General features: G+C 52.7%; 3 protein-coding genes and 3 pseudogenes across 9 annotated transcripts; 2 read left to right on the forward strand and 4 right to left on the reverse strand.

Annotated features, from left to right (window-relative positions):
* Nucleotides 1-11073: 11073 nt before the first annotated feature.
* Nucleotides 11074-11626, reverse strand: LOC142440238 (large ribosomal subunit protein eL15-like; annotated as a pseudogene).
* Nucleotides 11627-14135: 2509 nt separating this feature from the next.
* LOC142440239 (large ribosomal subunit protein eL37-like) lies at nucleotides 14136-18428 on the forward strand (annotated as a pseudogene).
* Nucleotides 18429-23279: 4851 nt separating this feature from the next.
* HNRNPAB (heterogeneous nuclear ribonucleoprotein A/B) lies at nucleotides 23280-36044 on the forward strand. Of its 5 annotated transcripts, none has more exons than XM_075542059.1 (8): nucleotides 23280-23407; nucleotides 23581-23837; nucleotides 24582-24750; nucleotides 25367-25525; nucleotides 25680-25811; nucleotides 27376-27493; nucleotides 28101-28235; nucleotides 35824-36044. In XM_075542059.1, exons 2-8 carry the CDS (start codon nucleotides 23605-23607, stop codon nucleotides 35910-35912), a joined length of 1035 nt encoding a protein of 344 aa, XP_075398174.1. In that variant the 5' UTR covers nucleotides 23280-23407; nucleotides 23581-23604; the 3' UTR covers nucleotides 35913-36044. The 5 variants fall into 5 exon arrangements, with proteins under 5 accessions (XP_075398174.1, XP_075398173.1, XP_075398176.1 ...); XM_075542058.1 differs by having other exon boundaries at nucleotides 23280-23483; nucleotides 35824-36043; XM_075542061.1 differs by lacking the exon at nucleotides 35824-36044 and adding an exon at nucleotides 28525-29130 and having other exon boundaries at nucleotides 23281-23483.
* Nucleotides 29346-55234, reverse strand: PHYKPL (5-phosphohydroxy-L-lysine phospho-lyase). 3 transcript variants are annotated; one of them, XM_075542055.1, is made up of 13 exons: nucleotides 55110-55234; nucleotides 53825-53943; nucleotides 52476-52635; nucleotides 50076-50150; nucleotides 48245-48332; nucleotides 48052-48168; nucleotides 46482-46564; nucleotides 46102-46327; nucleotides 32110-32264; nucleotides 31665-31754; nucleotides 30427-30557; nucleotides 29920-29997; nucleotides 29346-29790 (listed from the first exon to the last, which is right to left on the reverse strand). In XM_075542055.1, the coding sequence occupies exons 1-12, from the start codon at nucleotides 55166-55168 to the stop codon at nucleotides 29921-29923; spliced, it is 1380 nt and encodes a 459-aa protein (XP_075398170.1). In that variant the 5' UTR covers nucleotides 55169-55234; the 3' UTR covers nucleotides 29346-29790; nucleotide 29920. The 3 variants fall into 3 exon arrangements, with proteins under 3 accessions (XP_075398170.1, XP_075398171.1, XP_075398172.1); XM_075542056.1 differs by having other exon boundaries at nucleotides 52476-52732; XM_075542057.1 differs by lacking the exon at nucleotides 55110-55234 and adding an exon at nucleotides 54516-54931 and having other exon boundaries at nucleotides 52476-52732.
* Nucleotides 55235-60531: 5297 nt separating this feature from the next.
* Nucleotides 60532-97623, reverse strand: COL23A1 (collagen type XXIII alpha 1 chain). Its single transcript, XM_075542732.1, has 25 exons — nucleotides 97591-97623; nucleotides 86181-86207; nucleotides 83816-83842; nucleotides 83351-83377; nucleotides 78993-79109; nucleotides 77986-78021; nucleotides 77692-77718; nucleotides 76760-76786; nucleotides 75626-75679; nucleotides 75150-75212; nucleotides 74859-74903; nucleotides 73050-73127; nucleotides 71112-71165; nucleotides 70526-70570; nucleotides 69797-69886; nucleotides 68061-68123; nucleotides 67698-67754; nucleotides 67477-67503; nucleotides 66708-66770; nucleotides 66567-66620; nucleotides 66290-66316; nucleotides 63806-63859; nucleotides 63540-63626; nucleotides 61888-61926; nucleotides 60532-61504 (listed from the first exon to the last, which is right to left on the reverse strand). The coding sequence occupies exons 1-25, from the start codon at nucleotides 97621-97623 to the stop codon at nucleotides 61502-61504; spliced, it is 1224 nt and encodes a 407-aa protein (XP_075398847.1). The 3' UTR covers nucleotides 60532-61501.
* Nucleotides 97624-121454: 23831 nt separating this feature from the next.
* LOC142441146 (zinc finger HIT domain-containing protein 3 pseudogene) lies at nucleotides 121455-122070 on the reverse strand (annotated as a pseudogene).
* Between the last annotated feature and the right edge of the window lie 18635 nt (nucleotides 122071-140705).

Here is a 140705-nt window from a genome sequence, read left to right on the forward strand (position 1 = left end):
GAGGTGGTGGTGGTAGAGGTGGAAGTGGTGGTGGTGGAGGTGGTGGTGGTGATGGTAGAGGTGGTGGTGGTGGTGGTGGAAGTGGTGGTGGTGTTGGTGGTGGTGGTGGAGGTGGTGGTGGTGATGGTAGAGGTGGTGGAAGTGGTGGTGGTGTTGGTGGTGGTGGTGGTGGCTGTGGTAGTGGTGATGGTGGAGGTAAGTGGTTGGTAGGTAATAGTGGTGGTGCTGATAATGAAGGTAGTGGTGGTCATCGTGATGATGGTGACAGAAGTGATGGATGGTGAAGGCTTCTACTACTTCCACCTCCTGGCTCTCTTCATTGCCAGCATTTGGAAGGCCCTGGATACCTAAATCACTTGCTGGTAACACGATGCCCTGAAGACAAACATTTTAACTTGGTAAGATGCTTCCTTGCTTTTCTCCTAATTTTAGTTGTATTTAATTCTGAATAGGTAGCACAGTCACATGGTTCAAAATTATACCAAAGAGTTATGCAGTGCAGAGTGCCCCACCCTCCACCTCCCCTAAACAGCTGAGGCCTGTTTAATTATGTAGCCTTCTGTAGTCTAACTGTCTTCCAAATTTCCTGGCATAAACGAGTGAGTGCTACTAGTACTTCATCAGCTCGTTGAAACATTTCCTTTGGTATTCCATCCATTCATGAAGCCCTGCTTTTGACTAATTGTGGTAGTTACTAATCAGGTGTCCATTTGTGAAGGGCTGGAAACTAGCCTGTCAATCAGGTGACAGCTTGATGACCTCATTTGGCGGCGCCTCAGAGATAAATAGCTCACTGGAGGCCAGATCTACACAGACTCTGCTTCATCTTCCTGCTGACAGGACACATGGACTTATGCTGGAGTCCTGGAGCTGGAGGAGCCACTTGGAGACCCCTGCCAGAGTTGAGATACTTCCACTGCCACTGGATCCACAAGATTTTCCACCTATTAACCTGTGATTTTCCTGCATTCGGCAGCATTTGCATGTGTTGCATGAGTCTGAAGAGGAATTTATAGATTGGTATTGGACATATGGGCTCATATCGGACTTATGCATGTGATCTGGGCTGGGGTGTTTTCTCAATATACAATTGCTCTTTTATATAACGCTCTTTCTTATACACAGATTCGTGTCTAGTCTATGAATTTCTTTCTCTCTGGTGCACCCAGACTAACATAATGTTTTCAGTGCAGCTTAAACTACTTCCTTCAGTTCTGTGTTGGTCCGGGTAGACTAGAGAAACAAATACAGCAACACTTATATGTGGAGAGAGAACTTTATATCAAAGAGCAATTGTAAAATTAGAAAACACCCCAGCCCAGTCCATATCAAGTTCATAAGTCTGATATTAACTCATATGTCTGATACCAACCATAAATTCCTCTTCAGACTCACACAGAACATGCAATGATGCTGAATGCAGGGAGAGCACAGGCCAGTGAGTGGAAATTCTTGTGGGTCCAAAGGCAGTGGAAGCATCTCAGCTTTGGCAGGGGTCTCTATGTGGATCCTCCAGCTCCAGGGCTGTAGCATAACTCCATGTGTCTTGTCAGCAGGAAGACGAAGCAGAGAGTGTCTGCATTTGGCCTCCAGTGAGCTATTTATCTCTGAGGAGCCTCCAAATGAGGTCATCAAGCTGTGATCTGATTGACAGGCTAGACTCCATCCCTTCGCAAGTTGACAGGAGATGATGTAAGTACCACAAGTACCATTGGTACAAAATCAGGAAAAGTGTGTGTCAAGCTTGTAGCCTCTCACCATACTTATTCAATCGGGATGCTCAGCAAATGATCAGAGAAGTTGGATTACATGAAGACGAATGTGGCATCAGGATTGGAGAAGTTTTCTTTCTTTTTTTGATTGGAGAAAGTTTTATGAATAACCTAAGATATGCAGATGACCCAACCTTGCTTACTGAAAGTGAGGAGCACTTGAAGCACTGCTTGTAAAGATCAAGGATGCAGCCTTCAGGATGGATGACAACTCAGTGTAAAGAAGACCAGAATCCCCACAACTGGACCCGTAGGTACCATCGTGATAAACGGATAAAGAATAAAATTGCCAAGGATATTGTTCATAATCAGTGCTCATGGAAGCAGCAGTCAAGGGACCAAACAACGACTTTGCATTGGGTAAATGTGCTGCACAAAACCTCTTTAAAGTGTTGAAAAGCAAACACATTACTTTGAGGACTGAGGTGCGCTTGATTCAAGCCATGGTATTTTCTTTTTTTTTTTATTAAACATTTTATTAGGGGCTCATACAACTCTTATCACAATCTATACATACATCAATTGTGTAAAGCACCCTTGTACATTCATTGCCCTCATCATTTTCAAAGCATTTGCTCTCCATTTAAAAGCCATGGTATTTTCAATCACCTAATATCTATGTGAAAATTGGACATTGATGCATAAGTAAATGTGGTGAAGAAAGCTGATGGTGCCCGGCTATCAAAAGAGATAGTGACTGGGGTCTTAAAGGCTTGAAGGTGAACAAGCGGCCATCTAGCTCAGAAGCAAAAAAGCCCACATGGAAGAAGCACACCGGCCAGTGCGATCACGAGGTGCCAAGGGACCATGTATAAGGCATCATGCAAAAAAAAGATGTAAGTGTGTGTATGTATGTGTATATGTGTGTATATGTATATATGGATGTGTATATATGTATATATATACCATATTAAATGAAGGGGGAAGTGCAGAGTGGAGACCCAAGGCCCAAGTGTCGGCCAATGGAGATCCCCTCATAGAGGGGTTTAGGAGAGGAGATGGGTTAATTAGGGTGTGAGGTAGTACCAATGAAGAACACAGCTTTCCCCAGATCCTGGATGCTTCCTCCCCCCAACTACCATGATCCGAATTCTACCTTGCAGGCCTGGATAGGACAGAGGCTGTACACTGGTTCATATGAGGGCTAGAGGTACAGGGAATCCAGGGTGGATGATACCTTCAGGACCAAGGGTGTGAGGGACGATGCTGGGAGAGTGGAGGGTGAGTGGGTTGGAAAGGGGGAACTGATTACAAGGATCCACATGTGACCTCTTCCCTGGGACAGGGACAGCAGAGAAGGGGGGAAGGGAGACTCCGGATAGGGCAAGATATGACAAAATAAGGATGTATAAATTACCAAGGGCACATGAGGGAGGGGGGAAAGGGGAGGGAGGGGAAAAAAAAAAAAGAGGACCTGATGCAAGGGGCTTAAGTGGAGAGCAAATGCCTTGAGAATGATTGGGGCAGGGAATGTATGGATGTGCTTTATACAATTGATGTATGTATATGTATGGATGGTGATAAGAGTTGTATGAGTTCCTAATAAAATGTAAAAAAAGAAAAGAGGAGAAAAAAATGATTAGGGCAAAGATTGTACAGATGTGCTTTATACAATTGATGTATGTATATGTATGAACTGTGATAAGAATTGTATGAGCCCCAATAAATTGTTAAAAAAATAATAAAATAAAGGAAACCATGATGGGATACTAAAAAAAAAGAAAAAAGAAAATTGGACATTGAATAAGGAAGACCAAAAAGGAACCAAATGCATTTGAATTATGGTGCTGGCAAAATAAATAAATACTCGAAGTACCATGGACTGACAAATAGAAAGCAAATCCATCTGGGAAGAAGTACAGCCAGCATGCTCCTCAGATGCAAGGATGGTGAAGCTTCATCTCACTGACGCTGGACATTTTATCAGGTGAAATCAGACCCCACAGAAGGCCATCACGCTTGGTAAAGTAAGGGGCCGCGAAAAAGAAGAAGGCCTTGTCAAGAGGAATTGACACAGTGGCTGCAACCATGGGCCCAAACTTGGAGACACTGATACGGATGGCGCAGGACCATGCAGTGTTCTGTTATACACAGGACTGCTGTGTGTCAGAACCAGCTAGAGGCGCCTTACAACAACAACACAGAGACACACACAGAGTGCCTCCCCGTATTTTTGTAGAAAAGCTAGCAAACCGTGCACATGGCAGTGCTGTGGTTTACTGGGTACGGGTCTTCTAGACACAGCCTTTGTAACTCTCCCACACTACTGGCGGCCCACGCAGATCAGGTGCATTTCTTCCTTTCCCGATGGGTTGGGTAAGAGAAGGTGGAGGACGATGCTGATAGAATGGTAGGATTCAATGCGAGCGAGTGTCAACCGGGTCCATTGTGATTGTGAGACCAGTGGGTTTAAAATGAACCATCTAAGAACCAGGAGCAGGGATCTCACTACCATCAGGAAAGAAGTGCTCAGAGCCAAGAGTGTCTTTTGGAGCCCCAAGTCCCAGTATGCCGCACCTCCAGGAGACGCCTTGACGCAATAGGCACAGTCACGAGGACGGAACCAAGAGCCGGAGCACTAGACGGAGGAGCTGCTTCTCAGGCCACAGAGCAAGTGCAGCCAAGTTCCTTCAGGCAGGCCTGCTGGCAGAGTGGGTTTCCAGGCCCTTCATAGGTTTCCTGACATCACCGAACTAGAACCGAGTGCCTTTAGGCTGAGACTTGGCGTCATGGTGTTCCCTTTGGCCATTTATTGGCAATGCTAAAAGAGCTTTGTAACATTGCCCAAGTGGGCAAAGGGCAATGTCTGAGTGACCAGGAGGCCTCGGGTCAGAAAAAGGCATGCCTGTGGGCACAGTAGCTGTGAAAGGAGGTGCTCTTGAGCAATCGCTTTGACCCGGAATTGTAACCTGTAAACTTCCCTGGTAAGATCTATAATCATGAGCAGTGTGGGTGAATTCCTGGTCGCCATTGCAAATGGGTGATAGAACTCAGCAGAAAAGCAGAGCGTGCTATGAGAAGGTCAGAGGAGGTCATTGGTGGCCCCCATGGCATTCTCACAGGCGGCCTCAGAAGATTCACTGCAGTGGCTCCAGGCACAGAGATGCATGGGACTTTGTAGAGAAAGGATGGGGCGTGGAAAGTGAGACTTGATTATCGCTTGTACTGGATGAAATGGGAGCAAGAGATGTGTGCTATACAGCCTGAGTGTGAAAAGCAACTTCTGGAGTGGCCTGGGGCCTGGGTTTAACCAAAAGAATTTATCAAAATCACACACTTGACTCAGACTGGACCTATCTGCTTCTATAACTGTGTGAGTCACTTTCTTTTTAATCATTGTATTGGGCCCCGTACAACTCTTACCACCATCCATCCATCCATCCATCCATCCATCCATCCATCCATCCAGTGTGTAAGCACATTTGCACATCTGCTGCCATCATTATTTTCAAAGCATTCTCTTTTCACCCGAGCCCCCGGGGATCAGATCCTCATTTTTCCCTTCCCTCCACACCTCTCCCTCCCTCATGAACCCTTGATATTTTATAAATTATTATTATTTCCTCATGTCTTACACTGACCAATGTCTTCCTTGATATTTAACACATAAATATATGTACATAGATCTATTTCCCTATTGTTATGTATAAATATATTTATATGTGTACATGTCTGTATTTAGACCTCTATAAATACCCTTTGCCTCCTAGCTCTTTCCTCTATTTCCTTTTACTTTCCTCTTGTCCCACTATCACTTTTGGCCTTCATTTGGGTTTCAGTAATTCCTCTCGGGTACATTGCCCTTGATCAAGTCCTACCAGGTATCCTGTGGCCTCCTCACCATCAATTTTAGATCACTTGTTGTTCCCTTGTCCCTGGGTTTGTTAACACCCACTTCCTTTCCCCCCACCTCCCCCTCTCCCATGTCCCCCCCATCTCCCGAACCGTTGGTCCACTTGTTTTCTCCTCCGGATTGTTTATCCTGACTATTGTATCTAGATAGACATGCAGAGACAATAATAAGCACAAAAACAAGACAGAGCAAAACAAAACAACAAAAGAAAACAACAAAATAAACTGGGGGTGGGGGTGGGGAGGAGGAAAAGCCTATAAATAGTTCAAGGTCTGTTTGTTGACCTTTAGGAGTGTTTTCCAGTCCAGTCTGATAGGTTGCCACGCCCTGGCCCCAAAGTCTATTTTGGGTATTCCCCAGGGACTTTATTGCTTTGCTCCCCTTACTGCTCTGTTGCATAGATCCTTAGCATTTTGCTCAGGTGTGGTGGGGTCAGATCGGGCACAATTCCTGCACTGTGTCTCCAGTGTTGTCCCTCGTAGCACTGTGGGTCAGTGAGGGAGGCAGTGTCTCCTGGTGGGACTGGCCCCATGATCCTCTCTGCGCATTGGATGCTCTGAACAGGAATATGGTCCTGGGGGCTTGGTGGGCCAGGATGTGTTCCACTCTCTCTCCTTCCTTCTTTGTTTGCTCCTGTGTGCTCTGGTCAGACGCACCCCTCTCCTTGAGCTGTAGCTTCAGTGCTGTCCTCTGACGTGATTCTCCTGGGGGGTGAGGGCGTGTCCATGTAGTTGGAATTAGGGCTGGCCCTGCAAGAGTCACTTTCCTAGTGTAAATTTATATATATTATATATATATACACACACACACACACACACACACACATATGCACATTGCATATGCGCGCAGGGCCCCACACAGCAACAACAATATATCTATATATCTATGTCTCTCTCTCTCTCTCTCTCTATCTATCTATCTATCTATCTATATATACACATCACTGAATTTGCTTCTCTAGGGAAACCAGTTTAACACAGATGACTAGGACTGAGAAGACCTGAACTTGACAAAATGAAGAACGAAGGATGCTTGATATTGTGAGCTGATAGAAATTGCTGCAGTTTCATATCTTGCCCTGGAGTGGACATTGCTAATGGATGTAGCTCCTTAAAGGTAGAAGCGGAATGAAGATATTTTTCACATGAAGGAACATGCTTCTGTCTCCCCGGAGGACTGGTTGAAATGGAGGGGCAATTTAGAGATTGGATATCTACATGGGGAGAGAAGACGACATGCAGGGGCTGGCCTACATGCTTCCATGGGCACGTTTAGTCACGGATGAGGCAGGCAAGAGATAATTAGTCCCTGCTGGTTTCTTCTTTGTCTGATGGGTCTGGGTAAGAGAAATTGGGGGAAGATGCTGGCAGATTGCATCAGAGTTCATTGTGATTGTAACTCTGAAAGTGGGGCGCTGGGAACCCTTCTTGAAAGAAAGCATCAGACTTCTTTGTTTTGCGTCTTGAGCCGTAGGGTCGCTGTCGGCGGCGTGGCAATGCATTGGGCTGCCAGAGAACAGACCGATGAGACTTTCTACTCCGGTAAAAAGTCCGTCTTGGAAACCCGCCCGGGTAATTCTACTCTGTCCTCTAGGGGCTCCATGAGTAGGAAGCAACTTGATGGCAGTGAGCTCCTTTGCTTCTTCCTAGCCATAGTCTGTAACTGCCTCCAAGCAACTGGGTGGATCATGTACGTTGGGTGTGCTTCTTCTTTCCTGCTGGGTCTGGGTAGAGAACGCGGGAGGAGATAAGATTAAGGTGGGAGGAGATGCTAATAGAATTATAGGATTAATTTATTTTGTTAGAGATTGAGAATATTTCCTAAATCTTAAAAGAGACCAAGACAACACAAAGACGCAGACAAGTCATCAGAATGAGCGAGGTTATTAGCACAGGTCAAAATGGCGCCTGAAGCGGCACAGTTGGGACACTAGCTACATGGGGCATGGGACAAAGGGAACTGCCACAAATTCACAGTGACCAGGGGGACTACAAAAGCGGGCGTAGGGCACAATTGGGACATGTCCATTGTTAGAAGAAAGGTTTACAAGATTGGTCCAGGACCCTCTAAGTAAGGCCATCAAGGTGAGCTGAGAGGGCATGACTCATTCTCTCCACTAGGGTGTCGTCATCCCAGAGAGCCTGTCCCTCGTCCGGGCCTGGCTGGAGAGGGGTGGGGGTAATCTACTTTCCAAGGCACTCTGTCTGAAGGCAAGATTCTCTACATCCTTGGTTAATGATCAGAAAGAATCCAACGGAGGCTCCCTCTATGTGGGGACCCTGCAAGTGGATTTTGGGCTGACACTGCCATCTCAGCCTTTTGCAAATGGGAGTGCTCAGAATTTAAGCTCTGATACAATCCCCCGTGTGATCGTGAATGATTAATTCTTTGATCCCATAGGCTGCTGTGCTTCTTCCGTGTAAGCTTAGCTGACATTTTACTTAGATGGGTGCTTGTTTTAAGACAAGCCTTTAAGACCCCGGATGCTGTAGAGCTAGATGATTTAGTTGTGAGTGATTGTTAAGAGGGCTCATTGTGATTATAAAAAGTTGGCGTTGCAGGTACGGTACAGCTGAAACACAACAGTCTTCTAGTTCTTTAATGCTTCCTGCTCCCCACTATCATGACCCCACTTCTACCTGGACCGGAGCTTGTGCACTGGTACAGATAAGAGCTCGACACATGGAAGCCAGGACAGAGAAACCCCTTGAGAACAATAATGGGAGTAGCGATACCATGAGGGTAGGGCAAAGGTCGGGGGAGAATGGAGAGAAAGGGGGAACTGATCACAATGATCGATGTATAACACCTCCCACCACGAGGGACGAACAATAGAAATGTAAGTGAAGGGAGACAACAAACGGTGTAAGTTAGGAAAATAATAATAATTTATAATTCATCAAGGGTTCACAAGGGTGGGGGGATAGGAAGGGGAAAAAGAGGAGCTGATACCAAGGGCTCAAGTAGAAAGAAAATGTTTTGAAAATGATGATGACAACATATGAACAAAGGTACTTGATACAATTGATGTATGGATTGTTATGAGAGCTATAAGAGCCCCCAATAAAATGATTTATTAAAAGAAGAAAAAAAAGAATGCTGGAGGGCAGAGCCTGTCTGACTTCTAGTTCATAGGAATCGGCCTTAGGCTGATGTTGAAGTTGATTCTCTTTAACCCTTTTGAAGTCCAAAGAGGCCAGACCGTGGCCCTCATTCCTTTTTAACATACATAATTCCACATCTTGCTCTTTAAAAGAGGAGGCTGTCCTTGTGAAATCTGTAGGTACTTTTTTTTTGTCTGGGTGGTAAGATATCTGTAGGTAATTAGACATCCCCTCAGAGAAGGGTCACAAGGAAGGGACGAGATGGCCTGGGTGCAGTATAGCACTGACAAAATACACAACATTCCTCTAGGTCTTTAATGCCCCACCCCCACTACCATTATCATGACCCCAGTTCTACCTTACAAATCAGCTAGACCAGAGCATGCATAGTGGAACAGATAAGAGCTCTCAACACATGGAATCCAGGACAGATAAACCTCTCAGGAACAATAATGGAAGTAGCAATACTATAAGGGTAGGGGGAAGGTGGAGGGGAGAAAGGAGGAACTGATCACAGTGATCAACTTATAACCCCCTCCATGCAGGGTGACAAATGACAGAAACGTGGGTGAAGGGAGACAGCAGACTGTGTAAGACAGTGATTCTCAACCTGTGGGTTGCAACCCCTTTGGGGTCAGACGACCCTTTCACAAGGGTCACCCGATTCATAACATTAGCAAAATTACAGTTTTGAAGTAGCAACGAAAATAATTTTGTGGCTGGGGGGGGCACCACAACATGAGCAGTATTAAAGAGTTGTGTCATGAAGAAGGTTGAGAACCACTGCCATAGACCATGGACTTCCAGAAAAATCAACAAATTGATCTTGGAAGACATACATCTGGAACGCTCCTTTGAAGTGAAAATAGTGACCATGTACTTTGGACGTGGTGGCGAAAGGTACAGTCCCTGGAGAAGATGTGAAGCATCTTAAAGATGCTCAGGGAAAAGAGGAAGGCCTTCGAAGAGAAGGCCTACAACTCCAGCGACAGCACAATGGGCTCCAACCGAGGGAAGATTGTGGGGATGGCATCGGACCAGGCAATGCTTCATGCCTGACCCTAACAGAACGAAGAAATCCAGACACTCTGGTGCCTCTGCCGGGCTAGCTCACGTCTTACCTGCTGGCTCCCCCTGTACGTGTGGCTTTGAATTTGCTGAAATGACTCACAGAACAATTACAACTCTCTCCCTCTCTTTTTAAGTAAGTGTGACGTCCTGATGGTTTATTAGGCATGGTTTTTAAAAAATCATTTTATTAGGGGCCCATACAACTCACCACAATCCATACATACTTCAATTGTGTAAAGCACATTTGTATATTCAATGCCCTCATCATTCCCAAAACATTTGCTCTCCACCTAAGCCCCTGGTATCAGGTCCTCATTTCCCCCCTCCCTTCCAGCTTCCCCCTCCCTCATGAGCCCTTGGTAATTTATAAATTATTATTTTGTCATATCTTGCCCTGTCCGACATCTCCCTTCACCCACTTTTCTGTTGTCCGTCCCCCAGGGAGGAGGTTATATGTAGATCCCTGGAATCGGTTCCCCCTTTCCACCCCACCCTCCCACCATCCTCCCTGTATCACCACTCTCACCACTGGTCCTGAAGGGATCATCTGTCCTGGATTTCCTGTGTTTCCAGTTCCCATCTGTACCAGTGTAGATCCTCTGGTCTAGCCAGATTTGTAAGGTAGAATTGGGATCATGATAGTGGGGGAGGAGGAAGCATTTAGGAACTAAAGGAAAGCTGTATGTTTCATTGTTGCTACATTGCGCACCCTGACTGACTCCTCTCCTCCCCAAGGGGATGTTCCAGTGGCCTACAAATGGGCTTTGGGTCTCCACTCCCCCCCCCATTCACAATGATATGATTTTTTGTTCTGATGATGCCTGATACCCGATCCCTTCTACACCTTGTGATCACATAGGCTGGTATGCTTCTTTCATGTGGGCTTTGTTGCTTCTCAACTAGATGGCTGCTTGTTTATCCTCAAGCCTTTAAGACCCCAGATGTTATATCTTTTTATAGCCGGGCACCATCAGCTTTCTTCGCCACATTTGCTTATGCCCCTCAGACCTCTCCACTGGTTCCCTACTCCATGTCGGCATGTTGCATTCACATCTTGGAGCACTGGTCCCATTTCCCTGCGGAGATATAAACAATACCCTCCCCTTGGGTGGGTTAGTGCCCTGGGCCCCGCTATCCATTTCTTTTCTTTCTTTTTTTCTGCCCCCCCCCGCCCCTTTTTAGTTGGTAGGCCTGGGTTTTCAATTTAATTAATTAATTAACTAATTAATTAATTTTTCAGTCATGGGTTTTACAATTATGATATAGATTAATATTAACGGGGGAGCTGCAGAGTGCTGTACTTCTCCATGCAGCTCGGAACCCCGATCCTGGGGTGGAACTTGGGGCCCTTTCCTAGGCCCTGGCTCTTGCGGCCCGCACCTGGCAGTCCCCGCATCTCTGTGCTTGTGGACTGGCTTAGTGATCCACTGGGTGTCAGGATTTCTTCTGATGGCTTCATGGATTGGATCAATGAGGATAACTCCGAAAAGTTTGTGGAATCTTCACTAACCCAGTAAGAATTCAGGACCCTCAGGGCTGCACAGTGGCGTCCAGCTCGCTCCCCAGCAACCGACTGAAGGCTTCGAGCAAACTCCAGCTGGTTAACACCGTGATGGGCAGGTTTTCCAAAGGCGGCACACTTGGCACTGGCCGTTTGAGGCCACCACATCGGATTCGAATCCTGCTTGGCCTTGTAGCTCAATTGGCACGCCTTGTCAGGCTGGGCATGGTGCCAGGCACTGCCAACAGCAGACCCGCAGGAGAAAGCGCATCTCCTCTGACTGCTTCTTCCTCCACAGCTCCTGCATGCACTTGTAGGCGCTCATCTTGGCTTACCTGATGGCTGCCGCCAGACCAAAAGGAAGAGACTTTCTACAAATGCAACTCTTAAAAAAATAAAATCCAAAGAGATATACAGAGCAAGGTCTAGGACAATTCCCAATGGGAAGCACTGCCTCCCACATTCCCGGACGTCTTTCACCAGCCAGAAATCCAATGAAGTGTCTGCATCTAGATCCTGATTACAGAGTTGTGATCAGGCATAGGCGTGTGCACAAGTGTGTGCACAGGTGTGGCTGACAGGTAGGCTCCTCCCTGGGTGAAACAGCTGAGCTGATAATCAGGCTACCAGGTGGTCTCAATGGAAGAACTCCAAGCTGCGCTGAAAGCATTGTAAGTGAAGAACTGGGCCCCAGGAATTGATGCACAGTGAGGAGTTTTAACAAACACATGCAGCACTAACTGATTCTGTGCCAAGAGATTTGAAGACCTGGGCTGCTAACTGCAAGCTCCACCGTTCAAAACCACATGCCGCTCCAAGGGAGAAAGAAGGGGTGTTCTACTTCCATAAAGAGTTACAGTCTCCGAAGCTCACGTTGGCAGTTCTACCCTGTCCTACAGGATCACCGCAAGTCACCATCTACTGCATGGCAGTGATTTAGTTTTTGTTGTTGTTGTTAATAGCTAGCCCCCAACTCATTAACACAGATCCGTGGTTCTGTTAAAGACCAAAAAGTACCTCAATTCCTCAGGAAATTCCAGAATGTAGAGTGAGCACTCAGAAACTAGAGCAGGGGTCCTCAGCTTTTTAAAGAGGGGGCCAGTTCACTGTCCCTCAGACCCATTGGAGGGCCGGGCTATAGTTTAGACAAAAACTATGAACAAATTCCTGTGCACACTGCACGTATCTTATTTTGAAGTAAAAACAAACGGGGCAAACACACCCTGTGGGCCGGATAAATGCCCTCAGCGGGCCTCATGTGGCCCGTGGGCTGCAGTTTGAGGACGCCTGAACTAGAGCAGAAGCCAAATGATTAAAAATGGATCCCCCCCAAACCCAGTCCACTGCATGACTCGATTCCATGCCTACTGAGCTGTAGGGCGGAGGAGCCCTGCAGGACTGCTGACACGGCAGTCGCCCTGAGTGCCCCTCGCCTCCCCCTTCTCCCGGAGTGACTGCTGGTTCCCACACCAACTTCTCCGCAATCCCAATCCGGCACTTAGCCCCCCCAGCCGTGAGTGCTCTTCTGTGCCAGCTACCAAATGCAAGGTCATCACCTTGGTTCTGACCCGCAGGGACCCGTACAGGGTTTGTGGGGTTGTAAATCTTTTAAAAAACAGGTTTTGGGGGCACTTTGACCCCATACCATACAATTCAATAGTTCAACCAGCTCAAGAAGGTTGTACAATCTTTACCACAATTTCAGAACATTTTCTTTTTCCTCACACCCATTGTTATTCATGTCCCCCGCCCCAGTTTTGGCAAACATATGCACATCAGAACATTAACCAATTCCACAACTTCTACATGCCCAACAGTGCCTCTGCTTAGAGTCTGTGCTGTACCACCGTCTCCAGTCGGCCCATCACCTTTATGGTGAGCTCGGTGTCCCTCGGCAAATGCTTCCTCCTGCACCCGTAGTAGCCACAGGTACACTTGGGTTTCTCTCTCTCTCTCTCTCTCTCTCTCTCTCTCTCTCTCGGCAGTTTTCTTGACGTAGTATTCACATATCTGCCCTTTCATAGTTAAACCACTTCTAAAAGGTGTTGTGTATACCTCATCACAATCAGCTCTAAAGCTCCCTCCTCACTCCCACGCCCACTGATTGCTCCCCAATACCGCCCTCCAACCCCACTTCCCAATAAACCATTGCACCAGTTATTGTCTCTATTCATCCACTCCTGTGCTGCATAAACTGGGAGACCTAACGGAAACAAAATGAAACCGAAAAGAAAACAATCGTAGTAATATAAAACTAAAAAGTAAGAAAGAAAAACACACCAACAATGTTTAAAAAGCCAAAGAAGAAATGTATTTTTTTTGGAACAATAGGGAAATACTTCAGCCTAGAGCAAATTCAGGTTGGGCCAAGAGAGAGGTCAACTGACAAAGTATCATATTTTCCCATGGTTTGATCCACCATAATCAAGTTTACAATTTTCTCTGTCTGAGTGTACAGCTGTTCAAGTCCCTCACCTGTGACCAGAGGGGATCTGCCAGAGGCCCAGTCCTACTAGACACCCTGTAGATGGATGTGGGGTTCCTACTGCCTTCCATAGCCTTTGACAAATTAGGTGTCACAATCTAAGCTCGGATACCTTCCCCTTCATTATATTTGGATTCGGTTATTGTCATTTTTGGATCACATAGACTGGTGGGCTTCTTCTGTGTGGCCTTAGCAGCGGCCTCACTTAGATGGCTGCTTGTTTGAATACAAGTCTTAAAGAACTAGAGGAGTCCCCAATCCCAGCCAGTCCTGGGGCTTTGGGGCTCGGCTCAAGGGGAGTCCCTCTGGGACATGGAGGGACAGTGAATGGTGTGACACTTTGCTGAGCATGTCTACACAGTCGGGTATGCTGGGCCCCTCTAGGGTTTGCCGATGGACTCCAATACATTTCTTCCATTTTGCTTAAAAAAAAGAATTAGAGGAGTCTGTGTGTTCCATCGGTGCTATGCTGCACCCTGGTTGTCTCATTCCTTCCTTGTGAGGGAATGTCAAATTGTCTATAGATGGCCTTTGGGTCTCCACTCTGACTCCATCATTTGCATCCATATATTTGCTTGTTTGGAGTCTTTGATGCCTGATCCCTGATCCTGCTGATATCTCATGATCACACAGGCTGGTGTGCCTCTTCCATGTGGGCTTTGTTGAGTCTCAGCTAGGTAGTTGCTTGTTTACCTTCAAGTCTTTAAGACCCCTAATGCTATATCTTTTGATAGCCGGGCACCATCAGCTTTCTTCACCACATTTGCTATGCACCCATTTTATCTTCAGTGATCCTGCCAGGAAGGTGAGCTTCACAGAATGCCAGATTATTAGAACAAAGTGTTCTTGCATTGAGGGAGTTTTTGAGTAGAGGCCCAATGTCCTTCTGCTACCTTAATACTTAACATTTAAATATATCTACATAGGCCTATTTCCCTATTGTTATATATTAATATATTTAATTATAGTCATGCACATATGCATGACTTTATTTAGACCTCTATAAATGTATTTTGCCTTTTCTATGATGCTCACCTTCCTGACACAACTGCTGAAGTAAAGCAGGTGAATAAGCAAATGTAGTGAAGAAAGCTGATGGTGCCCGGCTATCAAAAGATATAGCATCTGGAGTGTTAAAGGCTTGAAGGTAAATGAGTGGCCATCTAGCTCAGAAGCAACAAAGTCCACATGGAAGAAACACACCAGCCTGTGTGATCACGAGGTGCTGAAGGGATCAGGTATCAGGCATCAAAGAACAAAAAACCATATCATTGAGTGCTCACCTCCCTAATATGATCACTGAAGACAAAGGGGGGCATAAGCAAATGTGGTGAATAAAGCTGATGGTGTCCGGCTATCAAGAGATATAGCACCTGGGGTCTTAAAAGGCTTGCAGGTAAACAAGTGGCCATCTAGCTCAGAAGCAACAAAGCCCACATGAAAGAAGCACACCAGCCTGTGCAATCACAAGGTGTCAAAGGGATCAGGTATCAGGCATTATCAGAACAAAAAATCACATCATAGTGAATGAGGCAGGGAGTGTGGAGTGGAGACCCAAAGCCCATTTGTAGGCCACTGGAACATCCCCTTGGGGAGGAGTCAGTCAGGGTGCGCAATGTAGCAACACTGAAACATACAGCTTTCCTTTAGTTCCTAAATGCTTTCTCCTCCCCCACTATCATGATCCCAATTCTACCTTACAAATCTGGCTAGACCAGAGGATGTACACTGGTACAGACAGGAGCTGGAGGCATAGGGAATCCAGGGCGGATGATCCCTTCAGAACCAGTGGTGTGAGTGGCGATACTGGTAGGGTGGGGGGAGGGTGGGTTGGAAAGAGGGAACCGATTCCAGGGATCTACATGTGACCTCCTCCCTGGGGGGGGGGGGGACAACAGAAAAGTGGGTGAAGGGAGATGTCGGACAGGGCAAGATATGACAAAATAATAACTTATAAATTATCAAGGGTTCATGAGGGGGGGTGACGGGGGAGGGAAGGGAAAAATGAGGAGCTGATTCCAGGGGTTTAGGTTGGAGAGCAAATGTTTTGAGAATGATGAAGGCAATGAATGTACAAATGTGCTTTTACACAATTGAAGTATGTATGGATTGTGATAAGAGTTGTTTGAGCCTGTAATAAAACCATTTTAAAAATGCGTTTTGCCTCCTAGTTCTTTCCTCTATTTCCTTTCACTTTCCTCCGGTCCCATTTGACTCTCAGTACTTTCAGTACATTGCACTTGATCAAACCCATTAGGCATTCTATACCCTCCTTGCCACTGATGTTAGATCTCTTATTATTCCCTTGGAGACTGTAACTCTTTGCAGAAGAAAATAAAACCCCTGTATTTCTCCTTCAAATCATAAGGTGGTTTCAAACTTCAGACCTTGAGGTTAGCAGACCAACGCATAACCACTACACTACCAGGGCCCCTTACAGTGGTCCTTAAACTCTGTAAAGTTAAACTTTCTTCCACAGCCATGGAGCCAGATGGATAGCAAGAAGCAGGAGGTTACAGAGTAGTTGGCAGGGGAAGTGAGGATGGCACGAGGGCCTCCCTGGGAGTTGCTGTCTCTGGACCCCGGAATCAGGACAGTCTGCACTTCTCTCCCATTCTCTGTCAGGCCCCTCATTGTAGGAGTCATTCAACCAGTTCACTGGCGGAATGCGGACACAGGACACTCAGATGCAGGCTTCAGTCCCAGAATCCTTCCTTTTCAGGCCAGGAGAAGACTTCTGGCTGTTTCCCATGTGCTGACTGGGGCCTCTAACCACCCTACTCCCTCCTCAACCACTGGCCTCGGCTCCCTGGCTTGGAAGTCCTGTCCTGGTGCTGGAAGCAGATGTCAAAAGAAGGAGGAGGAGGAGGAGGAGGAGGAGGAGGAGGAGGAGGAGGAGGAGGAGGAGGAAAAGGAAGAAGAAGAAGAAGAAGAAGAAGAAGAAGAAGAAGAAGAAGAAGAAGAAGAAGAAGAAGAAGAAGAAAGAAAGAAAGAAAGAAAGAAAGACAGAAAGAAAGAAACATGTCATCACCACTGCCCTGTACACACCCACGGAGCCAGCTCTGTACCCTCACCCCCACCCCCGCAGCAGCAGAACCTCCCAAAGCAGTGAATGGAGAGGGAGTTGGGCCCGTGCCCATCTGTGGTTTCCAGTTTCTCCACGGCAGAAGGGATGCTGGGCTTCTTTCAGACTCCGTGTGCCATGCCCTGTGCCCCTTTCCCTCCAGTCTGAGCCAGGAGTGGCCCTAAAGCATCCTGATCAAGGGTCTGGGAGCCTGACCTGGGTTCCACATCTGAGGCCACTGGACAAGTTACAGGCCTTCTCTGACCTTCACTCTGTTTCTCTATTAATATGGAATTTGGGCATGTATCACTGCTGAGAACTTTTCTACTAGTCACGAGGGACTAATATGGAGGATACAGCTGAGCGGCCGCGCAGCAGCAGCACCTGGGGGCAGTGTGGTCCTCTCCCTGATAAAGGCAGCTAGGGTCTGCTCACTGCCTGCCTGGCCCTGCCCAGGCTTTGGAGCCCTCCACTCTGGGTTCCGGTCCAGCTTTCAGGCCTACTCCATCCGGCCTGTCCCAGTACATGGAGTCAGGTCATAACCACTCAGGACACATGGCCCTGCTACCACTCCCTCCCATCTCCCATCATTCCCCTCTGACTGTCACTGTAATGAGAGAGCAATATAAAATTCAGTGGTTTCCTTGTTTCTTGTGGGGAGAAATCTGAACCTTCTGCCACAGCGTGCAAACTTTTGGACTGACAGCTGTCTCAATCCCATGCTTATCTGTGAGTTCTCCAGCCTGCTTTCTCAAGGTCCCACTTCACTGTCTCAGGCCTTGGCTGGACCCCAACTCCTCTCCCATCTCTGCCTATGCAGAATGCAGCCTCTGTGGCTCTGGGGCGCCTTGGGCTAATCCACCTGTTTTCCCAACTTTGTTCTATGAACCTGTGTCCCCTGGCACCCCGAGACTTCCCTGACACAGCACATGCCAAGTGCTCTTTCTGCCCTCCACAGTGGGGTCGGCCCGACTCTGAGGGCAGCAGCCAGGGGGTCGGCCCCAGGCCCCTGGAAAGAAGAGCTGGCTGACTGAGTGGTGCCCTCGGATCTCCTGCAGTGTCACGGAGACACCCTTCTGGAAAGGCTTTTGTGGTGAAGACTCTGCACAATCTGTCCCCACCCCCCTTTTGTTTCTTTTATGATGAAACATATATAACATAAAGTTGACCAATTGAACCAGTTTAGTTTCAACCAGCTGCATGAAGCGCATTCACAGCATGATGTTAAATTATCACTACATAGAGTAAAAGAGCGGATGTGCCTTCCCTTCCGGCCTCCTTGGTCTTGGCTGTAGAAGTGAGATGACCAAGGAGCGTCATCCTTCAGAAAGCGCCGCAATAAGACGCACACCTTGTGCGGCCGCCGTGGCTCCAAGGCCTGCCATCTCCAGATGTGGCTGCCCTGCCACGTGCAAGAGAAAGTGTAACTGGAGCGCCAAGGCTAGAAGACGAAGTACCACCTCTACTGGTCGAATGAGCCACCTAAACACTGTTTCCCGCGGATTCGGGCCTGGATTCCGTGAAAGAGCAACTCCTAAACCCAAGAGGGCAGCTGATGCAGCGTCAAGTCCATCTTAAGGATTTCAACATTTAGTTGTGCAATAAATATTCTCGTATTAAAAATGTAAAAAAATTACCACTACAATCTAGTTTAGAAACTTTTAATAAATCATTTTATTGGGGCTCCTACAACTCTTATGACAATCCATTCATACATCAATTGTGTCAAGCACATTTGTACATTTGTTGCCCTCATCATTCTCAAAAGATTTGCTCTCCACTTAAGGCCTTGGTATCAGCTCATTTATCCCCCTCCCTCCCTGCACCCCCCTCCCGCATGAATCCTTGATAATTTATAAATTATTATTATTTTGTCATGTCTTACACCATCTAATGTCTCCCTTCACCCACTTTTCTGTTGTATGTCCCCCAGGGAGGAGGTTATATGTAGATCCTTATAATTGGTTCCCCCTTTCCACCTCACTGTCCCTCCACCCTCTGGGTATCACCTCTCTCACCACTGGTCCTAACGAGATCATCCGCTCTGGATTCCCTGTTTCCAGTTCCTATCTGTACCAGTGTATATCCTCTGGTCTAGTCGGATTTGTAAGGTACAGTTGGGATCATGATAGTTGGGGGGAAAGGAAGCATTTAAGAATTAGAGGAAAGCTGTATGTTTCATTGTTGCTACACTGTGCACCCTGACTGGCTCGTCTCCTCCCGGCGACCCTTTTGTAAGGGTGTGTTGCAGAACTCTTTGTACAAGGTGGTCAGAGAAGAAAAACGCAAACACTTCCCCCTACAAGCAGTCAGAGGAAAGTGTTGACTGCACCCTGTCCAAAGGTGGAAAACTCTCAGGAATTGAAACACAAGGCAGCCCTGTCGAGTTCCGGCACTTACGGGTTTCACTGTACATAAATAAAATCAGACGATCATGATCCTTTTGTAGCTGGCTTTTGCTAGCATGATCTTTTAAAGATTCATCCATGTTGAAGCATGTATCAGGACTTCATTCCCTTTCAAGGCTGAAGAATCGTTCATTGTATGGCTATTACCACAATTTGTTTATCATTCATCGGTGATGGGCATTTGGATTGTTTTCACCCTTTGGCTATTGTGCATCTTGGTGTGAAGATTTTTGTGTAAGTTTTTGTGTGGACGTATGTTTTCATTTCTCCTGAGAGTGAAATTGCTGGGTCATATTTAACCCACTCTGAAAAACTACCAAACTCTTTTTCACAGCAGGGACACTATGTCACACGCTTAACAGGAGTGGCAGCAGGTCTCCATTTCTCCACATCTTTGCCAACATGTGTTCTTTTCCATTTTGCTGAAGAAACTTAGTGTGTGTGGTTGTCCTGTTAAGGTTTTGATTTGCATTTTCCTAATGGCTAATGATGTTGAACATCTTCTCATGTGCTTCTTGGCCACTTGTGTATCCTTGGAGAATTGTCTATTCAAGTCCTTGGGTCATTTTTAAAAAGAGATCATTTTTTTAAAAAAAATCGTTTTATTGGGGGAGCATACAACTCTTATCACAATCCATACATACATCAATTGTGTAAAGCACATCTGCACATTCATTGCCCTCATAAGAGATCCTTTTATTGAGGGCTCTTACAACAATCTTACATCAATTGTATCGAGCATATTTATACATATGTTGCCATCATCATTTTCTAAACATTTACTATTTGAGCCCTTGGTATCAGCTCCTCTTTTCCCTCCCTCCCAATCTCGTGATCCCTTGCTAAATTATAAATTATTTTCATTTCTTACCCCGACTACTGTCTCCCTTCACCCTTGTTTCGGTTGTTTGTCCCCCTGGGGTGGGAGGCGGTGTTGTGTTGATTATTGGGATCAGATCCCCAATTCTCCCTCATGGTATCACTACTCGCATTTCTGTTCCTGAGGGGTTGATCTGACTTGGATTCTGTTTGTCATGAGCTCTCATCTGTACCAGTGCACATGCTCCTGTCTAGCCAGAACTGAAAGGCAGGACTGGGATCATGATAGTGGGGGGTGAGGAACCCTCAAAGAGCCAGAGGAATAGTGTGTGTTTCATTGTCCTATTGTTTACAGATGGGTTTTGGGTCTCTGCTCTGACACTCCTCAATCTCAACGTTTTAAAAAACAAATTTTTTTGTTGTTTTCTGATGCCTGTTACCTGATCACGTCATGACCGCACAGGCTGGCGTGCTTATTCCATGTGATTGTTGATTCTCTGCTAGATCTTGGCCCGTTTTTGGATTGGGTTGTCTTTTCAGCTGTTGAGTTGGTAGCTAGTTTATATTCAGGAAGTGAAACTCTTATCAGCTACATATTTCCTTCTTTCTCACTTGCTTGTGCAAAGTCTGATGTGGGCGGCGGGTGGCACTGCCCGCACTGATGCAGTTCTAACATGTAGGACGCATGGCCTCCACAAGTCCTGGGGCAGGGCAGAGACCTGGAGGAGATCCCAGTCTTCACTGCCCAGGCCTGGACCTAGTTCCTTCTACTCTACAGACCAATCAACAAGGGAAGCTGGGAAAAGGAAGCAGCCCATGGATTTCTGTGACACCCCCACTCCCCGAGAACAGTGTTTGGTATTCCTCTTTAGGTTAGGACTTGATCCTCAAAGGGGTGGGAGACCAGCCAGGGCTTTCACACCCAGTAGTCACAAAGAGTTGGCGCAGGAGGAGTGCATCTAAGGCAGTTTGGGAGCAGCCAGAGTGGGAATCAGCAGCCTATCTGCTGTTAACTCAGACAATTGCCACTTTGCAGGCTGAGTCAAAATAACAAAACGAAACAGAGAATGCAAAAAGAAAAAGATTTGTATAATTAACAAGCAACCAGAAAAAAACAACTTGTCAAAATGCATCACACTTGTTTTGTATTCTAGAATGAATTTTGTACACATTAGCTTGAATCCCTTCAGTCAAGGGTCCTGGGTGACTTGTGAACATCATCGAGGGGGAGGATGCTCTCTACTTAGGGTTTTTAACCCTGATCCTGTAAGAGCGGGGATCCTTGTGTCAGAGGGACTCCTGATTCTTGCTGATGCCCTGCATCAGTTAGAAACACCCTTCTTCACTGGCTGAGGCTGACTCCTTATTCACACTCTTTATTATTTACATTTTTTTATGATTTACATTTTTTAAGCCCTTGTCTCATTTGAGTTGCACAATAATTTCATCAGATGGGATCATCTACCAAATCCCAGACACCATACTCAAGCACCAGGAACCCTGGAAGCAATCTCCAATCTAATTGGAAGTACTGGCTTTGGAGCCCCATTTTTTAGCCCAGCAATTTCAGTGTCCTTGAGTAGGAAGTACATAGTTAACTGCACAAAGCTTCTTTGAAGAGCCAATGAAGCGATGCTGGTAAAAGCAGCTTGCAAATGGTGAAGTGCTATTCAAAACCCTATTCCAGTCAGACTTGGCATGTCATTGACAATGTGTTGTTGTGCTAATGGAATCCATGTGGGGAGTACAGAGGATCAAGTGCATTTATGCCCTCAGTAGGTATGTCTGTCCTGGGGCTCTACTAGCATAGCACTATTTGACTTCGAACTTAATTGTCTGAGTCACTTTGATTGCTTGGGCAACTTCACCCATCACTTCCTGTGGGCCACATCTGAGCCCTTATTTCTGTGGGGTGGGCCTGGGTAGGAGGGTGGGGTGCAAGCTAGGGAGTTTGTTAAGGACTTTCCCCACAAGCCTCCTCAGCCAGATTTTAGGGCAGGGCTGTGACTAAATTTCTATGGAGATAGGTGGATTTGTTGTGGAATCTAGCCTTCAAGCAAGTAGGCTAAGGTGCTTGACCCAGCTCTAGTTGACTGCTGGCTTGGGCTGGGGGCATGCAGCAGTGTGGCTAGAGCTTTAGATTTTTCCAGAAAGTCTGAAGGCTGGATTTAAAAAATAGACAACCATCCCAGTTTTGCATCTTCACTAAGATTTCATTGGCCTGCTAGCTGGATTAGGGGAGGGTTGGCTGTGTGGCTATGCTCATGGTTGCAGCCTTACATTTTCTTACTGATAAATTGGTGACAGTAATGATTTTAAGGATAAAGAGACTAGATGAGAAAAGAAAATGCACAGCAACTGGCTGCAGGAGTCCAGTGGGAAACGTCAGAATTTGTTTTCTGTGGCTACCTCTGAGGTTGTAATGTTGTTGGCTTGAAACTCAAAAATGATTTCATACAGGTCTTTCAAGCCTGGAAATCAAAATGGTATGGAGGGATTTTGCATTAGTAAAAAGGAAACTAACCTGCCCTCTCCTGAAACTCATGATTTCCCCGACGTGGTAGGTATGCTTTTGTTAAAAAGCGAATTCATTTAAAGCACATTTTTAAATAAACAAAAGCCTAAGTGTCTTGATAATCATCTGGATGGTACCGGGCGACCAAGGATTGGCGAAGGCCGTTTTAGGGGCCAGAAGTCGCCCCATGACTAGGGTAAGAGGGCTACAGGAAGGACTAGAGTGCAGGGCTGTGAGGGGCGCCAAGGTCAAGGGGAGTGGGCGGGCCGATGGCCGACTCGCTGAATCTTCCAAGCTCGGGTTCTGGGGTCCCGGTTCGGCCTCCTCTTGCAAGGCGACCTTGCAATGCGAAACTTTCTCGGGCCGACCCCTCTTTCGGGAAGTGGGGTGGTGAGGTCGTCAGTGCTCGGGAGGGAGACACTGCGGCCTCGGGCTTTCCAGGATCATTGGGGCTTTTGCGGCGGTGGGCTCGGGGTGGAACGCGCCAGCGGCCCTAGGCCTCCGGAACCCTCAGCAGGGCCCAAACTCGCGCGGGTTCTAAGATAAGGGCAGAGCCCGCCCAGATCTAGAGCGCGCGCGCCGCCGTGACCAATAGAATACGCACGTAAGGATGAGTGACGGAGAGGTGTAGCCAATGAACATGCGCCTTGTTGCCAGGTGGCGCCAGCCTCGGCAGTATAAAGGGCGCCACGAGTCGGCATTGTCAGGCGGCGGAACTACGCGGGCCGGAGGGAAGCTGTGAGTCGGTGGGTCTGCGCGCGGCGGCGGCCGAGGCGGCGGGAAACAGGGTCGAGAGGGGCCCGGGCAGCACACGCGTGAGTGCGGCCTCGCCCGCGGCGCCTTCCCAAGCGAGTGGGAGCGAGCGGGCCCCGCGGCGTCATCGGCGGCTTGGTGAGCGCCTGGGCCTGTGCGCCCGCGGGCGGGTGGGCGGTCGGGGCGGGCGCCGGGCCAGCTGACGCGCGACGCCGCCTGTGGCCGCTCGTTGCAGGAGCCGCCGCGCACCGGCCTAGCTATGTCGGAAACGGGTGAGGAGCAGCCAATGGAGACGACCGGCGCCACGGAAAACGGGCACGAGGCCGCCCCCGAGGGCGAGTCGCCGGCCGGGTCCGGCACCGCGACCGCGACCACGACCACGACGGCGACCGCGACTGTAGCCACCACGGCGACCGCCGCCCCCCCGGCCGGCAATCAGAATGGCGCCGAGGGAGACCAGATCAACGCCAGCAAGAACGAGGAGGACGCGGGGTAGGCGCGGCGGGCGAGCGGCCCGGGCGCCGCCTTTGTTCCGGGCCGCCTTTTGTTGGCGCCACGCGGCGGGGGGAGGGGCGGCGGCCGGGCCCGGTGGCGGCCTCGCGGGCCCCCCCTCCGGGCTCCTCGCCGCGCGCCGCCCGCCCGAGTGGGCCGCGCCGCGGGGGCTCGGTCGGTTTGGGCGCCGGCCGCAGGCGCCGTGCGGGGCGGGCGGGCGGGCGGCGGGGAGGCCGCGCTCGGACCAGGGGCCGAGCCGGGTCTGGGCTCGAGCCCTGTGGGCGGAGTTGGCGCGGCCGGGCCTAGGCCGCAGTCCCCGCCTCCCGCGAGGGCGGAGTCGGCCGTCCGCGGTCTCGCCCCCGGAAGCCTCCGTTCCTCGAGCGCGCGCTCGGAAGGAGTCGAGGCCGGGGCTCGCAAATGAGCTGTACAAGCGGGTGCTAGGCAAATGCGTTTTCGTCTGAGTGCTCAGGGCCTGTGCCCCTGAGGTCGTCCTTTTCCTTTTGAGTGAGGCACCATAGGGAGCAGGCACTTGAGCTTGGGAGGGTGAGGGTAGTGGGGAGATGAAATTTATTTTGTCCTTCTATTTACCCCCCCCCCCCCTGGAACTTTCTGAAGCTCCCCCATGTATCCTTCGGTGTCAGATCCTAACAGCCCGCCAAGAGTGACGTGAAGGCCTGGCCTTACAGTGTTAGGGAGTCTTGTCTTCGTTAAGTCACACCCTGCGTGTTTGTTTCCCTGTTGTAGAAAAATGTTTGTTGGTGGCTTGAGCTGGGATACCAGCAAAAAGGATCTGAAAGACTATTTTACCAAATTTGGAGAGGTCGTTGACTGTACAATAAAAATGGATCCTAACACTGGACGGTCAAGAGGATTTGGGTTCATCCTCTTCAAAGATGCAACCAGCGTGGAGAAGGTAAGGTGCGGGCTTGCTGTCCACGGTATTCGGATGCAGGGTTGGGGTTGAGGACACCATTGGCTTGTATGTTCTGGGTATGGTTGAGTACTTTAAGAAAAGCAGGGGGGTTGAGCGGTGTTTTGAAGGAACACAACTATTACTGAACAGGAAGTAGAAAGTATGGATTGGAAGTGGAAAATATGGACGGTAATGTATATACTTAACTGTTTTTCTATGTGCCTCTTTTCCATGTGAGGATTAGGAAAGAGTGCTTATGATAAACTATGAAAAGCATTTTTGGCTCCATTTTATAGAGGGAAGAATTAGGCTCTGACGTTTGACAAAGCCCAACCGACCAGTTGAGGGGGGTGCGATTGCAACCCTAGCAGTGTACTTCTAGACTGCGCTCTCGTTCACTGCTCCTTTGCTTCTGGAGATGGTGCTGCCCCTGGACAGCTGGGGCAGGGAGAAAGACTAGAACGTGGGAAAAGGTGGGGGTGGTGGTGAATAAAAGAGACTGGCACTTCAGATTTGAAGACGGGCTGTGGCATACCCTTGGTGGACTTCCTTCCATTTTGTTTTGTGGCTCAGTACGGCATGGATGCTGAGTTAGAAATCTTTTCTGTTGAAACAGGTACTAGACCAGAAGGAGCACCGGCTGGATGGTCGGGTTATTGACCCTAAAAAGGCCATGGCCATGAAGAAGGATCCGGTGAAGAAAATCTTCGTTGGGGGTCTGAATCCTGAGGCCACTGAGGAGAAGATTAGGGAGTACTTTGGCGAATTTGGAGAGGTGAGTGTGTGTGCCCAGGATATGTCCACCAGCTGCCATGAGGCTTTTTTGGGGGGGGGGTTAACCTTTTCTGGCTGGGAGTGGTTTCCTTGAGTTGCCCTTCTAGGTCCTGGAGCAGGGGAAACACCACCCTGAGCTTTGCCTATATTTACAGATTGAGGCCATTGAGCTTCCCATGGATCCAAAGTCTAACAAAAGACGAGGCTTTGTTTTTATCACCTATAAAGAAGAGGAACCTGTGAAGAAGGTTCTGGAGAAAAAGTTTCACACTGTCAGTGGAAGCAAGGTAATGAATGTGTCCCTGGGTCTGTACACTTGGCTGCCCACTGCTGGAGGCCTGCCCCTTTGCCAGGTGATTAGTTCTAAGTGCTCTTAAGGGTGGTTGGTTGTTTCTAGTGTTTGTTCCGCTGGCAGGCTGGTGCAATTTCCTGTGAGGTGCTGGCCTTCAGGTACCTTGAGATATTCTGATAGATGCTTTGTTAATACTGGTTGAGCTGAGGGGTCCAGGCAGGAGTGGAAGGAAGCATGGCTTCCGGGGTGTAGAACATTTTGCTAATGCAAGGCAATGAAGGTGCTAGATCTAGAGACCAAAGTGTATGGCCTGCAATTGAGGTCCCAACGATTTTCTAGAATTTCTGGGACTTTATTCTTTAGTAATACCTACACTGCTGCAGAGCTGGTTTTTTTTTTTAATGTTCTTTGGATTTTCACACCACCTTCCATCCTCAGGGTATTGCTCAACCTCCCTCCCCCCAGCTCTTGACTTCAGCACTTTGATCTCTTGACCTCTATAAGTATATCCTGTGCAGTCAGGTACAGCTCTTGTGCTGAATTTGGGGATGGGAGGGAGGACAATCCTAGGCTTCAAGTATTCTACCAGGCAACCAGCCAAGGAGGCATTTGGGAGTTGAGGTGCAGCCTGCTGTGTCCTGCACTGTCTTGAGTAGGAGTGGCAGCCAGATAGTGAAGGACAAGTAGGGGTCAGACTTAGAGGCTTTGATCTTGAATTGGTCCCCCTGGCCCTTCCCCATGTGCTCTGGGTAGTGCCACCTCTGAACCAGGTGAGGGCTTAGGACAGTACTAGTTATACTGCTGGTTGTGGGTCTTGAAATGTATATACTGTTGCTGTCAATATTTCTAATCCTGAAAACTTCAGATTGTATGTTTTAATGTAATGTTACTAGAGGGTCCGGAGTTTGGAGAAGTAGGCTTTTACAGGGATTCTGTGTCAAGACACTAGAAATACACGTATTTAAACAGGAGCCACAATGAAATTGACACGGGTCAATTTAGTCAAGTTGATACTTGCTGTCACTCCCAGCAACAGCAGTGAGGAGAGGAGGGAGTGGGTGGCTCTGACCTTCACTCCCGGACTCCTTTTGTAAAGTGGACAGCATTGTCCGTATTTCCCAAATGAGTAAACTGTTTCACTCAACCTTCCCTCCATGGTGTCTTAAGGCCCAGCTCCTCATCTGGAATTCTTTTCCTGACCCCAGTTGGCGACCAAGATAGCTCCAGTGGCCCCCTGTGTAGTGTGGCAGCATTGGGCTAGTGTTGGTTCCATTACCCTTCCCTTCTTACTAGTCACAGTTGCCCCAGAGCTGATCAGGCCTTTTCTTCTGTGGGAAAGAATCTAGCTAAGCTGGGCTTTGGGTGTCTTGGGCTGTCAAGTTTTTCTTTCTAAGAACTGCTAGCCTAGATGGAGTGTTCCACCATTTCTGAGCAAGAGGGTTCGGGTTAGTCTGCTGTACCATATGAATGAACATTTGGTGGTAAGGGTCTTTGCACCATCCCTTCCCCACACCTGTCCCATTAGCCTGACCCACTGTCCTTTTGTGGATTTTTTTCAGTGTGAAATCAAGGTGGCCCAGCCCAAAGAGGTCTACCAGCAGCAGCAGTACGGCTCTGGGGGCCGTGGAAACCGCAACCGAGGGAACCGAGGCAGTGGTGGTGGTGGTGGAAGTGGAGGTGAGTGGGTGGGGTCTGGATGAAGATGGGTGCTGGGGCTTTGTCCCTGCCTCGGGGCTTGCTCTGGTCTCTGGTGCTCTGCAGTGGGGTGGCAGGGCACTTCTAGGGCATGGCTTTGCACAGGAGGCTGTTGCCGCAGCTTGAAGTAACAAAAAGCCCGCTTGGGGCCTGAGGGCAGTGTATCGCCACCTCACTGAGGTCTGGAATTGGGAGGTGAGGGCTTTGGGGTGTGCTTGGCTCTGGTCCTGAGTCCTAGTACGCCTGTGGGTGGCCAGGCAAAAGGGGGGTAGGGCTATGCCAGGCGCTTCACTTCTTTCTAGCCCAGGCCCCTCTGACTCCAAAGCTTGAACTCCATCTATTAGGTCCAGCTGCCGGGGAAGGTGGGAGAGTGAAGTGTGAGTAAAGTTAGTGTCTGGCCTTCTAGCCCTCTGCTTGGGTCTCAGGTACAGGCTAGGGGAAGGGTCTTCCACACCAGCACAGCAGCCCCTGGCTTATGCCTCCGAGTTGCCATAGTAACCCCGCCATCTAAAGGGCAGGATATCCTCCATCCTAGCTCCTGCGTGTGCTAAACGGTCCATGGGCCCCTGTGCCCTGCTCCCCCCCACAGGTCAGAGTCAGAGTTGGAATCAGGGCTACGGCAACTACTGGAACCAGGGCTACGGCTACCAGCAGGGCTACGGGCCCGGCTATGGCGGCTACGACTACTCGCCCTATGGCTATTACGGCTACGGCTACGACTACAGTAAGTAGGAGAGAGGGAGGCCCCATCCACTCGCCGCCCAGGGGAGGCAGGACAGACAGCGCAGGGGCCACTGGCAGCAGGGGCTTTGGAGTTGGACAGGCCTGGGCTCTTAGCCGGATTGGGCCATGGGAGCCACGTGAAGTTGAGCTCTGACTCACGTTTACCTACAAAGTGAGGGGCTTCCAAGGTTCGTGGAGGCTCTGGAAAGAATGTGACTTAAGCGCCTGGCACAGGGTGAATAGTGCTCAGGAAGGAGTGGCTGGCTGCTCACTGCTGTTCTTGTCCCCAGGTCAGGGTAGTACAAATTACGGGAAGAGCCAGCGACGCGGTGGCCACCAGAATAACTACAAGCCATACTGAGGCCGTGGCAGGCACGACAGCTGACCGCGCCGCTCCGTTTGGATATCAGTGAACACAATTATGTACCAAATTTAACTTGGCAAACTTTCTATGGCCTGTCCCATGTGCATCTTATTTAAAATTTTCCCCCTGGAAATCACTCTCCTGTTTACTATTTCCAGAGCTAGTTGTGTTAGCAGCGTGTGGTGTATCAGAGGCCGAGCAGCATCGTGGGCCTAATTTAATACCAGGTTCCCCCAAACCCGAGGGGTGGGTGTGCGCCCTGCTGCTGCTCTGTATCCTGGGCCTGCAGGCCCTGGTGGGTAAAGAGTAAACTTGTATCTTAGGAAACCAGTGTCACCTTTTTTCACCTTTTAATTTTATATTATTTGTGTCATACATTTCCTGTTAACGGAAGTGTTAATTTTACTGTACTTTTTGGTACCTTTTTGGGAATCTAATGTATTGTAAGGTATTTTACACGTGTCCTGATTTTGCCACGACCTGGATATTGAAGCTATCCAAGCTTTTGAAATAAAAATTTAAAAACCCCCAAGCCTAGGTGAGTGTGGGCTACGCTGTATGAGACCTCTTGCCCAGAGTGGGTCAGTGCCAGGTGCCTCCTTGCCCCAGCCGCCTTCCTCGGTGCCCTGTTCCAACGTGAGTGTGGAGCCTGGGAGGGCCATGCTGATCTTTTCAGGCTGCACTTTCTGGTCTCAAGTCTGCCCCATCTAACAGCATCCTTCTAGGCACACCCACACAGCAACATCCTTGGTTAACATTTCTTTAATGAAAGAAACATCCTGGCCCCAGCCCCCTTCAGAAAGGAAGTGGGTGGGTCAGTGGTTTGAGACTGTAGTGAAGTGCCTATCTCCCCATTGCCCCTGTATTTCCCCAGGTTATGGCTTTATCTCTGGGGCCAGCTTGGAACCCAACAGCAATGACTGGCTCCATAAAGGGCTGGACTGGTTTACTGCCTTTCCTTATGTTGTAGCACTTGCTGTTCAGGCAGTTGAGGGCTTGAGGCCAGCTAGTGTTGAGAGGCTGGGAGTCCAAGTGGACCAAACCTTCTAGGAAGTTGTTTCTTCACAGACAGGGTTGGCTGAGGGTGAGGAAAGCAGCTGCTGCTGGCCTCAGTCGCCAAATGTGTTTTGAAGGCTTGTGCTGATGGGGATGCGCAGAGAGCCCGGGGCAGCTGCTTGTTCAAGCAGCTGTCCTGTTGAAAAGGGGGTAGGGAGTAAATGTTATGTTTTTGAATGGTTCCACCTTGAGCAGTGAAAGTAACTGCTGCTGGTGGCTCAGCGTCCAGCTGTGATCCCGGAAAGCAGACAGTCCACCTACTCACCTCAGCAGCAGGACTCCTGAAGGGTAGGCTGAGGCTTTGCTCTCAGTGTGCCACAGCTTCTCAGAATTGCCTCCATCTCTGGAAAAGACCACACAGCCACCCAGCTTGACTGCCCTTACCTGGCTTGAATATTCTGGTTCCACACAAAATTAGCCTTTGACCCCCTGGCTTACTGCAGCTCTGAGCCTTCCACTACAAGTCTAGTAGGGGATAGACTATCCTTAGTTTCAGAGCCCTGAGCTCACACCTGTGCAGGCAGCCATGCTGTAGCATGGGGAAAGGCCTGGTGGAAAATTAGCCGCTGAAAAACCCTAAGAGAGTTCTAGGACTCCGGTGGACTGCTGTGATTTGGAAGTTGCTTCAATGCCAAAAATTTTCTTACTAATCTCTGCACAGGTAGCCTAGATTAAGCAGGCACAGTTGATGTGGCCCTGGGGCCTGCCCAACACCACAAGGCCTATTCCATTTCTATCTCACTGTTCAAGGGCTCACGGGTTTCTGGCTCACCGGTCAGGACAGCATCCAGCACTGCCACCACTTGGTGTGCATCCTCAAAGCTGAAGCACATTGGGGGCTTAAACTTCAGAACGTTCCGCCCCGGACCATCGGTGCTCAGCAAAATGTAGTTTTCCTTCATCCTGTGAGGAAAACATACAGAGCTCTGCCAGTCGTTACCTTCCCTGGCCTGCCTTTACTACAGCTCCTGCCCTCGATGCCCTTTATCTGTGCCCACCCCTTTACGTGGATATAGTTGGGATCTCAAGCAATTGAAACCCCCGCTCTTCCTGCATCCTTGTCTAGCTCCACTAGACCTCCCGCAAATCCTCCCTGTAGTTAAAAACATTTAAACTTTTAAGCAGATGACATCACAAAAATGGAAGATGGCTGTATTGTCAATCACTGAGGGTCATGGCTCAGCCCCCATTGCTTTGCCAAGTGCACCTTAACATGTCAATTAATTGAAATAGTGAACTTTCTACTGTTCTGTGGCACAGCAAGATGGTCAGTCATAGGTACATAAGATTCCAGCCACAGGAAAGGGGCCTTGTGATTCTATTTCTACTTGTCTTCTGGATCTTCATTCTTCCCAAGTTGGAAAGAACACAGCTTGAGTTCATAGGGGACGAGCTGCAGGTGAAACACCTGGGAGGGTCAGCCCTGTGGCTGGCTGAGGGCGGGAAGCAGGCCCATCCAAAGATTAGGTTTCTGAACCCTGGGGCTGCCTGGGGCAAAGGGGAGGGTATCTGGTGGCACAGAGAAGCCATAGACCAGATTGTTATTTCAGGTGGATCCCAGAATACTATACAATGGGGAGAACTTATAAGTCACAACAAGTAGAAGGGCATTTCTCATCTTTATTAAGACATTAAGCACTTGAATGCACTTGCTTTCTCAGTGGGAGTGTGGATGATGGGAATCACTCTTCCCGAGGTTTGCGCACCTGGGGCTTGAGTAGTAAACCAGAGCTCAGGGTAAGGCAGATCCAAACATCCCCAGCCCAGATGGGGACCTGGAATCCTGTCCCACTTCAGCATTAAGGAACACAACAGCATGCTTGGGTTTGGAACTGGCCACTCCCAAGTATTGGCTGCCAGGAATGAAGTATCACAAGTACCACTTGGCTGGGTCAGCCAGGTTACCCCAGGCGCCCCCCCCCCTGCTGTGCCAGCCCAGTCAATCCAAGAGGCAGGAAGCCTTTTCCTTGCCTGTGTAACATGCCCTGTAAAGCAGCTTAGGGGAGATACCTGGAGACCAAGTAGTCTGCCTCTTCAGTTGCTGGCTTCCTTGTGGCCTCATCTTGGATTAGGTCCACACCGATGAAAAGCCCGGCACCCCTGGGGCAGAAGGTGACATCTAAGGCTTGTGTGACCCATACTGGCTACTCCTGGCTTTGCACCAGGGTTCTCTGTCAGAAAGCCCCCCCTGCTGCCACCTCCCAGGGCTCAGAGCTCTCCCTCTTGGGGCAGCTACAGGGCAGTATGGTGGGAAGCCCTTGGTGGGAGTGGGGTTCCAGAGATGTGGCTTCCATGTGGACATCAGCAAGAAGTCTGGGCAACCTCTCAGGCCTAAATTTCCTCCCATGAAGTAGAGATACCAACCATGCCACCCAAGGCTGTTGGAAGGAGAACTGACTACCAGGCCCTGACCAGTGCTCCATTGGTGGATGGTGACTTCTGTCCCCAGCCTCACCTGACATCCCCGATGATCGGATGCTTGTCTTTCTGCTGCTCCAGGAGCCCCATCAGGGTGCTGCCCACATGGGCAGCATGAGTCTGGAGCTGCTCCTTCTCCAAGACCTCCAGGACAGCCAACCCCACAGCACAGGACACAGGACTGCCCCCAAACTGGGCCAGGGAGAAAGAGCACATGAGACCCCAGCAGAGTGAGTCATGTCCCACTCCCAGGGGAAGCACAGGCCCTGAACCCTCAGTCCTTGGCACAACTGGGATTCCCCTGGAGCCCTACTGCCTGTGCCTAAAAGGGCTCATACGACTGCAGCCCAGGCCAGGTACCTGTAGACCACTTCAGATCCCTCCCCTGAGAGGAAGGGGAGACCGTATTAGAGCCACTCTCGGTAAGAGATCCAGGTGTTTATATTGGTTGAGTTTGGCATACATTTGGGGGCTTAGACCGTGCCTGGAAGCCACACCTAGCCCATGGGTTCTCTTTGGTGGTACCTAAAGTTTCAAGACAAACTTCGCACAAATTTTATCAGCATTTCTGACTAAACCCCTGCTACATCCAACAGCCCAAGAGCATCACACAGTTCTCTCCAGGCACACGGCTCTGACTCACTTCTGTCTGGCCCTGCAGCTTGCTGAGGTGGGAGCTGCATTGGAAGAATCTAGACTAGCGTCTCGCAAACAGCTTAAAAACACTTGAGGTGTCGTATGTACCTATATTGAGCTGCACATACACAGTGTCCTTTGACCAGAATGAAAACCTGTCCCCCGCAGCCTGCCACTGAGCTGCTTTGCTGTCAATTTTGCTTTTCCATATAAAGATGTGTTGAAATCTTATCCTCTATGTCTTCAGGGGCTTTTGATATGCTTATGAAATAGTGCCAGAACAGGGTGGGTCCTAAGTCTAATTAATCATTTTTGAGCTATAAAAAGAGCATTAGAGGAAACCCACACCAAGAAAGGAACTTCTCCTGAAAGCACATCCTAAATTTGGACTTTAATCAGAACTGCAATAATAAGTTCCTGTTCTTTAAAGTTGCTCACTGGTATCTTTGTTACAGCAGCACTGGTTGGCTAGGACATGGAGTATGTCTTGCTTTGTTTCTGGCTTCTTCCACTCAACATTGTGTTTGACATTCATCCAGCAGTCCATTCTTTTGTGTCTGCCTACATAGTATTCCACTGCATGGAATATCCAGTCTCCTGTTAATGTATGCTTGGGTTGTTTGAATAAGAGCTATTTGAGTGAAAAGTCCATGGTCAATTCTGTACAAGTCTTTGTGTAAGCATTTTGCTTGAGTAAATACCTAGGAGTGGATGTGTTGGATTGTATTATTTAGCCTTTCAAGGAACTACAAAACTATTTGCAAAGGGGTTATGTTACATTCCCAGTCTCCGTGTAAGAATTCCAGTTACTTCTCATGCTCATCAGTACTTGGCCTTGTTGGTCATCCTCTTAGCATTCTAATGGGTTGGTAGTAATATGCTGGTGACCATCTTGAAAACCCCCTAGAGCTTCTTAAATGATGGGCAGGCAGCTTGCTTACTGATATGTTCAAGAAGAGGGACAGCTTTATGCTAGTGATGACTGCATGTTGCATTTTGGGACCTGATGGCAGGTTTCTTCTGTAGAGTGGCTGGTAGGCACAAACCACAGACCTTATGATTAGCAGCCACCTGCTTAACCACTGAGCCACCAGGGCTCCTTATTTACAACATAATTATGCCCTCGTTAAATGGCAGGATGCCCTCTATTAACAGCAACTTAAGAATCATGACTTCTCAAGGGTGCTAACTGGGTACAACTACTGGGCTCCTTCCCTTATGATCATGTAAGGCAGTGGCTCTCGACCTTCCTCAGGCCGTGGCCCTTTCATACAGTTCCTCATGTTGTGGCGACCCCAATCATAACATTATCTTCATTGCTACTTCATAACTAATTTTGCTACTGTTAGGAATCGGGCGACCCCCAAAGGGGTGGCAACTCACAGGTTGAGACCCAAACCACTTCAGACAAAAAGTGGAACAACTTGTCCATAGTCTTTGAAGAGCTGCAACATGGTCTTGGAAACATAAACACCATTTGTATGTACAGGGCAAGCCAGAGCTGTGTGCATGTGAGGGAAGGCCCTAAGCTGACACTGGCTGACTTGAGCCTCTGCACAAGAAGATAGAAAGGCGAAGGTTAGGCTGTATAAACTGCCTGTTCCTCAGCATGCACAGTGTCCCTTGGCAAAGGCTCACTGGTACTGAACATTTAAGGAAATTTCTGCCTCAGTTGACCACTAAGCTGGTGGCATACTAATTACACATTAGTCTGCTAACTGAAAGGTCAGCAGTTCTAAACCACCAGCCCTTAGTAGGAAAGAGATGAGGCTTTCTACTCCTGCAAACAGTTACAGTCTTGACAACTCAGGGCAGGTGTACACTGCCCTGAATTGGAACTGACTCGATGGCAGTGAGATATTCTTGGTTTTGGTGGTGGGGGAAGCTAACAGCAGAGACTGGAAAAGAAGTTGTACATTATTTGAACTGCCTAGAAGCCTATATGTTGGACATACCAGGCAAATATTTTAAATTAAATATTTTAGAAATGTAAAAAAATCATATATAAAATAATAAAAGCACTAAGAATGATATCTTAACCAGACAGAATATTAATAGATTATTGTTATTTTGTGCCATTGAATCACTTCTGAATCTGATCATGTGTTACTGAGTAGAAATGTAAAAACTTGTGGAAACTACTGAAATTCTAGAGCTGAAAAGTACAATAACAAAAAGTTCATTAGAGGGACTCAGCAGTATTTCTGGCAGGCAGAAGAAATATTGAGCAAATTTGAATATATTTTCATTGTGAAGAACCCCCCAAAACACTGAACAGAATATCAGAGACTCATGTGTTGCAATCAGAGACCAATAGATGCAAATGGCCATCCTGGAAAAACAGAAAAAGAATAGTTGATGAAATCATGGCAAGTTTCTCTTATTTGATTTAAGATTCTCAACCAACTCCAAGTAAAATAGACACATTAAGAAACACACCTAGGCAATATGAAACAAAAAGGCAATAGCAAAGAGTCTTCAAAGTAGCAAGAGAAATGACTCCTGTACAGAGATCCTCAATAAGAAAAGTAACTAAGTTAGAATCCAAAATAAAAAATTTAGACATTCCCAGATAAGCAAAATGTAACTGTTCCTCGCAGATGTGCCCACAAGCAATCCTGAAGGGAGTCGGGTGGGTTCTGGACTTGCAGAATCCACTTGGGTAGGCCTTGATTTCCAGTGTTGTCATCTTCCAATTGTCTATTGAATGCAATTCTTTTCCATATTGTGATATGTTGTAAACCTTAACTTTGGGTTAACGAGGGAACCCTAGTGGCATAGTAACGTAGTATGTGTTGGACTGCCAACCACAAGGTTGGCATGTAAATCTGCCAGGCACTCTCTAGGAGAAAGATGAGGCTTTCCGCTCCTGTCAAGATTTCCACTCTGTCCTATAGTGTTGCTGTGAGTCAGAAGCCACTTATTAGCGATGAGTTTTGGGGGTGGGGGGGAGGGGTATAAAAAGACAGGATTAAACTACGTTAACGAGGACTAGGCGAGCTTTGTTAATGAGGCAGGTTTAGGGTGGGATGCAGCATCCTTGCTTAGATGACAGTATTGATATAAGAGGAGTTTCCCTGGGACATGACCTCTTTCACCTTCTACCTCACAAGAGATAGAAGGAGAGAGAAGCAAGCAGAGGAGGAAAGACCTACGACCGCCAAGAAAGAGGAGCTGAGAGTAGAGCTCATCCTTTGGACCTAAGATCCTACACTGAGACCCACAGGAAGATTGATGCCAAGACACACGGAGATCTCCAGGGAATGCCAGGCCCACAGATGTTGAAGGGAGACCAGACCTTTTCTCTGACAGAGCTGCCACCCTGAATTTGAACTTCAAGCCTCCTCAAAAAAATAATTAAAGTTTTATTGTTGAAACAATACACTTGTGGTATTTCTATTATAGTAGCACTAGATAACAAGAGTCCATCTAGCTACTGTTATGAATCGAGTGACCCCTATGAAAGGGTCGTTCGACCCCCAGAGGAGTCATGACTCACAGGCTGAGAACTGCTAATCTAGCTGAAATGAAAGGACTTCCACAGGAAATAAAGAGCACTGATGAACACAAAAATAGATTAAAAAGAGGGTAATTATATAGGAAGCAACCAAAAGAGCAGGAGCGGCTGTACTAAGACCTGCCTCCACCCCCACCCCACACCAGAAAAGGACTTTAAAGGAAAAAAAGGTGATGAAATAGTTTGAGTCAATTCATCAAGAAGATATAGCAATTATAAACATAATTTGTACCTAACAACTGAGCTCCCAAATATATAAAGCTAAAACTTCATGCATACATACATCAAGAATAGCTGATAGTTTCGGTATTTTCGATAATGGATAGAATAGGAGATCAGCGTGTAGATAGAAGACTTGAGCAACACTGGACTCTAGACAAACTCTAGACTTAAAAGTTGTCTATTGGGCATACCACCCGATCGTAGGTACAGATGGAACGTTTTCCAAGATAGGGCATTTCTTAGGCCTTAATACAAGTTTCAATACATTTAAAAGAATTGGAATAATACAAAGGATGTTCTCTGACCACAATGGAATAATTTGAGAACTTGAGAATGGTGACCTGTCTCATTGGCTCTGGGGCTGTAACTCTTGCAGCAAATTCAATGCTTTAGCCATACTGCAGTATTTGTGATGAAGGAGGCCTGGCCAGACCAGAAAAGACTCGTCTGGATGGCTGCTAGTACCTAGTTACGGGAGGCAAGACTCAGGATTTAGCCTCTCACGAGAAAGCTTCAGAGAACTTGTTGGCATGGTCACCTACATCTGGGAGCATCGTGTGTCCCTTGTGTGGAGTCCCCATAACTTGCATTCTGTGTGTCTATGCTTGTGTCTTGGGTAACACCTAAAAGAGAACAACCCCCCAAAACCAAACTCATAGCCGTTGAGGCGTGCAGGGTAGAACTGCTCCTTGGGGTTTCTGAGACGTAAGTCTTTCTAGGAGTAGACAGCCTCACCTTCCTCCTGGAGTGCGGCTGGTTTGGGTTTGAACCACTGACTTTGTGGTTGGTTCATTATGTAGCCCTCTAGGCTAGCTGCACTCCTGGGCTAAAATAAATCTGTTTTAGTGTGGGAAGATACAAACCAAAGGGTTAGTGGGAGCCAGCAGGTCAGAAAGGGAGGGGAAAACAATTCTAAATCAGTTGTCTAGGTTGGAATGTTGGGGTGTTGTGTAGACTCTCCAAGCTTGCAGCTAGCACCTGCCTATTTAGTGGCCCAGAGGGATGCCTTTAAAAAAAATCATTTTATTCGAGGCACATACAACTCTTTTCACAATCCATACATACATCAGTTGTGTAAAGCACATTTGTACATTCATTGCCCTCATCGGATGACGCCTTTTAAAGGCCCCAAAAGGGCAGCGTTTGCTCAAGAAGAAAGCTCAAAGCGTAGGAAGGTTAGGAAAGGATGAGGAGTGGAAACGAAATAGAGGAAGTGGGGCAAGTGACGTAACTGGATATTGCAATTAATGAGATGAAACTGTGTAGAAATGGTTGAATGAAAAACATCTGTGTAGAACTTCACCCAATTCACAATAAAAAGTTAAGAAAACAAAACAAACTCATTTCTATTTTGCCCAAATAATCAGATATGAGTGCTTGATAAAAATATTCTGACAGATGGGCTTCCACTGAAAATAATTTAGGGTAAGATATTTGAGATAAGATGTTCCTGTTTTTAAAAAAAGAAAAGGTTGAAAAAGCAACAAAAAACATGGGAAACTGAAATCACACCCATTTATCAGCATGATTAAAAGTCAAAGATGAGATCATTAGGCAAACAATATTATGGGAAAATGGAAGATGTCCTTCAGATCACAAAATGGAGGATGAAGACATTACTACTACATAATTGCACAACTGCCAAATGACATCATTACAAAGCTGCCAAACCAATGGAGGCTCAAGGTCCAGCCAAGTTGACACACAACCATAACCATCACAGCCGCTCATGAATTCTTCCTTCTGCCAGATGTGTATTATTTTTGTGCAGAATAGTTGAATATTTTCTTGTTATAAATGCACAATGTCTGATGAGATAGTCGATAAGTGAGCAGTAGGTATCTAAATTAAATTAGTAACAGGCCTAAATATGTCATTAGCTACGTTAAATATAAATTATCTAAATTCATCAATTTAGAGAAAAATATTGATAGATCTGGATGAAAATATCTATATGCTAGTTAAAAGAAACAAAGTTCACATATAAAGAGACATAAAATGAGCAGAGGGATGGAAACTAACAGCAGGCAGATAAAGCCCGACAGAAAGTGGAGGGGTGTAATGAGGACGCTGGCAGCACTGGTTATGTGCGGGCTGCTAACTGCAAGGTCAGCAATTGTAAAAAATCACCTGCTCTTCAGGAGAAACCACCAGAAGGTCTTGGAAACCCACAGGGTCAGTTCGACCCCTGTCCTTCCAGGGTCACTATCAGGCAGAATGGCAAACTCAATGGCAGTGAGTTTGGTTTGGGATTTATAAAATTAGGTAAAATAGAATTCAAGACCAAAATTATTAGAAGTGGAAAAGGTTACTCCTTAATGATAAAATACTTCATTTCCAAAGAACATAAATAAAATACATGCACTTAATACAGAGCCTCAAATTATGAGGGAGGGGTGCTGAAAAAATCCATGGGAAAATGGCATTTGAAGGATGAGTGTCCTGGGTCTTTAGGGCTTGTCTGAGTGGGCCATCTGAGTGGGCGTCCAACTAAGTCCACACGGAAGAAGCACAGAGCCTGTGTGACTCAAGGATTGGAAAAGTTAAAATCCAATTCCAAAGAAAGGAACAGTATCAGAGCTTAAAGTGTGAACACTTGATTTGCAGAAGGCTGTGGATGATGGTGGAAGCCCACAATAATCATGCAGTTCCGTCAGAGGTGAATAGTAAGAGGATTTTAAAAACGTAGAATTAGCTGTTCTCGAACTGTTCTGGCCTCAGGTCCTTAAAAATGAGTGAGGGAGGACTCCAAAGAGGTTAGGTTGTTTATGTGGGCTCTATCTACCCATGATGGCTGCATTTACAATTAAAGTTAGTAAATTAAAAAAAATCTGTAATGAAATCTAGTTTAAAATGTTGTTTAAGAATATCAAGCCATCAGATATTATTATAAATGATGTTTTATTAAAATAACCTTTTAAAGTTAAGAATAGCCTTATATATATTTCAAATATCTTTAATGTTTGGCTTAGTGGAAGACTGGTGGATTCTTACATCTACTCCAGCATTCAAGCTGCTGTTAGAATCATACAGCATATAGCTTCTCCATTGCACACTAGTGAGAAAATATGCATGAAAAAGGCAAATAATGTGTCAGTAATATTATGGAACCAGTGTTGTGATTGAAGCTCTTGGGGGTCCCCTTAGGATCACTGGACTATATTTTGAGACTTCATACAATAGTGAAACACTTAAAATTTGTGAGGGGGATGAACAACAAATGTGGGTGAAGGGAGACAGTGGTCAGTGTTAAGATATGAAAATAATTAAAATTTATCAAGGGGTCGTGAGGGTGGGGGGAGGGGAGGGAAAAAGGAGCTGATACCAAGGACTCAAATAGAAAGTAAATGTGGACAAATATACATGATACAACTGATGTGTGGAATACTATAAGGAGCTGTAAGAGCCACAAATAAACGATTAAATTTGTGTGTGTGTGTGTGTGTGCACTGAAAGTTGTGCTTTGAAGGAAAGTTATAATCTTAGCTTTAATCTTTATGGAGTAGACTGCCAGCTCTTTCCCCACAGGTCACTGGGGATCTTGAACTGCCAACGTTTGGTTAGCAGCTAGGTGCTAACCATTTTGCACCACTAGGGTTTCTTAGAGATTCGATAGTTACAGTAAGGAAGGAGAAAGCTAAAGATCAGCTTAAGAAATCAAAGAAGAGCCAAATAGCAATCAAGTATCTTCTGACACAGAAAAGGCAAGACCCAGGTCGTTAAAGGGGTGATTTTTAGTAGACTTTCAAATAATTTATCCCAATTCTATGCAGGAGGAAAAAGCAAATAATCCTTAACTCATTCTACAAGGTTCATAGGACTCAGATCCTGAACTGGAAGATGTAATAAGAGTAAAAAAGGAGTCATGGTTTACCCCTGTAAATAGATACCAAAGTCAGAAACAAAACTATAAAATAGTCAAGTTGGATTTACTCTAGGTAAACAAAAATGGTTTAATATTAGAAAATTCATAGATATAATGTAGATGGAAAAAAGAGGAAAATAAATCTAGATCTAAACCCCTACACCATTGCCAAGTCAATTCCAACTTGGCCCATAGAGGGTTTCTGAAGCAATCAATCTCTCACAACAGTCTCATCTTTCTCCCGAGGAGTGGTTGGTGGGTATAAACCACTGACCTCACAGCTCGCATCCAACACTTAATTAATTATCTTGACAGAGGCATAAAGGAACAAGAGGAAATGTATCACCTCGTCATAATAAATCTTAGTTAAAAGATTTTTTTTGTTGATAAATAATATCTACTAAAAACCTAGCACAAACAACCTTCCGAGATCAGCCCAGATCCGGCACGTTCAGGGAGGTATGGCCATAGACCACAACCATCCTAAATGGGCAGTATGTAAGCACTTGGTGAAATTACGTATTGGAAGTCTCACAGTATAATAGGACAAATGTCATGATTTGGAGATAACATAAATTCTTTTCATGAAAGTAACATACCTTTTATGTTTGTGTGTCAACCAATGCCCCCCTCCCCGGGAAATATTTTCTTAAGGTGCCATTATGCCCATTAAAAAAAATTTTTTTTTAAACATGTATCTTTTTAAATAGACTAGTGTGTTCACAAAAAGGCCTCTTGTGGGGAAGGAATGGTTGGAACAAACATAGAAGGCATGTGCTATTTGTATTTAAGTTAAGGTGACCAGATTTTAACATTGGTAAAGCGGGACACCATTGATAAAACTCATATCCTGGTGAAATAGCCACATGGCAGCCAAAAACCATATACCCTAGCTTGTCGTGCATTCTTTAAAAAAATCAGGACCTTTTAAAAATGCCGTGGGACATGGAAAAATTGTTAAAAATAGGGACGTCTGGTCACCTTAATTTAAGTATGATAATTATTTACATAGAAAAAAGTCCATATTTTTTTACAGCAATAGCAAATAGACACATACAGAGAACTCACTGTTTATGACAGCATCAAATAGTAAGGAATAAATGTAATGGTGTGTGAGATCTCTAGGGAAAATTATAAAACATGGTGAGGCATACAATGTTCATGAATAGGAAGATTTAATATTGGAAAGACTTCAATTCTTTGCAAATTGATCTGCAGATTCAGTGCATTCTCTAAATCCTAACAGGGTTTTTCATAAAATGTTTAAAGATAATTAAAAAGTCCATATGAAAGTATAAAGGGCTTGTTAAAATTATAAAAAAAAAAAAAAAAGAAAGAAAGTATAAAGGGCCAGCAATAGCTAGGATTTCTTGTAAGGGGAAAGAAAGGGGTAGGGGTACTTTAAAAAATGTTCTTTAAAAAATTGTTCTAGTAATGAAATGTAGTATAGGCACCGAGATCAAGTGAAATTTCTTAATATGCGTCTTCTATATGTCTCTCTCACTCCACCAAATGATTGAGTGGGGCCATGCAAGTCGGATGTGTGAAACAGTAATAGAGGGGATTGGCTGGGTTTAGTTCCCACCCCTGTGGCTATAAGAATGAGCCATCTCAGAAACAGGGACAGAGAAAATTTCCCAGGACCACCAAGCAAGGAGAACCACCAGTAAAAATCCCTGCCTGAAGTGGTAGAGGCAACAGACACATCCAGACCCAGACTAAGGCAAAGAAACCAGCAGAGCGAGCAGAGGAGCAGCCTGGTGCCTGTGTGACTGTGAAGCAGAGCAGTGGGCAGCTTACTGGTGCACAGAGGCAAAGGCCAATGGACCAGGGGACTGAGAGGCTGAAGACTAGGGAGAGACTTGGCTGCTGGCTGAGGGGAGGTGTTGCTGTGGACCCCTGGCTTTATCCGTATGTTTTGGATCTGGCTTGTTAACTAATAAACCCCCTTAATTGTGAGTGCTGTCTGAGTTCTGTGCTACCGCTGCAACAGACTGTCAAAGCCAGTAGAGTGGCGGAATGTTGTGGGAGGAGCTGTTGGGTCAGAATAGGGTCAGGAAGGATGGCGTTGGAGGCGTGTGTGACCGCTGCCTCACAGCAGTAGGCCTTGGGCTGGCGAGGAGTGGGATTCTGCTTCTTGATACAGCCCGAGGTCAGATGTGGCCCTTGTGCCATGTACTTAGGCACAGATGTACAAACTGACATCAGGAAAGTGTCTCCGGAATGGAACTTTGGTTATATAACGGGGACATGAGGTCAGGGAGGAATAAAGAGAGCTTAAGATGTTCTTCGTGTACCAAAGTATGTATAAAAGGAAATTCCTCTCTCATATTAAACACACAGTAAACTCCAGATGGTTTAAGGATTCACATGTCAAAAACCAAGCAGCAAAACATCTCATTGCAAATGTAGATCTTCTAGACATAGGGGTAGGGATTTCTTAAACCAGGTATTAACTGTGTTAAAATTAAGAACTTTAGCTTATTAACGAATTATGAAATGATTAAAGGATGATTTAATGATCATTCAAGGATGGAACAGACTGGATGAACATGTTGAAATACAATGGACACCAGATGGTCCCTGGTTATCAGAATAGTGTCTGAGGTCTTGGAGGCTTGTCTTCAAACAAGCAGCCATCCAAGTGAGCATCAACTAAGTCCATACAGATGAAGCATACCAGGTTACATGATCCAAAGACTGGAAATAATAAAATTCAAATCTGAAGGAGGGACTGGCATTAAGAGCTTAAATTGTGACCACCCAGTTTGCTAAACGCAGTGGAAGCCCCAAGTCCATTTGTAGGGTCCCCACCTGGATGAAGCCTCTGATGGGTCTCCTCTGACCACAGCCGAGGGAGGGACTAGCCTTGCTATGAGACAGAGCGCACGGTCAAGTCCATCAGGGCAGATGGGGTTAGGTTACAATGTAATACCTAATCAGTTGCACTTCCTTCTGACTCATTCTAAAGTCCTTTCAGTTTTTTATATTTTTTGTATTCTTTTTGCTTTGAGGTTTTCCTGTGTTTTGTCTAGTCATGGTTGTTAGGGTTTTTGTTTGCTTGCTTGCTTCCTGTGTTCCATGTGATTTTTCCATCTGTGGAATCCAGGATAAGTGGATCTAGAGAGCCATGACTGGATTGTTAATTTCCTAGGGGCGGGCACAGCAGGGGAGGATGAGGGGCAATGGGGCGCTAACAACACTAAGTACGACAAGAAAATGTTCTGAAATTGGTGATGTTTGCACAATTCTTAATATGATTGAACAATTAAATTATATATGTGAAGTATATGCCAATAAAACTATTAAAACATACAATGAACAAAGGATTAGTCAACAAGACACGCAAACACATGAACAAACAAAGCCTCCCCCAAGTAAATAGGAAAAACACTAGTATGCAATTGAGAGTTGGGCAAAGCCCCAAACAGGCAGGCATGCCACAGAAGCAGCAGCAGACGGCTTCACGTCATTTAAAATCAGGAAGTGGCATCCCAACACCGCATGCACGCACGCACGCACGCACCACTTTAGACGCACCTGAGCAGCAGGACTAAAAGGTGTTGCAGAGGATGTGGCTCTACAGCGTCTCTGAGACGCTACCAAGGAGTGTTTGCTTGTGAACTCATGGAAAAGCAGCTTGAAATGGAGGCTGAGGGCTTACCCTGCGACCTGGCCATTCCCCTCGGAGACATACTCCTAACGCCACCGTTTGCACTTAGAAACGTGCTCACAGCAGCCTTGTTCTCCACAGTAGCAACCCTGGGCATTGCCCCAAGGGACACCAGCAGGAACGGGCAGTCAACTAGGCTTTACAAGGAGGCTTGGCTTCAGAAAGGTCGTGGAAAAATTGAATTGAACTTTCCAGGAACTTCTTGAAGTCCCCTCATCTTTTCGCAATGGGATACTGCGAAGCCATCGAAACAAAGAAATGCCATTGGATGAATCTTAGTCCTAAGAGTACGCACAGCACGAGCCACTCTGAAATGGGAGTGGGTGGGGGTGGGGCTGGGATGAAAGGGAGACGATGTCAAGGAGTCCCGGAAGAAAAAAGAATGTTTGGAAATGGATTGTGGTAGCAATTCTACCATTCTACTGGACGCGATTGGACTATAGAATAATGTGTATGTATTAACTCCCAATTGATAATTCTTTTAAAAGTTACCTTCTCGAAAAACAAAAAAACAAGATTAAGACCAAGTAAAATAAAAATATGTGCCAACTTTTAGGAGACACAAATATATGTAGGCACAGTAACAATACACAAAGGGACACCATGAACATGGGACTCAGAGTGACCGGGAGCTGGGGCTGGAAGCCATGGGATGGGATGGGATGGGATGGGATGGGATGGGATGGGATGGGATGGGATGGGATGGGAGAGGAGAGTTCAGAGGGTTAGGTGCAGGTTACTATTATCTTGTATTTGGGGCGGTGGGTTCTCGGGGGCTTTAACTGACCAGCCAGGCAAGTCAGGTGAGAGTGTCATGAACCAGGGATTTGTTTCATCTAATTTGGTGTACTCGAAGTTCAAGTAAAACATGGAATGATAAGAATCACGATTAAAAAAAAAAGAATCACGATCAAGTTCCACCAAGCTATATCTGCTGCCTCCTCATCCTTGACCCTCAGCTCCGGCCTGACCTGCATGAGAACACACTACCTCAACAAATCTCGTCCACACCTGGCGATCACGTGTCTGAGTCTGTCTCCCTCCACAGTGCGCATGCCAGGGCAGAACAGGCAGTAAGTGGCGCTTTGCTGAAAGCACTTCACACCGTTTTGTCTTACTTGGTTCTTTCCCACAATTCCCCGAGTCTTCCGGTGCCCAGATTCAGGCATCTCCCCCATTGCCTGACTCAGCTCTTCCCAATTTCTAGCTCTTCCTCTACACAGTCTGCCAGAGAGCTGTTCATTCAAAGTGTGCTCCAGGGCACGTCTCCCCTCAGTGCTCCTGCAGCCCACGTACACCCTGGCCTCGTTCTCTGGGGACCACTGAACAGGCCCTTGCAAATGAGGGCCCACTCAGGGAAAGCTCTGCAGCCCTAGGCCCCAAGGAGAGGGGCTGTCCCCTCCTCAAGGAGCCCCTGTAACGTGCATACTGCTCCAGATACCGTCTGTTGACCAGTCTGGGCGCCTCCCAGAGCTCCCTTCCCTTTGGGGTTGGGGACACAGTAGGCAGATTGTGCTGGAAGACGGGAGGGATTCTTGCATTCTTGCTAAGAATGTTTCCATGGCAAGAACCTTTGTGACTGACACTTTAGGGATGGAAGCTAGGTTTTAAAAAGTTTCCTTTTTTTTGCCTGTGACCTGACTACCAGCTCCTCAGAGACAGTGTGTGCATGAATTGTGTCCCTCCAAACGGGTGTGGGAACCCCAATAAGGGCTGGACCTCTGGACGCGGTCCCATTGGAAAGGGGGGTTTCTTTGTTACAGGAAGGCAGCCAGACCAGAGGAGGTTATGTCGTGCTAAGCTGAAGTAGGCTTCAGGTATACAAAGGGCAGATCAGACGCACAGGCACACGTGTGCGGTAGATGGAGCCCAGGGAAGGCGTATCTGTCAGCCAGCCAAGGACCGAGGCATACCCGACAGGGAAGGACTCAACACAGCTGAGCCCTGAGCTGGCCATCTCGGCCTCCGCAGCTCTCAGGAAATACACTGCTGTTCTTCGAAAGCGCCCACTCGTGTCTGTCACCGCTGCCCCAGCAGCACCCGCACACGCAGGGCCGAGGGTGGGGCAAGCTGGCTGTCCCGGCTGGGCAGACCCAGAGGGCCCTCCCTGACTCACCGTGTTGAAGTACTCGACGCCCGTGGCTTCAAATGCCCTTGCCACCGCCTGGGTTGTGGCCACGCAGGCCAGAGGGTGGCCATTGCCAATGGGCTTGCCCATGGTGACAATGTCAGGGACAAAGTCTTCCCCTTGTAGCTGGAAGGCCCAGAAGTGCTCTCCTACTCGGCCAAAGCCAACTTGAATCTCGTCAGCAACAAAGACCCCTCCGGCCCTGCGGATGTGTCTGTGGCAGAGGACAGAGGGCATGAGGAGGGGTTGGGCTGAGAGGCTCTGAATCCAGGTGAAGGTCTCGAAATCCTGGCAGAGAAGCCAGGCTGAGGTTGGGAAGCCCCACTCATGCCCTCCCCTCCGGCGCCCGCCCCCTGCCACCTACTCACTCAGCCACTCTGGGGAAGTAGCCTTTCGGGGGGATGATCTGCCCCCCCACACTGGGCAGGGATTCCACGAAGAGGGCTGCCATCTGTGGGCGGAGGAGAGGGGGCATGAGGTGGAGCCCTGGCGCCCGGCTCGGCGGGGTCAAAGGGGGGACCCCTGAGCCTGACTGTGGTGCCACAGCTCATGGGGGGCTGCAGTGCTGTTTTCTTTCCGCTTCAAACCAGCTGTCCTCACTGGGATGTGCCCAGGCCCCTTGGACTCAGCATGCTCCACACTGAATGCACTCAATTCCCCACACGACTGCCCTGCCACTCCGTTCCTTATTTTGTGACCAGCACCACCCCTGTCCACCTCTCAGGCCAGAAACCTGGTCCCCCATCCTGACCCCCCTCCTTCCTTATCCAATCGGTCCCCCACCCCAGGGTATGCCTTCTGTGACTTCCCCAGAGCCTGCTCCTTTCCGCCACCTCTGGGCAGAGCTGCCCGTTCCGCTCCCACTGTGCCTTCTGGCAGCTGCCTCCTAGCTCATCCTGCCACCACAGGGCCACCCTATGACTTACGCACTGTGCCCTGCCTTGGAGGAGACTCAGGCCTCTCTGCCAGGGTGAGGAATGGGGTGCCCTCCCTCTAGAGACTAGAGCAATTCTCTCCCCACTGTTTATGTGCTTGGGTAAAGAGCATGTGAGACAGGCCTGCTGGACCGAGTCCAGGTGGTCCTGTTGGGGCACGGCATCTTGCAGGCCGCAGTTACCATCCTCTGGTGAATAGGGACTTCATGGCCACCCCGTGCCAGTGTGTGTGTCTGCTCCCTGCCCATCTCCATGATGCTGTCTGTGGTGGCCTCAGCGCCCACTGCCCACCCCACCCCCCATACACCTTCCACACAGTCCCAGCCCGAGGGAGCGCCCTAGAGCACAGCCTGGTCTTAGCGTCCTCTCTCCAAAGCCTCAAGGTGCCTTCCCTCGGGGATTGGGGCCCACAGCACCTGGGGCTAGGCCGACATGGTGCACCCCTCCACCCAGCAAGGCCCCCACTGTACAGAGGCAAGTCCTCTTCTACTCGCCAATCCTGCGTACCTATCACTACTGAGATCAGGTAGCACCTCTGATATGGACTGAACTATGTCCCCCATAAATATGCTTTGGAATCCCCTCCCCCCATGCGATACTAGGCGGTGCACCTTGACCACCTCCCATAGTGCACTGGTGCATCATGTAACCCAGTGCCTGAGTGGGGTCATGCCAGGTCGGTGGAGCCTAAGCCTAATCGCCTCTGTGCCAGCAAAAAGGAGGGTGGGGTGGAGGGGAGCTGGCCAGCTAACCTATAAGGAAGGCACTGACCTGGCCGCGCCCTTCACTGGGACTTCTGGGCCCTAACGTCAGGAGATAATACATTTCTCTTCAAGAAAGCCCACCTCCTGCCCTTGTGAAACTTTTGCTTTAGCAGCTCTGAGACACCAGGACAAGCCTCTCCTTCATCCACCCGTGCCAGTCTGGCTTGGGCGCCCTGGGTCTCTGACTGCACAGAGAGGGTGCGGCCTGGCAGCACTCGGCAGGCACAAGAGGGAGTTACCTTCCGACCCCTCTCCTGGGCGCTGTTGATGACACGCTCCACATCGCTGGCGTAGGCCTCTGTGGCGTTGGGGTGGTCCTCCCGGTAGGGGCCTCGGTAGGTGTCTGGGAGTGGTGCCTGTGGGCAGTGACAGTGCCATGTCACCGGGGGCGGAGGTAGGCCCCGACCTGCTGCCGGCAAAGGCAGTGCATACCACATGGACCCACTCCTTCTGGCCGTCCAGGTTCCGGAACTTGTAGGGGCTGATGTCGATCAGGGAGCTCAGGTGGCCGTGATACGCACTGGGGAGGAGAGGGAGGTAGGCTCAGGCCCCAGCTTCGTGGACGCTTCTGCCCGCCTCTGAAGACACTCAGGAAAGGCTGACCCTCCTGTCCTCGGGCTGGGAGCGCCCATGGATGGGAGTCAGCCAGGCCTGCTGGCTATGAAACGTGGGGCATGGTTCACACGGAGCCTTCCCAGTGTGATCAAGCTCTGAGCCTGGCCCTGGGCCTCGCACATCAGAAACGCAACGCAGTGGTGTGCTGCCGGGACTCCCCACACCTTTGACAGTCTGTCATATTGCTTAGAAGAAATCCAAGCCCACTGCCACCTAGTCAATGCTGACTCATGGCGACCCCCCTGTGGGTTTCCGAGACTAAGTGTTGATGGGAGTAGAAAGCCCACTCTTTCTCCCTTGGAGCCGCTGGCCATGTGCTTGCAGCCCAACGCATAACCACAATGCCACCAGGGCTGCGCTCATATTGCTTGAGCTTGTGTACTGCTAAGATGCTGGGGGCTCTGCCCCAGTGTTGCCACATATCAGCAAGGCCATCCATCCATGGTGGACAGTCCCTGCGGAGCTTCCAGACTAACACAAGCTCTGAAGAAAGGCCTGGAGATCTACTTCCAGAAGTTGGCCAATGAAAACCTGTGAGTCACACCAAACACTCCCCAGAAGGTGCTTGCAGCGACCATGGACCCAGCACACTTCCAGACATGCAAATGGGCGCAGGCCTGGGCAGCATTTCAGTCTGTTGCCCAGGGGGTCGCTCTGCGATGAGCCAACTCAGGCACAGCTAACTCCAGCTGCTGGGGCAGCTTTCCCATGCTGAAGGAAGTAGACAAAACTTCAGCACCTTCCAAGACCCTGCAGGTGCCCTTGTAGAACAGTGTGACGCAGAGAAAGAAGCCTGTGGAGTCTCTGTTGCCTTCGCCTTGGCACCCCGTCCCCAGTCCCACCTAGTGTAAGGCACTTGGGATGGTTAATTTTAGGTGGTAACTTGGCTAAGTACAGGGCTCAGTTGCTGGTTGACAGTGGTCTAGATGTTGTCACGGAGTAGAGAAGAAAGCCCGTCTATTTGCTGTCCAGTGGACCCCGACTCGGAGGGCCCACGTAGGAGAGTGGCTGGTTTTTTCACAAGTCCAACGGTGGAGTGAGCAGCCCAGCACGGAAACCGTGATGCCAACCAGGGGCTCCAAGGTGCAGTGACAAGGGATGAAGCAGTCAGTGACCAAGGCTGAGGCGAGCCTCATCCAATCAGTTGAACGAGGAGGAGACAGCGATTTTCCCTCTGGGCTCAGCAGCCATTTGGCCAGAATCCCTTGACCTGCCCCTGCCCTGCAGGGCTTTGGGACCGAAGCCTCCAGGAGTTTCTCTCCAGCCTGTCACCTGACCTAGATTTTGAACTCGCACTTGACCAATCCCATCACGTAAATGGCTCTCCCTCTTTCCTCCTCTCCCTCTCTCAATCTTTAAAAACAAAGCAACCACCAAAAGGGAGACTGCTCCACAGGGCTGCCTGCCCTGATCTCTAAGGAAGCTGACCACCAAGCCTTTCTTTCCAGGTGCTTCTGGGTGGGTTCACACTGCCAGCCTTAGCTGCTGAGGACAGACTGCCTGGTGAGCAGGTGGGCCACCCAGGGGCCTTCAGTGTGTCTTACTCGCTCTGTTTTTGAGCTAAGACACACCAAAGGTCGCATCTCCCCACCCCCAGCATGTGTGCGGGCCCCGCAGCTCTGGAAAGGGCAGGCTGAGTGGTACTTACTGGTCCAGCACCACCACATCCTGGTGTCCCGTGTACTGGCGGGCCAGTCTCAGGGCGAGGTCATTGGCTTCTGACCTGTGGCAAAAAAGGCAGGTGCTGCTTAGAGGACATTTGAGGACACAATCAGGGAAGTGCTGTGGTCCTGTCCCCCTCTTAATGCCAGCTTCCCCACAGAGATTCCCCCCAACCCCCCAGCAAGGCTAGCTCTCAGGACACCATTCACGGGCTCCCTCAGTCAATGCGTATCAGATGTCCCCTCTGTGGGCACAGTAAACGGACCCTCATGGAGCTTATATCCTAGTATGTGTCATGGCAGCTAAAGGATGGAGAGAAAAGACGGGTCAGTTTGAAAAGTGCGACAGTGGAAATAAGGGACCGAGGATGGGGTAGGGTGTGCCAGGAAGGATCTAACCAGGGCAGGGCATGGGTTGGGGGGCATGCAGAAGGGGGGAGCCTGAAGAGCCATGGGAAACCCCTGCCAGCACAATCAGAAGGGGCATGACTCCACTCATTTCAGGGGCAGCAGCTACCTGTGTCTGACTGAGCAGGAGAGAGCAGACGTGGGGCTGGAGAGAGGTAGAAAGATGTAGGGGAGCCCCGCTGGGAAGAACTTGGGGTGGGGTAGGATAGGAGGCTCCTGCTACCTGAGGGGACCATTTAGGAAGCCACTCACAGGGTGGGGGTGTAGGGAGACAGGAAAGCTTGGGGTGGTCACCTGGGACTGGTGGGGGCGAGCCAGCTTCATTTCCTGAACCAGATGCTCGTGGAAGACAAGCTGAGCTAGAGGTATTTGACAGATGTGAGGTGGGCAGTTAAAACCCAGGTCTGGAACACACGGGCAACATTTTAGCTCGAGACCCGAGTCTGGGAGTCACCAGCGTCAGGTGGTCGTTACAGAGGTGGGAATACGTGAGGCCGCATAGGAAGAGGGCTTGAAGAAGACAATGGCCGGGGAGCGATGCGCATGAAGTCAGAAGGAGCCAGGAGAGGAGAGAGGCCAGAGAATGAGGAGGGAAATCAGAAGAGCACAGGGCCCCAGAAAGAAGAAGACAGTGTTTCTTGAGAAGGTGGTGCCATTTGTCAAATACTGCCAAGAGACTGAGGAGGGTGGGGTGGCAGAGAGACCACTGGGTCTGGCACCGTGGAAGTCCCTGGAACCACCTGAGGTGGAGCACACTGCCAAGAATAGTCCTCCTCCTACCACTAAGGAAGTGCTGACTCCTGGCCCAGTCCTCTGCTCTGCCCAGAGAACCTGACTAAGCATCCAATGACCTTGGGTAAAATGAAGAAAATTCCCAGAAACCGCTGCGAGGAGCTGCTGAGTGTGCTAGGTGAATGAAGTGGCGCTGCTGACTGTCATTGCCACTCCAATGGCTTTCCCAGCTGGGCTGCAGCGTTTGCAGGTGCACGGGAGCTGCCCCTTTCTTTCTCCATGCCCTAGTCCAGGCTCATGCCCCCTCTCATGCCCATCATGCTCTCGCAAGACCAAAACCAAACCAAGTCACTGCCATCAAGTCGATTCCAACTCCCAGTGCCCCTGTCGGGTGGGGTGGACTGCCCTGTGGGATTCTGAGTCTGTGATTCTAAGAGAGTAAAAGGCTCCATCTTCCGCCCACAAAATGGCCGGGGTTTCCAAACCGCTGAACTTGCAGTTAGCAGCCAATGAGTAACTGCTGCGTCCCCAGGGCTGCTCTTGCTCTTCCACTTCCCAGACGAAAACCCTCTCAGGATGTGACAGTCCTTGCTTGGCTGGTAAGCCCCTGGGTGATGGGGCCTTCCCATCTTCTCTGGTGCCAGCCTGTGCCTTCGCCCTGCTCTCCCTCCCTGGCCTCCTTTGCGTTCCTCAGATGTGCTGGCGTGCCAGCCCTTCCTGCTGTAGGGCCTCTGCACGGGCTGTTCCTCAGGCGACCAGCCTTGACAAGAGCCCTTCTCATGGGTGGGCAGCACCCCCTCCTCAGCTGGCAGTCTCCTGGCCAGTTTTCAGTTCTCAGCTTTAATGTCACAGATTCAGGGACACCTTCCCTGGCCTGTCAGACAGGTCCCCGCCCCTTCATGATCCCCTCCCCTTCTCCAAAAGATGAGGCCACATTGTCATGCTGCCTTTCTTTGACAGATCACTTGATGCTTCTGCTGCTCAGCAGCGAGGGCACCCTGCACGCTGTGGGGCTGAGACACACACGTCCTTGAAGACACTGCCTCATGGCCCCAACGTGACCCTGCGGGGCGCTACGGCATCCCTGACTGAGGCGAGGACACTGGGTCCCCAGCTGGGCTGCTTGGAGCCAGGCTCGTCCAGGGCTGCCCCACTGGCAAGTCCCCTCAGTCTGTTAGGCCCCCCCTGGAGCAACTCTCTTCCTCACTGCCCCCCACCCCGCCCCGGGGCTGGTGCCATCCACTCACCCAGAATTCAGGAAGTAGAACACACAGAGCGGCTCCGGCAGGGTCTCCGAAAGCTTCTGCGCATAGTCGACAATATGGTCATGCAGGTACCGGCTGTTGGTGTTGAGCACCTGGTTCTGCTCATGTGCCGCTTGGACCACGAGAGGGTGGCAATGCCCAACTGGAAGAGGCCACTCAGTCACCTGGCCAGCCCCTTTCAGCTTGTCCCTGGTCTCTCCCAGGCTAGTGTGGCAGCCTGGCCTGAGGAGATGCAGCGGCTGAGGGGGAGGGGGAGAAGACAGAGGGTCTCTGGAGACCGGGAGCGAGAGGCCGGTGCTGGGGAGGCACACTTAGAAGGCGTCGCTCAGATCTTTTTGAAGGAAACTGTTCTCTGGCAGAAAACATCTGGGAGGCCCTGAGGGGAAGACCCATGTCTTTAAAGAGGTTTCCTCTTTTTCCATTTTTGACAAGGGCAGCGGCTCTGTCAGCGAGCTTGACTTCACCAGGCGGCAGGGCTGGCGGTCTTCGGTCAAGGACAATGCCAAGGGTGAGCATTCAGAGAGCTCAGTGTGTGATGACCCAGAAAGGAAGCAGCCAGTTGCCATGCTGTCGAAGCCCACGCATGGCAGACCCCCTGAGACCCGCAGCCCTTTCAGTGGCTGTGCCTGCTCAGTGTGGGTCGCCAGGCCTTTCTTCAGAGGCACCTTAGGGTGGGCGGGTTTGAACTGCCAGTGTTCTCAGTGACTAGTTGAGCACTGAACCATTTTCACCACTCAGGGATTATCACGACAGCTCAGGGACATTTGAAGTCCGTTAGGTGAACCACCTGATTTAATCCCCATAATACCTGAAAGTCGAGTTATGATTATATCCATCAGATCTGTTTTGCAGGTGAGCATACCAAGGCATAAAGAAATTAAGTAAACTGTCCCAAAGCTGTTACATGGAGGACAGGGATTGGAACCCAGGGAGTCTACTTTTATCAACCTCCAGTTTGCCTACGGAGTCTCAGGCTCCTTTCATTCTGTCAGCACTGGTGGCCCCTGCCTGGGTGACAAAATTCCTACCTGTTTCCTTAGCTAGCACCTGAGTGGCTCATGGGGACCACAGTCCTGCCATGACCCTGTGCACCTCGCCGCCCAGCCTGCCACCTGGCAGCCCTGAGCTCTCTAGCAACTCTTGGACCTCCAGACTTGGGAAACTTCTGGATCTACATTGTAAAGGCTGGGCCTCCTTTGACCATGCATGTTGGCTCAGTACCACCTAGGTTCTCCATATCCTGCTGCAGCCTGAGAACACTCTCAGGCCAGGTGCACAGGGTTGAACTCCGCTTGTGTCCCTGCCCCTCTCGCCTGAGGGCTGATACTGACCGTGAGCCACATTGTTGATGCAGTCCAGGTATTCTGCCCCCTGTTCATCGTACAGGTATTGGCCTTGGCCCCGGACGATCTTAACAGGATCCCCGGGGAAAAAGAGTCTGCAGGAAGAGCTGTGGGGACAGGCAAGGCGGGTGGACAGTTCTATGTGAAGACCCAGAGGGAGACCCGATCCCTTCTCAGTCTCTGCAAAGGGCAAAAGCTTGGCAGGCACAGCTCCCTGCCTGTCTCCCCACTCCATAAGCCAGTCCCCTTAAATGGGCTCCCGCTCATGGCACCTCCTTGAGCATTACAGAACTCTGCTTCACAGGAGAAAGTTCCGGGGGAGGGTTTTTCTGAAGCATATTGCCACGTCTTTTTTCCCAGGTGCCTTACATAGATAGACTCCACCTGTCCACCTTTTGAGTTAACCATTTGTCTCACCCAGCGACTCCTCCCACCCAACTCAAGCCAAACTCGATGCCAGTGGATTTCAGCCCTAAAGAAAGGAAGACTGCCCCTGTGGGCTTCGGGACTGTAACTGGAAGTGGAGCACCTCCTCTTCTGAGGAGCACCTGGTGGTCTTGAACTGCTCACCTTTCGGTTAGCAGCCTACAGCATAACCTGTTACACCACCAGGGTAGTTGGAAAGAGAGAAGTTGCTACCAGTTGTTTTTGAAGCCATTTCAAGGCCATGTGGCCATACCTATTTCTTCATGTACCCACACCTGTCCCTTGCACAGGTGGGGCAGGGGAGGAGGCCTCAGACAGGTTTCTTTGCTGGGAAGGGGTTGAAACCCACACTGGGTCTCCGACTCTCAGCCCTACGCTGTCTAGTCAACCAGGTGGTCCTGCTGCCCTGGTCTGGTGCCAGCTCCCAGGCTCTGGCCAAAGGCCGCCGAATTCCATGTCCCCTAAGGGGGCCCCTCACACAATTCTCCACAATCCGCCAATCCCGCCCTTCATCTGCGCTTTCTGCCCCCTCCGGGTCCGTCAACCGCAGCCACTCGGTGAGGTCCCCCAGGGCGCCAGGGCAAAGGCTTCCGAGCGAGGCGGCCGGCGCTCGGGCAGCGGCTGCGGGCGGGCGGGCGGGCGGCCCCCGAGGAGCGGGCCCGGCCCAGCAGGGTGGCTTGGGGAGGTAGCCGCGGCGGCTGGGCTGACGGCCGCCAGGCCAGGCTGCGCGCGGCTCTGCTCCCGGGCCAGGGACCCCCGGCCAGTCGGCGCCGGCGTGCGTGCGTGCGTGCGTGCGTGCGTCGTGCGTGCTCGCGTGCTCGCGCTCCGCCCCCGCCCGCCTTTGTACCCGATGAACTGCCGCCGCAGGGCCAGAGTGTCGGCCTTTCCGCGCGGGTCCGAGGCCATGTCGCCGAGCAGGGTGTGTTCGCGCGGCAGTCCGTGTAGACACTCGGGCGGCCGAGACCCACACGCTGCCCCGCAGGCCCCGCCCAGGCCCCGCCCCTCCGCAGATGTCACTTTGGGCCCCGCCCCCGCAGGCCTTCACCTGCCTTATTCTTTTGTCCGCGGGGCAAGTCCACCGCCAGGGCCACCATCCCCACCCCTGAATCGGCCCTCGGGAATGGCCACGCGGAGCCGTCTTTGTGTAAGCCTTCTCTAGGATTGCTCTGCCCACTAGCCGCTCCTCCCCCTCTTCCCGGCCCTTCGTCTTCTGAGCCACCCTGGGAGGGGCCCCAGGTAACCCCGCCCCTGCTTCCGGACCTAGATGGACTCCGACTTCCCGGTCGGCCTCGCTCCGCCGTGGGCGTCGCCTTCCCTTGCATCAAACAGGATGACGCTTGTGTGACAAGCAGCCAGCCCAGGGCCCGGTTTGTAGAGCTGGGGTCCCCAGGCTCTGCCCCGCAGCCCCGTGGAGGGGCAACAGCAAGGGCGGAAGGAGGGCCCAGGGCCACTGCTGCAGCTGACCTCGGAGATCAGCATGGGCATGGCTTTGGGGCACCACACGGACTGGAATGCAGGCAGGGGGGCGCCCAGTTCAATGTCAGACAGGCTGTGGGTCGGAGGAAACTGAGCTTCTGAAAGCTCCGAACTCCACCAAGGGATCAGCAGAGGCAGGCCTCCCTGCCCAGGGAGTGAGCGAAAGGCCCCACAGGGCTGGCCAGCCCGTGCTGGGACTTCCTGTTTGATGACTTTTAGAACTAATCAAGGTTGCCCGAGGCCTGGGGAAGGTGTGTCCCTTGCTTATTCGTCCTTTCCTGGTCCCCAGCCCCCTGCTTCACTCAAGCATTGCTGCCTTTGCTCTGTAAAATGTGTAAGGTGGTGATTAAACGACATCTGAATTTTAATTACGAAGTGGAATTGAATCTTTGCCAGGCTTCTTGAAAATATACCTCCCAGATTAAAGTGAGAGGTAGCTTACCTGTGACTTGACTTCTTTCCTGAAGCCCCCACCCCCAGTGCAAAATTGTGGGAAGCAGGAGGGTTTCTCCCAAGTTGTCTCCCCCCAATAAATGACAAACTTAGTTGCTTGCAAATAACATACACTTGGAGGTCATCAGAGGTAGGTCAGGGTCGTTCAACCTAAGGGTTGTCAGCCATCTAGACCAAGCAGACACCACTGTTTATCCCACAACAAATAGGGCCCACTCCCTTCTGATAAGGATAGTAGTTGTCTATTTCCTTGTAGGAGACCCCAGAGAGGTCAAACCACCCAAAGATGACTAAGGTTAGGCTGCCATTGTGAATCTAGGCCCATCTTGTCACATGTATACCCCTAGACCTTCCCATTCCTATGGGCACACCCTAGCTCATCCCCTTCCTGTCACGGTTATGCCTATCATACACCCCCTTCCTATGATGTGTATGCCTATTGTACTGCCCCTTCCTGTGACGTGTGGTTACCTGTAATCATGGCACCCTAATGAGATATAACTCTTGGTTAGCGATAAAGAGGGGGCTCTCCTGCTCTCATGGCCGGACTCCCCCCATGAAGACCACCCAGCATGCTCACCCAGCGGGGCTGAGGTGAGCATGCCACCATGAATCGTGTCTGACTCCATTATTCCAATCCCTCCTCCACCTCTCATGCTCTCTATGACTTTACTATAATCTTTACTTATTATGGCTGTACAATTGCACCTACTGGATCTGTGATGATTTGTTGGGGACCCTCCTCTCCCCACACAAAATGTGACTGAGGCCATCAGTTTTCTGAGTATCTGCTCCCTCTCATAGGTGGAGAGTACCACAGATGCTTCCACACTCAAAGTTTCCAGTTTTGTGTATGTGTGTGCGTGTGTGTTTGAGATTCTTGTTTGGGGCTCATCTTTGGCCCTGTTCATCTCCAAACTCCACCTCCAGCTGAGATCCAGGCAGCTCAGGGCTGTCCCATTGACTATGGGCTCTGCCTGCCTGGGTGGAGGATGAGAAGGTTGTAGTTGGGTCCAACCCACATCTTACCGACTCCACAACTCCCCAGAGTCAGAAGGAGATGAAGTTGGAGTCTAGACCAAGTGGTCTTTTCTGGGGCCTGAAATCTCCACGATGGGGCAGGAGACACCAGGGCACCGCTCCTCTCCTGCTCAGGAAAAAGAACTCTTTCCTGCCTCTTGTCCATGCTCTCATTGCAGCTCCTTCGAGAAGCCTCGGGGGCCAGGAAGGTGATGGACAGAAAGAAGTGGCTGAGGCCAGATCAGAACATGGGGTGTGGTGTTTCTCAGTGGGGTGGGGGAGGGGCACTGGCCTCCTTGGTGAGACGATTCTTCATTGGGCAGGGCTGTCTCATACACTCACAACATTTCATCTCCCTGGATCTGTCCATACAAGGAGCCCTAGTGCTCCAGTGGTTACGTGTTGGGCTGCCAACCACAAGGTCACCAGTTTGAAACCACAGCTGCTCTGTGGAAGAGAGATGAGGCTTTCTACTCCTGTAGAGTTAGTCTCAGAAACCCACAGGGGGAAGTTCCACCCTGTCAGAATGGGCTCCATGACAGTAATTTTAATTTTTTTGTGTTTTGGAGCTGCCCAGTATTGTCAATGGGGACAACCAAAGGCCCCTGTGCATTGCTGTGAGTAGGCCGGGGACCAGGAGGGCTCAGAAGGTGATTCATTTCTCCATCACCTGCTGAGCTCAGCCTGGCCCTCAAGATGAACAAATGCAGCCCAAGCCTGTGTGCAGAGCAGAGCCGTCCTCCATAAGGCGTTCAAGGCTGCGGCCTTTCAGAAGCTGACCACCAGGTTGTGAACCACCAGCCTCCTGCTGAGTTGTTGCTAGATGTGGTTGTGTTGGCTTCGACTCACAGTGACCCCACATGACACAGAGCGGCTCCACAGGCCATTCCAGGCTGTGCTCTGTGTGGAGCAGTTGCCTGTCTTCCTCCCACGCAGCTGCTGGGTAGGGCATCTTTCTGTCAGCAGTCGGATGCTTACCTTTCTGTGTGACCAGGGATGCCCGGGCACTCAGGAAACCCAGCCCATTGCCATCGAGTCACTAGACTCCCAGCAATCCGATGGCATTTGGGGGACACTGGAGTTGATAAATATGCTTCCTTCTCGTGCTGAAGCAGTGCTGGTGGAGGAATGGTTACAAGTTGGGTTACTAACAAGGTCAGCAGTTTAAAGCCACTAGCCACTCCTTGGGAGAAAGACCGAGCTTTCTACTCCCATAAATAGTTAACAGTCTTGGAAACCCACCGGGGCAGCACTACTCTGTCTTACAGGGTCGCTCTGAGTCAACATCCACTCGATGGCAGTGGGTCGGTTCTTGCTGAAGGCAGAAGTTTGAGGCAGAGCTGACACTTGGCTCTGAATCAGGGATTTCCTATTGTCTCAATCAAGACCTTCTACAAGTCACTTGCTCCTCCATGGCCTCTTTGCCCCTTGGGGCTGAGGGACCCCAAGCTCCGAGGAGCCAAGCCAGCAAGCTCCAAACTTCACAATTTGCAGCCTGAGGTGGCCAGGCAAGGTAACGGGGATAGCAATGGGCTTAGAATGGCCCCATCTTGCCCCAAGAAGCAGGAAAATGACTGTCTCACTTGAGTGAGTCCCTTGGGTGTTCAGGGAAAGGAAACTTCTCCCAAAGAGCCAGCCTTCCTGGGGCTGCCTAGCAACGCTACGGTTCACCAAACAGTTCAGTATGCCAAGATAGAGAGCGTCAAAGAGCCTGCCTGCAGCGCCAAGCCATGTCCTGGCAGTGTGTCCCCGGACAGGCGATTCCCTCTGAGCCTTCCCTTTCCCACATGTGCAGTTCAAGTCGTGACCCCTACCACACAGCCCTAACCGGGCAGGAGGAGGAGGGATTTGCAAGCAGCAGTGGGCAGTGGGTGTGGGAAGGTTAGGCTGGGACCCCAAAGAGGTTGTGACACCCGTAAACCACTCTTTCTCTTCCTGTCACGCCACTGGCCTCCCTGGTGACCAGGCCCGCAGCTTCCTGGGGGCTGGAGCTGGAGGGTGACACATTGCTCCCCAGGACGTGCCTGGGCCTCCTCGGCTAGTACGGAGACTACTGACTACGTGGCAGGAACTTGGGGACTGGATGCACTCCCTGGGTCCTCTCTCAGGGCTGTTCCGAGGACCTCCTGGATGACGTCCTCCTGTGTCACCAGAGCAAACCAAACTCACTGCCATCGAGTCAGTGTTGACTCATTGCGAGCCTAGAGGACAGGGTAAAACTGCCCCTCTGAGTTTCCCAGACTAACTGTTTAGGGCAGTAGAAAAGCCCTGTCTTTCTCCCTTGGAGCAGCTGGTGGTTTTGAACTGCTGACCTTGCAGTTAGGAGCCTAATAAGTAACCACTATGCCACCAGGGTTCTGCTCCCTTCCACCAGGGAAGAAACCAAAAAGCCACACTCAATACCATTGTCATTGTTGACCCATAACGGACCCCTTGTGGGTTTCCCAGACTGCAACTGTTTACAGGAGTAGAAAGCCCAGTCTTTCTCCCTCAGAGGGGCTGGTGGTTTCAAACTGCCATCCACGAGGACCACAGCCTAACATAATCGCTACATCCTAAGGGTAGCTGCTAATCACAGCACACGGAGGCTCCCCCTACACCTGGGGTTGAGTAGGGCCATGCCCGCTGCAGCAGAGGAGCGAGGTGAGCGTTCTCAGAGGGCTGGCCCAGGATGGACTCGCCCCTGCTTTCCCTTCGAAGATGCTGTTGACTCCTCCCACCAGGAGGCGGGGTTCTAGTTCCCTCCCCTTGAATTCAGGTGAGCCTCTGACCTTGGTGAGAGGTGACAAGGTTTCCAGCAGATCCCTTGAGACAGTGACCCTTGGGAGTAAGCCTTCTTGCTGTGAGGCAGCCTCAGGCCCAAGGAGAGCTCCCAGCCGCATCAACCTCCAGACAGTGGAGCTGGGAAGCCTTCGGGAAGATCCACTGGCCTGCCTGCAGCCACAGGAGAGACCTCACTCAAGACCACCAGTTGAGCCCATTAAACCCTGGAGGAGTGGACTTGATCATAGTAGAGACCAGTGGGGGGAGATCACCGGTACTGACAGATGACAGCACTGAGGCTCAGTGACGGGCTAAGGGACTCAGATGGGCCCTGCCAGGCTCCATTGAACTCCAGCCCCAACCCCCACTCCTGCGCACTGGCTGAACTACCTCTTCTGGTTTCTGGGAGTGGCCCAGGGAGTCCCCTTTCTCCTCCCCATCAATGGCCAGGCTGAGATGATGTGAACCCTCCCCCAGAGGAGCCTGGAAGCTGTTTGCAAGGACGTGCATGCCCAGACACACATGTGCGCTTTATTTCACGCAGTGATGTCCAGCTCAACAGACGGGGGGGGGGCGGGGGGGGGCTCGGGAGTGAGCTGGTGGCGGGGACCCTTGGCTGAAGCGGGGAAGCCTCTTGTCCGGTGACCCAGGCTGAGCCCCTGTTCAGGCTGGCTGGGACTGGCCCCGACGTTTGCTCTGTCGGCCTAACTCTCAGGAGGGCTGTTTCAGCAGCTGCCCAGCGCTCTTCCGGGCTGCAGACAAATGCTCTGAGTCAGAAGCCCGAGTCCTCAGGCCTGCGAATGGCCTCACGTCCATGCGTTGGAGGGGATGGGGCCAAATTTGGGAGGCCCGGACTCACTGTAGCTAGGCCTGTGTCCTGGTGACCACGGTCCTTGGGCATGACCCCAAGCCAGAGGACAAGTGTTCTTAGCCCAGGCTGGCTGCCGGAGGCCCATGACGCAGGCCACTGGTGGGCATCAGAACTGCTGGGAAGGCGACCCACCGTCCTTGGTGCCCAGCTGCAGGTCCGGTGGCTGTCTTGTCTGTGCCGGTGCTTCCAGAGCTGGGAGGCAGAGGAAGGGGGTGCTGGCCTGGCTGAGTCTGGAGCAGGGAAAGGCCAGAGCAGTGGCCAGCAAGCCCCGAGTATTGTGGGCAGCGTGGGGCCCCGAGTGCAAGCATTGGGGACGGGTTGGGGCGCAGGCTCTGTAGAGCGGAGAGCAGCTGTGAGTCTTGGATAAGCAGATGACTGGAGGCCCGGCCGGCGTGCTCCCAGCCAAACCGGAGCCAGGTTCCATCACTGTCGTCTCCCAGGGAAACCGAGTCTGGTAGGTGCCCCCCCCCCCTGTCCACACTCCCGAGGGTAGCACAGGCTCTCCCCTCCAGGGCCCAGCTGCGTATGCTCTCCAACGTGAAAAGGCCGCAGGTGATGGCATCCCATGAAAAAGGATCAATATATTACTGTTTTGTTTTTACAAAAATCAAAAATGTCCACATGAATCTGTACAGGTTGTGAGCTAGATGCTGGGGTCACTGGAAGAGAGGAAGAGATGGGGTGAGGCATGAAGTGAGACTCTGGGATATCCTGGGAGCAGCCCTGCCCTCCAGGCCTGTGTGGCCTGGCCCCCGAAAAGACTCCAGGCTTTTCATTGGTGCCTTTTAACAGAGTCCCAGGGGGTGCCAGTGACCAGGCCTGACTGAACCCACAGTGACCAGCAGGGTCAGCGCCATGGCCCTCCAGCAGAGCCAAAGCCGAATGGTGCTGCCGACATCTGGCTGTTCAGCTGCTGGGCAGGGAGCTGCAGGCCCCCAGGGCTCTGAGGGAAGCCACCATACCCTGAAGCCTCCCTTCTCCTGCCTGTACATACTGCCCCCTCCACTGAGCCCGGGCCCTGGAGGCTCTGCCCTGCCAGTACCTTATGCCAGCAGCCGGGCACCGGCAGTCCATCAGGGCCCTGGAAAGGAAGAAAGCACGAGTGACTGGGTGGGAGCCGCTCCCATGTCTACAACAGGAGCCCCGTCCCTGAACAGGGAAGGGAGGTGCAGCCTGGGGATCTGACAGTGTGGCCGCTCAGTATGACCTGAGGGGATAGCGTGCCTCCTCCCGTTCCCCCAGAGCAGACATGGTGGCCCTTCCTGCCCTTGTCTAGTGCCCCCCAGGTGCTGGCTGGTCTTTGCTACTAGACAACTTGGTGGTGGCAAAGACAGACACTGTGGAGTAATGGGCATCCCACCAGATAGTCTCTGACCCGGAGGTGGCCTGGGCTCCGGTCTCAGCCCTCCGCTTTTGCTGGGAGCGGTCACCTGAGGCTCCCATGCCTCCCTGACTGTCCCAGCACATCCACACACTGTGCCTGGAGTCTGAAGGGCATGCACCCCTGGTCAGCCACGGTGGTCAGGGTAGAAGCTGGCTGTGGGGCCAGGTAGCAGGCGGGGGCACCAGCCATGTCTGCTCAGCCAGCAGGCTCCATAGGAGGATGGGTAGCCGTGGGCAGCCTGGTGGTGGTGGGCTGGCAAGGAGCAGGACCGAGTCCACAGTCTTTAATAAGGGGCCTAGGGGTCCGTAGAGCAGAGCACCCTTTGCCTTGTTCCAGGGCACACAGCACAGGCCTCAAGGTCACACTCCCTTGGGGCCACACTCAGGGGGTGCAGGCCGGGGTGGGGTGGACGAGACAGATGGACAGGGAAAGAGACTAGAGGGCGGGTGGGGGCAGAGGGGTGGGCACAGCACAGCACACAGCAGGCAGATACTATACCGAAGGGCAGGGGCTGCTGCCCCGGGCCAGGCCTCGAGAGCCTGGCGCCCCGTGCTTGCCTCCGCACCTACGACTCTCCTGTTTCAAAGGCAAGGGCATGCTGATGCTGAGGGGGGGCCTGGTTCGGTCACCCGTCCCTTAACCACCCAGGAGGTGGATCCCCACCCACACCCTATGGATGGGAGGCTGGGAAGGGGGGCAGCAGTGTGTCTGGCTCTGTGCCCCTTGGCCTTGGGGTTCCCCCTCTTGGGACATGGATGGTATAAATGGTGGGTGTGGGCCCTTGGAGGTCTAGTTTCCCCTGCCCTCGCTGTGCCCTGTGGTCCTGCCTGCCAGGAAAGAGCATGGGGTGGCTGTTTGGGGCCTGGTCAGCCCAATTGGCTGTGGTGGTGACAGAAGAAGACAGAGAGGGTCTGAGGAGGGGTCATGGGAGCAGGGCAGGGGCAGGATGGGACACCCCGGCCTAGAAAGGATTCCTTTAGGAAGGGCGGGAAGCTGAGTTTTAACCCAGCCTGTGCTCCAGCCCAGAGAGTCAGGTCCAGACTGTGGCCCCGGACTGGGGCAGTGCAGAGGTGGGGGGCCCTGGGCTGGCAGGGGCCTCTTCTGATCACCTCATTATTTCCCAGGAACCAGCCCTCCCACCAGTCCCTGTGTGTCCAGATAACACCTAGCAAGCAGTGGCCCAGGCCTGCTGACAGTGGGCAGCAAGACCTGGAGTGTTGAGAACAAGCAGGAGCTGGGCTGGCCCTGGCTAGAGGCGGCAAAGCCCTGGGGTGGGGGGAGGGTGGGGGCCCTCCCATTTGGACACTTACCACAGGGCAGGGCTGGTCCAGGCCCGGTGGTCCCGGCTCCCCCTTTTGACCCTTCACTCCTTTCCGTCCAGGGACCCCTCGATCCCCCTACATGAGAGAGAAGGGAGTGGGGCTGGGGATGGCTTTTGGGCTTGGGCCCCTCCAGCACCTCAGGGGATGGGATGAGGAAACAGTCAGCATGGCCTCCATAGCCCGCCTTTCCCCTGTCCTCTATCCATCCCACCCTCTTCTTTCTGCCCCCACCTCCTCCTCTTCTCCAGCCCCACCTTCTCTCCTCGCTCACTCCGGTCACCTTTCTCTCCTCGGGGTCCAGGGAAACCCTGACAAAAAGGAAGACAGTTTCAGTCTCTAAGCAAGAAGATCTGTTAACCTGTCCAGCCAGCTGTTCTCCCGCCCACCAGCCTCCCCGCTCCTATGTCTGCAGATGCCAGCTGCCCAGCCTCAGCTGTGGGGACGCTGGCATGCTGGGGAGCGATGGAGGGAGGGGACCTTCGTGTGCACCAGGCAGAGCGGCCAGCAGGGGGCTTTCTCTCCAGTCACAGCCAGGGCAGCGCCCGTGGGGGTGGGCCAGAGACCCAGGGAACCCACAGTGTTCATGCCCACGTGAAATGATGGCTTCTGCTCTTTGTCCTTGGCTCCGTCTCGGGTATACCCACCCGTCCCCCTGCTCATCCTCTCACCCATCTAAGCAATGCTACTCAGCAGCCACTCAGAGCCAAGCTGTGGGCTGGATACTGAGAAGCCGCTCAGGTGAGTGCCCTCCACCCCTAGGCTAAGGGGACAGCCAGAATGCAGCGTCAAGGGTGGGAACTGTGGGGTCCCCAGGGGGCAGGCTGGCCTGTGCAGGGGTGGGGTGAGGTAAGGGGCCAGGTGGTGTAGGCTGGCATAGCTTTGAGATGCCACCCAGGCCTGGAAGGCGCTTGTGTCCACATCCATGGGGAGCGGAGTCTCAGCAGCCCCACCCTGGCTGCTTCCTGGGCCCTGAGCCTGAACTGCGGGCTCAGCAGTCATGCCTTTGGCCACTGCCCCATCTCCTCATGGGGCGCAGCCTGCCCAGGCTGGCCTGCCTTGTCCAAAGCTGCTGTCCAGGGCCACCTTCTCTGCTTTCGTCCAGCGTGGACCCCACAGTTCTTGAGGCCCTGCATCCAGTCATGGGTTCCTCTAAACGAGCCACTTTGTTTTGAGTTTCCTGGCTTCCGCCATCCTTCTCACAGTCTGCCAACTCCACTCCCAGCTCCGAGTTGAGCATGTGACCAGGCCTGGCCAATTGGCACTGCATCCATCAGTCACTATCCGTGGGACTTCTCCAAATCCACTGGGTCGATTCCAACTCACAACAATTCTTTAGGACAGAGCAGAGCTGCCTCAGGAGGCCGCGCATCTTTGCAGGAGCAGAGCAGTGTGTCCCCGGAGTGGGGACAACAGAGAGTGAGGCCAAGATGCCTTTGCCAGTGTCTGGGACTCGGGAGAGGCAGGCCTGCCGCTCAGGAGGGACGCCCATACAAGGGAAGCAGGAACAGGAGAAGGGAAATGGCTGGATTTGGCGTTATAGTTGAGCCCTGGATCTGTGGGCTGCACCTCCAGACTTTGCAGTTTGGGGTCAGTTTAAGTTGGTTTAAACTGTGTTTCTACCAATTGTAACCCAAAGAGGCTTGACTTAATCAATATTGGGCTGTTATTTCTACTCTCCTTCTATCATACTGCTCTCTCTGAAGCCTCATCTCTCACCAGGATTCTAAAACAGCCACCCTCTGCTTCTCCCACCGCCATGCCCAATCCTCCATCCATCCATCCATCACCCATCCATCCATCATCCATCCATCCATCCATCCATCCATCCATCCATCCATCCATCCATCCATCCATGCAGCCACCAACACCCATCTATCCACCCACCCATTCATCCATCCATTTATCCACCCATCCATCCATCCATCCATCCACCCATCCATCCACCCATGCACCCATCCATCCATCCACCCATCCATCCACCCATGCACCCATCATCCATCCATGCAGCCACCAACACCCATCCATCCACCCACCCACCCACCCTTCCATCCACCCATCCATCCATCCATCCATCCATCCACCCACCCACCCACCCACCCTTCCATCCACCCATCCACCCATCCATCCACCCATCCATCCATCCATCCACCCATCCATCCATCCATCCATCCACCCATCCATCCATCCACCCATCCACCCATCCACCCACCCATCCACCCATCCATCCATCCATCCACCCATCCACCCATCCACCCATCCACCCACCCATCCATCCATCCATCCATCCATCCATCCATCCATCCATCCACCCACCCACCCACCCACCCACCCATCCACCCACCCACCCACCCATCCATCCATCCATCCATCCATCCATCCATCCATCCATCCATCCATCCATCCATCCACCCACCACTCATCCGCCCATTCCCCTCTTCCTTTCCTTACTCCTTCCACCCACTCATCCATCCATTTGTCCATCAGTTCTACCCCTCCTCCATCCCTCATCCCTCTTTCTCCTGTTTCCTTTCGTCTATTCATTGATTCATCAATCCATTGTCCCTCCCTCTCTCCTCTCCTTCCTTTCATCCCTTCATTGACCCGTGTCCCTGGCACTGGGGACACAGGGCAATCAGTCAGCTGCAGCCCAGCCCTGGAGAAGGGGTCCCACATGTGTAGTCAGATCAGGTTGCTGCACGGCATTATGGGGGCTGGTCACGGGACGATGAGACACTTACATCGAGTCCGGGTTCCCCAGGTCTGCCCTGAGGAGAGACAGAGAAGGGTCTGAGGCTGAGGGGTCTGGGTGCCCAGCAGCTGGGAAGGCTAGCTCTGTGGGTGCTCACAGACATGGGGCAGGAGAGACCTACAGGCCATGTCGGTATGGACAAATGGCAGGACCAATGCGTTGCTCACAAGTCTAAATTAATGAGGCGCAGGGGCTGGGCGGGTCCCATGGCCACGTGGCCACAGGGTAGGGTGGGGTGGGGTTAGGCAAATCCAGGGGGCGGCTACCTTCTCTCCTTTGGTTCCTGGCAGCCCTATGAGGCCAGGTGGGCCGACTGGACCCTGGATGGAAAAGGAGTGGGCAGATCAAGAGTTAAGCAGGTCCCTGGAGTGAGCCCTGGACAGACAAACAAGGCTGACCACACTCACAGGCAGACCGCCGGGGCCTCTGACGCCTAGCTCGCCCTTCTCACCCTTGGCTCCATCCAGGCCCTGGAAGTGAAGCGGGCGGTCAGTTAGGGGGAGAGGACAGGAGAGCAGGGCACAGGGGTGCCGGGGCTGCAGGCCTGTCCTATGCCTCAGCCCGCTAGTCCGAGGGGGCAGGGTGAGGTGAGGGGTGTGTGGAGGATGCCCCGAAGAGGGCTTCCACAGGCATGGCCCCCAGAGACTGTGGGTCACCCTGACACCCCCGCTGAGGAAAGGGAGGCTGAGAGAAGAGGGGAGGGAAGAGGCCACCCCCCAGCTGTCAGCATGTGCCTCCAGAGCGGCTGCATCCTCTAAATGCCATCGTGGCTCGGTGGCAAGCCCACCCAAGGGTAGACAGCGAGCCTTCCCAGTTGGAACTTGGCAGCTTTAATTGAAGAGCAGGAGCCCAGTGCGGACCCCTAGCTTCAGGCCCAGGCTGAGCGGCAGATGGGGGGGGGGTGGGTTGTGGCAGAAGAAGGGAGTGGCAGTGATAGGGGAGTGGGGTGGGTTGTGAAGACGTGGAGAGAGGAGGGCACCGAGGCTGGGAAGGACAGCAAGAGCAGGGCCCACGTGGGGCTGGACTCCCTGAAAGTACGGCTCCGGGGGATTCAGCCAGCCAGGTCCTGAGGAGACCCAGGCTGGCTCCAGCCCAGGGTTTGGCCCTCCCTTTGAATTAAGGAGGCTTTCTGCCATGACCCCAGCCCTTTCTGCCGCTGAGGGTGGGGACACGCACCTTGGGCCCTTGGATTCCCTGAAGACCCTGAGGAGGAGAAGAGATCTGATCAGATGGTGCCCCCACCTCTTCCCCACTGTGGCCCGGACCCAGATTCCCCCTGCCCAACATGTGCCTGCCCACTCCCTGTCCAACCCCAGGGGTCCTGCCCACCCCTCTGTCACAGGCCAAGTCAGCTGCCCTCTTTGCATCCAGGCTGCATCACGTGCGACAGTCCTTACCATGGGGCCTGGGGGCCCTGGAGGTCCGGGGGGCCCTGGCTCCACTATGATCTGGGCCTAGGAAGGGTCAGAGACTGTTGAGTCACCACCTGGACTGATGACCGCTCACACCCTGGAGCTCAGCAGCCCTGGGGGCTAGGAGCAGTGGACCTGGGGCCTCTGTCCACCCCAGGAGGGACCTGGCCTGGGAGGGGCTGGTGGCCGGGAGCTCTCAGCCGAGGACACAGCCCGAGGCTCCCTCACTCTCCCTACCCCCCACCCACACCCCCCATGTCCCTGGTGTGGCCAGGCTGCCCTCTCTGTCAACTTGGGCAGGTTGTTGGGGGAGACCCTAACCCCCCTCCCAGCCCCCTCCCTGGTTACCAGGCTCTCTTGTAGGGCTTCAGATGCTGGCTCTCCCTTTTCCCCCTTGGGTCCGTCGATGCCCTGCCGGACAAAGTGGCCCGTGACCCTGTGTGTCCAGTGCCCCAACCACTGTCCACAGTGCTCCCCAGCTGCCCCCCTGCCTGCATCTGACTCCTAGGCAGCAGGAATACTTCCGTCTTTCGCAGCCTGAAGCTGGGTGAATACCCAGGCACGGTGTACTGTGGGGTGCTAAAAGGAGCATACTAGCAGCTTGGTAACCGGTCTCCCTGTGGTGCAGGGCAGCCAGGGGCTCTGGAAGCCCAGTCCCGGGCTCAAGACCTGCCACCACCTCTCTGCCTGAGTGGGGCTGCGCAAGGCGAATCTCTGCGCCACGTGGGAGCGATGAGCAACCAGTGGCAGCTCCCACCCAGTAAAAGGCGGTGTAGGTGCCCCGGCCTGTACCGGTTTCAGCTCTGCCAAGGCTACTGGCATTTGCAGTGCCTTCCCGCCTGTGTGCCGTGAGTGGGCCACGTTTGCGGTGGAGGAGCTCACTTGTCGCAGTGTGCTTCAGCTTCTGCCCAAGGGCAGAATCTGGAATGTTAATTAGAACTTCAACCTGCTCCAGGTTGATTTGACACCCCCCACTGGAAAATGGAGGTCAAGATAATGGATGACAAAGCTTTTTGTGGGCGGCCCTGTCGCTCAAGAATGACGGCTCCCCTGCCTGTAATGAGTGGAGCCTCCATTGCTGTAGGATGCTCTGTTAGCCTGGCTTCCCAATGAACATGTTTTGTCTTTCTGTTGCATTCAGAATGGTGATGAATTGGTTCACTTGCTCCAGAACATGAACCAGCCTGAAGTTTGGGGTCACAAAACTAGGGGACTCATCTTCTAGCTCTCAAAAAACAAAACAAACAAACCCTGACTCATAGGACAGGGTAGAACTGTCTGTGAGTTTACAAGACTGTGACTATAGGGGTAGAAAGCCCCGTCTTCTCCCTAACCACTACGCCACCGGGGCTGAGCCCTCAAGCTGTCAATATCCTGCTGTTATTGAGAAGCGGATCACCAGGCCTTTCTTCCTAGGCTCTCTTGGTCTGGAAGCTCTGCTGGAATCTGTTTCCCCTGGCTGGCCCTGCTGGTATTTGTGATGCCAGTGGTTGCTTCCAGCATGCCAGCGGCATGCAGTCACCACAGTATGTATGGTAGACTGGCTGATGAGCGGTGGGCCACAACGACACACAGCCAGGAGAACAAGCAGAGTGGATGGCCACCGAGTGCCGTCTGTGCATTTGCTCGTGGGCGTAGGGAAGAGTCCTTCCCATTTTAGAGATGAAGAAACTGAGGCCCAAGGAGGCTGAGTCATTTGATCAAGCTTCCTTGGCCAGGATGGAGCTGGATGCAGGCACAAGAGGGTTAGGTCTGAGCACCTAGTTTGATCACCTGGCCCCCCTGCTCTCACCAGGCTGCCCCCCAATTTCATCTTTACGGCAGCCCCGTGGGGTAGCTGGTGGCTTTTTGACAGATAGGGAAATGGAGCCTGCCCTGGGCTGCCAGCAAGCCAGAGCAGTGGCCAGGGGCCCCAAGTTTCTGACCAAAGGCCCACATTCCTTGGATGGTACCACATGGCAGAGCCAGCAAGAGCTCTGGAGTGGACCTGGCCTGACCTACAGCTGCCAGCTGTCACCCTGTGGTGGGCACATGTGGACCTCGGGACACTTCTGTGCCACATGGCACTTGAGCCTGGCACTTACCGGGAGGCCTGACAGGCCCATCTCGCCTGCTTCCCCTTTGGGTCCCGCCAGCCCTGGCTCTCCTGACTCCCCTTTTAGTCCTTTGGGGCCCTAAGAACCAGAAGAACAAGGGGGCAGTGAGGCTCAGCTGGCAGGCTCTTGCCCCTCCCTGGGGCCCCACGGCTGAGGTCAGCCAGGCCAGCCAGACCCCATGTCCTCCTTGGGAGTTGAGGGGGCTGGAGCCTTGACCCAATGCACCAGGGCCCTGGATGGAGGTGGGTGTGCATGGTTGGGGGGGCACAGGAGGGGCACTAGGTCAGCCACACTGGGGGGGCTCTACTGGGTTCAACTCTGTCCCCATCTCAGAAGCCAGCCCTCCCCATCCCATCATTGTTTAGCACCCTTTGCCTGCCTCCTCCCTCATGGGCTTCCACCTGCTAATATCATGATCACAACGACAGACAGGGACATGGTCACTAGCATGCAGACGAGGAGGGGGCTTTGAAACATTCAGGGGGGAACGGAATGGGCTGATGATGGCATTTTGCAGTCCCCTTGTATTTGCTGACACGTGACAGCCTCCTGGCCACCTCTGGAGAGAGGGCCAGCCTACGGCCAGGTGGTCAGGCCATGGGCCATGGTGGACCCGCAGGCTGCAGAGTCCTGCCCCGCCCAATGGGGGGTCTCTCGCTAGTGATGTACACAGGTGCACACATGTGTGTGCGCACTGCCGGCCCAGGCATCAGAGACCTTCTGTCCGTCGATTCCAGGGGTACCAGGCAGTCCGAGCTCTCCCTGGAAGGGAATAGAGAGGAAGAGGAGGGTGGCTCGCTGTAGCCCTGAGCGGGGGAGGGTTTGTGGCCAGGGGTCTGGCAGGTGTGCCCCCTCATGCTGAGCCTGGGGCAGCAGCTGCATGGCTGCAGGCGGATCCCCGGGAGGTGCCCATGGCCCAGGGCACTGTGCTGGCGGCGCTATGCCTGCTAGGCTCTCTTCGCTGCCCTCTAGACAGGGCCAGGCCCCTGGAATCACCCACTGCCCAGGCATGGATAGGGGAGCTGGGGCTCAAGGATAAATGATGACTTGCTCTAGACCCCGCCTGACTTCCTGGGCTTCTCCCCCAAATCGAGTGGGCTAGTGGGTCAGCAGGAAGTTGAGACTTCAGGTAGGGAACTGCTAGGACCTCAGGAGGGAGTGAGGTTTTCCAGGGAGGAGTCAGGACCCAGGAAGCAGACACCCCCTTTCTCTGAGCCTCCAGGAACCAGGCTAGGACCCCAGGAGAGAGAAACAGAGGGGGCAAGGAGGGGAGACATGGGGCTGAGGACCACGGGGTACTGACCTTGGCTCCGGGAATCCCTGGGGGCCCAGGGGGCCCCTGTGGCCCGGGAGGACCCTGTGTGTGAAAGTCAAGCTGGTTGGTGCTGAGGCAGGGCCTCCCCATGCCCCCTGCTCACCCCTCCACGTGGGCCTGGTCCAGCCCAGCTGAGATGCCACAGGGTCTCAGAAGCTGGCGGCTGCATACACCCCCCAGGTCAGGCCACACTGCACGCCCATTTGGTCTGGCCCATGTCTTTCGGAGGATAGGGAGGCAGCGGCGGTAACAGCAGTGGATGCTGCTCTGGCAGGGCCCAAAGTCCTGCCCGCAGCACCAGTCTGCCCCAGGTACAGGTTTCTTCACAGCCCTACCCTGCTCAAGAGCCTTCAAGGGCTCCCCATTGCCTCTGGAAGCAAGCTCAAGTCCACAGCTGGCCAGCTGAGAATCTTATCCCCACCAGCTGTCCTCATAGCCCCCCTGGGAGCCCCTTGTTGCCCTATTGTCCCAAATTCCTATCTCACTGCCAGAAAAGGCAGTGTCTTGTGTCAGGTCTGACCCCATGCCCAGGCTGCCCACTGACCGGGCTTCCTGACAATTCCTCAGCTCCTACCTAGCGTCCCGCTAGCATCAGCCCCACCCTCACCCCTCACGGCCCTTCTTAAGGCTGCACCCCTGCTAGTCCTCAGCCTGCAGCACTCTATAATCCTCTTTCCACCTGCCCCTCCATGTCCACATTTATCCATGTATCCCCTGCTCCGTCCACCCTTCCTCTAGGCCCAGCTCCCCCTGCTGGTCATCTACCACACCATTCCCCAGCTAGCCCTCCACCAATGTGAGTTTTAAGAAAGATACCCCCTTTGCTCAAGAACCCACTATGGATCCTCAAAAACAAGTAAAACCCAAACCAAACTCCCTGCCATAGAGCGGAGGCCGACACCCTGACCACAAGGGCAGACGAGAACTGCCCCTCTAAGTGTCCGAGGCTGCAACTCTTCATGGGAGTAGAAAGCCCCGTCTTTCTCCCGAGGTTTCGAATTGCTGCCTTTGCTGACCACAGCCCAACGTGTGACCACCACACCACCAGGGCTCCTCAGTGCCCATCAAATGGAGCCCTCATCCCAGCCTGGCATCCCTCACCCATTCCCGGGCCTCCCCTGTAGGCCCAGAGCTCCTCCCATGCGGCCCCCAGCTGCCTGGACACAGCATGTCCTCCTGGGCCTGCACCTGACACCATGCCACACTACGCAGGCAGCGTGGCGTGGCTGGGGAGCGAGCTGGACCGAAGTGCTCCTGCAGCAGACTGCCCCGCCCGGGTCCCCGCCCTGGGCACCGCAAGGACCAACGTCTGCACAGAGAATGAGGCCCTGCTTTGCCAAGTGCTGGGCAGGGTCAAAGACCAACACCTCCCTGGCTCCCAAGCAGGTGTGCTTCTCTATTGCTCACTCCAACAGTCCCTGGAGGCTGGGGCAGGCCCAGGGCAGCCCCGCTGGGCTGCAGACCAAGGAGTCCCAAGGGGGGCTTCCTCTTAGCCACAGCCTGGGAGAGTGTGTTTGGGGGCAGTGACGGGGGGGGGGGTGTGTGCTCCCGAAGCACTGATTTCCTGGGGCCCAGTGCTGCCCTCCAGGTGAGGCACCTGGTGCAGGTCGGTCCCCCGGGCTGAGCTGCCTACGGAAAGACTTAGCACCATTGGTTCCGTTCAGCCTCAGAACAACCGTGTAGGGCAGGGTGGAACTGGCCCTGCGGGTTTCTGAGACTGTAAATCTTTATGGGAATAGAAAGCCTGGTCTGGTGGTTTTGAACTACTGCCCATGTACCACTTGTAACCACTACACCAGCGGGGCTTCTTGCCTGTGTAAGGCAGCCCAGGGGAGTACACCAAGCAGTCAGTCCTAAGGAAATGAATGGTCACTTCCGTTCCAGGTGTGTGTGTGTGTGTGTGTGTGTGTGTGTGTGTGACTCTACCTTAAAGGCATCCAGGATCCTGCCGTCGTAGTCGATCACCACCGTGTCTCCTTGCTCCCCCTTGAGCCCCGGTAGACCCTGTGGCAGGGAGAAAAGTCTGCGTTTCAGGGAAGAGCTGGCACGGGGCAGGCAGCCCACAGAGGAGGCTGGCAGGGGACCCCACCTCCTGAGTGTTATGTGTGCTCACAGCGTGGCGGGCTTCGGCCAGGTCGGAAAACCCCTTTGCTCTTCCTTCTGGGAACCCGCTCCCAGGCTCACTGATAAAATGCCCCCAGGGTGGACCTGGTGCTACCCCTGCCTGGCCTGCAGGGGTGGCATCCGGGCCAGGAAATTCAGGTATTCTGAAGGCCTGGCTCTCGAGTTAAAAAAAAAAAACTTGAAACCCTTGCTAGGCTGTGAAGTTCTTTAGATTTTTAAAGGCTGGCCAGAAGTATCCATCAAATAAACTTTCTAAAACACAAAGTAAGTAATCACAAACCAAACCGAATCAAACTGTGCCGTGAAGTCAGTGCCGACTCACAGCGACCCTTTAGGACAGGGTAGAACTGCCCCTGTGGGTGTCTGAGTCTGTCACTCAGTATGGGGGTAGAAAGCCTCGTCTTTCTCCTGCGGGTCGACAGGTAGCTTTGAACGGCCAGCCTTGTGATTATCAGCACGTTGTGTAACCACTGCCACCAGGGCTCTCTCAGCCATGGGCCACATGTCACAACCTGGGGGAGAAGCTGCCCAACCACACACTCACGTCCCCACTGGGTCTCGGCTGCCCGTGTGTGTCTGTCCCAGGCGGCCAGCGCCTGGGACGGAGACCCAGGCCTGTGCGTGCCCTGGCACCTCGCTGAGGCAGGCCTGGTGGAGCTGTGTTATTTGTGTGGTGCTCTCACGCTCAGCACTGCCTCTAGTCCCATCCTCGGCCACCTGCACAACCGGGCCTGGGCCCAGAGCCCCTGCAGCAGGAAACCGTGTTCTGGGACCGTGAGGACTCCTGGCTGCTCGGGTGACGGTGGGAATGGGATCCTGGGGGCCACATGTGACAGGACAGAGCAGCCCCATAGATGTTCTGGGCTGTGATCGGTACAGAAAAAGATCACTGGGTCTTTCTTCTGAGGAGCTGCTGGGTAGGTTCAAACCACTGACCTCTACATGATTAGCCGATGGCAAACTGTTTGTGCCACTTGGGGACCTTAAAGGGATATGAACAGGGCTGGTTAAACATTCCTGGATGAACCCAGCTGCAGGGATGAACCTTGGGGTCAGGGCAAAAGAGAAGGCACCCGCCAGGCCAGGTGCAGGACAATGGCTAAGCCAAAAACCAAACTCATCGCCCTTGACCCATGGCCACCCTACAGGACAGGGTCGGAATGCCCCTGGGGGGTCTCTGAGCTAGTTACCTTGTGCAGGAGTAGAAAGTCCCCTATTTTTCTCCCTAGCACCGGCCGGTGATTTCAAACTGCTGACCCTGAGTCTCACAGCCCTGTGCTTAACCACCACCCTCCCTGGACAATGGCAGGAAGGACCAATTAAGGATCTGGGTTTGAATATGCAAAGAAGAGTCTGGAAGGGCAGTCCCTGAGCTAGAGGGAAAGGGGAGAAGGGAGAGGTTGGGTGGATTTCACACATTCTTATTTTAATGTTGTTCAAAACATCTGTATTATGAAAAATAAAAAACAAAAATCACTAATGAATGAAACAAAAAATCCAGTTGCTGCAGAAGCGCCCCCCATCCCCCTGCTGCCTCCTCTGGGGTCCTGGTTTCTGAAGCTACAAGGCCCAACGAGGAGTGTTGGGGGTGGAGGGGATGGGGCCGCTTACCCGGGGCCCTGCAGCTCCATCCACTCCTCGGAGGCCGGGCTCCCCCTGTGGAGATACACATGCAGTTGTTGTAGACCCCCAAACCCCACCCCAAGCCATGCTTCCCGCCCCACTCTGCCCGGACCTCCTCTCTCCCAAAGAGGGGTGGCAGCCAAGGAAAGGACTTGTGGAGTTGCAGTGGGTGACCCAGTTCACTGCCCCCCCTAAGCCAGCTCTGAGTTGGGGTGCAAGAGGACCCCGCTAGATGAGGTCTGAGCAGCCTGCAGGCCCGGACAGCACACTCTACATCACCTTGGGGCCTGGGGTGCCAGCCACGCCATTTTCTCCTCGGGGCCCCACGCTTCCTGGTTCACCCTGAAACAAAGACATTCACTGGGGAACGTGGGGCAAGCGGGGGTGGCCTCGCTCTGTCCCCCTGCCACTCTCCCACCCCACCCCCTCCACCACCTTCTGCTCTGGTTCTTGGCACAGAGGGGTAGTTCAGGGATTCATGCCAGAGGCTAGTTGGCCGTTGAGAGAGGTAAGGGGCAGTGAGGCAAGGCGGGGGGGGGGGGGGGGGGCGGCAGGAGGTCCTGAGTGCATGGGAGCAGGGGTGTCGCTTGAATGTGATGCCAACTCATTGGTGATGGGGCAGGGCCAGTCCCCCTGCTGCACTCCTGGTCTGTCCCTGCCCCGTGACTGCAAAGGGCTCAGGACAGGGGCTTTCCCAGATACAGGGAGGTGGGCATGGGGAGCAGGGGACCAATGGGGGAGGGCCATGTACCTACCTTGGGCCCTGGGGGTCCAGGGGGGCCTTGCTGGCTTGGTGTCCCATCATCCCCCTGAGGAGAGAGCAACTGAGGTCACAGTCTGGGCCCTGGGACCCTTGTGTACCCTCACCCCTGTCACAGGCTTCCCTCCACAAGTTTTCAGAAAGGTGAGGGGCAGGGTCCCAATCCGAATGCAGCTTCTTCCCCTGTGACTCCTTCCCAGCCAAGGGCTTGGTGTCTTCTCCTCAGAAACTCTGGCTTCTCCAGTCCTCGGACTCAACTCCACCGGGGCTCTCAGACTGGGGCTCCTCAGCTCTCTGGCCTCACAGCCAGGCTCAGGAGTGGCCGCTGTGGCCCGCTCCACACACTGGCCAGGGGGCCTCTCCCTCCTCTAGACTCCCCATGGTGGCCCACTTAGGGGGCAGGGCTGGGGCCTGAGCCATCTCTGTCCCTTGTCCCCAGCAGCCCAGGGCCAGCCTTAGCTGGCCTTTGCAGAAGGACTGGACGGGCAGTTGAAGAGAACAAATTCCTTCATTCCGCCAACAAAAACTTGGGGGCTTCGACAGGCTCTTGGGAAAATCCCACTGTGTCTTTAGTGACCCTTCGGAAGCCCCGTGTGTTGAGAGCACCCTCCGCAGGCGCCCGCTCCGACGGAGCTGGCGTTTGGGTCAGAGGAGGCCAGCAGAGAAGAGCTACTGGGAGATCCGGAGAGCAGGTCCGGAGGCGGAGGGCCTGGCCGGAAGAGAACCTCAGGGCTTGGTGGGACAGATGGAGGATTGTCTGGTGGGGGGTGGGGGGCTCCCTGAGTGAGGGGGCATGTGGGGAGACAGGGAGTGCAGCTCAGTGGCCCGTGGACATCCGCCTTGTCAGGAAGGCGTGTCCCACGCAGACCCCACGCTACTGCCTCTGGAGCTGGGGCTGAGGACTCGACATGTGCGCATAGCTCTGTGTGGGGACTGCCTTTGGAGGACCACTGGTGTGTTGGAGGATGAGGAAGAGTGGACGGGGGAGCGGGTGAGGGAGTGAGTGCTGGTCCGCTTGAGCCACGGGGCAGGGCAGCCACCCCGAAGTGCACCCGGTCCACAGCGCCTGACTGTCTCCCCAACCAATTCTCGCCACCTCAGGTGACAGCTCCGCAGAAAGGGCCCTCACCTTCTTTCCAGGAGCGCCAGGCTCGCCCTGAGGAAGAGAACAGGCAGAAGAGATTGGTCAGAGTGGCCACGGCTTGGGAAGCGCTCTAGGCCTCCCTCCTCTGGGGAAATCGGCACCGACTCCCCACACCTAGGTCATCTTCGGAGAGACTTGGATTCTAATTCCCAAGTCAGAAGGAGCCTGGGCAGGTCACTTCCTATTAGCACAGGGGGGCTGGGTCAGGTTATAGAGACCACAGTAGGGGCGCCCAGAAGGGGGCTCCTTCCCCCTCCCCCTTCCTCTTTCAGGGGTGGGTCCACCCTCCACTCCCCCAGTGGAGGGAGGACTGGAGACAGCGAACATCTGGAGAGGGCTTGAAAGCAGAAGACATGTTTTCCACACAATATGCTGAGTGAACTAAGACAGACATAAAAGGCAACCAGCGCATGATCCCCCTCATGCGAAACGTCTGGCAAAGGCAAATGCGGAGAAACAAAGATGTATCAGGGGTTACCAAGGTGGGGACGGTGAGGGGTGTGGGGATGGGAATCTACTGCTTGCAGGATATTGGGTTTCTGTTTGGGGTGATGAAAAAATTTTGGAAGCAGATGTTGATGACGGTTGGGTAATCAGGAGAACGGACTTAATGCCACTCACGTGTACATTTAAAAATAACAGAGACACAGATTTTATTGTGTGCATGTAATACTCCCCCCACACCCTCCCTCATGTGCTGGATGGCCCCACCTTCACAGCCCTGTCTGGAAGGCTCATCATGCTCCCATTTAACAGATGGGGAAACTGGGCCCCCACCGAGGAAGTAGGCGGCTTGAAGGTCACAGTTAATCACAGAGCTGGTACAGGAGCTCCGTCTCCTAACCCTGCAGCCGTGGCCACCCTCCATGGTGATGCTGAGGGCCCGGGGAGGGGAGTGGGGCCTGAGCAGGACTCACCTTGGGTCCTGGGGGTCCCTTCCGGCCCTGGAACAGAAGAAGAGAAAGCGTGAGCCTTCATTTTGGGGCAGCTCCCACGCGTGTTTTTATTAAGAGCCCTGTTTGCTAGCGGGATCCGGGCCTGACTCCTGGGGTGTGGGCAGCTTCTGCCTACCACACCCCGCTGTGAAGGTGACTGGAATCTGCCAGGGCCAGCCCCTGGAGCACACACTGGCCGGTGGCAGTAGGGAAGGGACTTCCGAGTCTGGGGACTACAGGGTGCCCAAGGGATCTCTGAAATGCCCCGATACTGACCATCTCGCCTTCCGGTCCGGACTCGCCCTTGGGGCCCTAGAGAAACATAAGGTGTAAGCAATGAAGCGTACGGGCCTTCGCACTCACTGAGCCGACTGTGTGCCCGAGCCAGGGTCGGGGATCTAGGGCGTGACCTCACTTTCTCCTCACCAAAGCCCCACAAAGCCACACAGGATATCTGGCCCCGTTTTCTAACAGAACTTTGAAATTGGGCACGTCCTGGCAAAATGCAGGAGCCACTGAGCAGCTGCCCACACTCCCCCTGGTGGTCGTCCTGTGGAAGTGCTGGCTCTGCGTTGGATGGGAAGGACAGGTTGGCTGGAGCAGCTAAGATAGGGGCAGAAGGAAGTCTGGGGTCCAGAGCGTGAATGAAGCCTATAGGAGGAAGCCTGGAGGTGAGTCATAGAGTAAGTAAGAGCCACAGAGAGTCAGAGGGACAGAGGGACAAAGAGACACAGGAGTAGGGGTTGGTTAAGTCCTGCAGATAAAGCATCCTCGGGGAGGTCTCAGGGGAGCCCGAGTTACGCACTGGTTACTTGCAGGACTGCTGTGGAGTAAGCAGTTTGAAACCACCGACGGCTCCATTCGAGAATGCTGAGGCTGTCTACCCCTGTGAGGAGTCAGTCCCACAAACCACAGGGGCAGCTCTACCCGGCCCTGTGGGGTCGCCGTGAGTCAGCATTGAACCAAAGGCAGTGGGGTTTGGTTCTGGCTTTATGGACTTCTGCATTGGGGCTTGGGTGGAAATGCTGGTGAAGGTCGGGCTGAGGGTCTCTCGGGGTTAGAGTTGGGTCTAGTTTCAGAGTCTGTCGGCGTCAGGGTTGGAGGATGACTCGGGATGTGGGCTGAATTTGGGGTTAAGGTTATGGTCGGGTTGCAGTTACAGTTAGGATCGGGTCAGGGGTATGGTCTGATTGGAGTTAGGGGTTAGTTCTTGGTCCAGGGTCTTGGGTTTCTGTGCGGCAGGGACGGTGTCCTGGATGGTCCAACTCCATGCCCTTCCTTACCACGGGGCCTTGTGATCCCCTGGGGCCATCCTTCCCAGTGTCGCCAGGAGGGCCCCGAGCTCCAGGGGGCCCAGGGGGTCCTGGGGGCCCAGCAGATCCATCTTGCCCTTGGTCTCCCTGGAAGACATGGGGTCTGACATGACTTTGAGGGTGAGAGCAGGGACGGCAGCCCGTGGGCCAGGGCTCTGCCGTTGGGCCCTCGCCATGTCTGGGCGGCCACACTGAGGGGAGGGGTCTACACTGTGCTGTGAAAGGCCCACAGGGTCTTTCCACTGGCTCCAAGGAACGTGCTGGCTCTCCAGCTCTCCGCTACCGGAAGTCCCAGGTGCCACCGGTGGATGGGGAGAAGGCGCATGTGCCTGGCCAGGCCCACCCCCTGCCCCCGTCTTTCCGAATGGTTGGCGCCCACTCTCTCAGGCATTTGCCCTCACACACCAAGGCCTCTGTGCGTTCGACCGCAGCAGCTTCTCCGCGATCACTAAAAGATGGAAGCAGCCCAGGTGCCCTTCGGTGGCTGAGTGGCCCCGCCAGAAGGGGTTCGTGACACCCCGCGACGGCCCTCAACCCCAAGAAGGCGCTACTGAGACACGTGGCAACGTGGGTGGAGCGCAAGGGGATGATGACGCTAAGTGAAACAAAATCCCATCCCACGTGGTGACGGGCTCTGTTTCTCCATCTTTCGGATATTCTTGAACTAACGGGGCTGCGGAGCGCACCTGAATGGCTGCCAAGGGGGTGGCACAGGGAAGGGTGGGGTTGTGAGGGCGGCCCTAGGGACTACGGGATGTAGTTACACGGAGCTACACGTGTCATGTGACAACATTACACACACACACACACACACACATACACACACACATGCATGGACAATGTGCCATCAGAACAAGGCTGGCGGGCAGCGCCTGTGTCACTGGCTGCCTCTGAGGTTGTTCTGCAGAGACACAGGATTTTGCCGTCGGGGAACACTGGGGTAAGGGTACCGGGGTCTTATTCCTTACAATTGCTTGTGAGTTGAATAGTTGTATCTGAAAATCGAAAGCAAGCGAGAGACAAAGGCAGCAGCAGCCCACACACCCCGTCATGCAGCCCCAGCAAGCCCGCCGCGCTGTGCACCATGTTAGTGCCAGGTCAGACCTCAGGCACCGGAGTCCTCACTCAGCGGGCTGGCCAGGACACGGAGGCCCCCCCTGCTGGCCTGTAGTTCCTGCCCCCCTCGGGCACAGGTGTGGCCCGCGCCGGGCCTCTGTGCCCATACGCTCCACCTTTTTGTAAGGAAGAAGGCTGTCATGGTCCCGGCCCCTGCCGTTGTACCCGGCGTAGGCCAGGCCTTCCTGAAGGTGTTCTTACTTAGTCTCTAAGCCAACCCCAGGGTGCTGTCATGGTCCCATTTTACAGCTGAGGAACCTGGGGCTCAGAGAGGGTCATCATTTACCCAGAGCTACAGAGCCCTGCTGACACTTTGGGCCGCTAACAGCAAAGTCAGCCGTTTGAAACCCCCAGCTGCTCCTCGGGAGAAAGACGAGGCTTCCTAACCCCATAACGAGTTACTGTCTCTGAAACCCTGCCCTCTAGGGTCCCCCTGAGTTGGAATGACTCAGGGCAGTGAGTTTGGTTTCAGGAGGAGCTAAGGGTTGACGGTGATGTAAACAGCATGCGCTCCACCAGGAACTAAAGAAAGGTTGGCCATGTGAGCCCACTTAGAGGTGCCTTGTAAGAAAGGTCTGGCAACCTGTTTCTGTACAGAGCCCAGGCCTGTTCTAACGCACATGGAATGGGGGTGCCGTGGTCCGCATGGATGTGGCGAAGCTGGGAAGGCACAGCTAGTGGGATCTGTGGCCCCAGCCTTCGAAAGAGCTCTTCTCTCCACCCAACGGCCCCTATGAACACACGGACTTCTTTCCCCAGTTCCAGCAAATCAACGCAAGCTCAATACGTTGACCATCAGACATTCTGACCAGCCTGGAATGGCCAGGGTCCTGATGACAAAAGAATTGCGCCCCGGAGGACAGAAAACAGACAGTTCCTTTGGGTCAGGAAGCCATGGGTGGGATTGGGGGCGGATGACTCCCACTTCATTTTAAGAGCGATGTGGGTCATTTAAAGACACCCCTCCAAGACACTGCCCCTTTCACAGCTCAGGGCCCCGATTGAGAACGACCGGTCTGGACTGAACGGGTGTACACACGGGGCACGTCCTGGGAGAGGCTGGTGGGACGGCCGAGGCCAGGTTTCTGAGGTCTGGCCTGCAGACGGGGGTGAGTGGGGAGCACGTCACACAGCAGGTCACGCTCGCTGGACAGCAGCTACCTTGAGGATGCGCCGGCTGAACACGGGATGCTCTCTACTTACAAATCCCGGGTGAAGCCGTGGGAAAACCATCTGCTCAGGCAAATGGGCGGAGCGGTCAGCAAGCCACAGAACCTAGCTCAGGGGAACCAGCTTGGTCCTCGGGCGTGGCCACAACTGCACAGAGATGGCTGCCACACCAGGGCTCTTCTGCAGCGAGTCCTGCCTCCCCTCCCACCCCCCATGAGCTGCGTTTGTGTCTTCACCCCTGGGTGCTGGACTGACTTGTGGGTGGAATAGAGCATGATGGAGCTGAGTCCTCTCTGGCTTGGCAGTGGCTGCCTCTTGGGTGCTCCCTCTGTGCGGCCAGCCACCCTGCTGGCAGAAGCCGGCACTGTGGAGAGCCGCACGTGGCTCCCCCGCTGAGCCCCAGCCAACAGCTGGACAGGTGAGGGCATCATCACCGCAGATGCCAGGAGCCTGGCCTTCAGATGTCTCCAGCCTTGGCTGCCATCTGCTGGCAACCACAAGGAAGATGCCAGGCAGCCCGGAAGGCCGAAGGTTCAGTTGCTAAACCTTCGCAGGGCCACAAGCAGGCGCTAATGAAGAGGGAGAGGGGCTGGGGGTGGGCGGTGGGTTGCTCTCCCGTGAAAGGTAGGCTGGGGATCCCTGGTCTACTGAGCAATGGGCATCCCTGAAACACAGTCCAGGGGCTTCCTTTGACTTCAGGGAAACCCCGCTGGCCCACCCTGAGGCCCAGAGGCCCTCACAACACTCTCTGCCTGCGTGGCGGCGGCTCCGAGGCCCCTGAGTGACACTGGCTCAGCTGCCCTCATTCCACAGAACCCGGGTTCAGAGACGGCGGGCCACAGCTTGTGCCCGGTCACAGAGCCATGAGGTCACCCGCAGGCAGGCCCCCAGCCCGGACTGCCCGGTCGCCACTCCTTCCTTTCCACCCCTGCCCCTGGGGGCTCAGACAGTTTCAGGAGGGCCACTCCTCACTTCAGCCCCTCCCTGGCTCCCCCTAAGTGAAAGGCATTCACCCTGGGTCAAGGCCATCTGAGCTCTGCTGCCAGACCTCCCACGGCTCTGCAGTGGGGCTGTGTGGAGGTGGCAGAGGCCACCTGGCCAGCTTCGATTCAACGTCGCCCTCTGTCTTAACCTTCTGTGCTGGTTTCCCACCGTGGGAGAGCTCTCTCCTACGGCCCCCCCGCCCCCCTGCTCTGCACTGGGGCCGCCATGAGGAGACCCCAGGCTCAGCTGGGGTACTTTTGCACCCCAATGTGGACAGTGTGGCAGCAGCGAGCTGAGGGGAGACTTGGTCCACTGCCCTGTGCTGGGAGCGGACTCAGGACTCCTATGAGTCTTTACAGCAGGGGTCCTCAGACAACGGCCCGTGGCCCACATGCGGCCCCCCAAGGACATTTATCTGGCCCGCCGGTTGTCTTTGCCCCGTTTGCTTTTTTACTTCAAAATAAGTTATGTGCAGTGTGCACAGAGATTTGTTCATAGTTTTTTTTTTAAACTATAGTCCGGCCTTTCAACGGGTCTGAGGGACAGTGAACTGGCCCCCTGTTTAAAAAGTTTGAGGACCCCTGCTTTACAACCACTACTGGGGTATGAAAGAAAACGGAATCTTGGGGGTGGTAGTCTGCCACCTAAGGGCAGATGGCAGCACTGAGCTTTGGGGTCAGGTCTGCTAACCCCAAAGTCTTCACGCTTCCTTGGGGCCCGCTGCCCTTAGAAGGTCAGGCTAACCCGCGTTAACTTGTCCATGGTCAGAGGGACAGGTCATCCTGCCAGAAGACCCTCATCTGCTCAGGTACACAGGTGCAGCCAGACCCAGCTGCCTGGGGCGGCTACTTAACTGAAAACAAAACAAAACAACCCTCAAACAAAAACAAAACCAGGGGCAGGACTGAAGCTGGGCAGGAAGCAGGGGCTGCCTCCCTCACAGAGTTTTGTGATAAGCTATAGGAAGCAGGGTCCTGAGAAAACGCTGCTCCGTGTGTGTGTGTGTGTGTGTGGTGTGTGTGTGTGTGTGTATGTGTGTGTGTGTGTGTGTTTCTTACCCGGGGGCCAACGTCTCCGGGGGCACCCTAGGGACAGAAAGCAGAGCTCCGTTACTCTAGGACTAGTAACCGACACCCCCCTCCCCCCACCCCATGGTCTCACTGAATTCTAAGGACAGTGGTGGGCAGGCCCTGGCTCTGTTTTAATTTCAATTTTACAATGAGGAAAGGGAGGCGCTGACAGCCAGTAAGCAGACCTGAGCCACTGTGCTGGGCAAGAGGAGACCCCAAGACCCCCCCTCCTGGTTGCTACTGAGGAACCTGATCCCTGGGCAGAGCGGGCCTTCTGGCTTCTGTTCCGCCCTGGGGCCTGGAGAAGCCACGTTCTGCGGAGGAAGCCGGAGGGCCATTTTGCTCCCTGCTGATGGGGGCGTGGAGGCTCTGAGAGGGAATGTGCTTGCTCCAGTGTGTAGGCTGGGGTTCTTCCTCAGCGGACACACCTGCTCAGACTCCAGAAGCACTTACCTTTTCCCCTTTCGGGCCTGGAAGTCCCTGGAAAAGGAAGGTGGAGAAAATGCGGGTGTGAGTGAGTTGGGCCAGACTGGCTTCCCTAAGGCCTGGGACACTGAGCTAGGGTATGGGGGTGGGGGTGGTGGTGGGGGGGGAGGCATGTGGAAGGTCACACACCAGGTGGGCCAATGCTGCAGCCCCTCAGCATGAGAGAGCTGGGGGCTTGGGGTCCTCAGTGGGGACCCACTGGCCTCTACTCCGCAGGGGAAGGGCTTCTTTCTAGTTAGCACACACGCCACGCCAGTCACCGTTCCTGAGAGTGGCAGCCCCCAGGCTCCATGCTGTCCATGAGCCGGGTGAAGGGGATCCAGAGATTGAGATCTGACCCCTAGATGTGGTCTGCGTGTGTGCGTGTGTGCGTGTGTGAGCGCGCACATGCGTGCTTTCACCTGTGTGCGATCTCCGTGTGAGCGAGCCCTGGTGGCTGCAGTTGCTGGCTTCAGGGAAACCTGTCTTGGCGTCACCCAGGGACCAGGGCATCTGGGGAAGAAGGCCAGGCCCGACTAGGGAGGCCACTTTGGGGGTGATGTGCTGGGCCAGGAACTGACCTGGTTGCTGGTGTTCACCTCTCTTGGACCATTCACCTTCCCTTCAGCCATTCATTTTGCTCATTCACACCTGTCCAGATAACCAATCCTCTCTTTAAAAATTCACATGTCATCAAGGGTTCATGAGGGAGAGTGGGGGAAGGAGGGGAAACATGAGGAGCTGATATCGAGGGCTCAAGTAGCAAGCAAATGCTTTGAGAATGATGATGGCAACAAATGTACAAACGTGCTTGACACAATCCATGTATATATGGATTGTGATAAGAGTTGTATGAGCCCCCAATAAAATGATTTAAAAAATGTCAGTTGTCTTCAGTCAACTCTTCAACCACTTGTTCATTCATTTCTTCATTCATTTTCTGGCCTAATTACCAGGCACTTATCAATCACTGACTCTCCCTTTGTCCTCCATGCATCCAATTGTGTGTACAATGACTCCTTGCCTCATTTGATCATCTACCCTTCTCCTTATCCATCCTCCCATCCATTCATCTATCCTCCCACCCATCCAGCCACCCATCCATCCAGCCACCCATCCATTCATCCATCCATCCATCCATCTATCCTCCCACCATTCACCCATCCATCCATCCATCCACCCATCCATCTATCCTCCCCCCATTCACCCATCCATCCAGCCACCCATCCATTCATCCATCCATCTATCCTCCCACCATTCACCCATCCATCCATCCATCCATCCAGCCACCCATCCATTCATCCATCCATCCATCCATCCATCCATCCATCCATCCATCCATCCATCCATCCATCTATCCATCCACCCATCCATCCATCGATTCATCCACTCATTCATCCACCCACCCATCCATCTGTGCATCCATCCGTCCACTCATTCATCCATCCATTTGCCCTTCTACTCTTTCACTCATCCATCCAGCATCCATTTGTGTTTCCATGCATCTACATTTCCATTCATTAGCCCATCTGTGCTCCACTGCTATTCATAAGGTGTTCAGTGGTTAATGCAGTGGTCGTTCCATGTTGGGCTGCTAACCACAAGGTCAGCAGTTTGAAACCACCACCTTCTCCAAGGGAGAAAGGCAGGGCTTTCTATTCCCATAAAGAGGTACTGTTTCAGGAACCCACAGGGGCAGTTCTACCTTGTCCTGTGGGGTTTCTCTGGAGATGGTGGTGAGTTTGGATTTGGTTTTGGAATACCTCAGAGGTGGACTTCCCATGCCTTCCTCCTAGTCTGTGCTTAGTCTGGAAGCTTTGTTGTGTTGTACAGCGAGTCACTGTGAGTCAAAACCAACTCAGTGGCCCCCAGCACCAGTGCCACTACCACCACCACCATCACCTCCATCACCACCCATCCATTTGGCTGTCCGTCGATCTACCTTCAGTTATCTACTGACTTAGGCTTATTCATCCCTGCACATCCTATCTGCTCTGTGAGGATGTTGTGGACCAAAGATCCCTGGTACAGGGACTAAGAAGCCCAATGCCCGCTATCCATAGCTTAGGAAAGTCCCAAGGGACATTCCACACCAGGGGCCTGCTGCCCCAAAGGCTTATGACTTTTGAGGGCTGCAAAACGACAGCGATTGTACACTCCTCCGTCCCTGATGACGTCACGCTGCCGCTCTCAGGAAGGCCCATCCTCTGGCAGACGAGCAGCCTGAGGCTGGGCACACTGAATGAGCCCACGGTGGTATTTCTGTGTGTGGCTGGGGCCCGACCGCTGCCACAGCTCAAGCACTCCCAACCCACAGCAGCTGCCCCACCTCGGAACAACCTGCATCACTTACCGGCTTGCCATCCAGACCCAGCGGCCCCTGGACCAGAGAAAGAGAGCAAAGGTTACACGCGGACTAGCATTTGCTTAGCATAGATGTGTTGATATTGACAAGAACACAATGCCTGGTCTGAGTGGAGGGTCTGCCAGTGTGGTGTGTCGTGTGCTACCCAGAATCCCCTCTGCTGACAGATCATTATTCTTCTCTAAAGACTACCTCCCATCTGAACCCACGAGTGTGGGTGAGGCTGACCTACCCATGGCTCTGGGGCGGCCACAGGACCACATTCCCTAGGCCAGCCAGGTGCTGACCCAGGACGAGCCAGCAAGCGCTCTCTGGCTACGCCTGGGACCTCCGGTATGGTTCTTTAGGGAAAGAGGGCTTTTGTCTCCCCCCTGGGGCCATGCCAGAGCGGAGGGGCCAGCACTCAGTGTGAGAAAGAGCAAGCAGAGAGGGAAGCAGAGCAGAGACAGAGAGGAAGGCCGGGTCACAGTAGGCGCTACCCCTGCACCTTCAGTCTGGAGCTGGGCCCTGGGTCCGGAGCCAGATTGAGCTGAGATTGCTCTCTGGTAACCAGGGGAGCCCCGAGAACGAGAACGCAGAATCTCAGAGACATCTGTGGCTCCCACTGGCCCCCCCCGGGTGTGTGTGTGCTCCATTTGCCCACCCCCTTGTTCATTTCACAGAGCCTTGCTGAGCTTGCCTCTATGTGGGTGGAAAATCTAACCAGGTTCATCTTGTTCCTGCTAAGCACCCCGTTCTCCCCGCACCCTGCACACACCTCACTCTGGACCCCAGCAGATACCCAGGCTGCCTTGAGGCAGGAACAGGCGGGGGGGGGGGATTGGGGGGTTGGGGGAAATCTAGCTGTCCCAGTATGTGGCGAGCGGGGGATGGCATTTCAGCTGAGGAAAGAACCCAGGCAAAGGCCTGCAGGGGGACGCCCAGGTGCCAGTGAGCAGAGGGCAGCTTGGGCCTACATCTCCCTGGTCACAGGCACTGGCCGCATCAGCCCAGCTTCATGGCGAAGGTCAAGCCTCTGCCATCCAGCCACTTGGACGTCAGTTTTCCACGCTCTCTGACTTCTTTCCGACATTTGCTGGGGCTGTTCCCTCTGCTGGCAATGCCCTTCCTTGCCTCCTCCACGGCGGCAGTGGGCATTGAGGGAGCTGGTGCACCCTGGAGACAGGCCCCTGCCTATCTTTCCTCCCAGACTCTGGATGCCAGGGTGGGCCCCAGCTTGATGTCCAGTTTGCCACGGGCAGAAGCAGCCAACCTTCCAAGACCCTGGGCAGGTGAGTGGCCACTCAGAATAGGTTCAAGGCCAAGGCCTGGCTCCCGGACCCAGAACAATTCTGAATAAGTGGTTCCCGAGGACTTCCAGCCAGCAGCCTCAGCGTGGTTGGAGGTCTGGGTGTCTGGCAACGTCCTGGGGCAGGGGGGGTCTCAGGAGAGGGCAAATGGGGATCCTCTATTCTAGAGGGCCATTCCCAGAGGAAAGGGCCTTGGTCCAGCCATAGGCCTGGTGCCACCGCACCATTTGAGGCTGCTAGCTGCTTTTCTCCTGAGTCCAGCCCACACACCCACGTCCTCCCCTCGCGGCTTCCCCCGCTGCCCTCAGGCCCGCCTGAGCCCTCACCATCCCCACCATCTGGCTTCCACGACACTCACAGGTCTGATCCATTTTGGGTCTCAAAGGCTCCCCTTACTTGCACATTCAGTCTTTAGACACCATAATAAGCCTGAAAGGTAGGTGCCATCACAGACGGTAAACTGAGGCTTGCAGGCAGGAGGAGTTTGCCCAGAGCCATGCAGCCAGAACAGGCCGTGGGGGTGGGTGGGAGGGGGGTGGGCAATGGGCAGGCCTGAGGCTTGTCCTGTGGGCTCTTGGTGCTCAAGTTCCAGCCATGCCTCCACTGAGTCCCCAGCCCTTTCCCCTGCCTCCAGTCAGCCCCCACACGCCTCTGTTCAATGCCCTTCCCACCTCTACCCTCACCCCAAGTGTCCACTTAGCAGACGAGGGAACTAAGCCACTGGGCTTGTCGTGGGGCTGGAGGGTGAGGTGTGGATGGAGGCCCAGGGCCTCTGGGGCTGTGCCTTACAGGCCCTGCCTTTCTCCAGGGGCACCTGGTCACCCGTCTTCCCCTACTGGGAAGACCCCCACTGGAACAGGGCTCTGTGGATCCTCTCTCGCCCAGAGCCACCTATAGAAATTGTGCTGGCCAGACAGACACACTTGCTGTGTGGCCCTGGGCCATCCATCCAGCTTCGCTGAGCCCCAGCCCAGCAGAGAGACAAACATCTTGCGGGGTTGTGGTGGGGATGGCATGGGAACAGCTCTTGAGTCCAGCAGTGGCCCAGTTTGTTCCTCCTTCTGCAGAAGAGCAAGGCCCGTGCCCTGGGACTGGTCCAGTCTGCGTTAGGTGACCCAGCAAAGGGCTGAAACCAGGAGCACCCGGCACGTGGCCTCCCAACCTCCTCCCCGCAGGGCTGCTCCTGCCCTGGTGTCATTGCTACGGTCTTCCCCCTCTGCTCTGCCCACCCACTGCCCCTGCCAGCCCGGGACATTTGAAAAGTGCCGCAGGAGCCTGCGGGCTCTACGCAGTACCATTCGCCCCATGGTTTCCTGGACTCAGTGGTGCTTTCCCCTCTCCTGTCTCCACCTGTCGAACTCATACCCATTCTTCAAGACCCAGCTTAAATGGCACCTGACCTGGGAGCCTGCCCGGCCGCTGTGCTCTGGGAGGCAGGAGCAGTCAGAGGCAGCCAGGCTTTGGAATCACGGTCCCGAGACCAAGACCTGGCTTACTTCCCCAGGTGACCCAGGGCCCGAGGAGGCTGCTCCAGCTCCCCACCTTTCCCAGGGAGGTGGGCTGCCTGGTGTGGAGACCTTGGTGTGTGGGGTGGGGGTTTTGTTGGAAAGGTGCAGCGGGCACTGAGAGAGGAACACAAACTGCCCAGGAGCAGATACTGCTAAGCAAGCCTTGTGTTCTCCCCCCGCCCCCCCCTGGAGCTGCCCAGGGGCCCAGCCTGCTTGGTCCCTGGGGAATCAGCCCCTGCCTACAGAGACCCCGTCCATCCTGATGTGAAATCGCTGTGAGGGCAAATGCCTGCGGGGCCACCTGTCCACAGGTTGTAGGAGAGTCTGGTCCTCAGCCTGAGGTGCCTCTGAGTCAGCCACCCCTGGCCCTCTGGGCCAGGACACGCCCCCCCCCCCCCCCCGCCGCATCACTTGGGCCCTTCCTTCGATCATCACCTGTGGCCTCCCCGGGCACTCCCCAGACAGCTTCCTACAGTGCAGTCTGGCGTGCTGCCCTCCTGGCTCCAGGCTGGTCCCTGCACGGCCCCAGGCTGCTCTCTGTAGCATCCTTCTGAGGACCAGGGAGGCGCTAAGATTCTGCCATGTAAGAGCTCATCTGTCTTCTTGGGTCCCTTTCCAACACGTGGTCCCTGGGCAGGGCTGCCTCTGCGTGAAGCCTTCAAGTTCCAGGTGTCTCTCTTTATCCAGAAGCTTCCACGGCAAGGCAGCCAGGATGCTGCCTAGGCTCCAGCCCCAGAGGGGCAGTTTGGTATTGACAGCTGTCCTTGTGTTCCCCAGCCAGACCTGGGCTGCCCCAGCTTCCCACCATCTGGCCACGGTCGCCCTCTGGGATTGCCTCCGTGGGTCATGTACGGGCGGCTGAGGTCCCTGAGCTTCTGTCTGTCTGAGTGAAGAACCCTATCTCCTGCAGAAACGGATTCCTCAGGAAATTGTCTTCGGGTGCTGTGCGTCGACGCTGCCTCCAGGTGGCGCCGTCTGCACCAGCACAAGCTGCCAGAGAAGGCTATGGCCAAGTGTCAGCTTGGAGGGGGGGGCGGGGGGGGGGCCCGGGGGGGCCCACTGCTCAGTGATCCGCAGTCTGGTAATGAAGTTGTCCTCCTCTCTTTGGGGATTGGATGTGGTCATCTTCCCTTTTTGCATAACGACCTCGCCTTTGGAACCTGACCAGATTGGTAAGGGAGGAGTGGGTGTATTTCCAAATGAGCCCTCACCCACAGATACCAGGAATGAGGACTTCCATTCAGCAAATTTTGGGGGACGTGACCCATAACAGCACCTGAGGTTCAGGCTAAGTGGTATTTCAGCTTGGGTGGGACGAAGGGCTGAGCTGGATCTGGGTGCTCCTAAGAGGAGAACCAACTCCAGCCCAGCCAGGGACCAGGCTGAAGGAAGGGAAGGGCAGGTACGGGCACATGTGGTCAGGTTGGACAGGGCCGACAGGGCCCAAGCCGGGAGTCCAGGCCACGGACAAATTGTTCGGAGCTGAGGTGACTCAGGGAAGGTAGAGGAGAAGCTGAGCCACCTGGAGGTGTGTGGGCCGAGCGGCCGGGGCTCTTCCCGGCTAAGGCAGTCCTCCTTGGAGGTTTCAGTTCCCTGGAAGGCACCTCAGAAGAAAGGCCTGGCGACCAGCTTCCTAAACATTAGCGTTTGGAAACTCTACTCTTGCACATGGGAGGTTGCCAGCGCTGGAGTGACCCGTGCAGGGTTTCCCCTGCTCCAGGCCATGGAGGGCAGGGGTGTGGTGGGGTCATAAGTCACCTGCCTGCACCTCCCAGAAAGATCAGGAAGTTTCTCACCAGCCCACAGAAGAGAGGAGAGGGCTTGGGTCTTGCAGTCTCTGGGTGGAAGCCTTTTCCTAAGCCTCCGTTTTTTCACCCACAGAATGGGGAGAAGAGCTCGCACATCCCAGGACACTGCCTGCACAGACAGGCACCCCCCACCCACTGCGCCCCCTGATCAAAGCCGGGGCATCCACCAGAGCTTGTCAGCGCCTGTGCCCAGTAAGAAACCCCACAGCTGTTGACAAGTCTTGGTTCTGCTTTAAATCACTCTTTCCCTCCCACGGAGATCGGCCAACTCCAGGACGTTTCCGGACACACCAGGAGGCAGACAAAGGCTTGGCCTGCATCTGAGCAGCAGACCAGCCGAGCAGCTGCCCTGGAGACCCCGACGGTGCCGGTTCTTCTAATCACGGGGGTCTGAGAGTCCAGAGCCTCAGTTTCTCCATCTGGAAAACCAAGATCTTGCCGTTTCCAGAAGGAACAGCTGGTCTGTTCTCCTGGCTCAACCCAAGTTGTGGAGCCAGGAGCCCCACCTGAGAGTGACCTGTGTGAGGGTGTTCCCCACCGGCATCGCCGACCTCCCTGTATTTTGTTCATAGCCTGGACGACCTTGGAGCAGTGTTCAAGGGGGAGGGGTCTTGGTGAAATAAGTTTGGGCTTCTCAAAACTGTCACTGCTGTTGGCGACTGACTTACGGTGACCTCACACCCAATGGAAGGGAACTTGGTCCGGTCTGGGCCAGCCGTCCCCAGGACTGGCTGTGGACTGGGCGACTGCTGGCCATGGCTTTTCTGCTGGCCGCATTTCAGAAGATCTCCAGGCCTTTTTTCTTAGTCTGTCTTACCCAGAGGCTCCCCTGAAGCCTGTGCAGCCTCTGAGTAGCCGCAAGCCTCCACGGATGGAGGGTGCTGACTACACAGGAGGTGCACGGGCTGGGACTCAAACCCAGATCTCCATCCTGGAAGGCGAGAACCTTCCCACGGAGCAATCACCAGATTGAAGGTGCTGCGCTGCCCACACACTGCACGCCAGGACAGTGCCCTAAAACCTGGCTTTGTTCCTCCCTTTGGTCCGTGTTTCCTGACCCCCCACCCCCAGGCTCAGTCCCCTCCTGGCCCCCAGAGGGGTCCAGTATCTGTGGAGCAGTATAAAATCAATACACAGGCTGTGTTTGGATCTACACAGGAGCGAATACACAGCTTGCCAGACGACTGCCCGACTTCTTGCCTTGTGGCTGTCATTTGTGCTGACGGCTCCTGTGTGGGGACAGAGTCCTCAGAAACACACCCGGGTGAGCCCCGCCCGAGGGCCTCAAGCCATCCACTTAACACCGCTGCTGCCAGTGAAGGCCGGCTCATAGCCGCCGTGTGGGACGGGCAGAACTGCCCCTGCGGGTTTCCAGGGCTGTCGATCTTGCTCCCGAAAAACAACGGGTGGGGTCAAATGGCCGCCCTGTCGGTGAGTAGCCAGGCACTTTACCCTCTGCACCATCAGGGCTCCTTGATGACCAGTCCAGGGTCCAGTCATTATCCCGCAGATGGTGGCAATTCATCGAATGACCAGGGTGTTTGCCGAGGTCTGAGGTTCGTGCCTGGGGAGTGGGCATTCCTGTGTGAAGGCTGCCAGGGCCCCTGCCCCAGCCGAATTAGGGCTGCTCGGCGGGTCATGCTTGGGTGGGCAGCGCCCTTGGGTGGGTCAGCACCATCTGGTTCTAATTTCCCAGAGGAGGCCACAGTGAGGCTGCCCGAGGCTTAGTCCTTCGCAGCTCCAGGGCAAGGAAAGCCTTCCATTCCTAGTTCCAGCCCGGGGCAGCTCCCGCTCTCCCTCCTGCTGGAGTTAGATGTTGGCACCACCAGCCACGGCCCCGGTGCGTCTGAAGGCAACACTGCCCGGTCCTGTACCACCCTCTCCATGACAGCATCGTCTGAGCCCCTGGCTGAGCCACTGTGCTATTCCGAGCTGCTGACGGGCTCCTTCTGACTCTCCTTGACCAGGCATGGTGCCAGGGGCTGGTCCCTCCTAATAACATGTCCCACGTATGTGCGGCAGACTTACCATCCTCACTTCTAGGGCGCACGCTGGCCGTACTTCTCAGACGCATGTGTTCATTCTCCACACAGCTCATGGTGTTTTCAACATTCTCACCAATACCGTGGTTCAAAGGCACCACTTCTTCTTTGATCTTCCTTACTCATCGCCCACCTGTCACGCAGACCGGGAGCGTGGAAAAGACCATGGCTCGACTCGGGTGCCTCTCAGCCCTCAAGGTGACGCCTTTGCTGTGGAGTACCATGCAGGGGTGAGGGCAGCAGATTTGCCAGGCACTAGGTTGCTGGCTTTCTTGGGCATTGATTGTCGGTGTAAGCGCAGTGGTATCCTTGACGTTGATCTTGCTTGGTTTATCATGACGCTGTTTATTGGTGGCGAGATTTTGTTCTCTTTATGTTGAGGTGTGTCCGTCTATCTCTGTGGTGGCACGGGAGCCCTACCAGGCACCCTGGGATCTGGGAAACTCGGTGAGAGGGCTTGACAGCCTCCAACCTCATCACAACCCACCCGAAGCCCAGAGGCTAGAGCTGGGCGTGGGCCCAAGAGCCTGTCCCGAGACCCGGGCCTGGCTTTCACTGGCTTCTTGGCTAGGGTCCTCCCTGTTGGCCCCTTGTCTATAAAAGGAAAAGCTGACAACACCCAGGTTATTGCTGTTAGGTGCTGTGGGGCTGATTCCAACTCCTGGGGACCATGCGCAACAGAACCTAGCACGGCCCAGGCCTGAGCCGTCCCCGCAGTCAGCTCTAGGTTCCAGCTCCTCGCTGCAGCCACTGTGTCATCCAGCTGCTGGAGGCCCTTCCTCTTCTTCCCTGCCCTCCCTCCCCCGCTTTACCAAGCACGGTGTCCTTCTCCAGCAACGGGTTTCTCAGGACCCGGCTATTCCGCTGCGAGGTGTAGACCCAAGATACCCCGAGGCAGTGACCCCGGTGGGCACATGTACACCAGTGTGCACTGCATCATGAGCCTGAATCGCCATCAGCCTATAAATGGGCACACACCGTGAGGCCAGGCCACAACGAGAAATGACGTCCTGTCCGAGCCACCGTGTGGGTGAGCCTTGGAGACAGTATGCGGAGTGAGAGTCAGAGTTCCACGCCTGGTCCCCCGGGCCTCGGTGTTCACGCCCTCGGCTGCTGACAGACAGCTTGGGGCTCCAGGGGAGAAGAGTGGGTGATCTCCACTCGAGGGGATTGCATAGCCCAGACACCCCTGTCTCGCTTGGTCATGTGGGTCCTGATGGGGTGGAATGGAACCCCAGTGGCTTTGTGATTACGTGTGGGGCTGCCAAGTGCAAGTCAGTTGTTCAAAGCCACCAGCTGCTCCTCAGGAGAAACATAAGGCTTTCTGCTCCCATCCCATAAGGACTTACAGTCTCAGAAGCGCACAGGAGTAGTTCTACCATGTCCTGCAGGGTCTTGAGTACATGAGTCGAAGTCCAGTCGGCACCACCCTACCAGCACCTCCTCCACTCCCACCTCCACCTCCACCACCTCCTCCACTCCCACCTCCACCACTACCATCTCCACCACCTCCACTATCATCACCACCACCTCCTCCACTCCCACCACCACCCCTACCTCCTCCACTACCATCTCCACCACCTCCACTATCATCACCACCACCTCCTCCACTCCCACCACCACCCCTACCTCCTCCACTACCATCTCCACCACCTCCACTATCATCACCACCACCACCACCTCCACCACCAGCACCTCCTCCACCTCCACCACCACCACCGCCTCCACCACCAGCACCTCCTCCACCTCCACCACCACCACCACCTCCACCACCAGCACCTCCTCCTCCACCACCACCGGAGCAGTGGGCAGTGAGTGGCAAGGGAACCCTGCTGTGTGAGAAGCTTCCGTTTATGGTGATGGGACATTTGTCAGGGATTAGGGCCAATGCTTGCACGTACGTGATGAGCATCATGGTTAGCACTAAACGTAGGTGCCCCCCCCAAATAAAAGTCGACTAGAAAGACATTATGTTATGAGTGGGGTCTTTGAAGCGTCCCTGGGGAAAGGGAGTGAAAAGACAATGGGGTCTCCCACAAGCTGTTTAAAGCCCCTCACAGTCTCACAACCAAAGGGCAGTTCTGACTCCACTTCCCCGTCTTTCATAGCCCTCCGAACTTGACCTGTGGGCAAAGGTTGCCCAAAGCCAAAAGAAAAACAAAACAGAAACCCAAACCCTGAAACCCCCAAACCTGTAGCATCTGAAACTTGTGAGGTTTTATTGAGCCACCAAGGACTCTGCCATTCCTTGAGAAGACCGAGGTCCTCCACCCCACCCTCGTCTCCAGGCCCTCGCTCCCCGGGCAGGAACTAGGTGGCCAAGAGTGCTCTGAGCCGGGCACAACCTGGGTCTCAGACTCCCGCCTCACACCTGGCCAGCATCCTGGACCTGGTCCAGGGTCCTGGCAGGTCTGCAGATCATCTTCATTTATAATCCTTGGCCTAGACGTTTCCCAGGGTTCTGTGAGGCACCCCCACCAGCTGGCTTCTATTTTGGGGAGAGGTTGTACTCAGCAAATATCCTGTGTGCACTGGAAGCAATTACCCACAAGTCCCCATTACACACCAGGGCTAGGAGAGGGGTGTCTGCAGCGCTGTGCCTTTGAACCCATTCCCCAAATACCTGCTTCAATTGCACGCTCGCCTGCTGGACTGGGCGGGGTGGTGGGGAGACCTGTGAGCTTAGGCAGCAGGAGAAACTGCTCCTGGGCAGGGTGGGGGGACAGCACCCAGGGGCTGGCTTGGTGGAAGTCCAACAGAGACTATCTCCAATGCCCCAACATCCAAGGGGGGCCCAGTTCTGACACATCTCTGAGTCTCCCAAGGACCCCTCCCAAGCCCCGCAGCTGGGCTTGGACTACTTTGATCCTGCACTTGACTTTGAGTAACTCCCACTGGGGGTACACTCCCCCCAAAATGCCAGTCTCTCCCCAGATGCCCCTCCTGGTGCTGGCTGAGGGGCTCTGGTTCCACACCTCCACGGACAGGAGCTCACTGCTTCCTGGACAGCCTGGCGGGCTTGCATCTAGGGTCTGACCTTTGTAGCACCGGCAGGTGGGTGAGGACTGATGCCCTCCTGCAGCCCTGTCCCCCTGGGTGTCCTGGGCCTGCCTGCTGTCTCAGGGGTCAGCACACCCTCTGTCTGGGACCCCATGTATCACGGAGTACTCACTGACACGGATGGTGACCCCTGCTGCCCCAGCCAGGCTTGCCCCGTCTCTCACAGCCGCTGCGCCTTCCCTACCACAGAGCTCTGGGGCTGGGGCTCATTTGGGTTTTCCCTAATGTTCTCTCTTCCACTCCACCAGGGGCTCCGCAGGAGGAGGGACCTCGCGATGTTTCTCTCAGTCAATCTTGTCAAGTGGGTGAGTTTATCACCCACATCCCACCCCATTCTCAGGGACTCTGGTGGCAGCCAGGGGGCACTAGAGGGCGCTCTTGGCCTGCAGAGGGCTGCCCAGGGCTGGAATGCGCGGTGCTGGGATCTGGGGAGAGTGGCAGGCCAGGGGCTCCTTCTTCTGGGGCTCCCCTTGCCGAGGTTGGTGAAGGCCCCTCGGCAGGCACAGTTGCTCCCGGAAGCCAACCTTACTGCTTTGATCAATCATGCACCCAGCCCGCGGCTCCCATGGTGACACTGACCCTGTCAGGATGGCGAGGTGCCTGAGCTCAAGGGTCTAAGTTCCCCCAAACCCATCTCCTTCCACCGCATAGGCAGGATGGAGGCTGGTCCTCGATGTCAGGAGAAGCAGGAGGACCAGCAGCCCCGCATACCCAAATCGCTGCTTTTTCAAGACCGTATGTACTCCTGAGGCCCCGAGTCTGGGCAGCTCTGTGAACTTGCTCTTCAGTGCTGTGGGGTGGGCATCCTGCCAGTGCTGCACTGGAGAGAAGGCCCCTTAGGGACTGAGTCTGGGTTTGGGACTCACCAGCCATGGCCCCAACCTACACCAAGCCCCTTGCTGCTGAATGAACTCAGACTCCTGGTAACCTCACATGCCACCAAGCAGAACCACCACATCCAGTTTTCTTGGGTGCAATTCTTTCCAAAGCACTTGGGCAAGCCTTAGGACAGCAGCTAATGGCAAATTGCTTGTGCTACCTGGCCAACTGTAGGTGGCTCACGAGCCATCTGGAGGCTGAAGGCCGGGCAGCGAGTGTGACTGCCTGTACCCACGAGAGTTGCATGATGTTGGGGGCACACACTACCCCCAGGCAAGGGCTGGACTCTGGAGTGACGTCCTTGGAGTTAGCACGGGGCCCTGGGCCACAAGACCAGAGCAGCGGCCCTTCCCTCAGTCCTCGGCTGGGTTTCCCCAAGGTTCCAATCTGGGGACCATTAGCAGGGGTTCGGGGAGTCTGCTTTCCTGCCTGTCCCTGCTCTGCCCAGGAGCTGGGGAGCTGGGGTGCAGCCCTGCAGGGATCGGATGGAAATGAGACGTAGGACGTTCAAATCTAAAAACAGATGAATTTGGGATATTACAGATGAATCATTTAACTAATTACATTTTTACAATCAAAGCTGTTTTTGAACTGGGAGAGGGCAAGGAAGCATATGAAGATGCGGTGCACTGTGGTCCTTTCTCGTTCACTTGATTAATTCCAAACAGTCCAACCGAATTATTCCTTACCAAATTGGTCCCAGGCTGAGGCCTGGCCTCCGTTCCTGCATCTCAGCTGGGAGTCGGCACTGAGCTGGCCGGAGGCAGTCAAGACTACTCTGGGGACAATGTGCAGGCCCGCCTGAGTCTCACGGTGCATGAGGCCAGGTGGGCCTTGCGCGCCATGCTGGCCCTGAGATTGGCCAGTGCCTTACCTGGTGACGCTAGCCACCAGCTCCCACGCCTCTGTGCCCTAAGACACACCCTCAAAACCCCCTTCTCTGGGAGACGTCCCTTCTCCCTGCCTTCTCCTCCCACCCTAGGTGGGAGGATGTTCAAAAGACACAGGCACAGGCCTGCGGAAGACTGAGAGGCCAGGGGAGGCCCCAGCCCTTTCATCTATTGACCCAGGCGTACCAGGCCTCAGAGGGACAGTTAACACAGTGTCCATGGAGGTCTTTGAGAAGAGTCAGTTCTTCACAAAGACTCCCCTGTGACCAGCCTCGCATCCCAGGCCACAAGGTTCCCTCTGATGCAGCCCCTGCAGGTCTCTCCTACCAGCTGTCCTCTCCTACCAGCTCCCTGTCTCCTGCTTGCTCATACCAGCCACACTGGCCTTGAATACACAAGCTTGTTCCAGTCTCACGACGGTGCCACCTGCAATTCCCTCTGCCAGGAGCCCTTTCTCCCAATATCTCTGCCTCATCGATGTCTCAGCTCCACCAGCACCTTCCCCGGGGGCCTTTTAACGAAGTTGTCCTGCCTGCATCCCTCCGTGTGTTTGGCTGGCTGATTCACGCACTGGTTTACGGTTGCTCTCCAGCCACCAGCGTGAGGCCCTGGCTCTCCCATCAGTGCTGGTCCAGAAGACTCTACCGAGCTCCTAGTTGCTCCGTCCTCTTTACCCCACAGCTGTTTGTTCCGCCTCCCTATCGCTTCTCAGAGTCCGGGCTGGGTCTGATCCCTCTTTGGGCCACACGCACATCATCCATATGTGCTGTCTGTCAGCTTCCTGCTTAAAGGATGACTACCTCAAATGCTAGAGTGCAGTGCCCAGGTCTCCTTCGCAGATTTCACTTCTGATTCACAATGTCCCTCTGTGGCCCCCAAAGGGTCACGGTATCCTCTATGCTGCCAGTTCCTCCGCAGGCTCTAGACCAATCGGGATCCGAATGCCCTCAAATAGGCCATTTCTGCTTTCAAGGCTATACCTGCAATTCCAGATTCGGTCACAAGGTGGCAGTCGGGAACACGCTGATAAAAATTTAATCTCTAAAAACTATATTTGTAATTAAAATAAACCCTAAACTAAAACAAGATACACACATACATTAAAAAAGTTATCGTACTGGCATAGATTAAAAGTATGATAATATCCCCAGTTGGCCAAGGTTTGGGGAAACATGTAGCATTCATACACCGTTGGTGGGAATGTAAATTAGTAGGGACTCCCGGAGGGCCATTTGGCAACACACATCAAAAGCCTGAAACATGTGCAAACCCTTTGGTTTAGCAATGCGAATTCTAGACACTCATTCTGAGGAGATAATCATGGAAATAGACCTAAATTTAGTCCCAGGACACTAACTATAATGGTGAAACATTGTAAATATATACATAAAAAACATAATTTGGAGACTAGTTAAATAAATTATACATGTGATTAAGAACCACATGGCCATTAAAAGGGACTTTCCAGAAGATTTTGTGATGAGGTGGAGAAATCTCACGATACATTTATAAAAAAAACAAACAAATTACTAAAAGCACGTCCACTGTGATGCCATTTTTTCCATAACAACAAATATAAAAAAGATTTGCTTGTTAAAAACGGGGAGGGTGACGAATTCCGACATGTCAAGAGAATTTATCTGTGGGTGTATGGATAGTGGCCTTCCTTTCCCTGCGCTTCTCTGTATTTTTCTGGATGGCTTGCAGTTGATAGTGAATATGCCTTCCATTGTAGTCAGAAGGCGACCAATTCTGGAGGGCACGGAGGACAGTCACCTCCATAGAGGACAGCACAGACCAGCCACCCTGGGCTCTTGCTGGCTCTGCATCTACCCTCTGCCCTACAGGCAGACACCTATGGTTTTTATGTCCAGGGTCCCCCAGACACTCTTGTTTGGGCCACATAAGGGCTTGGTTTCACTCAGGGAAGGGGGCAGCCTGGGCGAATGTGGACAACTGGCATCATCTCCACCTCGACCTTCCTGCTCTGCCCACTTGTTCTCCTCTGGGGGTGACAAGATTTCAGCAACAAGGGAGACCCTCCAGCGGAGAAAGCACCAAGCTCACCACGATGCATTTCCCTTCTCGGACACTGACCACTCTCGATGTCTTTTCCTTTCCACAGACTGCAAACAGGCACCGAGCAGACCCGAATCCTTCTTCTTCTTTTTTAAAAAAGCCTTTCTTTCCTTCTTCCGGAGTGGCTACTGCATGGCATGCAGGAGCACCTGGCCCGAGCCATGGTCTTCCTACCACCTCACACGCACGGGGAAGTGGGCTATGGAAACAGGAAGACAGAGGAGCTGCTGCATATTGCACTGCCGTGTTGGCAAGGAGCACTGACTATACCAGGGACCGCCGGAGAACGAACACACCCGTCTGAGGAGAAACACAACCAGGATGTTCCCTAGAAGCAGCGGTGGGAGTTTCAGCTCACAAACTCCGGACATTTTCAGGAAAGACACATCACTACAAAAGGACATGAAGGTTGGCAAAGAGGGTCAGACTAATGAGGGCAATCTTCAAGGAGATGCACTGACACCATGGCTGCAGTAACGGGCTTGCACAGAGCAGGGACACGTTTTCTTCTGTGGCAGAAGGGGTCGCCCTGAACCAGGACCCAACTCCACCCAGTTAACAACAGCTTCCCATTGATCTTGGACATGAGGGGTTATGAATCCTTTTAATCCTCCAACTCTGCAGGGGGCAGCATTGCCCCCACATCTCAGAGAGGTTAAGGTGTCTTTCCAAGTTCACCCAGTTGAGCAGGATTTGAACTCGGGTCTGGTAGACTCAAAGCCCAGGGTTACTTTCTGTACAAGGTGCCTGCCCTGAGGCCCAGACCCCCAGCACCGAGGTTACGGTCCTGACCTTGGAGATGACCTTATGGAGCTGTCTGTGATAGACCCCCAGCTGAGGGCCAGGCAGAGCTCCCTTGCTCGCCATAGGCAGGCTGAGAAATTGGCATTCCTGCCCACAACAGAGGAGCAGGGGGTGAGGTGGAGGAGACCCTTTCCCTGGGAGACCATTCTCCTTGGGCAGGGAAAGCCAGCAGGTGTCGCCCACAACCTGTGGGTCTTCTGAAAGCCGGGCCAGCTCTCTTGGCAGTGCCAGGGTACTTGGAGGCACCCAGCTGGGATGGTGGGCTTTCAGCGAGTGCCCACCCTTGTCCCCTGGGGGAGTGGCAGGATGTGGCAGGGGTGGAGGGGGCCTCTGTGGAGGTCTGCAGCGGCTGAGGGCAAAAATTGCAGCCAGGTCTGGAAGCCGGTTCTCCACCTGCCATGCCTGCGGGGGCTGCATCCAGGGGGCAAGGACCCCTGGGTGGTTGCTTAGTTGCCCAGGCACGTGGGGGAAGAGAAGGAGTTCACGCACCCAACCGCCACCACCCCTTCCCCTTGGGTCCTGAGACTACACCAGCAAGAAGGACCCCCGAGGGAATGATGTCACGGGGAAATCCCAGGGGCAGTTCTGTTAGAACCTTGCAGTCCTTCTGAGTCGGTACAGCGCACAGTCCCCAGACCACCAGCTACTGACACGTAGGCCCTGCCTCCTGGTGCTTCCCCAAGTGTGCTTTCTAGCATTTTCAAGGGCTGATGGGTTGGAAATTGGCTGCCAGGCCTTTCTCCCGTGGCACCTCTGGGTGGATTTGAACTGCTGTCCTTTTGGTTACTGGCTGAGCACGGGTCCAGGCACACCAGACCCCGGAGGGACCTATCCTGGTGAAAGCCTGTGAGCCCACAGACTGTTGAGTCATGCGCATACGCAGAGGCTCTGTCGGTCAGGAGGGGGCCACGACTTGGGCTTCATTAGGACAGGTTGCTGGGGAGCAGGTGGGGTCCTAGATGTTGGGATATCATGCTCCTTCAAGCCTTCCTCCTCCTGGGCTCTGAGATTCCATCGCACGGCCAGGCCCTTCCCGAATGAGCAGCCAGTCTGCCCGCTGCCCGGACTGCCTGGGACGTCCCATGTTGGACGCTGAGCCCTGCCTGGCTCCAGTTGTCCAACTCTCTGAGGGCTGGGTGGCCACACACGGCGTGCCACGCTTGCAGCTGTCCCCTCCCCAATCTCATTTAACTCCAACAACAACCTCTCCCGAGAGGCACCCACCCATCTGGTTCAGAGACAGGGAAAGGGTGCCTTCTGCTAGGTCACACTGGAGGAGGCAGCGAGCAGGAAGCCAAGCCCAGCTCCCCCTGGTCCTCAGGGCTGGGTTCGGCTCCACAGCATTCTGGAAGGGCAGCTCCTGCCCGGTCTGGGGACCACCCTCCCCATCACCAGCTGGTCCTGATTCTGGATAGATCCAGTCATTACAAAGGCCTCTGTGTCACCAATGCCCCTCCCCCAGGAAGCCCCCCACCCTGCAGGCCCTGCCGCTTCCTGGCATTGAAGCCACCGAATACCCTGACCCCCTAACATGCGGGCTTTCCGCTGGGCCAACCCTCACTGCCCTTTTTGACCCACATGGACTTCCAGACCTGCCCTCCCAGCCTCGACCCAGTGGGCAGGGGGAAGGGACAGCTTCCCAGGCCAGGGAGATTTCTCTTACTCCGGCCTCCTGCCCTGGAGCTCAGGGGCCTGGTCAGCTCAAGCGTCTGCTAACGTCTAGGTGGAATTGAAAAAGCTTTGAGGTGCAAAGACACCCCCGGGCCCTGCCAGTGTCCCTTTTCTGAGGGGTGACATGGCACGGAGGGTGGGCCCTGAGAGGCCCCCTGCCCACTGGGAGCCCTCCCCCCACCGCCCTGTGGGACACTGCATCTTTGTTTTCCCCCCAGGCCGGGCGGGGCTGCAGAGCACTCCTGCGCAAGGTGTCCTGGGCTCCGCGGGCCCAGCACCCCGGGCCCTCCACAGAACTGCCAGTAGACCCAGCACCTCCGGGGCCCTCCACAGAACTGCCAGTAGAGGGGGCAGAGAGGGGCGCAGAGAGTGGAGAAGGAAGGCACAGGGGGGAGGACACTGGTTGAAGAGACAAAGGCAAAGAGAGCAAAAAATAAACGGCAAATTACCGGGTAGCCGTCTCGTCCTGATTGCCCCTGCGGTAATTAATACGTCATTAATAATCAGACTTGCAGCAGAAAACCATATGGCAACACTTAGAACTCAATCAAGGCCCTAGACGGGCCCCCTCCCGCCCCCCCAGGCCCTGTGTGGTTGGCAGCAGAGGCTGCGGGTTGGAAACTTACTCTGGGGTGGGGGTTGGGGGTGGGGGGAAAGCCCTGGATGCCTGTGGGTCTGGGGGTGAATGCCCCCTTTCCCACCTCCCCGGGCAGGGCTGGAGGGACCACAGGCTTAGGGGCTTCAGATGGCCTACCCACATCACCTGTGGTACCTGGCAAAGACAGGTGGGAACATGGGGTTCTGAAGGGGTCGCTCCTAGCCCCCAAGCCCCAATCAGGAACAGAAAAGGCTTTTCAACCAGGCAGGGCTACTGGGGGGGCACGGAGGGCTGGTGGAGGTCCCTCCCTGCGGTCACGGGGACAGGGTGAACTGGGAAACCCTGAACAGGCCAGGCTGGTTAGGCAGTGATCACCCCAATGTCCCACTCGCTGGGCTCCCCTCCCCTCTCCCCTCAGGCCTCTGGCTCCCGCTGTAGCCGGTTTCTAACAGGCAGTGTAAGAACCCCAGCCAGCCCCTCGCTGGCCCTCCACGGTGCGGTGCGCACCAGTGAGTTCCCACAAGCTAGTTTGCATGTGACAGCCAGAAGGAACTCATCGGTGGGAAACTGCACAGCGCCCACAAATCCCCAAAGGCCAGGGCACTTGCCCTTTGGTGCACCGCGGGGCCTGCGTGCACCCGGGGCCTGGATCCCAAAGGGCCCAGCCTGGAGAGGAATCATGCCAAACAAGATATCGGCTCATCCGAAAGGAATTCCTTCAGAAAGCTAATTTGGCTCAGACCGGCTGTCGACGTGCTTCTTGAATGGATTCACCGCGACTGATCGGGCTCTGCAACAAGGCCGGGGTGAAGCAAAGCCAGGGGCACGGTGTGCTTCCCAGGGACTCTGCTGGCTGCTGCGGGGTAGTCTCTGCCAGCCAAGGGGAGTTCAGGGCCCGCCCCCTGGCACCTTCCTCCTGCCCAAGGACTGTTCTGTGCTCCCTGGCCGTTCAGTTCAGGGGGTCCCCATTATTGGGGAGAAGGAGGGAAACGAAGTCCAGGATCTCGTGATCAAACCCCACGGAATGCTGGAACCATCAGCCGCCTGCCCTCAGAGCCCATGGGCGGTGGCAGAGCCTTGACAAGAGACAGGGTCAGGGGTCAACGGACTCCTCTCCGGGTGCGATCTAGCCTACTTAGCAACAGGACTAGCTATGGCTTTGTTCCTGGGAGGTATTCTGAGATGGACTGTAAATCTGAACTGAAACATATTGGGAACAAAATATGGGCCCGGCACTTGGATTCCTGTGCATCTGGTTGTCCAGAGAGCAGATGAGGCACAGCCTGGCTGGCTCCCGGCAGCCCTCCCGGGAGGAAATGGCCGCAGAATGCTCGCAGGCGCCCCTGGCCGGTGGCCATCTGTGCTGACACCCACCCACAGTCCAGCGAAGACACCCTCGGTCATAGGAAGAGAATAAAAGGGCTTATCTTTCAGGAGCAGACCGGACAGTCCAGGACACTTACCGGGGGACCTGCAAGACAAGCAGAGGGGCCACCGTGAGATCAAGGGGAGCTGCACATTGGTGTCCACACGACCCTCCCCTGCCCGGGCAAGGCATTGGTGCCAGCATGGGTTGCTTCCTGTGACAGTCTTGCAAGCAAGTGGCAGCTGCCAAGCCAACTGGCCGAGAGTGACAGGAGTAGCCTGGGTGGGCATCTGGGTGGCAGTGGCAGTGCCCACACTCATTGGTTCAATCACTCATTTAGGGAGCTCGATAATTCTGGCACCCGGGCAGGAATCTGGCTGGAAGGAAAAGCACTGGTGTGAGCTGTCCTGCCCAGCGCAGGGTGGGGTGTGGTGGAGTTGGGGTACTCAGTCGGGGAGCATGGGCGGTGCAGGGGCAGGGGCAGGGAGCTGAGCGTTGTCCTCAGCAGATGAGGAGGTGAACGCGAAGCCAACCATGGGGCTCCGACACTACTGTTTGCAAAGCTGTACATTTCCCAGCCATTGCTGCCTTTGACCTTCTGAGTGCTCATTGTGACAGGTGTGGTCCACGGTCCCACTGGACAGAGGACGCCACAGAGGTTCAGAGAGAAGCCACGTGGGGAAAGCCACGTGGTGGGTCACGGGTGGAGCCCAAAGTCCTGTGCACTTTCCATGAAGCCGTGCCGTGGCTAACTAGTAACTTCTCTGCTCTCTGCCTGATCCTGAGCCTACGCTCGGGAGCACCAGGCTGGCCAAGGCAGCAATCTGCTAATCAGCTGACACGTGCTTCTGGAGTGCCACCCGTGAGCCACCCTGGTACAGGTTAGTCATGGGATCTACAAGTCCCCAAGCCCACCCATCGTTGTCACGTTGATTCTAACCCTTAGGGTCCCACACTGCGAGTCTTCACAGAAGCACAGTCACATCTTTCTGCCGCCAAGCAGCGGTGAGTTTGAACTGCTGACCTTGGGATTAGTAGTTCAGTGTTAAATGATGGCACCCGCCAGGGTGGTGAGTCAAAGGAGTTAGATGCCTGCCTCACAGAGCCAGGAGTCTTTTTACACAGAAGGAGACTTAGATACGATTATTTAAGTCAGAGAATTCTCATGAGGGGCACTGGCTGGGAATTGCACCGTGTCCCTCTCATGGGAGGTCGGAAGTCAGCATCATGGCAAAACTGAGACGTTTCTGCTGAAGACACAGCATGTTTCTGCGTGTCAATCTCTGTCTGTGGTAGCTGCCACCCCATGTTATGTAATGTACCCAACATTACAGTTATGAGGTCATAGCACTGTGGGGAAAGGCCTGAGCTTAATCACTCCTGAACTATAACAGGAGTCAGATGAGGCAGAGATGAGTGTGTTGCCATGAAGTCAGCCGAAGCCTGGGTGTTGTTCTGAGCCTGACCAGGTTTCAGCAGAGCTTCCAGGCTGAGATGGATGAGGAAGAAAGGCCTGGCGATGTTTCCAAAATCCAGCTAGTGAAACCCTATGGATCACAACGGTCTGACCACACAGCTCAGGGTCTTCCCTGATGACAGAGTCCCTGAGTGAGGGGGGGAGGGAGGGCTGTGGCTGAGACTGGGGAACCAGGCGGCTGTCCAGAGCATCATGCCAAGATCAGCGGGGTCTTGACTCGAGCAGGGCAAGTTAGGCTGTACAACATGGTGACCATAACCAACGCCTCAGGATGGAGCACTGAAAAGTGGTGAAAAGGCACATTTTGCATTCCCTATCTTTACCCCCCGCTTTTTTTGTTGAAAATGCATTCTCTTCCCCTGGTTTCCAAAATGTCACCTTCCTCCTACCTCCCTGCTCTACTGCCTCTTAAGCTGCCTCAGTCTCCCCTACCAGCCTTCCTCGTGAGAGCCCCCCCCCCCAACAGGCTAGATAGTACGGTATAAAAATGATCCCGCAAAGAGCTTCTAAAACATCTCCCACAGAGACGGAGCTCCAAAGCGCTCGCTCGAAGCCATCTGAAGCCAAAGCGAATCCTCACAAGAAAGGACACGAAGCAGAAAGCGACTATTGCCTCGGTGGGAGCAAATGAAAGCCATCTGCCGAGTGGGGTGGGAAGGCCGCAGGACGGCCTGCTCACACTGCCTGGCGGGAGGTCGACCTGCTCGCCAAGGTGGGGCAATTCAAACCCACTGTCCGCTCCGCGGGAACGGTGAGGACGCCTGCTCCAGGATCTTGGAAACCCTCTGTAAGGTTGTGATGTGTTGGAATTCCTACTCGATGGCAGTGGCTTTGTGTGTGTCAGTTTTGAATCTTTTTATTGGGAGCTCTTGTAGATCATAACATTCCATAGTTGAAGCAGTACTGTACAATCGCTCCCACAATGAGTTTAGAAACATTTTCCTTCTTTTGGAACTCCTTGATATCAGCTCCCCTCTATCCCCTCCCTCCCTGCTCTACCCCCCAGGAACCATAGGTTTCCCCCATACCTTACCCAACCCAATATCTCCATTGACATACAATTCTGTGGTTCAATCCCATCGCGTGGGGGATACAGTCGTCAGTGCTCCCATTCCTCCCCCGACCTTCCTGTACCCTCAGGGAACCATTACTCCTGCTACTGTTTCTGACGGGTCATCTATCTTGGCTTTCTGTACTGAAGGAGCTCAAATATACAAATGAACATATGCAAATCTAACATGATTAATGAGGTAAAATAAATAAAAACCGTAATAGTAAGAAAATATTAAAGAATAGAGGAGAGTGGCTGGTTCATCAGTGCTGTATTGAACTGATCAATCATCATCGGTGGGTTTGTTGTTTGTTTGTTTGTTTCCTGAAGCTCGAGGGGGAGGCATTGGTGGCTCGGTGGGTAGACCGCTGCCGTCCAAGGGATACCTGCGTTTGATCGTGGCCGGTGCACCTCATGTGCAGCCACACCCGCTGTCTGTGGGGCTTGGGAGTTGCTATGATGCTGAATGGGCTCCAGGGTCGGTTCGAGACTAAGACACACTCGTCAATCCTCTTTCCAAAATCAGCAACAAAAACCCCATGGATAACAAAGGCTGAGCTGTCCCGAATCGTGGGGCCGGCACAGGACCAGGCAGGGGTTGTCATGCGCGAACCGGACCATCACTGAACAACATTAAAATTTAAATAGTCTGCACCAGTCGACAGAACAGGCATCCTCCTTGATGCTTCTTTGGTAAATATGTTCACGTGTATGTGAAGGGATCGGCACACAAAAATATTGAAAGCAGAATGGTTTGCGATAACAACATAGCCTCGAGGACGTGGCTCTGATGAAGGGACATTTACTCTCTCAAAGGAGCCTGAGTGGAGTTAGTGAGCCGAATGGCCATGTGCTTGGGGCTTGGAGAAGGCTATCGCTTGCAGCATGGCTGACCGACACGAGCAGATCTCAGAAGCCGAGGCAGCATCGTCACTGCTGGACCAGGATGACAACGAAAGGATAGCAAGAAAGGATGGGGAACCGTCCTGAGGTGTCTTGGGCAGATTCCACAGGGGCAGAATTACAACATGATTTACAAAGCCGAGGCTGATGGCAACGGCACAGCTGACTCCCCAGAATGTCTGACAGTGATGGCAAGAAAAGTAAAGGATGCAGACAGGGAAGAAGCCATTCAAGAAGCCTTCTGTGTGTTCAGTCTGGACGGCAGCCAGGCTTCATCCCGTGATGACAAACCTTGGAGAGAAGTTCACAGATGAAGAGGTTGATGAACTCACTGATCTGGGAAGCAGATATTGACGGCGATGGTCAGGTATTTTCAAAGGATGAGTCCGTGCAGACGATGACAGCAAAGGGAACACAGGGAGGAGGATGTGTCAAATTCCTTGTACGCACTGTTCATTTGCCTTGTATTTGCAACTTATCTGTTAAAGGTTTCCCCAGCTGTCACGACACTCTGCCTGCAGAGCCATGAGCACAGTCCTCTGTGTGTCCGAATCTTGCTGGCCTGGGCCTCAAGCCTTAGTTTAGTATGCTGCCCGTGGCTCACTCTGGTCTAAGTCCTTCTACTCATGCAAGCTTAGGTGGGATTGGTAAGATGAGGGAACATCTGGGTTATGCCTTTCCCCCCAGTAGTTTTCTTTAGGAACTGTCAGCATGTTGCAGACGTGCGGGGGGTGGGGGTTGGAGGGTTGTAACTGTGAGGACCATGGACCGGCACCCATATGCACCACTATAAAAAGCGTGCATTATGCAGGTACTCCTACACTTTTGATTTTATTGTTGCTTGCTTTTTAAACTTTGCTTAGCTACTCGACAGCAAATCTGCTTACGGCACAATTTGCCTCAAATCCATTCCAAGTTGTATATTTGTTTTCCAATAAAAATTACAATAATAAAAAAGATATAGCATCTGGGGTCTTAAAGGCTTGAAGATAAACAAGTGGCCATCTAGCTGAGAAGCATCAAAGCCCACATGGAAGAAGCACAGCAGCTTGGCTGACCATGAGGTATAGAAGGGACCAGTTATCGGACATCAAAAGCTAAAAGCCATATCAGTGGGTGCCCACCTTCCTGACACAACCACTGAAGACAAACGTACGCATAAGCAAATGTGGTGAAGAAAGCTGATGGTGCCCAGGTATCAAAAGATAAAGCATCTGGGGTCTTAAAGGCTCGAAGATAAACAAGTGGCCATCTAGCTCAGAAGCAACAAAGCCCACATGGAAGAAACACACCAGTCTGTGTGACCACGAGCTGTCGAAGGGATCAGGTATCAAGCATCAAGAAACAAAAAATCATATCATTGTAAATGTGGGTGAGTGCAGAGTGGAGACTCAAAGCCCAATGGTAGCCAACCGGACACCCCTTGCTGAGGGGTTGTGGAGAGGAGATGAATGAGTCAGGGTGCAGGATAGCAACAATGAAACATATAACTTTTCTCTAGTTCTTAAATACTCCCTCCCCCCACTATCATGATCCCAATTCTACCTTACAAATCTGGCTAGACCAGAGGATGTACATTGGAACAGATAGCAACTGGACAGATGACTCCTCCAGGACCAGTGGTGAGAGTGGCGATGCCTGGAGGGTGGAGAGAATGTAGGGTAGAAAGGGGGAACTGATTACAAGAATCTATGTATAGTCTCCTCCCTGGGGGAGGGCCAGCAGAGAAGAAGGCGGGGGGAGACATCAGACAGTGTAATATATGACAAAATAATAATAATTTATGAACGATGAAGGGTTCACAAGGTAGGGGGAGTAGGGATGAAGGGGGAAAATGAGCAGCAGATATTAAGGGCTCAAGTAGAAGGCAAATGTTTTGAGAATGATAATGGCAACAAATGTACATATGTTCTTGAGACTATGGCTGGATGTATGGATTGTGATAAGAATTGTACGAGCCCCCAATAAAATGATTTAAAAAACCCATTACTTCCTCCTAATTTTGGAGGCTTGAAGTTTGATGCAGGGCACTGGCTCTAAGGGAGGCTTTCTCTGATCAGCTTGTGTGTGCGCGTGCATGTGTGTGCAAGTGCAAACAGATGCGTGTGGTGGGGGTGGAGTGGGTGGTTGTGCCTGAGCTGCTCATTTCATATCCCCAAAGTGATTAGTTCATGATGCATCTTACACAAATACAGGCTCATTAACATAACCAGGAAAACCTGTTTTTAGGTGGGATTATATCTACACACTCATTACTTGTCTGTCAGTTTGTCTTATTGTGGTGGTAAATCTGCCCCACAAGATCTCGTTAAAATCTGACTAGACCAGAGGATGTGCACTGGTGCAGATAGGAACTGGAAACACAGGGAATCCAGGGAGGATGATCCCTTCAGGACCAGTGGTGTGAGTGGCTATACCGGGAGGGTGGAGGGAGGGTAGGTTGGAAAGAGAGAACCGGATTACAAGGATCTACATGTGACCTCCTCCCTGGGGGATGGACAACAGAAAACTGGGTGAAGGGAGACACCAGACAGTGTAAGATATGACAAAATAATAATTTATAAATTATCAAGGGTTCATGAGGGAGGGGGTAGTAGAGAGGGAGGGGGAAAATGAGGAGCTGATGCCAGAGGCTTAAGTGGCGAGCAAATGTTTTGAGAATGATGAGGGCGATGAATGTACAAATGTGCTTTACACAATTGATGTATGTGTGGATTGCGGTAGGAATTGTATGAGCCCCTAATAAAATGATTTAAAAAAATGTTGAAAAGCAAGGGTGTTACTTTGAGGACTAAGGTGCCTCTGACCCCAAGCTATGATGTTCTCCATTGCCTCATGTGCATGTGAAAGTTGGACATTGACTAAGGAAGACTGAAGAAGAATCGATGCATTTGAAGTATGCTTTTGGCAAAGAATATTGAAAGTACTATGAACTTCCCAAAGAACAAACAAATCTGATTTCAAAGAAGTACAGTCATCTGAGAAACAACAAAGGCCACATGGAAGAAGCACACCAGCAACACGAGGTGTTGATGGGATCAGGTAGCAGACATCTAAGACCCAGAACAAGATCATACCCAATGTGAATGGGAGGGGGCATGGTGTGGGGACCAAATGCCCATCTGTAGATAACTGGACATCCCCTCAGAGTAGAGGGTCACAGGGAAGAGATGAGCCAGTCAGGGTGCAGAATTGCTCTGATGAAGCACACAACTTTCCTCTAGCTCTTTGGTGATTCCTTCCTCCCACTATCATGACCTCAATTCTACCTTACAAATCAGAGTAGATCAGAGCATGCACACTGCTACAGATAAGAGCCTGCAACACAGGGAATCCAGGATAGATAAACCCCTCAGGGCCAACAATGAGAGTAGAGATATCAGGAGGACTAGGGGAGGGTGCGAGGGGGTGGAGAAAGGGGGAATCAATCACAAGGAACAATCTAGAACCTCCTCCCAGGGGGGCAAACAATGGAAGAGTGGGTGTGGGACGACGGAGAACAATGTCAGATATCAAAATAATAATCTATAACTTATCAAGGGTTTGTGAGGGTGGGTGGGCGGGGGAGGGATGGGAGAAGAAATGGGGAGCTGATATCAGGGGCTCAAGTGGGAAGAGAATGCTTTTGAAAATGATGATGGCGGCATGTGCAAATGTGCTTGACACAATGGATGAATGTGTGGATTGTGAGAGCCCCCAATGAAAGTATTTAACAATTAAAAAAAAGTACAGTCAGAGTGCTCCTTTGAAACAAGGATGGCAAGACTTTGTCTCACCTCCTTTGGACGTGTTGTCGCTGGAGGACCTCGTGCCTGACGCAGTGGAGGGGCACAAAGAAGGACAAGGCCCTCCAGGAGCTGACTGACATAGTGCGGCAACAATAGGCTCAAACATCACAATTGTGAGGGTGTCGCAGGACGGGGCAGGGTTTGACTGTCTTGCGTTGGGACCCATTCATTGGCACCTAACACCATGGCCACTTGGATGCTGCTGCTGGACGCTGTCAGTAGTTTCTCACCCGGGGGGACTCTCCCTCTCAATGCACAGCTACCACCTCGGGCTTCCCGTTTCGGGGCCAGATGACCAGGCCCACTTTCCTCAGGAGCCACTGGCAGTTTGACCTGCCCACCTTCTTGTGAGCAGCCTATCGCTCAACCTTTGAGTCACCTCGGTCCCTAGCCACACCTGCTCACAATATTTACATTTTTAGGGCTAGGATTTACAAAATTTACAATATGTAAAGGTTATAATTTGCATATTTGGGGGAGTTTACATGTTGCGGTGAGGGGGCCACAATTCAAACCATCAGAAATGCTATGCTTGTGGGGGTGGCAGTTTAGAGGAGGGAGGGGGGAAAAGAAGAGCTAATATCCAAGGGCTCAAGAAGAACGATAATGCTTCGAAATGGATGATGTCAATAGTTGTACATGTCCGCTTGAGATAACAGATGTATGGTTTGTTATATGTAAGAGCCCCCAAGAAATGATTGATTAAAAAAAGAAAATAAAAGAGATGCTATGCAGTTATGAAAAAGATTGGCAGTGTTCCCCATGTGGATATGGACTGACCTTCAAGGTAGATGTTACATGGAAAGAAAAGAGGTGGCCATCTAGCTGAGAAACAACAAAGCCCACCTGGAAGAAGCACACCAGCCTGTGCCGACATGATCGCTGAAGACAAAGTGGGTGCATAAGCAAATGTGGTGAAGAAAACTGATGGTGCCCGGCTATCAAAAGATATCGAGTCTGGGGTCCTATAGGCTGGAAGATAAACAAGTGGCCATCTAACTGAGAAACAACAAAGCCCACATGGAAGAAGCACACCAGCCTTGTGAGATCACAAGGCATCAAAGGGATCAGGGATCAGGCATCAAAGACCAAAAAATTCCCCCCCAAAACCGTAGTATTGTGAATGAGGGGGAGTGCAGAGTGGGGACTCAGGGTCCACCTGTGGGCAATTGAACATCCCCTTGCAGGAGGACCTTGGGGAGGAGATGAGCCAGTCAGGGTGCAGTGGAGCAATGATGAAAAATACAAATTTTCTCTAATTCTTGAGTGCTTCCTCCCCCCAACTACCATGACCCCAATTCCCTTACAAATCCGGCTAGACCAGAGGATGATGTACACTGGTACAGACAGCAACTGGACACACAGGGAAGCACTTGCATCTAAGATCCTTGCAAGAAAGCTCCGAGTGGGATTAGCATTCCAAGGGCCCAGGCCCAGGGGTGGAACCGTGGGGCCCCGTGTGGGCACAGACTGAGGACAGTAAGTCACTTCCTGAGAGCTTGTCATGTGCAGGGAACGCTGTGGAGTGTCTCTTTGAATCCCTAGTGGCTACGCATTGGGCTGAACTGCAAGGCCAGCAGTTCGAACTCACAAGCTGCTCTGTAGGAGAAAGGGGAGACTCTCTACTTGCATAAAGACGCAGTCTTGGTGTTACCCTGTTTATAGGGTCGCTACGAGCAGAATGGACTTGCCGGCAGTCAGTTTGGTTTGGTTTGGCAACCTCGACCCTCGTGGTCACAGTCCTGGTGGCCTAGTCGTGACTCGCTGGCTGCTCGCCAGAAGGCCAGCCGTTGGAAACCATCAGCGATTCCTTGGGAGAGCCACGAGGGCTTCTATTCTCGCAGTTACAGCTTCAGAAACCCACAGGGGCCAGGTCTACCCGGTCAGACGTGAGAGCGGGCCGGCAGCCTTCTGAAGACAGTCCCACCGCTGAGGGAGACGGACCACATCTAGTCTATCAACAAGCCTCTCAGCTCCCCTAACCCCTCTTCCCTCCGTCTCCACAGAGATGCATTTTGCCTGTGGGAAGGACATGGATTTTGGGAGAAGGTAGAAGCCATGGGGGTTAATTGTGTTCCCCATGAAGGTAGCTGCCGGCTGCTGTTCCATGATGTGGTACAATTTCACATGATGTTGGTGAGGTCATTCCCAGAGGAGGGTGAGTCCTAACCTAATCGCTTCTGAGCTGTAAAGAGAGACAGATGGGACAGAGAGGCCACCATGTGCTGGGAAAGCAGATGTTCTGGGAAACTAAGGAAGGCCCGAAACTACTGACCGGCTGAGAGTCCACGGCGCGGAGCCTCTGAATTAGATGGTCAACCTCTAGAGCTGTCAGAAAGTACCTTTCTGTCTTGAAAACTGCCCATTTGTGGCATTGCTCCGACGGCAGCAAAATATTCACCCTGAGACCCAGCGGGTCTTCTCAACAACGCCTGTCTCCTTCCCGCGACTCCCCATCGCATGTGACGTCAAATCTAAACTCCTGGCCCAGGTTCCTAGCCAGGCCCCATCTAAAGTGTCCTCTCCGCATCTCCTCTCAGTTCCAATGGCACTACAGGACGGTCACATCGTCTGCGGTCCTGTGGCAGCGGGCCTCGGCTTTCAGCATGACATGTGAAGGTACCTCTTCAGCCTTTGTCCCACTGGTTTCTACCACAACATCCTGGCTGCTTCCTTCCAAGCACTTGTCACAATCTGTGACTATTAAATTCATTTATTTGTTGTTTATTTTCTTCATCTCCCAGAGAGACCTAGGTCACAGCTGTGACCTCAGTGCCCAGAACCGTGTCCGCCAGGCAGAACTTTCAGTACATGGGTGTTAGATGGCCACGGGATAAGAAGGGCAGCAGGAGCAGCTGCCAGGCAGCCCCTCATCACTGACTCCTTTGTGCTTTATTGTCTCCAGGATCAGGTGCCCAAAACAAGCAGGGCAGAGGAGTGAGGGGATGGAGGGGGCAGGCCTGGGCTCAGCCAATGGTTTCCTGCTGAGAGAGTGCAGCTGGTGACAGGGCCATCAGCAGACCACGGGGGGGGGGGGGCACCCCACGCTTGGTCCATGAGTGCACTGTGTGCCTGGCTGTCCTGCACACAGCTTTCCAACATGTGTTTCAGGCCTGGCTGAATTCACTTGCTTTGCTGTCAGGAATTGGGAGCAAGCAAATAAGAGCCAGATGACTTGGGAAATTGCAGTGAGTCGGAGGGAGTAGATGGTTCAATGGCTCCGTGGCCTCTTTAACTGAACTGATGTGGCCTGGCAAGTTCTCCTGAATCTGGAGGTGTGCCCAGGTCTCCGCCCACCTCGGGTTGGGAGAGTATAGGCCGTACAGGCTGCTTGTCCAGTAGGCTGCTAGAACAGAAATGCCCTGGGTGGGTGACTATAGAACAAAGATGTACTTCTTCAAAATTCAGGAGGCTGAAAGTCTGTATTTAGGACACGCTCCTCCAAACTCACCTACTCATAGCTTGACTGTAACTGTTTACGGGAGTAGAAAGTCCTTCTCCCTCAGCTGCTGGTGGTTTTGAACTGCTGGCCATGTGAATTGCAGCCCAATGCGTAACCAGTCCACTCCCAGGGCTCCCGTAGGGCATGGCTCTAAGCGGAGGTTTTCCTTGTTGGTTTCAGTTCCTGGTACTCACTATCACGGAGTCCATTCTGATTCACAGAAACCCTGTAGGACGGAGCAGTGCGGCCACCAGGAGTTTCCAAGACTGTCACTCTTTATAGGAGTAGAAAGCCTGGTCTTTCTCCCTCAGAGCAGCTGGTGGTTTCAAACTTTTGGCCGTGTGGTTAGCAGTCCACCATGTTACCCACCGTGCTACCAAGAATCAAAACCAAACTCACTTCCATTGAGACCATTCTGACTCATGGCGACCCTAGAGGACAGGGCAGACCCGCCCCTTTGGTGTCCCAAGGCTGTACCTCTCTGTGGTGGTAAAAGCCTCGCCTTTCTCCCACAGAGCCAGCCTCGTGGTTATCAGCCCCGCTGTCTCCACTACGCCGCCAGGGCTCCACTCCAGAGCGCCTTCATTCTTGGTTTCCTGGCTTGACTCTCCGTGGCTTGTCTTCTTTCTCCAGTATTTGTATTGGTGCTTATTCTACTCTTAAAAAAATCATTTTATTAGGGGCTCATACAACTCTTATCACAATCCATGTCTACTCTTTTTATAAATCACAACAGATTAGGTTTAGGATCTACTACTTTATGGTGATTCACCTCAACTGATTGATTACATTAGAGTGCCTTGTGGAAAGTGATCCCATTGTATTACCTTTGATGTAAGGTAATTGGAGGTCAAGTCTATACAAATGTTTAACGCACTCGACTGTTAATAAAAGTTTGGAGGTTCAAGTACCCCCAGAAGCATCTCAGAAGAAAGGCCTGGTGATCTCCTTAGGAACGATCAACCGCTGAAACCCTACAGAATGATGTTCTACTCCAAACACATGGGGTCACCGTCAACTGGTGTTGACTCAATGGTAACCTTTATTTTTAAAGGTAGTTACATTACATTAGATCGCATTACGGAAGGTAATCTGCTCGACCTCAGGTCAGTTGACTCAGTCCCATGTAACGATTTCATAACAGCAATTAGATTAGTGTTTAGCCAACCCACTGGGAATCATGATCTGGCCAATTTTGACGCATAAAGCGAACGATTTCACTTAATGTTGACATTTAGCAGAGGTGTGTGTTGGGGGGTGGGGTGGGTGGGTGAGAAACCATAAAGGCCACCCAGAGCTATGAGGTCCTCTGGGTCCAGCCCAGAAAATACTGATGGAGTAATTTCCAAAGGGCATGTTCTGGCTTCAGTGAAAAGCAAACTAGGATGAATAATCCCCCTATCCTGAGAGGTGTTCAGCAGCTTCTGCCCCGTGACATTCCCCAGCAGGTGAGGGCTGGCTTCCTCCCCCTGGCCGCTGAGGCCATTGTCCTTTCCCAAAGCTCCTCATTTGCCACCACTGCCCCTGGGCTTCTGACCCCCATTCTGCCTGCTCTCTGCCCTTCCCAATAGGTCCTCGTTCTGACTGAGACCTCTGTTCCCCCTCTTCAGGCAGCTTCACTAAGATGCTCCAACTCTGGAAGCCCAAACCTACATCTGCCGCAAGGTCAACGGACATCACCTGTGTTTCTCAGGGGTGTTTCCAAAAAGGAACAGATCGGATTAAGGACTTCTTAGTCCAGTTTTGAAGAAATGAAATGAGGATTGGAGGTTAGCAAATCGGGAGACAAGAATATCAATTAGCGAGCCAGGCACTTAGCGTAGACTTGAGATTGGCTCTGATTGCGCCAGTCGCCTGAGGAAAGGGTGGAAGTCTTGAGCCCAGGCGCTTCCACAGTAAGCTCTAGATCCCAGACAAGTGTCCGTAGCCTTACAGGCCAAGGTGCCTATGAATTTTAGCATTTTTATGAAGAGATGTCTCAGTGTCTTTTTCCATTTACCCAACTTGTAGTTGACTGATTTTTTTGTATGGCATTTTTTTCGGCATATCTGGGAAGTTTTCAGCCCTTATTTCATCAGTGTTTTCCCGTGCGCCTTTCCTTCTGTCTTCCTGGTATTCCCATTATGTTACGTATGCATGTTGGCAGACTTACAGGTGGCTCAACGTTTTCTGAAGCGCTGTTCATTTCTCTTCATTCCATTTTCTCTCTGTTCTTTGGAGTGCGTAATCTCTGTTGGTTTATTATTAATTTAGCGGACACTTCCTTCTGCCAGCCCAAATTTCCTGTTCAGCACCTTTAGTGAATTTGTCATTTCATTGTACTTTACCTTTCCAGAATTTTTCATTACATTCTTTTTACTATTTTCCCTCCTTATTTATATTCCCTATTTGGTAAGACATTGCCCTCATATCTTTTAAGTATGGTTTCCTTTAGTTGTTGGAACATAGTTCTAAAGGCAACTTTGAAGTCTTTGTCTAATATCTGTTTCCTTTCACAAATTCCTATTAGCTTATTTTTGCCCTGCACACACACACATTCCTGTTTCTATGCATGTCTCACACTTTTCTGTTGGCAAGTAGACATTTGATCGATTACATTGTAGCAACTTTGGACGTGGATTCCCTTTTTTCCTTTCCTAAGGCTACTTTTTCCTTAAAGAAAAATGGGATTATGATGAGAATATGAAGCTTGAAGAATCAATGGAAAGCTGTTGTTTTTTGGTGCAGTGAGTCAGCTCCGATCCACAGCGACCCTGTGCCCAAAGAACGAGTGACTGCCCAGCCCGCAGCACCCTCACAGCGCTCCTGAGCTCGAGCCCACTGCTGCAGCCACGCACCAGTCACCTCCTGGAGGGCCTCCCCTTCTTCCCCTTCCAACTGTTTTCTCCTTTTCGTTCCTTCTTTCTTTTAATCATTTTATATGGGGCTCATACAGCTCTCATCACAACTCATCCATCCATCCATCCATCCATCCATCCATCCATCCATCCATCCATCCATCTACCCATTCACCCATCCACCCATCCATCCATCCATCCATCCATCCATCCATCCACTGTGTCAAGCACATTTGTACATTTTGTGCCACCGTCGTTTTCAAAATATTTTCTTTTTACTTGAGCCCTTGGTGTCAGCTCTTCATTTTCCCCTCCTTCCCTCCATCTCTCCTTCCCTTGATAATTTATAAATTATTATTATTTTGTCATGTGTTACACTGACTGATGTCTCCCTTCACCCACTTTTCTGTTGTCTGTCTCCCGGGGAGGGGGCTATATGTAGATCATTGTGATCGGTTCCTCCTTTCTCCTTGAACTTTCCCCTTCCCCTCCTGGTATCGCTGCTCTCATTATTGGTCCTGAGGGGTTCATCTGTCCTGGATTCTCTGAGTTTCCAGCTCTTATCTGTACATGCTCTGGCCTAGCCATGTTTGTAAGGCAGAATTGGGATCATGATCATGGGAGGGAGGAAACATTAAAGAACTAGAGGACAGTTGTGTTTCATCGGTGCTGTGCTGCACTGGCTCGTCTCTTCCTTGGGACCCTTCTATAAGGGGATGTCCAGTTGTCTACAGATGAACTTTGCATCTCCACTCTGCACACCCTCATTCACATTAATATGATTTTTTTGGTACTTGGTCTTTGATGCTTGATTCTTGATCCCATCGACACGTCGTGATTACACGGGCTGGTGTGCTTCTTCCATGTGGGCTTCCTTGCTTCTCAGCTGGATGGCCACTTGTTTATCTTCAAGCCTTTAAGACCCCAGACGCTATATCTTTTGATAGCTGGGCACCATCAGCTTTCTTCACTACATTTGCTATGCACCCATTTTGTCTTTGGTAATTGTGTTGGGAAGGTGAGCATCACGGAATGCCAGGTTATTATAACGAAATGTTCTTGCGTTGAGGGAGGCCTTGAGTCAAGGTGGGGCCTTCATCTTTTTGGCTGTCCCTCTACTTTACCAAGCATGATGTCCTTTTCCAGGGACTGGTCTCTCCTGACAACATGTCCAAAGTATGTAAGACCAAGGCTCACCATCCTTGCCTCTAAGGAGCGCTTTGGCTATACTTTTTCTGAGACAGATCTGTTTGTCCTTTTAATAGTTTATGGTACTTTCAATATTCTTATCCAGCACCACAATTCAAATGCATAGATTCTCCTTTAGTCTTCCTTATTCAGTGCCCAACTTTTAAATTTTTTAAATATCCTTCTTCCACCAGAAGCAGTATTCTTTTTTGTTTAGCTGTCAAGTTTATTCTGATTCTTTTTTAAATCATTTTATTAGGGGCTCATACAACTCTTATCACAATCCATACATACAGCAATTGTATAAAGCACATCCGCACATTCCCTGCCCTAATCATTCTCAAAGCATTTGCTCTCCACTTAAACCCTTTGTATCAGGTCCTCTTTTTTCCCCCCTCCCTCCCCGCTCCCCTCTCAGTGCCCAGCTTTCACATGCACATGAGACAATGGGAAATACCCTGGCTTGGGTCAGGCTCATGGAAGAACTACCGAGGCTTGGGTCAAATCTCTGCCATCACCGTAACTTAGCAGCTCTCAAGGCACTATTCTTCCCTGCCTGTGACCGAGTCAGCGAGGAGAATCCTCTTCCATGTCCCCAAGGAAGGTCTCTCATGGACCCAGCTGGGATTTTATATCCACCCTCGGTCCAATCAGTTGTCAGGAAAGCTTCAAGCAATTTGTTGTTTTTGATATGATCAGATACATCTTCATACGTGCAGCTCAGTGACATTAAGTGTGTTCATTATGTTACTCTGCTGCCCCTCTTAATCAGCTCATGAGGACTGGATGGTTTTGTGTTTTGCCTGTTTATCTTTGTGTGACTTGACCAGACTATTTAGTGAAGTTTATTTCACCCCACGGTGTGAAGCCATGGGTGCTGTCTCGGCGGGGGCAGGCTGGGGGCCACACCCTGGGGTGACAGTGGCTTCAGCAGAGCTTCTTGGCCTGTCCCTTTCCTGGATCTCTTAGTTAAGTTGTCTGTCTCATCTGGTGGTTCCCCCCCCCCAATTAGGTTCCACTAATTGCTCCCTGACAGCTCTGCTGTTTTTGACAAGGCCCTGGATCAGACACTGATCCAATTAAGGTCAGTGAGCAGAGGTAGTTTTTGAGGCCAGTCTTTGGGGTTTGTTCTGAGCCCAGCAGGACTCTTCTTAGCTGTCTCTTTCCACGGTTCCTCGGTGAACTAGCTGGTCCATGGCTTAGATTGTTGCTTTTAATTAAGAGGAGCTATTGTTTTCTAGCGTGCGTGCCCTTAGGCCTAAATCTCCCAGCACTCTGTTTCAAATAAGTTAGTTCCTTTAGGGAGCGCTTCGAAGTTCTCTTTCTTCAAGGACGCCCACTCTCCCCAGCATGCTGTCCCTGGGCACCGGTTGGGCAGTAGCCTCTCCACCATGGAGCCTGTGCCCTGAAAGAGTGGAGGGAGGGCCACGCGGGCTCTGGGCTTCATCAGCAGAGTCCTCCTAAAGCGGAGCCTCTGTCCCGTGGAAGGAGACTCCAGTCGTTTCAGCTGAGAGTTAGATGGGCTGAGGGCTGAGCAAGTGGCTTTCAGGTAACCCTTGATGGAAGCCAAAGGGAGAGTGGGCCTGTTGTCTGGAAAAACCGTGTCTGTCGTGGCGCCTCTAGGGAGCTGGGTGGGGGAGGTGGGAATGAGCAGTCTGTGGCTCTAATACCACAGACTTTCCCCGTGCCTAGCAAGCGTTACTAGTTTTTCTTGAATCAATTTTTCTTCCTTTGTTGTGTGCTCGTGGGACAGTTTGCAGGAACCTTTAAGTGGTGTTTTTCCATAGGTCCCGGCAGTTTGGCTTGGTTTGTAGGAGAAAAGGTCCAGGGAGCTGGCCACGCCACCGTCCTAGAAGCGGCACTCACGGCTCTGTTGTTTGAAACCATTTTACGGTTCCAGGAAGAACCCTGTGACTCCCCGGTCACTCCCTCTGGCTTCCTTCTCCCTAGCCCCTGGCAATGCTAACGCAACTCCTGTCTTAATGGGCTATGCGGTCTCCTGCGACTGGCTTCTTGAACTCCGCCTAATGGCTTCCAGGTTCATCCGCATTGCAGCCTCTATCAGTGCCCGACTCCTGCGTGTTGGTGAATACGATCCCTTGTAGGAACAGCCACATTTTCTGTTTATGGACAGTTGGGTTGTTTTCATCGCTTGGTTATTATGACTAATGCCATTAGGAATATTTACGTAAAATTTTTTTCACACATGTTTTTCTGTTACTGAAAACAAAACAACACAAAACAAACCCCCCCAAACCTTTACTGCTGTCGGTTTAATTCTGACCCATCGTAACCCCATATAGGGTTTCCCGGAGTGCAAACCTTCATGGGAACAAGCAGTCTCATCTTCCACCCTTGGAGTGGCTGGTGGTTTTGAACCATTGACCTTTTGCTTAGCAACCCAACACCTAACCTACACAGCCACCAGGGCATTGTTATTACTCTTTGGCATATATATATATAGACTTTGTGGTCTTACGCGTTCACATTTTTTTTAACAAATTGTCGATTTATTTAATATAATTGCAAATAACTAGAATACCATGAACGTAGGATGAACATCATCACTCATGACATGGATCGTAACACCCAAAAAGAAATCATTTTGCAACCACCACTTGCTCTCTGTGAGTGCTTACACTGAGGTGTCTGGGAGGTGACCTGCCAGGGTGGGCCGGCTGCTCTCCTGGGAGAAGGGCCCGCAGCACAGTGACCCAGCTCAATCCTCCGGCGGGGCCGGTGCCATGGCCTTTAAACAGCAGTCTGCGAATTCCACAAACAGGGGTTCTTGCATGCAGACTCTCATGAGCTCTGCTTTGTCTTCTCCCTGGTCGAGGCTGACCATCAACTGGCGTAGGTGCGGGTTCAGCAGTAAGCTCCGCAGTGGCGCTGAGTCCCCCAGAGTCTTTAAATTCTGCAGGGAAACTTTGTCCTCCTCCTCATCACTATTGAGAAAATCGGCTACCGATGACTCATCGTCTTGGTTTTCCACAGGCTTCGTAGTTTTTGTAGGAAAGGATGAATTTCTTTTTTTCTTTGTGGGGTGAGTTTCTGAGTTGCACTGTTCTTTGTGCGTCCGAAAGCAGGTCACGGAACAGTAGGGGCCGCGGCAGGCCGGGCAGCGGTACTTGGGCTTCTCCAAGCAGACCACGCAGAGGACGGTTCTACAACGGAGAGACGCCATGGCGAAACGCCGGAGACTGCAGAGACTGCGGCCCACCCCGCCGCCGGCTCCTGGCACGCCGCGGGTCACGCGTTCACATTTTGAGCAAGCTCCAGAATGTTTTGACAAGGGGGACGTCATTTTACAATCCCACCAGGAAGATACGATGGCTCAATTTCTCCCACATTCTTAACATTTGCTGTGGGCTATTTTTCAAAAGTGATATTTTATTCTATTTTCAGTGAAGAATTATATAGCCGTGCAGTTTCCCCTTCAGCCAGTTTGACACAAATCATTTGGGGATGTTGGTTCCATCCGTCACAGCGTGTGAGCAGCTTCGTGATTTCTGTTCTAGAGGCTGTGTCCCCGTTAACCGACTGTCCCTGCGTGCGCACATTCCCACCCGTGCTTACAGTAATCATTGGCTATCTGGCTTCATGTAGGCGATTTTTAAAAGGAGCACAAAACCTAAGGGAGGTCGTCATTATTTCTCGAGCCAATGTGCTATTTCGTCCCACGGTGACCTCAGGGGTTCATTTCAGTTCAAGGTTTAAGATGATCCCAGGGCAAGAGACTTGAGCAGGTCTCCAGTCTCAACCAATCCAATAGGCCTGTGTTTTGCTTTAAAAGAAACGAGGTTATATTTCACACTCCCCCCCCCCTATGTTACTGTCTTTATAAAGGAGTCTGGTGGTGCGGGGGTTATGCACTGGGCCGTGAACTGCAAGGTCAGCGGTTTGAAACCACCAATCGCTCTGCTGGAGACATACCAGGCTTTCCACGACCGTAAAGAGTTACAGTCTTGGAAACCTGTGGTGGCAGTTCTGCCCTGTCCTGTATGTCACTTTGAGTTGGTGTTGGCTCGATGGCCGTGAGTTTGTTTTTTTTTTAACTGTCTTTTTTGTTTTCAGTTGTCCCAGAATCATTGAAGTGTCTTAGCATCTTTTTGAAAATAGAAATGCCAATAAATGTACGCATTTTTTCTGGACTTTCAACACCACGTGTCTATTCATTCGCCGGTGTCGCATTATCTTGATTACTTGCAGCTTGGTATTAATTTTTTAAATTGTGAGGGTGAGCCCTCCAACCGTGCCCTCTTTCCCTTGTATTTCCATGTAAATGATAGGATTCGTCTGTTACTTTCTAGGGGGAAAATCCAGTTGGGATTTGGTAGGGACCACATGGAATCTGTAGATCAAGTTGAGAGTATTGTCATTTTAACATTGGACTTAGTTTTTCGATAATTAAAGTACATAATGAACATAGGACATTTCCCTGTTTATTTAGGTCTTCTTTAATTTATTTTAACAATGCTTTGTAGTGCTTAGTGTATAAATTGTGCACTCTTTTTCTTGGATGACTGCAAAATAAAATACTCCAAAGTAGCTTATCCTTCTCTATGTTGTTCTAATGGAGTTGCCAGGAGGACTTCCTACAGAACAAACAGATCTGTCTTGGAAGGAGTACGGCCCGAGTGCTCCGTAGAGGCAAGGGTGTGGAGGCATGGTCTTACAGATTTTGGACCTGTTGTCAGGAGCGACCAGTCCCTGGAGGAAAGGAGCGGCAGAACGAGGACGCCCCCCACCCCCCCGGAGATGGAGCAGGACTGTGGCTGCATCGACAGGCGCACGCACGGGAGCCACGGTCAGCATGGCACGGACCCGGCGTGGGTCACTGTTGTGTACAGGGTGGCTATCGTTGGAAAGGGCTGGACGGTACCTAACAACAACAACAACTACAAAATGGAATTGTTTTCTTGAAGTGTTCACTGCTAGTGTAAGGAAATAAATCGATTTGGGCACATTGATCTTGTATCTTGAGATCTTGCTGATATCGGTTATTAGGTCTAGTAATTTGCTTGCTGTTGTGTGCTGATGGGTTGATCGTGACTCATAGCGATCCTAAATAGCAGAGCAAAACCACCTCATCAGGTTTCTTAGGTTGCGATTTTTGTGAGAGTAGAGTTTAGCCAAAAAGAGTCTTTCTTTGGGCCTCTACTCAAAGCCTCTCTAAAGACAAGAACACTTTGTTCTAATAACCTAGCACTTTTTGATACACACCTTCCCGACATAATTGCTGAAGACAAAATGGGTGCATAAGCAAATGTGGTAAGAAAGTAGATGGTGCCCGGCTATCAAAAGATATGGCATCTGGAGTCTTAAAGGCTTGAAGTTAAACAAGCAGAGAAGCAAATAAGCCCACATGGCAGAAGCACACCAGACTGTGTGATCATGAGGTGTCAACAGGATCAGGCATCAGGTATCAAAAGATCCAAAAGAAACAAATATATCAATGTGAAAGAGGAGGGTGGGAGTGGAGACCCAAAGCCCATCTGTAGACAATTGGACATTCCCCCACAGAAGAGGTACAAGGAAGGGACGATTCAATCAGGCTGCAGTACAGCACTGATGAAACACACATCATTCCTCTAGTTCCTGAATGCTTCCATCTCCCCACCACCACGACCCAGTTCTACCTTACAAATCTGGCTAGACCAGAGGACACACATTGGTACAGATAAGAGCTCTTGATACAGGGAATTCAGGACAGATAAAACCCTCAGGAACAGTAGTGGGTGTAGCAATATCATGAGGGAAGGGGGAGCAAGGGGGAACCCATCACAAGGTCGAATATTTAGCCCCCACCCCCAGGGGTACAAATAACAGAAATGTGGGTGAAGGGAGACAATGGGCAATGTAAGACATGAAATAACAACAATAATATAGAATTGATCAAGGATTGATGACAGTGAGGGTCGGGGAGTTGCGGGGGGAAAGGTGAGCTGGTACCAAGGGCTCAAGTAGAAAGAAAATGTTCTGGAAATGATTGATGATGGCAACAAATGTACAAGTGTGCTTAATATAATTCAATGATGGTTTATTATAAGATTTGTAAGAGTTCTTCAATAAAATGATTAAAAAAGAGTCCCTTTAGTATTTCTGATAGGGCATATCTTTTAATGATAAATTCTATCAGTTAAAAAATTCTGATAATGTTTTAATTCTCCTTCATTTTCGAATGATAATTTTTATTAAACATGAGTGTGGTAGTTATATAATCTGGTGTCAACCTGAGACTATTAAGAGTGAAGGGGTGGAGTTTAGCCTGTCAATCAGGTCGCAGCTTGATGACCTCATTTGGAGGCACTACATAGATAAAGAGCTCAGGGGAGGCCAGACCCACACTTACTACCTGCAAGAGATTCTTATTGATAAGTTGCATGGAGCTACACTGATGGAGCTGTTAGGTGGCTTCGCATAGGGACTGGGGCATCCATTGCGCATGCTCAGAGGTTCAAGCTTTTGGCCAGAAAGGGGTGGTACACCTAGTTGGGTGTTACACCTGGATTGGCCCATCTAAGCCAGGTGAATTTGATTCACCCAGTGGGGTCGACCAGTATCGTTGAAAAACCAGAGGCTTTGCTCTGGCGCTCTCTCTCCCAGTGGCTCTGACTCAGTGCAGCAGGAACCTGGCTGCAGTCCCAGAGTGGTCGGGCTGCGGCCTGAGTTGCTGTCCTATGCACGTGTGCCACTTCTGTTCTCCATAAACTCACTTGGATCACAAACCAGGCGTGAATTCTTTCTGGTGTGGAGCCAAGGACCGAGAGGTGTGTCTCTCCCACCAGAGATCTAACAGAGCCAGAGCGATAGAGTTGGAGGAGCCACGTGGAGACCCCTGCCAGCACTGAGATGCTTCTACTGCCCCTGGATCCGCAAGACTTCCCACCCACTGGCCTGTGATCTTCTTGCATTTGGTGGGCGTCATTGCATGTGTTGCGTGAGTCTGAAGAGGAATTTACAGACTGGTATTGGACACATGGGCTTATATCAGACTTATGGGTTTGAGCTGGACTAGGCAGGGATGCTTTCTGAATATACAATTACTCTTTGATATAATGTTATTATCACACACATATGAGTGTCTCTGGATTTGTTTCTCTAGTCCACGCAGACGCACACAATGCATGTTGGTAGACAGGCTTTATCCTTCGTTTCTTTGAAAATGGCATCGCGTGGTCTTCTGGTCCCGATGGTTTCGGATGAGATCAGCTGTAAATCTTACTGAAGATCCCTTTTAGGCAATGCATGTTGGTTTTGTTTCTTTCTTGCTGCTTTTAAGATTCTCTCTTAACTTTGGCTTTTGACAAGGTAGCTATGTTGTGCATAGGTACGGGTCCCTTTGAGTTTATCCCACTTGGAGTTTATTAGGAGGTGGAGCTTAATGTGTTTCATCAAATTTGAAAGGCGTTTGGCCGTTACAATAACTTCTTCAAATCTCCTTTCTGCCCCTTCTGCCTCATCTGTCTGAGGTTCCCACCACGTGCCTGTTCCTGCACTTGATGGCGACCCACCTGCCTCTGAGACTGTTGCTGTTTCCCTTCACCAGTTTTCGCTTCGCTCTTCACACTGGATAGTCTAATTGACCAATATTCACATCGTCTGCTGCTTGATCCTTCCAGCCTGAAGCTGCTGCTGAGCCCTCTGGTGAACTTCTCCCTTCAGTTACTGCACTTTTCAAATCCCTGACATCCCTCTAGTTCTTTTATCTGTTTTCTGTCTCCACCCGTGGCGTCCCTGTTTCAGGACAGCGTGCTCATGCTTTTCTTGAATTCGTTAGACGTGGCTGCCTTTAGTTATTTCAACGTATCCATAATAGCCAGTCTAACGTTTACTAAGTTCAATGTCTGGGCTTCCTCAGGGAGCGAGTCGGTGAACAGATCTTTGCTCTTTCCTGAGCGTCATCCTTCCGTGGGTCCCTTTATGTTGTTGAAAACTCAGTGGCCATTTAAAGTCAAATTCCCTGTCCTCTCCGCAGGTATTGCTGTCGTTTATTTGGTGGCTTTTGGGGCCGATTTCTTTGAAATGTTTATTCCTGATCCGTTCTTCTCTGTGAATTTAGCATGGGCTTTGGCTCAGCAACATTTCATAGCCTCGCCCTCAGTGCCACTTGCCTCTCGGCCCTCCCCTCCCCACTTCGTTTGCCCACACCTTCATCTTCCTCTCTCCTCCCCTCCTCTCTCCTATGTTTCCATAAATACCATGTAAGCATCTCTGGGGGTGTCCAGAGATGTGTCCAGACACAGCCCCATTCCTGAGCGCCTCATGCCTTGGTGTATGGGAAAGACAGGTATGCAGACAACCACCCACGTGTGGGAGGTGATGGGGGCAGAGAGGAATCAGGGGCTGTGGGAGCCTTGAAGAAAGAAGAGCCTTGGAGGAAAAACGATCCCGTCCATCCTCCCCGGAGCGAGAGTCCCAGAGAGCAGGCTCAGGGTTCGCTTCCACCGGCCAAGGCACCTGCATTCCCCAGGCAAGAAATGGACCAGAAAAGAGGCAAGGAATCCATCCCAGGACAGAGAGACATGCAGGGCCATGTGGCATTTCGGACGAAGGCTTCTCTTGGGTGCTCAGGAAGACCTGCCCCACAGCCCAGCAGGGTCCGTGCTACCTGTCTGCAAGCCTGAAATAACTGTGCCAGGCCTCCCTCTCTGCCAGATTCTTTCCCACGGGCAAAGTAAGCCTCTGCCTGGGCTCAGCCGGGACAGGAGAGCGCCTGGTTTGTCCAAGGGCAGGAGCTGCAGTCAGGATGTGCATGTGCCTGCCATGATCTAGACACAGACCCCAGGCACAGTCGAAGCCGACCAGAGGGCAGCTGCTCTCTGCGGCTCTCCCCAGTGGCGGCCAGGCAGGCAGACAGCTCATCTGGACTCACAGGAGGGAGAGCGGCACAGGCGAGGAGGTGCCGCCTGAGACTTGCCCAGCAGCGGACTTTAGACAAGATGCTTCTCCCCTGAGAGCCTTAGTTTCCTTACCTGCGAAATGGGGCTGGCCCTGTGTTGCTGCCTTGCAGGACTCTGCGAGGCACACCCGAGGGGAAGGATGAGAAGGGACTCGGCACTGTGATGGGCACTCCAGAACCCCTGCTCTTCTAAACTGGACCCATGCTTCACATGGGGTTTTGCGAAGGTTGACTCCATTGGGTAATTTCATAGCTTGTTCTACAACGCGTTGCTATAGACCCCTGCTACTTGCAAAAGGATGTCAGGAGTTTACAATACAAGGCAATAAAACCTTTTATGAGGCTAGAAACTAAGTGCTGAGTGATGAAGTGTGTGTGGGGGTGTGCGGTGACGCCGAAGACTCAAGGATGCTCTAGCAGCGAACGCAAAACAGCCTCTCCTCCCAGAGGTCAAAGGGCAAAGAGACACTGAAGGGCAAGGGCGAGTGTTCTTACAATGGATTGCAGGGAGTTTATCTGGAGAGTTTTCTAGAAGCAGCTCTGATGGCCGTCGGATAAGCACTGGGTTACCAACCGGAACCAGCTGCTCACTAGGAGACAGAGGAGGCTGCCTACGACCGTACAGTTCGTCTCAGAAAGCCTGTGTAGGAACTCAAAGAGCAGGCTGCCGGATAGGAGGGAAGAAGCCGGGCCCCAGGATTAAAACCCCGAGGCTCTGTGAGAACCGGCCCGGGTTCTCCTGGGCCAGATAGCTGGATGGTGCCAAGCCGTCTCTATGACGTTTCTCAGAGCTGTGCGATCGATCGCCCCCACACCACGTCTCTCTCACGCTCACTGGCATCAGCTTCCCACTCCCCATCCTCTTCTGTCATATCCTTAGGTAGTTGTTGATCCACGCCCCATCTCGAGAGATTTCCCAGGAAGGCTGGTGGTTGGAATCCACCTGGACACACCTGGCAACGAAGGAATGACTTCCACACGTTGACCGCCACCGAGACCCCTGGGAAGTGCAGATCTACCGTGACACATGGGGGCTCACCAGGTCTCAGAACTGGGCTTGGTTTGGATTTGAGGAGGCCTATGGTGGTGTAGTGGCTAAGTGTTGGGCTGCTACAAGGTCAGCAGTTCAAAACCACCAGCTGCTCTGAGGGAGCAAGATGAGGCTTTCTATGCCTGGAGAGAGTTGCATTCTGGGAAACCCACAGGGGCAGTGCTACCCTGTCCTATAGAGTCACTATGAGTCCGTACCGACTCGATGGCAGTGAGCTTTTTGAGTCTGTATCCACTCATTCATCCTGATTTATGTTTACTTGGTGCCGGACTCTGTGCTGGAAGCTGGAGAGTCTGGACAATAGCTCCTGGCCAGAGCATTAGAAAGGAGGTCTGGTGGGGCTCTGGGCCAGGTGTGGACTTGCTAATCATATCATTGGCAGTTCAAATCCATTAGAGACATGTGAGTCAGTCTGCTCCTATAGAGACCGACAGTCTACAGAGCACCCCTCTGAATCAGAAGTGACTCGATGGCAGAGGATTTTAGAGAGTTCTCAAAAAGAAAACAAACAGAAAGCCCCCAACTCACGGTCACCAGATTGATTCCGATTCTTCCCGACCCCCTGTGGGTCCTCGAGGCGGTACATCTTTATAGGAGCAGAAAGCCTTACTTTTTCCCTGTGGAGTAGCTGGTGGATTTGAACTACTGACCTTGTGGTTGGTTGGTTAGTAGCCGAATGCTTAAACCATTACGCCACCAGAGCCAGTGGGGAATTTTTTCAGGAGCTATATGAGGGAGGCTTGAAGGACGAAGAAGATGTACTCAGGGTGAGGGTGGAGAAGGAGACATTCTGGGTAAGAGAGGGCACAGGATCAGAGGCTCTTGTGAAAGATGAGGGGCTATAGACATGAATGAGGCTGGAGAGATGGGGCCAGGGACACAGAGAGATACAGGGGACCTAGAGGGGGGCAAGCATGGGAAGTGTCAGGGGAAGGGCCCAGGATGATGTCGCTTGGGCTTAGCAGTGGTATGTTCAGCCATTAAGGACTTGCGGTGAAGACTGGGCTGGAGGCAGCGGGGGTGGGGGTTGTAGGTGTCAGGGTGGCAGCTTGAAGACACCCTATACAAATGCAGAGAAGAAGGGGTGGGAACCTGGGCCCCTGGAACATGGAGTGGCCAGCGGTGAGGATCAAGAAGCCAAAGACACCCCCCCAGGCAGTGCAGACGGGAACACATACACCAGAGCTCACTGCAGTCTAGTCACTGTAGCCCAGAGAGGGACACGACCGAGTGTCCGGCAACAGACGACGGGGCAACGAGATGTGGTCTAGGCCTTACATGCAAACGAACAAACCACACTGCCATCGAGTCGATTCTGACTCACAGTGACCCTGGAGGACAGAGTAGCACTGCCCTTGTGGGTTTCTGGACTGAAACTCTCAATGGTAGAGAGTTGAAAGCCTGGTCTTTCCCTGCTGGTAGATGCATACCAGGGGAGATCATTCAGCCCTACCGAGAAATAAAATTCTGCTACATGGAACGACATGGAGGAACCTTGGGAACATTATGCTGAGTGAAATAGATCAGCCACAGAAGGGCAACTACTGTATAATCCCATGTAATGAAATAGGCACAGCCATAGGGACTGAAGTCTGTTAGTGATGATCAAGGGTGGGGCCAATTATGGCTTAGGGGGCCTTAGGCTGTGGCAAGGTGGATGGAATAATCTGGAAATGGGAGGTGGTGAGAGTTGCACAACGTGATGAAGGCAATGGATACCACTGAACTTTGTGAAAAATGCTGCCGTGGCCAATGTTTTGTTACACACACACACACACACACACACACACACACACACACACACCCCACCATAAAAAGAAAGATAAAGAGCTACATGGTGTGGAGGCCATGGCCAACCCTTGCTCAGAACATTTTCAATGGAATTCAAGGCAAGGCTTGGAGGCTGGGTGGCCGCCTCCTTGGGGAAGGGGGGCATTCAGAGGGTGCTCATTTAGGGGGAACAGACTTTTCCAGGCAGAGGAACGAGATGGAATGAAGAGGGGGAGCTGGGGTGAAGGCAAAGGCAGGGGGCATGGGAAGCAGGCTCCAAGGGGGGAGGGACGGGTGAGTGCAGGGCCCGTGGGAGAAGCAGTGGCGGAGAATGGGCCACGCGTGGGCAGGGCAAGGAGACCCCAGATGAACCGGTGCCAAGGCACTCACCACCAACTCGTGTGCAGAGAGAGGAGTTCTGGGCACTGGAGTCTCAGGGAGTGGCCAAGGGCACTGGGGGACAGCCATTAGATTTGTGCATGTCAAGGATTCTCAAGGAGGCATGGGTGGGGGTGGAGGGTTCTAGGAACACTGGCTGGAATTGGGAGGGAGAGGACCGCCTGACCTCAGACTATGGGTCATGGCTATTGGGGAGGAGGGTTAGGGTGAGGCGGGCCAAGGGTAGGTTCCCGACCTCAGCTCAGGAAATGAGAAAACCTGGACTCACCAGGATCGCCTCTTCGTCCAGGCTTGCCACGTCGTCCAGGGGGACCTAGGCAGGAAAAGACAAGGCCAGGGTCTTCGTGAGAAGGGAAACCAGAGGGCTGGGCTCTGACTGCCAGCGGTCAGCTCCTCCCCACTCATGGGCTCATCTGGCTTGCCCACATCACCATGCGTCCGCACCTTGGGGGCAGCCTTTCCATCATGCCCTCCCGGCGAGTGGAGGTGGGGGGCCAGGGAGACCTCCCTTTCCTCTGGGGCTCCTGAGCTCCTGCTCCTGCCCCCACCCCGGCCTGCATTCTTCATTCCTCATCGGTCAGTTGTTCGACCTGGTGTTCTTATGTTTACTCACAAGGACACCCACCCATTGGTCTTACAATGGTCCTTGCTCAGCCCTAAGGTCTCACTGCCCGGAGCAGGAGATTTTCAGCTGAGAAACTTCGGACGTAAGAGAGAAACTGAGGGTGTGAGAGTGCTCTTTCAAACGCCCTGACAAAGACCAAACTATCTGTGGTGGGGTCCCTGCCGTCCACTCGGGAGACCCAGGTTGGATCCCAGCCAATGCACTTCACGAGCAGTCACCGCGTGCGTGTTCAGCAGCGGAGGCTCGTGCGTTGCTATGAAGCTGAGTAGATCTCAGTGGAGCTTCCAGACTGAGACCGACTAGGAACAAAGGGTCTGCTGACCTTCTGAAGATCAGGCAGTGGACACTCCATGGGTCAGCGGAGACAGAGCAGGCGCCGGTCAGGGGGAGGGCATGGGACTTGGCAGCGTTTTGTTTCATTGGGTGTGGAAGTGATTAAGCATCAGAGGTGGCAACAAACAATCACAAAATAACACAGCCTCGCCAACACACCCAGTGAGACCGTCCCACCGCGTGGCTTGTTGGCTGTGACGAGCCGTAGAGCCGGTTCCGAAACACGGCCTTGTCCTGCTGCAGCCTCACACGCGTCTTCAGGTTTGAGCCCAGGGAGCCATCCTTGTGTCCGTCTGTCTCATTGGGGGGCCTCCTCCTCCTCCTTCTCCTCGATAAGCCTCTGCTTGACCAAGCATGAGGTTCTCCACGGCCTGGCCCCTCCTGACCACATGGCCAAAGCACACGAGCAGTCCTGCAATCCTGGCCTCGGCGAGCATTCTGGCTGTCCGTCTTCAAGACAGATTTGTTCCTTCTTTCACTAGTGCGTGGCATAGCCAGTGTTCTTCGACAGCGCCACCACTCGCTGTATTTCAGCTGCTTCAATCAGGAACAGCCCTCCGTTGACTGTCCTTCCACGCATTAGAGTCCCCTGTGTCTCCCTTTCCCAGCCAGGATGCTAATGTGCACGCAGACACACACTCGACTCCCCACTCAGCCCTCCACGCATCTGTGCTGAGCCTTTTGGAAGTGAGGGTGCAGGCCAGCCTCCGCCCCTCCCCCCCACTTTGAGACTGAGGAGGGAAGAGTTCTGGGTGACCAGTGTTTTGTTCTGGTGTGCCCTGGGTCACTAGGAGTGCCTTCCCACCTAGGGAGGAACCCCGGTGCACAGCGAGGTCAACACAAGTCTGGAGACGGCCCCCCGCATACGTGCTAAGCCTGATTTTATGATGCAGGCCGGCTGGAGCCCCGCTCTCAGGGAGCAGGGTGTAGCATCTGTTTCGGTAGATTCGCAGGCTGGGAAACCCTCTGTCTTAGAGCCTGGCTCCGAGTCAGCATCCCCTTGATGGGAGTGGGGTTTCTCACCTTCAGGGCTCAGCTTCCAGCACATTCAGTTGGGCAGTGTTCTGTTGGATCCATAAGGTTTTCATTGCCTGCATTTTAGAAGTGGATCCCCAGGCCTTTCTTCCTCGTCCGGAAGTGCCACTGAGATCTATTCACCATGGGTGGGCCTGCCAGTGTTTGAAAGGTTGGAGGCAGGGCTTCCGGCCTCAGAGCAGCACGACACAGTCACCACAGTGTGACAAACCAATACACAGTGCTGGGAGGTTGTGCACACCAGGCTGTAGTTTCAAATCACATGTGCAGTTGCGCTCTGCCCCACCGCATGCCAGGCTCTGTGCTTGGCTTGGGTAGGTCCTCTTTGCAACGGAATCCGTTCTGATTCACCGTGACTCTACAGGAGAGACTAGAGCTGCCCCGGTGGCTTTCCAAGACCGTACATCTTTAGGAGAGTAGAAAGAACTCATCTTTCTCCCAGGGAGCAGCTGGTGGTTTCGAACTGCCGACCTTTTGGTTAGCAACCCGACGCTCATCAACTATGTCACCAGCACTCCTTTTGGAAGTGGCAAAGAGGCCATTTGCTGCAAAAGTCAGCCTCAAGCCCTTTCAAGAACAGCCAGAACATTCCCAGGGGAGACACAGGAGGCTGGCCACAAGTCAGGTCTGAGGCAGGGCAGTTCACTTGAAAATGGGTGTGTGTGTGTGTGAACGTGTGAACAAACATGTGCATGTGTGCTTGCATTCATGCAAGACGTATGCGTCTTTCCCCCTTTCTCTGATTCCCAGCAGACGGTCAGGCCCACTGGTGCCTGAGCCTCCGGGCAGCCAGCGTCAGGGGATCTGCAGGACGTTTGTGAAGGGGAAGTCTAGTGAAGCCGTTTTCCTGGGTGCCCCGCCTGAAGAGAGACCTTCTGAACGCAAATCCTCACCCTGGGCGATCGAAGCAGGTTTGTCTTTTCTCTTAGTTGTGGGGGCTGGAAGTTGGAGGCAGCATGCCTGCTGCCAGGCTCTCTCTGCCTCTCTCCGGGTTCTGCCCACTTCGGGTGGCCCTGGTCTGCTCTTGGCCTTTCTTGGCCTCTCGATGCACCATCACCGTGTCTTTCCATCTCCTCCTCACTCGCACAATGTCCCCACTCAGACGGAGTTAGTCCCTATCCCACTCCCGGCTGCAGTTGTCACCCTCTGCTCTCCCCTCAAGGCAGTTCCAGCGCACAGTGACCCCATGGGGCAGAGCGGACCCTCTCCATAGAGTTTCTAGGCTGTACTCTGTAGGGGGCAGATGGCCCCATCATAGTGGGTTTGTGCTGCTAAGCCCTAGGACAGCAGCTGAGTAGCTTAACCACTGGATACCAAAATCCAAACCCAACTCACTGCCATCGAGTCGATGCCGACTCATAGCGACCCTGCAGGAAAGGGTAGAACTCCCCCCGTGAGTTTTGAGTAGAAAGCCTGGTCTTTCTCCCTTGGAGTGGCTAGTGGTTTTGACCTGCCGACCTGGCAGATTGCAACCCAATGTGTAACCGCTACATCACCCATGCTCCTTGCTGGGCACCAGGGCTCCGCATATCCCAGTAGGACCTCAGGCTGATGGAAGCAGCGACATCTTCAAAGACCCCATTTGCAAACAAAGCCTTGTTCCCAAGCATCGGGGGTGAGGACTTCACGTTTCTTTTGGGGGAACACAGTTCAGTCCACAACAGAGGGTCTCCGACAACCAGACCCACCAGCCACTCTGGGGAGGCAGAGGAGGCCATGCCCTTCTGTTCTTATGACTGCCTCTGAGTTGACTCAGTGACAGTGGGGTTGGCTTTGGCTTTGGCTGAGAAGCCATGGGAAGGGATATGGAGGTGAGGCTGGCCAGGCCGCAGGCACGGGGCTGAGGTGAGAAGGCATTTGTTGTCAGTCTGATGGACTGGAGGATTGAAGTCAGGTCAGCATTCACTCAGCCCTGATCCTGGACACAGATCTGCAGTCAGGCTTTGTGCTGGGATCTCCCGGGGCTGTGTGGGCATGTGAGAACAGGATCCCGGCTTCTCACACCTGAGTGGGCTGCATGGCTCAGAGGCACGTCCATGTCCACGGCCACGCTCACTGCTCACTGCTATGGCCCACTAGGGCCTGTGAAGGGGGAGGCACATGGCCTGGATCTGCTCGGGCTTCAGAGTGTGGGCAGACTGTGCTGGGAGCTTTGTGGGGCTGCCCTGTGTTTGGGGAACTGGTCAGCACCCTCTGGCCTCCAGACACGTGGGCATAGGATGAGTCAAGGTGTGAAGCCACATGGCATGGTGTCCTCTGCTTCCATTAGAGGGTCCCCCAGCTTCTCCCTGAGGATCTGGGAGTTGACCCCTGGTCTCTGGGCTCAGGCTTGGCCACAGGAGGCAGGAGCTCAGCTCGGCCAGGCTGGGCTGGCCCCTCTGAGAGGTGCAGGATGCATACCTGAGGGGCTCACGGTAGTGAGTGAGTAGGCCCTGCCAGGCCCTGGGAGCGGAATGGCACGGGGGTTTTCTGATGGCCGGTACTGGGTATGCCTGTGAAGTTCTCCGGCTGCGTAACTCAAGCCAGATGAAGACGTTAGCCTTCCTTGAGGTGGTAAACGAATGGATTCATCTGGGTGGTTCTCCTGGGTGGCATGGGTAGGCAGAAGGCTTGGCGCAACAGGATGCTGGGCGGGTGGTGGGCAGCTGCCAGGACAAGGTGGGGGGGGCCTGCCTCCCAGAGTCTGTGGGGAAGCTCCTGGGGGCTCAGGGTATCACTGGGCTCACAGGGCTGCCGGGGCTGCGGGCTTGGTTCCCACCTAAGGGGCCTTCCTGGAGAAGAATGAGACTGCCCAGGAGTCGCATGCTGACCACCAGCCAGGTTCCCACTCTGAGCTTCTCCAGCCATCTGGGGGGCAGCCTCATCGGGAGGTTCATCCAAGCCCGAGCTCACCTCCCACCTGCACACCCCTCCCTCTCAGGCAGGCAGCACCTGCAGCCAAGCGGCAGCAGGCAAAAGCAACAGGGTGTTGTCCTGTCCCACCCTCCTGAGCAAACCCCCTCCCCCCCCCGCCTGCCCCCTGCCTCTCCTCAGCATCAGGCAGCCCCACCAGCTCCGCGTGGCCAGTCCCTCCTCCACCAGCTGTCTGCCATTGTCGATTCACCTTCCTCCTCACAGAAACCCATTCTCTGCAGTGAGCACAGGCTACACCCTGACACAGGGGGTTCAGGCGGCATCCATGGAGGGCTGGGGAAAGGCAGGAGGGATGGAAGGGAAGGCAACCTAAGGCCCACCCTGCCACTCCCCAGAGCGCTCCAGTAGACGAGAGTCCCAGCGGCTACACAGCATGACCCGGAGAGAGTGATCCGACCCCTGCCTTATACACAGAGGTAGAAACCATGGCGCCGGCAGAGGTGCTGTGATAGCCATTTTCCTAACAACAAACAACAATCACAACACAACAACAAGGAGCACTCATGGAAACAGCCTAACACACCCATCCAGAGAGAAGAGGCTAAGCCCGTGGTCTCCCGGTGCACCGGAGAGACGGAGCCCCAAGCACGCCACAGCATGGATGGACCGAGGGAGAGAAGATGACCATGGAGGACAAATGGTGTACGACCTCACTTCTGGAAAGAGCTAGACCAGCGGTTCTCAACCTGTGGGTCGTGACCCCTTTGGGGGCGTGGTGTCGAACGACCCTTTCACAGGGGTCACCTAAGACCATAGGAAAAAACATATTTCCGATGGTCTCAGGAACTGAGACACCGCTCCTCTATCCGTCTCCAGGCGGGTCCGCCTACAAGCAGATAAGCCTACAATATGAGTACCTGGCATGAAGACTGTTACCCATGCTACACCATGCTTCAAGACAACATTTCATTTATTTGTCATTAGAAATAAATATTTTACAATATCTAATGACATATTGTTTTTGTGATTAATCACTATGCTTTCATTAGGTTCAATTTATAACAATGAAAATACATCCTGCATATCAGATATTTACATGGCACTTCATAGCAGGAGCAAAATTACAGTTATGATGTAGCAGAGACAATAATTTTCTGGTTGAGGGTTACCACCACATGGGGACCTGTATGAAAGGGTCGCGGCATGAGGAAGGTTGAGAACCACTGAGCTAGCACATTCAAGTGCACACAGACCAGTCTGTTGGTGGCTAGCAGAGGCGGCAAAAGGGTGGTTCTGGGTGGGGCTATTTGCCACGGGACACTGCAACTCTGTCCCACTGCTCACCTGGCAGGGTGTCGTCCTGTGGTGGTGTGTGTGCGGCTGTGGTGCTGGGAACTTCTGCTAACAGTGACGGGAAATTTTGAACATGGGGCTGATGGTTGAACCACGCGATAATGTCATTAATGCTGCTGAGTCGGGCGGTGAAAAAGGTTGAAATGACACATGTTTTGTGTGTGTGTGTATGAAAATAGACATTAACATATATCTCTATAAGCAAATGTATATCTAAAATGTGTGTTTTATAATAGACATATGTACACACATAATACATTTAGAAAAAAGTTTTATTCACACGCTTCCATCTGACTGTCAAGTTCAAGAGGAGGCAGTGCTGAGAAGGGCCTGGGCTGCCGGGCTGAGGAGCGCAGGCTGATCTCCCCTAAAGAGCACACCCCAGGGATCCTGTGGGGCACTTCTACTCTGTCCTAGAGGGTGGAGCTCAGTTGGACTCCACTTGAAGATATGCAACAACAACAACAACAACACAGCAGCAGCAATGACAAGGCTTGCTGTGTGCTGTTAACAGGGCAGGAGGAGCTTGGCAGTGAGCCTGCGCTGGCCTCCAGCCTGACTGCTGGGCCCTGAGTCTGCTGGCTCAAACAGGGGTCAGCACATATAGAGGGTAGAACCTTCTGGAAGAATGTGCAGTGCAGTTGGCTACCTTTCTAGACCATCAGAGCCTACCTAGTCACGGTCTGCCCACCGCACCTCAGCACCTGCTGAGTGCCAGGCCTTGCTACTCAACCACGCAGGCGGGTTACTGTGCATTCGACAGCACTGGCCATCAGGGCGGGTTCAGAGGCCGGAGAGGGGGAGAGGCCCACAAAAGGGATTTCTCAGAGAAACTCTGAGGGTTCCGTCACAGCCAGGGCTGGGGAGGATGGTGCGGCTGGGGAGCAGCGACTGCACACTACAGAGCCCTATGCAGGGTGAGGTTTCCCCAGGCACTGTGCAAGACCAGGCAGGAGGGAGCAATTGCTAACTTGAAACAATCGCATCTCTTGTGGCCAGAGGACTCATGCTGCCGACTAACCTCAAAGGGGGTCCTGCTTCACCAAAACGAACACTTTGGTTCTTGACGCCATGTCTCCCCAGGCCCTCCCACCACCTACCTATCTGTCCCCCCACCAAACCTCCCCCAGCCACACCACCTCCCTTAGTGCTGCCTGCTAGTGGTGCAGGGGGACAGGCTGTGATGGCTGGATTGTTCCCCATGGGCTCTGGTATGGCCACTGAGCCCTCAGGGCCTCCATGCTCCCTTGATCCTGCCCCAGTGATCAGCCTTGCATGAGTCCCCTTGGACATGATCATCGGGGAACAAATGGACAGGACCCATCTCACGGGGCCAGGACAGCCGTGGCCCCCACCTCATATCCATGAAGAACCCAAAGGTGGACACTGACATTGTCACCAGGAGCCCTGGTGGCATCATGGTTATGCGTTGGGCTGTTATCTGAAAGGTCAGCAGCTCGAAACCACCAGTCCCTCTGAGGGAGGGAGAAGAGGAGGCTTTCTATTTCCATAGAGTTATTGTCTTGGAAACACACACAGAGAGTGCTACCCTGCCCTTTTGAGTCACTGAGTTGGAATCAACTCGATGGCAGTGAGATGGTGTCACCAAAGGGATGTAGCGCCAGACAGCCACAGCAACCCTTTGATAAAAAACAAAAGAACAAACCCACCCCACCCCACCCCAACCCACCCCAACCCAACCCAACCCAACCCAACCCAACCCAGCCCAGCCCAACTCAACTCAACCCAATCCAATCCAATCCAATCCAACCCAACCCAGCCCAACCCAAATCAACTCAACCCAACCCAACTCAACCCAACCCATCCCAGCCCAACCCATCCCAACCCAACCCATCCCAACCCAACTCAACCTAACCCATCCCAATCCAACCCAACCCAACCCAGCCCAACCCAACTCAACCCAACCCATCCCAACCCAACTCAACCCAACCCATCCCAACTCAACCCAACCCATCCCAACCCAACTCAACCCAACCCAACCCAACCCAACCCAACCCAACCCAACCCAATCCAATGCAACCCAACCCAACCCAGCCCAACCCAACTCAACTCAACCCAACCCATCCCAACCCAACCCAACCCAACCCATCCCAACCCAACCCATCCCAACTCAACCCAACCCAACCCAACCCAACCCAGCCCAACCCAACTCAACTCAACCCAACCCATCCCAACCCAACCCAACCCAACCCAACCCATCCCAACCCAACCCATCCCAACTCAACCCAACCCAACCCAACCCAACCCAACCCAACCCAACCCAACCCAACCCAATCCAACCCAACCCACTGCCTTCCAGTCGATTCCAACTCAGAGCAATCCAATAGGACAGAGTAGAACTGCTCCAGAGGGTTTCTGAGACTGTCAACCTTTACAGAAGCAGACGGTTACATCTCTCTCCTCTGGAGGCGCTGGTGGATTTGAACCACTGACTGACCTTTGGATTAGCAGCCCAATGCTTAACCCACATTGTTTGTATAAAACCTGAGAGTGTTTAATACAAATACCAGTCGATCCATGCCCTAGGCTACTCACCGAAAGAAAGGTGGGAGGCTCAAACATACCCAGTCTGCCACTGAGGAAAGGTCTGGGATCTGTCTCTGCCAAGAAACCCCAGGGAGCCGGGCCCACCACGCTACACACACGCGCTCCCTGGGAGTTGGAAATGACTTGAAAACAATAGGTTTATTTTTCTTCTTCTGAATAAGACTTAATCTGTTTTCATTTTACTCCACACGAGGTACTCATCTACGATGTCGACCACCCATCATCTGCCAGTTTGTCGCACTGTTGTGGCTTTTGTGTTGCTTTGATGCTGGAAGCTATGCCATTGGAATTTCCAATCCCAGCAGGGCCACCCTGGTGGGGGCAGGGTCTAGTGGAGCTTCCAGACTCAGACAGACTAGAGAGGAAGGCAGGGTGATTGGCGTCTGACAACCTGTCAGAGAAGAGACCCTATGGACCCCAACAGAACCCCATCTGATACTGTGATGGAAGATGAGGCCCTGGGGTGGGAGGCACTCACCATCCCCATGGGCCACCCCGATGGAGTGGAGCACACCCAAGACCCAGATGATGGTGCGGGGCCACGTGATACTCTGCTGTACATGGGCCACCAGGAGTTGGAGTTGACGTGTGGGTGACTGACAGCACTCTCGTGCTCTATGGCCTGAGCGCCTATATTCCCCCGACCAACAAACTAATGTGGAAGGTTACTATTAGTATCTTCCATGGACAGATGACAAAACAAAACACAAAACACCACACCCACTGAGGCACAGGGGGAGGAATGAGTCTTTGAGGGCCACACAGCTGTACAAGGTAGAACCAGTTGTCCAGAGCCTGAGCCCCAACCTCTCCACGCTGCTAGGCTTCCTCCCACAGGTGAAGAGATCTGCCAGAGGTCAGCGGTTGAATAATGCCCAGTTTTCGTAATCAGTTCTTAGCATGTGTTATTTCATATCCTGGGAACGACACCAAACAGAAGTGGC

The sequence above is a fragment of the Tenrec ecaudatus genome, chromosome 2 (assembly GCF_050624435.1).
Source record: "Tenrec ecaudatus isolate mTenEca1 chromosome 2, mTenEca1.hap1, whole genome shotgun sequence".
NCBI classification, from domain to species: Eukaryota; Metazoa; Chordata; class Mammalia; order Afrosoricida; family Tenrecidae; genus Tenrec; species Tenrec ecaudatus.

Bases quoted from the DNA above. Each gene is read 5' to 3' on its own strand.
- PHYKPL (XM_075542055.1), bottom strand. From the start codon at position 55,168: ATGGCCTCGGACCCGCGCGGAAAGGCCGACACTCTGGCCCTGCGGCGG. The intron at 52,636-53,824 runs GTCAGTATCAGC...GGCCTCTTCCAG, and splicing joins CATCAACAATGTGGCTCACG to TTGGGCATTGCCACCCTCTC. The intron at 48,169-48,244 runs GTATGCACTGCC...CACTGCCCACAG, and splicing joins AGAAGGAGTGGGTCCATGTG to GCACCACTCCCAGACACCTA.
- HNRNPAB (XM_075542059.1), top strand. From the start codon at position 23,605: ATGTCGGAAACGGGTGAGGAGCAGCCAATGGAGACGACCGGCGCCACG. The intron at 23,838-24,581 runs GTAGGCGCGGCG...TCCCTGTTGTAG, and splicing joins AAGAACGAGGAGGACGCGGG to AAAAATGTTTGTTGGTGGCT. The intron at 25,812-27,375 runs GTAATGAATGTG...GATTTTTTTCAG, and splicing joins ACACTGTCAGTGGAAGCAAG to TGTGAAATCAAGGTGGCCCA.
- COL23A1 (XM_075542732.1), bottom strand. From the start codon at position 97,623: ATGGCGCGCAAGGCCCACCTGGCCTCATGCACC. The intron at 77,719-77,985 runs GTCAGTATCGGG...CTTCTGTTCCAG, and splicing joins CCGGACCGGAAGGCGAGATG to GGCCGGAAGGGACCCCCAGG. The intron at 76,787-77,691 runs GTGAGTCCTGCT...TCTCTTCCTCAG, and splicing joins AGGGACCCCCAGGACCCAAG to GGCGAGCCTGGCGCTCCTGG.